The sequence below is a fragment of the Parus major genome, chromosome 2 (assembly GCF_001522545.3).
Source record: "Parus major isolate Abel chromosome 2, Parus_major1.1, whole genome shotgun sequence".
NCBI classification, from domain to species: domain Eukaryota; kingdom Metazoa; phylum Chordata; class Aves; order Passeriformes; family Paridae; genus Parus; species Parus major.
The window spans coordinates 97,335,053-97,479,231 of record NC_031769.1 but is presented as its reverse complement, the minus strand read 5'-3'; the positions used below and the strand labels follow the sequence as shown (position 1 = coordinate 97,479,231).

General features: G+C 36.1%; 1 protein-coding gene across 1 annotated transcript; it reads left to right on the top strand.

The window, feature by feature from the left end:
• The first annotated feature begins 23,155 nt into the window (after window positions 1-23,155).
• Window positions 23,156-105,844, top strand: CDH7 (cadherin 7). Its single transcript, XM_015620182.2, has 12 exons — window positions 23,156-23,241; window positions 32,045-32,457; window positions 62,631-62,925; window positions 70,345-70,464; window positions 72,772-72,939; window positions 74,233-74,420; window positions 85,904-86,157; window positions 89,910-90,046; window positions 91,967-92,088; window positions 93,477-93,594; window positions 95,638-95,889; window positions 103,197-105,844. Exons 2-12 carry the CDS (start codon window positions 32,248-32,250, stop codon window positions 103,688-103,690), a joined length of 2,358 nt encoding a protein of 785 aa, XP_015475668.1. The 5' UTR covers window positions 23,156-23,241; window positions 32,045-32,247; the 3' UTR covers window positions 103,691-105,844.
• Window positions 105,845-144,179: the final 38,335 nt, after the last annotated feature.

The following is a 144,179-nucleotide window of genomic DNA, read 5'->3' as shown; positions in this document are numbered from 1 at the left end:
GCAGCCATCTGCTGGGGCTGCAAGTTCTTCTGCCCCTGGAGAGGACCATTTCACCTGATTCTTTTTAGAGAAGCTGACTGCCTGGACTTATTTCTACTTGCAGTGCTTTGCCTAAAAACAAACTGCTGATTTCAGGCCATTTCCTGTTCATCAGGCATACCAATCAGCAAAAACCATTAGAACAGATGTTACTATCTTTAAGTGGCTTTAAGAGAGAAGACACTGAAAAGCTGAATTACCTTGCAGAAATTTCCAGATGTGAAAGGGTCTAATGCACATCACTCTCTTAATGTTTCTAGCCTGTGTATAAATGAATTTTATGGTCCACTGTTGCCAGCTTTTCATTTTTCAAAATTTTAAAAAAATAACTTGAGGGAAACAAGCATAGTAACAGATAACAGGACTTAAACTGATTGGACTGTTTCAGAGAATATCAGCTGGGCAAACAAAAGACCTCTGCTAATGTCTCTGAATACCTTTTAATTGTCCTGTTGTGGTGGTGCTAAACATACAACCAGAAAAATTAATCTCAAAAATTTATGTAGTTTTGCAGAAAGGGCATTTACTGAAATGTGAAGACACTACCCCTGGCTTGCTTAGTAAGTGTATAATAAACCTGGATATTGGATATTGAACTCATTACTTCTGTCCTATAACAACAAGATCATCTGTCCACTCTGCCTTGCACTGCAAAGCTAAGATAGTAATGCTTTTTAATAAAGTCATTACTGATAGTACTTATTACTTAAAAGATTACCCAGTGTTGTAGTACAACTGCCAGTCAAACTGTATCTGCTTATACCAGAACTGAATCTGTTCCATAAGGCATTATAGAATTTGAAGCACTTCAAACATGCAGGCAACCATGACCAAATACAAATGAGGAGATTGAAATCCAAAAGTTTTGGGTTTTCCTCCAGGTAACTCTCCCTATGCTCCACTACAGGACAAAGCAGAATCTTTCAAATTATTTCATTTTGAGGGACTACTATTTGCTTGAGCATCCTCTAACTAGGTCTTCCAAGGATATCTTCTTCCAAGCATTGAAAGGTTATGACTTGCTACTCTTCCAAAAATCAGTCATCATCCCAGTCTAAAGAAGTTGTAGCTTTCCAGCCTACACAGAGAGTACAATGCAGATTTCCATTTATATTTATACCTCCTGAATTTCTATCTTTGTCCTTGACCACAGAGAAACTCTTCTTTTTCTTAAATGTGTTGGGAATCAAATGTGGCAGTAGATTCAATGTGGGTTCTATAGTCAATAAACAATTATCAATAGAAACTTGAAATATTCATTTAGGGACTAAAGTAAATTTAATAAAAATTGCATAAGAGTTAATTAACATAAAACACCCGAATGCAAAATGAATTAAACAAACTAAAATAAAGTTCATGTTTTAATCAGCAAAGTCTTGTTGCTTAACAGCTCCTCCAGGCTTAATGTTCAGCTTAGTTTCTGGATCACACTCCTTCAAATTGCTCCACAGAGACATAAATCTGACTGCAGCTACTGTATACTCTTGTGAGAGTGAGTACATGTGTATATTTCTGAGTGGGAATGTGAAATATAGTGTGCTGGTGTATTGCATGTGAATTAGCCCTTTCTGTATCAGGGAAAATACATGGTAGTATGCTTCTCTCAAAGAACACTGCTAAAAATGTTCAGCTTTCTTTTGTTTGGGGTGATACCAGAGGAACTCAAGAATAACATTGGACTCAGTTAGGAAGCAGAATAATGTTATTGACTTCACTGGAACTTTCTGGAATAGACACCAACATGTTTGAAATCTTACCTTAGCACAAAGTTCCCTCCTTTGGCATGCCTTTGATGCCTTGAGACCTAGAAGAGAGGCTGGGCAAAATTAATAATAAAGTAGGTATTTATTGAGAGGCCTTAAAGGATACACCTTGGGCAGTACAAGAGCTGTCCAGGGCTACGCCCAAGACGGACCTAAAATGGTCACAAAATGGTCACGAGGTCTCTCATTTTTATAAAAGTTTTGATCCATCTGCATATTGGGGTTAATTGTCCGATCACATCTTCAGGCCATGAAGTCCCATGTTTCTTGTTTTCTCCCTTCAGTCCACCATTTATGCTTTAGGGCCTGAAACTTGTAGCATTTGTCCTTGGTATCAAGCTAGAAAAGGAATTGTTTTGCCTACCTACTGTGTGAAGAGAGCTCACTAACACTTAATATGAAGTTCAAACTATACACCTAGGTAGTGCAGAATCAGAAAAATATGAAAGCTAAAACTTTAGTCATCACTTTGCTGCAGTATTTTTCCTTCTTGAGGCAAAAAAAACAAACCAAAAAACATTTCACAATCTGTTAATCCATAGATCTAGGACACATGTGTTTCAAAATAATATCTAAACTTACACTTGAACCCACGCAACTGGATAAATTGTCTGGATTATGTCACATGTGTTAGCCTGCTCTGATCCACTATGGCTCATCATGAAATTCTCTGAATACAATGGGTGAAAATGCAGCCTGAGATATCTTTTCCTCTTTTGCTTTCTTACTAAGGTTCAGCACAACTTGACCACAACATGCTGTAAACAATAAGGTTACTGCTGTTTGACAACATAAAACAACTAAGCAATCAATGCACTAGCTAGACATTTCTTGGATCTAAAGTAAGTGGGAACTCCCAGTAGATGCCCACAGGCCCTCCTGGGACCTTGCTCAGGCTGCTGTGTCTCTGTCTGGGAAGATGAAGAGAGAAATGTTGTGTAGTATTAGCTGTAACACCAGGTCCAGGAACGAATCAGACAAGCATTTTTTGTATGCTCAAAGACATGTCTAAGTTTTCCTGACAACCATAAAAAAAACCTATAAGTTTTGTAAATAACTACATTGAAATATATTTGCATGGTCACCTAGCTTATATATTTATTAATAATCTACTCCATTGTCCAGTGTATATTTCTGCTAAGGACTTCTAGCATCTAAGTTATCAGAGATTTTTTTTTTTCCCAAATGTTTCCATCTGTAAGATCATAATGGTGTTATTCGTTATTGCAAAGATTGTGAAATAAAAGTATAAGGAAGCAATATTTGAACCTCAGGTAGAAAGTCTCACACAAGTAGAAAGAATAATTTTTATTTTCTGAAGTATATAAATGATAAACTTCAGAAAGTAAGACTCTGCAGCTCAGAGCAGGACTGTGAAAAGCAATTGTTTTTGGCAAAATAGTTCACATGGTCCTACATAAGACAAGCAAGTTCTGTTGAGAAAATTGTGTTCTTCAAGTACAGCTTTCAATTGAATTCTAGAAATTTTTATGTGGGAGGAATTGCTGAAAGAGATCACGTTAATATTCACCATTAATATTAAGCACAGCTTGTTGGGGTTTTTAAAGCAGTACTGATTTTCAAGTGTCTTGGTAAATGGCTAAAGATCATTGTTAAAGAGAGTTCCCTCTGACAAGCCTGTGGCCACTGTAGCTCAAAAAGAACACTTGTGGAAAAAAGGGTAGTTATCCTTTTACTGTTTAGATAACTTAGAGAGTCACTGCATGAAATTTCTAGGGTTAATCACTTATTCAATCGAAAATGTTTTTAAGGGCGAAATATAACAACATGTTTGACAGCCCAGAAAAGACAAACCCTCAGGTACACTCTTGACTTAAAAAAAACTTGCTAAAATACAAACTTTTGAATAAGGACATTTTCTAGGTTGAAATTCTTTCTCTGGAATAAAGGATTGCATTCGTGTCTCACTCCTAGACCCACACAGTAAAACTAATTTGATTTTGATTATGTGGAGAAAGTTAATCAGTCTTATTCAGCTATTATTTCCTAAAAAATTTTTTTGGTAAATCTTTCAAAAAAAAAAGAGACCTAAATGGTAGCCAAACTGGTCTAAAGGCATCACAAACCACAGGAACATCACAAACTTCTGAAATAACTGTTGAAACACAGTTGGGCTTTCTCTGCTGCAGAGGATTCACCCTGGCTGAACACCAGGCACCCACAAAAGTTTCTCTATCACTCCCCTTTCTAAGTGGAGTGGAGAAAGGAAATTTAACAGAGGGTTTATAGACTGAGAAAAGAACTAGGAGAAATCACTCACCAAATACCATCATGGGCAAACCAGGGTTGAATTAGATATATTAATTGAATTTACTACTAACAAAATCAGAGAAGGATAATGAGAAGTAAAAGAAGACCTTAAAAACACCGTTCCCCCACCTGACCATCCTTCCCAGCTCCACCTCCTCCCCCAAGTAGTGCAGAGAGACAGGGAATGGGGTTTATAGTTGGTTCATCACATGCTTTTCTGCCTTTGCTCAGGGAGAGGAATCTTTCCACTGTTCCAGTGTGGGAGCAGTGGAAAGATTCCTCCCATGGGATATAGTTCTCCATGAATTCCAACATGAGTTTGTCCCATGGGCAACCATTCTCCATGAATTGCTGCAATGTAAGTCATTCTTCCGTGGGGTGCAGTCCTTCAGACACAGAGTCCTGCACTGTGGGTCCCCTACAGCATCACTACTGCCAGGAAACCTGACCCAGTGTGAGCTCTTCTCTCCACAGGTCTGCAGGTCCCTGCCAGGAGCCTCCTCCAACGTGTGTTCACAGCCTCCCCTCAGGCTTCCAATGCTCCAGCGTGGGTGTCCTTCAGGGGCTGTAGGCAGATCTCTGCATCCCCATGGTCACACTGGGCTGCAGGAGCTCAGCTGCTTTACTGTCGTCTGTCCCACAGACTGCAGGGGAATCTCAGCTCCTGACCTTCCTTTCCCACTGACCTTGGTGTCTGTGTAGTTGTTTCTTTCACATGTTCGTACTCTGCTCTTCTCTGGCCACAGTTAGATCCGCACAAAACCTTTTTTATTCTTTTCTTTTTCTTAAATATGTTATCACAGAGGCCACCATTTCTAATCATCCAAGTCTTGGCCAATGGCACTTCCATCTTGGAGCCAGCTGGCATTGTCCCTGCTGGACATGGTGGAAGCTTCTGGCAGCTTCTCACAGATGTAGCCCCACCCCTCACTACCAAAACCTGGCCATGCAAACCCAATACACCTGCCTTGTGCCCAGTGATGCAACATCTCTTTAGATGGTATAGTGAAAACTAAGGAAAGTAAAATTCTACCCAAGCTAACATTTCTTGTGGAGATTTTAGTGACACTTTTTTTTTGGGGGGGGGGTTAGGGCGGGGCGTGGTGTTCTCCTTTTTTGACACTTCTTTTTTTTGCCATTTATATTTCACATAAGCAAGGGTGGTCCTGGTTAATGCATCCAAGAAATTGTGGCATGGGATTTAAATCTATTTCAAAGTCATTTAGATGCACTTTAAAAGAGCAAGTGTATCAGCCCTATACCTTGTGCTTTCTCTCCACTGAGTTCAGCTACAGGGCAAGCTGCTGCAAAGAAAGTGTTGCTGCGAATTTGTCAGCAGAATGCCCCCAAATCAACATGAAATAGAGGTCAAAACAAAAGTGGAGGGCAAATCAGTTATTGAGTAATCTCTAAAGAAAACCAAGGCCAGGTTAAATGCAGCTTATGTAATTCTTTTCAAAGAGGAGATTCAATAAATATATGGAGCTGAAATCATGATTCTCAGGCTCAAGCAAATGAGAGCTGAGTGGAGAATACATTTTATTGGTATCAATCTTCAGTGCTGTGCCACAGACAGCTGACCCCATGGATGACTTGAAACACAGTTCTATTAGTCACTGGATCCTTCAGCTCCTGTGATTCCTTACCTGGGATCTCTGCCCAGGAGAACATTTTATGTTTTGAGAGATTGATCATCAGTTATACAAACAACTACCCAGAGTGAAGTAGAGGCTCTCTCTAGACAAGAAAGAGAGGCTAATACTCAAAAATATAAAAAGAAGTTTGAAACATTAAATGTCTACATTTAGATGCTCTACAATTAAAAATAGCATGATTTCAGAGAATGTTATTTGCAGTTTTTTCAACATACGAATTGCATACCAATCATTCGTTTGAGAAGTTATATGTGCAGACTAGTGAATGCATTTACATATATATAATGAATTGCAATTTAACCCTTTTACACTCGTTTTAATAAGCCTTGTGTTGATTCAGCATCTACATCAGTTCTAAAGTGTAAGGCTATTGATTTAACTTGTAACATCCAAGCAGATCAGTTTGATGCATTTTTTCTTCTTAACTAAGTAAATTGACTTGAAAAGTGACTGTATTTTGGTTTCTTATTACATCTCACAGATGAACCAAGCAACTAATTGAATTTTTCATATTCTTGCACTCCTAATTTTCAATGTGTATTTACATTCCAGACTTTGATAGCAAAGTCTGCAATTTATTCCCCAGATGTATAAAATCTACCATAAGAACTAAGGGTAGAATGACTGAGGTATTTTTATTTTAGGAAATGAAGTATCATATGCATCTTCATGAACCTGTAAATCTTACAGTATTGACATTCTTGCTGTCAACAAGCTCATCTAAGTATGAACATCTTTGCTAGGGACAGAGTTATGTTCAGGTTTAACAAATCAGTGCAGTGTTCCACATAGTTAAAATTAGTTTTAGAAATCATGGTTGTAACACATACTTGCAGCTGAAATGCTGTAATGCTCATTCCAGCCAGCCATAAGGCTGAGAGATCTATGTATTCACAATACAATGATTATTACTTTATACACAAGGAATTAAAAATTCACTGTAGATATTAAAGGACTTTATTTCTACATAATAAATATAGAGAATTCTTCCTTCAGATCCCATTTTATTTTCTTTTTTTTAATTAATATTTTTCTTCTTATAAATACATTTATTTTGTCTGTCTGTATGCTGCATTAAAATATTATTTTATCTCTTAAAGATAGTACTATGCATTTTTACTCAGTTTCTTCATTCCTCATTACAGTAAAATAGATGAGTGCTTTAATTGTTTTTTTAATATTTCAGTGTCGGACAGATGATTATGATTTTTGAAAGTATAGAGGAGATTTGATATCCAGTTCAATTCCTTCATGCCTCTAAGAAAGTAGTAACCTCATCTAACATCAGGTTTTTTTCATCATTCTTCTTTTTATTTGAGAATAAATGCTCTTTTGAATATATATTTCTTTTGAAAGTCATTGTAACTCACAGTAGTGGAATGCCCTTTGCCATAACCCCTCTAATTACAGATCATGCCTGGGACAAAGTGACTCCATGTAGCCACGATATTTCTTACAAATAAATTTAGTTTGTGTGTTCTCTAGGTGCCTTTCTATGTTAAGACTACCATAGTAATGGACCATAAAAAAGCTAGAAAAATACTGTTTAGGTTTTTCAAGGTGGATACTTTTATTAATTGAAAATAGCAATTGAAGTTAAAAAACTCTGAAAATATATTTCCTTCTTCCACTTCATACAAAAATGTTTTGTTAATCTCTCTCTTTATAAAGATTTCAGGATGTCATAAATATTACTTGGGTCAGCAAAGCTAAATTCAGAATCAAGTTTCAGGAAAAGAAACCCAAAACTCACTCTAAATGTATTTAATTGGATATGCAAGTTTTCATGGATTATGCTTTATATTTTAAATTTTTAACAGATTGAAGCACAATTGAGCTATGACTTATTCCTGTTATTCTTTTATAGATTTCTTCTGTTAATTACAGATCACTTTCAACTTACTTTCCTCTGTATTTTTTTTTTTTTTAAATACAAGGGCTGCTATTAGACCGAATAATTGAACCACTAAGACCTAAATATATTTAGATGTGAATCTATAGCAGATTTCTTCTGTGGTTATTCTGTGAGTGTTTTCACTGTGTCCGATGAGAAGGTCAGTTAACCTGTGTAACCCCCAGCCCTTCTACAGTGGTAAAATTCTAAAGTGACAGATTTTATCAGTTTTATTTTGTTACAACAGAGTAGCTGATATACTAATTAACTAACATAATATTTCATATACCTTGTACTGTAGAGGTTTTTTGGGAGTTGTCTTTTAAAGTACAATTTCTCTATGAATTTGTCCTTTGAAGCAACATTCAAACACTTTTGTATATCCTAGGTAACAGCATAAAATTGTTTGGAGGCTTCTAAGCTGTTAAGTAGTTACATCCCCTTTGTAATTGCTTACTAATAGAAAAGTATCCAAAGTATATTTTTGGTCTAGTCAAACTGAGAACAATGTTTTACTCTGAGCAGAAAATAGTAATAATTCAAGTATTTTAAGAAATGTGTTCTCTCAGAGTGATTTAGTCTCACATTATTCTATATGTTGTTGTGGGGTTTTTGTTACTTATGTATTTTTATTATTTTCTTAATTACTTTTTTTATATTTGAACAACACCAATTAAAGTATCATATTTCATAAGATATGGAGGGAAAATAAAATATAGTATATGTAAATTAGCATATTAATAAAAACTTCTGGAATAGAAGAGAGCTTGTTTTTTGTGATATTTAACTCAGTGACATATTTTCAAGTCTTTGTAGCCTGGAGAAATTGAGGAATATTACTTTATGGAACACTTTGTCTTGGGGAGAAGTCTGCATAGTAAGTCTTCACTGTATGGCTAATAAAATTCTTTTTGACTTCAGTGAGAGCTTTTTCTGACTAGTTACGGAACTATTCATATTTATATATATATATATATATATATACACATATATACATATACTTATATACATATATACATACATACATACATACATATATATATATATATACACACACACAAACACTCATAGATATAAAACCATACATATGAAACCATAGGTATGGATTAGGCAAATATCACAATATGATAAATAAAAAAGAAGGATAATGAAATAAATTAAAAATAACATGACTGTCAGATTTTAGAACTGGGGAGGGTACCATTTTGGCTTCCAAGTAAGAACTATATTTAAATTCAACAACTGTGTAATGCTTTTATTTTAAGATATTGGTGATGTAATTCCAACAAAAAGGAAGAGGTGAAGATAATGAAGGGTTTTATAGGAAATTATTAGCACTGATTTCTCTTGTCTGTTCAAGTAAAATAGTTGAGGGTAATTCACAAATAAAAAATAATAGTAATGTATACTCTATTAAGTATTAGTTCATGATTTCAAAGTGCTTTGAAAAAGCATGGCATTACATAATAGAAGACTTATTTTTACCATAATATCATGCACCTCCTTTAGCTGTTTCCCACATTCACAATACATAATTTAAAACTGTTCAGTAATAGATACAGTCTTCCATCTTGGGTAAAACCTATGTGAAAGAGCACATCATGAATTGTTCTAGGAAGATGAAGACAGGACTCTATGATCACACTATATACACTTGTGACCACCTTATGCTTTTATTACATGGGAATTGTGATATGGATTCAGCTCCAAAGCCTATCCTGAGAAGAACCACTATCTGAGAAAGTGGCCAGTGTCAGATGCTTTGAAGTTCTAGAGCCCTCTCCACAGGCACTTCTTATCACATAGTCTGCCTCCACTTTTGATACATTTTGGGTTGCAACCAGGGATCCAACCCTGAATCATAAAGCACTTCAATATGTTTCTATGTACAAAAATATAGTACTTGATGTATTGTGTGCAAAAAAAGCAAAGCTCTCCAAGTAGATGTGGGTGAAGAAAGGTTTTTGGCAGTTGTACAAGGAAGCAATTGAGTCAACCAGTAGGCTTCCCTAACTCTTACAATTGTGCAAGGGTTCCTCAAAGAAAAATGCTGTGTGCAAACAAACTCCAACCCTTAGCTCCTTTTCATCTCCTAAAACCTTCATTACCTCTGTTATCCATGATCTCATTCTCAGTCAACTATTTTGCATACATGTTCTGATTCTGTTTCTCAGATGTTTTATTTCTCTCTCAGGAGATTACAGTGCAGTGTAACTTTGCCTATACGATAATCCTCTCACTCATAAATCACTTCTTTATTCTGGGTTTAAAACTAAAGCAAGATCAAAACTCTTCATAACCCTTTGGTTTGTCTTTCATTTGGAAAATTTTTGATAGACCTTAAAGATACTCTGAAAAAACTAAAATGGTACTGCATGAGCAGGAATGAGGGAAGCCCCTTCTTAGTGGAAATATGCCTGAAGTTGATACTAAATCCTTGATTACATTCCTAATTTGTTAGTATTCCAATCTACATTCACTGTAATTATTATCAGGTTCTGTTCAGTTTTAAAAAGGAGGATAGCAGATCCCTGCCCAGTAAAAAGCTTTTTACTTTGTAGAGAAGTTCCTTACCTTAGGCTCCTAACTTCATTAGGTGACTACCTGCAGTTTGTGGCCTCAAGGACCAAACAGAGTGAGGCTTGTGAACTAAACTGAGATAATGAGCTCTCACTGGGGTATCCTCTGCAGCCAGCATGGCATTACGAGGATCACCCATCCCTTCAGCATGGCCATATGCTAATGGATGCCAGAGGTCCTGGTTAGCAAATAATCATTACTGAAGGGAGCACCATGAAGCACTAGAAAAGGGATAAATGGGCATAATTTACCCTGAAGTGTTCCCATGAATCCATAGTGGGAGAAATCTCTGAACTGCTGTCTAGTCTTCTTGACAGTCTTGGAATTGCCAACGTGCCAAATGTAGGTCCCACATGTAAGCAAGAAATAGTGTGATCATACTTCATGCCAACTACCCCTGGTGTAGCTCTCTGCAGAGAAAGAAGCCACTTCAGAGCTGAGCACTTCCCTTCAGTTTTCATCCTCTTGCTTCAGGTAGAAAAAGAAATGCTATGCTAATCTTGAAATTTCCTTTTTACTTCTTTCATCCAGGTAACTAGTCAAAAACAAAGCTAAAATTCATGGTATCCTATGGATGTTGAAGATCACTCTATACCAGTTATAGTGAAAAATGAAAGAAGTTTTGAAATAGTGTTTTGATTTACTTTTTCTTTATTTTATAAGGATTCTGGAGAGCAATGAGTGCAGATTTGTGCAAATAAGGTTTGCTCTGGCACTGCTGTGTAAAAACAATCACTCACTTCTGGGTTGTGAGCTGGAATACATTCCTACTCTATGTTCTGTCTCCTAATTAGTTTTTAATCCATGACATGACTGTGCATCATCCCCTCTCATTGCTTAATATCCTCAAAAGAAGAAATCTTTCAAAAGGCTCTTGAAATTCTAAATCAGTTATAGTGCCTGCTTCTATTATGTATTTTGTTAACTATCCCAAGTAGTACTAACCCTTTAAGAATGTAAAAATCTCTGCAGCAAAAAAAGCTTTGTAGTTTTTTTCCTTTTCATGTTGTACTCATCAGAGACTCTTATAGACCTTTGGTCAGTGCTACCAATTAGGAGGCATACACATACAGGAACTCAGATCTGTATGGTTCTCGCCTGTCCCTTTCAGTATTGAAAAGGAATACAATTTCATTGTACACACAATGGAGCACAACTAATAAGATATGGATGGTACCTTTATTAAAGCATGGTGTAGCAATAACCATCCATGAATTCTCTCTAATTAAGAGGTCTTGAAAATTTCTTTTCTCTAGTAGCTTATCTGCTTTATTTTTAGAGGGCATGAGTATTTGGGGTTTAGGCTGAAGCATACACACACACACACACATATACATGTATATATAACTCTTTTGTATGTCACCAAAACAATGTGCATACCTGAATACTGAGCCCTGCACCCTCAAAATGAATGCATGGGAACCGATATTATGTTTTAAAATACGTTGTGCTACCCAGAAAGGGCAGGCACAAGTGCTTGCACACTCACTATTTTATTTTCTTTTATGCACAAGAAGAAACTGTGTAGAAGCCCAAATGAGAATTTGCTTCTGTCAAACATGAATCTAGTCCATTTCTATACCCCAGTGCCTATCTTATTAAAGCCTGTATCACATCAGACTGACAACTGGCAAATGCCCATACCCTTTCTACTGTTCTCCTCAGCAGTGTTTGACACTGTCAGTCATACATTCCTGCTTACATGCTGTATAAATCTGGCAAGTGTAGGCAGAAGCATGCTGAAGTGACTCTGATCTTTCTTGTCAGATTAATCCCAGAAGGCCCCATTTCCATCTCCAGAACTTGCCACTGAGAACCTTGGTAAGGTTCAATTCCTTCCCCTTTCTCATTCAATATCTGTATGTCAGGATACTGTGACTTGGCAGAGGCTTGGAAAAAGACCAGAAAAGACCAGAAGAGCATATACTCAACTAGAAGAATGAGATAAAATACAGGTAAAAACAGCAGATATGCCCAAATATCTTTTACATTAAACTTCCCAAAGAAGGAATCTTTGGAAAGTTTCTGAAGGAAACTGAAAGTTTAATTTGCTTGTTTCTGCCCGCTTGTCCCTACTCTTTGTTCTGCATAGTTACATATGGACTCATGCTGTGAGGTTGATCAGGGAAACAACACATGTTAAATAAAATTAATTGAAAACTTCTCTTTTTTCATTGCTTGATTTAACCTGAATAATTGAACTGATCTGTTTTGCAATGTAGACCCACTCTCTGTTCAGCTGGGATGGCTTCACATGTGTGAGAGCCATCGCCAGTGGTAGGAAGGAGGGAGAAAAGGAATGTCTCAGCTGGCTTTGCTGTCAGCAGCACTGAAACACACAATTCCACCCCTTGCCTAGCTGCAAACCACATATTTGGAATGAGTTTTAAGATGCAGCTATTCAAAACTCATTTTATGCAGTGCCTTAAAGTAAAGAAAGTTTTAAGAAGTGGTATGAAGATTACATTTTATGTTTACTTGCTTATTTAATGTTTTTACAGAGAATAAAAGACTGAATTTTCTGTTGAAATACAGCTCCTCCTGGTCTTCTCTCAAAACTTTTCTTTGAACATGCAGCTTTTCTTTTTTTTCTATTTTTCTATGTGACAACAGTGGCAAGTAATAGGATGAACCGCTAATAAAGGAAGATTGAGATGTACCTCAGTTTTTTGTCTATAATTCAAGTAATTAAAAAATATTTTTAATTTTATTTTTGTTTTTGTCAAGTCCTGTATCACAGATTCTAGTATTCTGTTTGGACACTTTTCTACATCTCAGTTTTAATAAAGGCTAAAAGGCATGTTTTTTGCATATATTTTCCCTTAAATTCTGTTTCTATACCTGCTAATTAAGTAAATAGTAAGATCTTTCTTCTTTCTTCTTCAGCTTACTAAGCCACCTTTTGGATAACTCTACTTCAAAGGCTGTGTGCTACACCCAGCCATCCCATCTAAATGCAGAGCCAGACTAAATGCTGCAATTCCTAATTTCCCCTGATCTTAAATCCACAGTTTTATGAATTAACATTAGCACTCATTTTTTTTTGACCAGTCTAGTAAAATTACCTATCTATCTGTAGAGATTTTGCTTTCCTTTCAGAGGCATCAAAGCGTGCTTCCTTTTGAAGTGGTAAGTGCTTGGTATCATGCCTTAATGCAGTACTGTATTGTTTTGTTCGGCCTCAGACTCAAAAAGCTGCTGGTCTGATCCTTCACACAGCAGAAAATATTGTGATCTGGGAGCTGGGACTGAAGCAAGTAACACAGGAGCTTCCCCCCACCAGGGAAAGGGGGAGGGTTTTGCCTTCATCTCTCCCTGCTAGTGCCTGCTCTGTGCTATTATCTCTTTTCAGAGATGGAAGAGAATTTAGGAGGAGGTAAATACCAAATCTTCAGTTTTGTATTTTTTGGTTTTGTTTTGTTGTGTTGTGTTTTGTTTTGTTTTTTTTTTCCTTTTTGGATAACAGCTATGTAGCCACTTCCAGTTCACTGAAACAGGTCTGTAAATATGGTTGGAAATAGTACTGCTGATTGTTCTTCTCTTTAAACTGATTACAGAAATAGTTTGGAGAACTTGCATTCCATGTTTCAAACAACACTGTGAGGGAGATGATGATGCAACTGATCTTGAATCCCATTTACACCAAGAATATTCTGCCAGGGGTTAAACAGCAAGTCATTCTTATGCCCGAACTGTCAGTATTACCATTTTAAATGTCCCCCAATTAAATAATTAGGTGTAACTTAATAAATGTTTGAACACCACTTTCTTCCCTCTTCTTTCAGTCCAACTGTCTTGTATTTTATGTCACTATGGCCCACTTTTCAGCAAGAGCATGTCTTAATATTGACTGTATCAAATTAATCCTACGGTTTATTGTGGGCAGCCCCAGTTGGTCCTGTTCTAAAGCTTTCCCTCCCTTTCTGGTGAAAAGCACTTGTACCGTGGCCCTGCTGGTGGCCTGAATCACCTCAATTTGTTCTAGCAATCAGAGGCAGCTGCTCCTAGTGAAAGGAGTGTGGACCACTGAACAGAGCATTAGGACTGACCTCAGGCTGAATGCAGAAGGCTCAGCCTTTTCGGCGAGGTCAGTCGAGCATGTGCAAACAGATTTGCTGAAGTACAAAATGGTCCAGTGATTTAATGCAAGTTTTCTTCTCCCTTTCTCTCTTTTTCCCTTTCAGAAATGAAACAGGATAGAGGATAGCCTGGGTACAATCTTAGCAACATCTGTTGCCTTTCACTAGGGTCTTGGCCAAGGCCAATAGCTATTCAAAGAGCTACTGACACTTTGCTGAAAGAGAAGAAAGACTTAAATGGAGAAGTGTTTGGACATGTTTCCCAACACATACAGTTGGGTCTTTTTTGTGGGTCAGAATGCTTTTGGAGAAATACTTCTCCACTCCCTCCCCCAGTCTCCCCTTTTCTGGTGAAAGTGTCAGAAAACAAATCTTCAGCAAATTACAGAGCTCAGTGAGCTTACAACACTGAAGAACAGTTAAATTTTCCTTTCTTTGCTTTTATTGTCTGAACTAAAGGGTGTTTGATGACTAAAATCTTAACCACAGTTAATAAGAAGTGTGAAGGAATTTATGCTTAAGATTGCTTCACATCTGTTACTTTCTAATTTCCACATCAATTTATCTTTTAAAGTTACTAGTAATAGCAGTGGAGCAACTGCAGCATTTTAGCACTATTGAGATGACTGATATTGTATGAAGATATATTTTGCAAAGTTATTTCTTATGTTTGTTTTCCTGTGAGCTCTCCCCCCCTCCCCCATAAATATTAATTCCATCCAGCACTTAGGAAGAGGCAGTTACCTGTTTCTTTCTCCCTTTTTTCCTCACATAGCTTTTCACAGGCAATTTTGGTCTGTCCAACCATGACATGCCTTCATAAAAATGACAGATGAAGCAGCTGAGTAACCGGTGGGTATATTATCCTCCTGCAGGCATCTGCTGCTCAAAAGGCACCTATTCTTTTGTTGGCCTTGAGACAGAGGAGGTATATTGCATCCCATACATGAAGTCATTCTTATCAGACTTCCCCTATTTTAAGGATAATCACAGTAAATTAAATAAAAGCTACTCAGAGGAAGTCTAGTGGAGTTATTCAATTACATATATTTGCAATGAAGCTTGATATAAGTACTTGTCTGTAGACACAAAATATATTTCTAGAATCCTCAAGGAGAAATTCTGTGGAGCTTCCAGTTTTCCTGAATTTTGTTTTGATCAGGCCATGCACGTTAAATTCAAAACAAGATGAATATCTATGGATGAGCACAAGTTTCATGACATGGGATGTCTTAGAGTAGCTGACTCGTGTGTATTACACTCATGTGTGTGGTAAATTATTAATGTATATCTGTATGGTAGTACTTCACACTGAGATAAAGGTGGTGGTGCTCTGTGTCCCATGACTGACCTAAAAAAAACCCTTGTCCCAGAAAGTTCCCAACAGAAATATATATGACAAGCTTCAGTGACTCAGAGGAAGACAAAAGCAGTACTTTTGAAAAAGCGAGGCTTTCAGGGCTGGTAACACCAAGGTCAGTGTTGCTGAATGACTAGGCACAGCATCCCAGTGACCAGCACTGATGTCTCCAAAGGCCAGATTGGAGAAAATATGATAAAAGAGTGAATGGGATTGAATGAATTACTTCTGGTGTTAGGGCACTATTAACCTGCTAAGTGTGGGAGGAAGCAAGTTCCACAGAACTGCTAGTTTCTTTCATCTGCCCTCGTCCCATTTTTTTCCCTTATACATACAGCTATGGGTAGAAGTAGAAGGAAATAAGGATTGATCAAGATTTAGTTTTATTCTTGCAGCACAACCATTGGTGTAATGCTTTTGTTCTTACATCTTCATGTCCACCATTTGGGACTTGCAAAGATTTCCATCACTTTCTGCAGGAGTGTTACAAAATGCTGTGCTTCGTATTCCGAGCTAGTTTTCGAACCGACAATAATTTAGGTTTTTCATAAAACTTATTTTTGTCTCATTGACTAAACAATGTTTTCCCACTAGTTTTAATGAATGCAGAATCTATCCCAAGGAAAGGTAGAAGCTGGATAGGATTAAGGGATTTATAAGCTTTTTAACATTTTAAGTATAAAAGTAATGTCTAAGTTGTCACTCCTAAGGAATAAAAAATTTGATGGATACATTAGCTGGGTGGAAAATTGACATATGAAATTATGTCTCCTTCAGCACTCACACCAAATAATTTTGAGAGTGGGCAGTTCAGGATGATGAAGATAGTGACATTTTTTTCTCTAACTCACTTAGAAGACATTTCCATCTGCTTCCTATACAACTGCTAGCATGCTGGTGTAGAATTTTTTCTTCATAAATATTCAGGTATAGGAGTTTAGCACTTCATTTAACAACCAGACTTGAAAAGTTGGGTTGCTTGAAGGGGAAAAGGAAGGGTCACTAGCATTCTCCTTGCTTTTAGTATTTCTTGTGCTTTTAATACTCTACATTTTGAAAATGTGTTTTGGGGTTGTTGCCTTGTTTTTGTCTTCAGTTTTGGGAGGGTTTTTCTGAAAGAGAGAATGCTTGTCCAATTTTTGCTGTGGTCAGGGGAAAAACCTACAAATAATAATAAAAAAATTGCTTACTTAGCTAAAGTTTTCACACAGGGAAGGTTATGAGCATCTTGAATACCAGTTACGATGCAGAAGTATACATAATTCAGGCCATTTATTCAGAAAATACTCCTAAAATTGCAGCTGTAATCACCAATTTTGTTTGTGCAAGTGTTCAAACTTGTCTTGATAAATCACACTGGAGCACTGAAATCTGGTTTGGGTTTAGAGGTCAGTGAGGGAGTTATTCATATTAATTTTCTATAGCTGATGCAGAGTATAGGTCCGACCTGAAGGTAAATATACTGATATGTCTATCAGTATGGGAAGTTACTGATTTAATTGTGTATATATTGACATTTTTCTCACAAATAACTTAGCTGCAGATTTTCTGATGGATGCTGCACAGTAGCAATGTCTCTGAGGCACACAAAACTCCCTGAAGCCAATTGGTCTTCCTCTGTATAGCTTTTCATAGGATCAGACAAATTGTGATTGTCTATGACAATTCCTCTGAAAAAATTACATCAGGTGTGCCACAGTATGAATGCATGGCAGAATGTATCTTAATATCCAGCAGAATTGCATCTAACCTGTTTTTTTTATTTTCAGCATGCATCAGAAAAGAGAGGAGTGCTGATTCTAAGGACAGCGATGCTTCTACTCCACCAGCAGGATCTTGCCATCATGAAGCATCAGTCTGAGACCCATGTGCTGTTCTGAACACAATTTGAATGATTGTGTTCATCAAGAGATGCTCGCAAAAGCAGCTAGGTGACATCTTATAGAGAGTTACTGTTTAACTTAACACTGTTACAATGTTAGTGTGGCACCAAGGATATAAAAGTAGTTGGCATTTTGCATGCTCTTCTCCATCCAAAGAATTCAGAAACTGAATTCTTTTCTGCTCCTCCCCTGACTCTATATTTGATAGTTTTTTGTTTAGACATCATTCTTGAATGAAACAGAAAAAAATAGTTTTTTAATGATTCTGCCTCTCTTTTAATACTCTCATCTCATTTCCTATCTCTTATTCCTAGTCCCCCACTTTTTTAAATTTAATTCTTGTGTTTTAAAAAATATTAATGCTTTTATTATCAGCACCTTTCTTTGTCTGCTGCTGATTTTTATTTTTTATTTCTCTATTGATAATCCATACTTCTTGCAGAGCACTCATTGCTCCACACTGCCAGCTTTGTCACTCTGTACTGTATCTCAGCGCTGGCAAGCTTGGTACATCCACTTATAATATGATGAATAACATCTGGAGCCTGGCCACACAGCCTCCGTTCTGGTCTTAGGGCTTTTTTAAGCCATCTATCCTTGCTTGTACAAATAGCCTGTTCCTGTGTGGCCATAATGAAATTCCTCATTTCTCTTTTCAGTCTTCTGACCGCCTACATGCCATTTGCCACCATGGTCCTGTGACATTTTCAAAATTCTTTCCATGTTTTTGTTTTTCAGTTGATTTATTCTTGTGCTGTTCTTACTGGTGTGTGACTAATAAATTACCCTCAATAGCAGAATCTTTTAATTTTGCAGCTTTCTTATGATTAAACGAACTTATTTTCAATTTACAGTTTCTTAACTTTACAAGTTCCTTTCCTACAACTCCCTTTGTTGCTATTCTCTGCTCTTCCTGACAACATAGACTCCATTTTTAACTGCATTCACTTTTATTACCTCAGGCAACTGTGACTTCTTATTACTTTTACAGTTACATTGCCTTCGATTAACTAGATTTACTTTTGAAGAATACCACTCTTGCAAATATATCAGTTACTAAGATTTGCCAGTATATATGGACCAAATATGTCATCAAAGGATTATGGAAACTCAAGGGAAGATAGAGAGGAGCCAAAGAGGGACAGATGGAGCCATAATGGTAATGTTGAATTGATAAGGTAACACTTTCTAAACAGAATGGGTGGTTGTGGATACACAAAATGACCTCATAAATTCCCCCATCACCACTGTTATTTACTGTAATTTAGTTCATATTATTATGCCATTTTGGCTGATATATCTTTAGAGAATATTCTGAAAAATATGTTCAAAAGAACAGGTTGTTGAACTTGTTATTATTTGACAGGTCCCCTGTGGCTATACGTTGGGTGGAAAACACTCTTGGAATATATACAACATTGTAATTGTCTCAAAAATCTCAAAGTTTAAATAGGAAATTAAACCATAACTGTGAGGACACAGAAAGGCAGAAACATCCCTCTGTTAAATATCTTGCCAAAGGCCGTGAGTGTCTTCAATTTTAATAGGCTTTATTTTTTTGCCTTCTGCTATTTGTAGAAATGAGAAAAAAAAAGAGACTGAAGAAAAACATTGTTCAGTTCTAGACTGAAATCAGAGCTAACACAACCACAGCAATGGACAGTGACTTCTCCTGTGATACAGGAAGCAAGATATTCACATCAGAATTGTAGCCACTTGTAAGTATTATTTCTGGACAGCTGAAGCACTTAGCTAAGAGTAACACACAGAGGAATTTGTACCTGTACAGGAAAACCATGTGTTAATGGTGTTAAGAAATGTTTTCCTTAAAAAAAATACTAAACTGAAAGCTCTTCTGCTTGTTTTACGAAAGACAAATATCCACATAAATTTTTAAGAAAAGGAAAAGTTAACATTTTGCCTCTAAGCGTAATACATTTCATATGGAAGCAACTCTACAAGTTATTGCTGAGCTCATAATGGAAGTTGCTTCTTCCCACACAGTACATTAACAGGACTTAGGTAGCAGTTACCTGACACTGCTCTTTTTCAGAATGTGTATAATGAGTGTACAGATAGAAATGTTAATATTGAGAGACAGTCAGTGGCTCAGGGAACTGAATACAACCATTAAATGAATCTGCTTTACGTTTTAGGTCAAAATCCTCCATAAGAAGTGGCCACCAAAGCTCTCACTGTCTAATAAGCATTTAACAGCATGTTTCAGGACATGCAGTTTTGAGTTTTGTGGTCCTAATGGTGCCTATGGAACCACTCTACAAAATAGCAACATAACTTGTGATGAGAAGAGGCATCCTTGATAGTTTCACCTTCCCAAAAGATGGGAAAGGTGCCAGTACCAATGTGTTTTGATGCCTGCAGTTACTCTTTACAGTACCTACCTAAGAGACAGTCTAGTATGGTCCAAGGTTTGTTTGCACAAACTGTAGACTTTCTTCTGGAAGTGATACACCCCTCGGGATAGGTAAATGCACTACAAAACATATTAGAAACACAACAGCGCTGTAGGTGTGGGTTCCTGCCAAAATGATCCAGTCAATGCGTTGGAATGGACTGACTCATTGGCAAAAGCCCACAATCAAGACAGTCAAGAACAAATTGTATTAAAAAATATACTTTTGCTTATGTTACTAAAAATGGTAGATTGCCAAAAGTGACTAAGAATAATTGCTTCTTTATATTTTATTCTGCCTGTGCAATGAAATTATATTGGTCTGCTTAGTCACATATTTTGCTTGGAGTCACTGTGTTACTCCCATGAAAGTCAAAGGGTTTTATACATTCTATTTTGATATGACAACATAAGCATTTAGAAAAATAATAAGACAAAAATATCTATCCTATTTTCAACAGAGTGAAAATAAGTTCAAATTTTTTTCACTGACACACAGCTTAACAAAAGGTTTTGCTTGAGGGACTAGATTTTTGGAACATAAAGCACATCCTTGAGAGAGGTCTGTTAGGAAGGATGTCATGAAATACTCCGTGAAGCTACACATGAAAGCTTTTTAATTGGGTGATAATTGACTATTCTATTTTTCCATTAGTAATATTTGGATCAGAATCAAAATTAATAAGAAAGAGTCCTTTCTTTATAATGATTTTAAGTGACTGTACAACTATTTAGTCCCTATTTTGAACCTGAAGAGCATCATAGCTGAAGTTTATGAAGCTCATGACACCCTGAAGATTCCTTTTTTTGTGTCGTCCTATTTGAAAACAAAGATTTTTTTCTCTGTTTTTAACTATCCCATTTTCATCATTGAAGTCATAACTACTGAATTAAGTGGTAAAAGACAAATTTTCATGGTTACATTGGTTACATCTCTGAATGAATTTGAAAGAAGATAAAGCAGAGGTGTTTATGATATTCCATGAAAAAAAAAAAAAAAGGATCATCTGTCCTTGAACCTTATCCTCTAAGGATCAGTGCAAAGACTCTTATTTTGATTAACTTGTAAAAGATGAATTAAGGATTGCGAGAAGGAGAACAAAGGAAAGGCGAATCCTTAATTACAATCTTAGGCAACTGTGTGCAATCATGTTTCAGGATTTTCTTGCCTGAATACATCTTATTAAGTTGTAACCATGCACACAGACACTCCACAACTTGGAAAATGTAGATTGCTTCTAGTTGCTCTCTTTAAACCACTTCTTCAGTTCACAAATGCCATGATGTTCAATTGCCTCCCTCTGATTAGAAGGGTGACATTGGAAACCACATCTGAAAGTGAAGCTTTAAGACAAGAAACACATAGGAGTTACATATTACATTTATTAAAATAGTCATGCATGCTGCATTTGTGTATTCAAAGGCTACAAACTAATTCACAAGTTAAAAATATTTTTAAAGAAACCTTGGTGACCCAAACAATTTGTTTTGTTGCTGTTTTTTTCTTATTGAAGTGACTTTATCTGCACATTACTTTATTAGTGTTGACAACACATTTCATAGTATAATGTATAGTAGGAATGAAAAGTAATTATATATTTACATTATTTGTTTGTTTATATCATGTTGAAACTGTTTTCAATTTCAAAATTTAAAAACTGGTACATATAAAGCAAAAGACATTGGCCAAGGTGCATATCTTACAGTTGCCCTTGGTACAGTCCATTGTTCTAAAAACAGTACGTGTTAAAAATATTTTTGTCCGTGGAAAATGCCTGTTCAGCAGCTCTGCCACCATTTGCAACCTCTGTTGATGTTTTTTTTTCCTTTTTTTTATTTTTTTATTTTTTTATTTTTTTCAGGAGGCGTGCTGATCACGTTTCAGTTGTAGATCCGTTTCTTTCTGCAGACCCAAACGGCTTCAGCAGTGCTGAAATGAGGCAGAAAGTTTGTGCTGCCTCTTTCCCAGCCGGACCACGTCCAAACAAAGCAGGTACTCATCTCCCAGAGCGGCTGCCCCAGCAGCTCCGGGGGCTGTGCGCGGGTGCTGCCGGGCACCAGCCCCAGAGTGACACTGAGCCTTCTCCTGCTGCCGGTGCGCACACCCCGCCTCTTTCCACCCTTTATTCTGGGAAAGCACCTGGTTTAGTTATTCAACGAATTTTTGACTTTTTTTTAATCCTCTTCTCCCCTCTCACCACCCCTCCGCGGTATAAAGAGTAGCCGGGGAGGCGTGACAGCGGCTCTAGGGAGACAGAGGGCGGCAGGGCTGCGGCGTTTTAAGTGCCCCGAGCAGGTCGGTGGTGGCTCCGTGCCCTGCCCAGGGGAGGGGAGCCCGGCCCGGGCCGGTGCCCGCCGCTGCCCCACGCCAGGCAGGAGGACGGGCCAGGGGCAGGGAGTGTGGGTTTCACGAGTGGCAGGCTGGGCAGGCTGAAAGGGCAAAGCTTTAAAGCAGGGACTTCGCAAGTTCGGTTTAGTTTTGAGACTTTGTCTTCACTCCTCGAAAGCTCAATCGCAGCTTGTAGGACAAATTGCGTGGTGGGTTGTGGGGGGAGAAGTAAAAAAAAAAAAAAAAAGAAAAAAAGAAAAAAAAAATGTCTTGGAGTCTCTCCTTCAACTCTCCGTTTCAAATGCAAATAGGCAGAGAGACTGGTTCCCGCCCCACCCCCTAGCCCGGCTCCTGATTTTTATCCAAAGGACTCCATCTGTATATCCTGTCAAGGAGGAGGAGGAGGAGGAGAAGAGGCGGGGGGTAGTGGGGCCGGGCAGGCTGCTTGCTCCCTGGATCCCGCTTCAATAGCCACCGCTGGGTCTTCGGGAGGTACAAAGAGTCCCTGTGCCGCCTCCGCGCGCCCTCGGACGGAGCTGGCAGCCGGCTCCAGCCACCGAGCCGTGATATCCCCTGCCCAGAGCAGCATCCCCACCTCCTCTGCCTTCTCCCTCCCTCTCCGCTCCTTCCCTCCCTCCTCTTCCTCCTCCTCCCGCAGCCACGATCCGCACCCAGTCGGAGCTGGGCTTGGCACCGGCACCCACTTCTCCCATCGTGTGCCCAGCGGCTGGCTGTGCAGTGCCGCGCCGTGCCGTGGAGGAGGAGGAGCGGAGCAGCGGCAGCGCTCCCATCTCCGCGGGTGCGGGCGAGAGCGCGGGCGGGCGCGCAGCCCCCATGCCCGGTGGGCGCCCCGCCGCCCGCAGCCCGCCCCCCCCGGCTTGGGAGCATCCCGCCGGCACTTCGCCGCGGAGGCACCGTCGGCCCTTGGGATTAAAATACTCACCGCGCTGGGCAGCCGAGGGAAAGGGGGAGCAGGTAAGTGCTGGCTGCACCTGTGTCTTTCCTTGCCTTCCTTCCCCTTCCCCTCTCATGTAGGCAGAGGGCGGTCGGAGCAGGTGCAGGGAAGGGCTGCGTGCCGTTCCCCCGCATCCGCTCGCCTCGGAGCGGCTCCTGCCCGGAGCGGGGCCGCGGCTCTGCGGAGCCGCCGGGGGCGGCACGGCCGCGGCCGTAAGTTTCGCTTTCCCCGGGCTGGGGGCGGCACGGGCAGCCCGGCTGGGACCGGCCGCGGGAGCACCCAACACCAGGTGTGGTGGAGAAACCGCAGAAAGTGAGAGCACTAGGACTATAGGCGCGTGTGCACCTTCTGAGAAATAAGAGGACAATAGCATCACTCTTGACTCTTTGGAGAAGTCTCACAGACAAGCGGGGAAGTGGGGTGGGGGAAGGGAGGACCACAGACTTCTGCAAAATATAGGCAGCTCAAACTCCTGACTGTCTCAGTCCTTTCTGCCAAACCCAAGCTGTTGTCTTGCTCGGGCTCGAACTCTGGCAGTGATGCTACAGTGCAAAAGATTGCAGAGAGAAGGAAATTTCCTGAGTTCTTTCCCAGAGCTTTCGTCCTTCTATGTCAAGGATGTTCTGGAGTTTGCAAATGTTGAAATTACCGGAGCTGTTTCTTTGATTAGTATTCAGCTGGTAAGGCTAGCTCTGCAGTGCTTGGCTGATGCTGACCCTTCCCCCTCCGCCCTGTCCCCCAATCCGTCCACATATCCACACACGGGCATGTCCTGCTTCCCTACAATAGGCTGTGTACACCAGTAGCAAGAGGTTTGTCATCTGGATCCTCAGACTTCTAGTTGCTAATGGAGGCAAAAAATAACCCATTTTGAGATATGGTATAGCCTTTATACTGCTTTCAAAAGGTGAAGTAGTTCAGGTGAGCCAAGATTCTACAAACGATGTCTTCCCTGGGATGTGGGAAAGGATGGGAGATGGATACTTGTGATGTGCTCTGATTCTGGGAACTGAAATGCTGATACTTTAATCTTTTCCCCTTGCAAGGATAAAATCTTATGTTCTGATAGATAACTTGCTCAAGCCAAAACAGAGACTTGAAAGGGCAGAATATACTTCATAGTCTCTCTAACAAGACATACTGACTTGCCATTTTTCAGCTGAAACATAGGTGATTGTGCAGCTTTGCAGAAAATAAATTGCTTTTCCAGGATAAAATTATAAAAACATAAAAGAGCCAAACTCTTGAGCATGCCAGTTTCTGAAACAGTCTCTCCTTGGCATTGATGCATGACTTTACTTTTCTATCTTTATTATATCTACTAATTGTTTCTCTGTTACATTATTTGAGTTTGCAGGGAATTTTTATTGGTGAAAGCTAGGTACTTTGTTTCTGAGAAAGGTGGGTCTACGTAATCTCAGGTGCAGAGCTGCTCAGATGAGCAGTAGCATGAAAGTTGCATAACTAAATGAAGTTTGCTTACCGCGTAGCTTCTGAAGGTACAACAGGTCAACAGATAAAGATCAGCCGTAAAGCGATGCTGATTTTCTCTGAGCAATAATGTAACAGTTTTAACGATGCAGAAGTGGAGTGAGAATATTTGGAAATGGTACGATTGTGCCTCATTAGAGCTAGTTCAGTGCAACGGGTGTGTTACCATCTTTGGAGGAAAAAAAAGAACACAAAACCCACTTAACAAACCCAAAAGAACTATCCAGGGACCAAATGTGCTATTCTTTTTAAGTCCTTGTACACAATTTTATAGCTTTGCACTCTGCAGCTACCAGGGGATCTAATCTAGACATCTAGACACACTTTTTTCAGGGTCATGAAGAAAGGCTAAGTAAGATTTAAAAAACAATTGCAATAAAATCCACAGTAGGGGAAGGCCTAGCTCTGGCAGCTTTTAATATTAAGTATGTGCAATATCTGGGGTTTGACTACTCCATAAAGATTTAAAACTACCAGGAATATTAGGAAAATATCAAAGATAATAATTTGAGCTACCACTGCATGTTAGAAATGCGTGTCAGGTAATGTGAGTGAAAATACAAACATCAGTAATATAGCCTATTTTCTTGCAAAAAGCCATTAAAGATTGCAGTTTTAATCAAGGAACATTTCACCCTTATAATGGGAGAATTTACTGTAATTAAAGGCTGATGTAGGTCATTAGAATTGTGTTAAAAGTCAGATGACAGCCTCACAACTCTCCTAAGTCTACTTGCATTGATTTAATAGCAAGGCACCATTGATTATTTGCTATTGATTTAATGGCAAAGTATTCTTATTTTTTCATGTAGAAAGGTAATTGTAAAGCATTTGTACAGCTGCAGATTAACTGTGAATTTTTTGATGAGAAGAATGGGTACAATATCCACATATATTTTCGCCTATCCTTTTCACATATGACTGCATGTCCGTACACATTGTACCCACATTTTTCTGTTTCTTCAGGCTTGACTGAAGAAAATCATTACTAATGCAAGACCTTATATTGTTCTACTCTAACTTAAATTCCTACTTTGCTATAAACCTGGCTAAGCCTTTTCTCAAAGGGATTCAACTCACAAATTGACTCTGATGTGTGATGAAGATAGAAAATATTTAAAATTTCAAGTGGTTTACAGATGAATATACTGCTTGGGAGTCAGTCCTAGTGATGTCTAGTAAGTTTATGTGTGTTTTCAATCTATTGACTTCAGTATCTGATGTGTTCAGTGGATCTTCAATGAGGGCCTTTCTTGAGCCATTCCTTTTCCTTTAGTTTATCACACACATTTCTTTTCATGTACGCCTTTCATGCTACTACTGGGCATTGTTTTCTTGTGGCAATAAAAATCATTAAATTCTATCTGAGGAAGGGTGCATAAACTAGATGGTTACTTCAGTTTTTCCTGTCAAACCAGGCTTAACTCTAAGCAGTAATGCAGGAGTGCCTCCTCTGGGAATTCAGCAGTTCTGCAAGAAAGTCATCCCTAGGCATTATGTGACGTTCTTCAGCTGAAATGAGGCTGCAGAAATTGAGCTTGTGGAAATTTAAATATTTGCCTTGATTGGTCCCAGATCCACAAATACTGCTGGCGTTTCTTTTCAATAACTGATCAAATCAGCATAAGCCTTCCCAGCAACTTAGATCTTTCAAGTGTACCATGGCAAGGTGAAAATCCAGCAAAACTCTTTCACATGGAGAAAATGATATTAGGAAGAAATAATAAAATCTTTCTTTAGTTAATTTTGCTTGGGGAACAAAACAAACTTACCAACAACCCAAACAATTCAGCACTCTTGACACGTGCAATCTTATGATCAACTGCAGAGCAGTATAAAAGACCAAAAGCTGTTACCTGGTTTTCTTTATGCGTTTTTTTTAAAGCCATGTAATTTATTGCAGTGTTCCTAGTGTTTTTCTGTCGTCTCATCAGGTCCTTTCACCTGAGTCAGAGGGTATTGGAGCCAGTTTAGTGTAACAGTGCCATATGTTTGGAGCAGTGATAGTTTTTTGCTTGATAACCAGATGCAGACTGCAGGATGTGCACTACATTTACAGATCTCCCATGTGAATATTTAGGCCAGTTAGCGGCAGGAGGTTGTGGTCTGTAGTTGTAATGTCATCTGGCACAGGGAGTTAATAGGTTTCATCGTACTGCCTTGACTTGAAGAGCTTCATTTCATCACAGGGTCCCCACCTCACTTGCTCTAAGGCACCCTCCTTTTCTTTTTCTCTTTCCCTGAAAAAAGTGATAACCAGACACTGCAATTGACACTGTAATTAGACATGTTATCTTCTCAAAACCTTTTTGTCTCAAGGATCACATTCCTGTTCATATGACTGTGAAGGAGTCTCCTGTAATATTTAGGATGTGTGATGTGGAGGAGCTGCAGGCTTGTAACAAAGGGGAATTTTCTCTGCCACTAAATGTAACACCCTGTCCAATGGGCATTGTAAAATTGAATGTCAAAGCATAAATATTTCAGTGAGGGCAGTCCAGCTGTCAAGGGGCTCACCTCCTGGTTCTACTTTGTTTAAGGGATCATGTTTCAAGTTCCAGTGGCAACAGTCACCCTTGGAATTATTTCAACACCCTGGGTCTGATTTACTGAATGACTAAAGTAGAGAAAAAACAAAAAAAAAAAACCCAAGCCCATGGAATAATTGTGTATTGTTGACCAAGCTAAAGCCAGATTTAGTAGCAGGAAGTGGCTGCTCAGTCAGTGAGGTCCATATTTGCGCAGTAAATTTTGCAATGGTATCAAAAAATTGAAAAAATTTGATGAGAGGAGAATAATGGGGCAGGGGGGAAGATGAGGGAAGAGAAGGCAATAAAATAGGAGTGGTAAACTCTTCAGTTATAACTTCAGTGAGGGGCTGACAGTGAGATTTCAAACTAGAGTAATGCAATCCAGACTGGTGGAGTTTAGTAATGGAAAAGGGCTTGGATTTCTGCTGCTTCCTGAAGCATTTTACACATTAGAAACACTTTAGGGCAAAATATGCTGAAGGACAAAATTCTCTGTTGGGTTGAAGAGGTTGACAGGAAAATGATATGGTTCATAGATTAAGCTGGCACTGTGACACTGGTAGCAATGTGTGAGCAGAAGTCTGCAGGAATTTGCATTTTGGCTGCGAAGGTTAGGTGGTAAAAAATTATCTCAAGAGCCTTCAGTAAACTGCCCTAAGGGGCTGGGGAAATCTCAGACGTGCGGAAGGAGGGCTTCCAAGACGATATCTCTGAGACTTGTCCTTATCTACTGATGCTCATTGTGACATACAAACAATGAATGCTAGACTTGATGAGTTGTTTTAGAAATTATGGAGTGAAGCAAAATATTCAGAGAGATTTTCAGTGGGTGTAAATTACCCTTAATTGCTTGCAGTGAGGGAGACTATTCCTTTAAGTTGAGGATCTTATTCATGATCTGAATGTTTTCAACAAATCAAGATTGCCCCTTAGAGAGAGCCCATAATAGTGTCTTTTTGACACTAGCAGATTGTTTTGGCAAAGTAGAGTAGTAACATTTTTCAGATTAGCAGTGTGCACCAGAACGCTGTGGCTTAAATATAGTTTAATTTTTGTACAGCAGATGGGGGAAAATGTAAGGTTTATGATGTATATTGAATGAAGGGGCTATTATTTTTTTCAAATGTGTATTCTTCAGTCTGAGGTTTTATATATCAGCCAACTATTTAAGAACATAAACATGAGAGTTTGGATATCTTGTGAATATCTTTTATGCTTAGTTATTTTGGGTTTTGTGGAGTTTTTTTATTCTTACAGCCATTCACCTGGACAGGGTGTTACTGTTCTGTTAAGACAAGCTACCTGCACTGCCCAGATCACATAACATACTCTCCAAATTACACACCAGTTCTTTTACTTTGTATTTTTCATATTTGTGATGGCCAGGACAACATGTAAAGCAAATAAGGAAAACAAGCTTAGATGTGAAAGCTATGGCTTAATGCTTTAAATACACTAACAGTGTTATTGCAATTTTATTTTTTAAGGCCTAAGTTACTTTTCAGGTTGGCAAAGTGTAAATGAGGAGATATGATTTGGTTTACCCCTATTTGGGGAGGGTAGTAGCATTTGGAATATCAGAAACAAGATGTAAAAGTACACTTTTCTTCTAGTGAAGTTAATGATATCAATTAAAAGTGTAAATATTTCTTGGTTTTATGTACTCTGAATCTTAGTTTTGCAGAAAGAGACAGAGTTTCATAAAAGAGCATCTTTAAACAAAAAATTACAGAGTGGTTGCAGGTCAGTTTTGCCATTACACTCAAGTCAGTAAACACAGATGACAGTGAAGACACTGGAATCAGAGCACTGAATACCCTCTGTTGCTGTCAGTGTTAATTTTATCCACTGCTGCAAGTGCAGCCCTGAACACTCAAGCTACACCTTAATGAGGAAAAAAAGCCCTACACTACCTCTTAGTTTTCAGTTTTGTGAATGATGTGACATTGCTTATGTAGTCTTATGGACTTGATACTTAAGGACATTATAGAACAGGTGATGTTGAAGTGCTAGTTATGCTTGGACAATATTGATTAAAAAAATCTGTATAAAATGTGTGTCTATGTATCTATGTTTCTATGTATCTATCTACCTATGCATACATCTATCTATCTATCTATCTATCTATCTATCTATCTATCTATCTATCTTAGTAAGAAAGGTAATGTAATGCAATTTAATAAAGAACTATTCCCAAAACAGAAATGATTTTTAAATACAAGAGACTTCTGCTTTTGGAGGCATCACATATAAAAGACAGGGTGCTGGAAGAACTATAAATAAAACCCCCCAAAAAAAGGGCTCTAAGAGGAATAGGAAGACTTATCCTGAAGAAAAGAAAAAAGGGAAGGAAGAGTGTTTCAGAGCAGAAAGTGCTGCCACACAGCTGAATAAAAATAATTGGAATTTTGGAGTCTGTGTGGTGAAAGTATTTGAGAATGAGTAAACCACAACAATGTTTTCTTTCCAGGAGGTGTGAGTATTCTGCTTTTCATCAGATTGTGCTGTCTAGCATATGGACTGTTTTTCAGTTGGTATTTTGGGTGCGTTTTTCAGTTCTGTGCTGTGGCGTGTGGCTGGGGACCATGGCACTCCATATGGTGGCTTTCATACTTTCCTGCAGGTGTAAAATAAAGGATATAAGAGAACACTGTTCGAGATAAAGGTTAGAGCAATTCTAGGTTTGAAATGTCTGTTCAGAGCAAGAACAAGACATTTCAAACTGCTTAGTGAAAAGACTCTAACATATTGTAAATGTTTTACTGACATTTCTTAAGAAAATCCATTTTGTATTTTTATCTCTGTTAAATAACAATCTGCTGCCTCTTTGAAATAAACTGACAGTTTATCAATATCAGATGTCTTTAACATGATGTAACTCAGACACAGAGAGGGGAAATCAAGGATGCATAAACAGCCTCTACTACAAACAACACTTACCGTAGTTGAACAGAGTAAACATATCACAGGGAAAGCACAGCTACTTCCTTAACACTCATTGGCAGCCCTCTCAGTAATTACTGTCATATGGTCATGATTTACCCAAAGGGCCAGATCAAAACTGAGCTATGAGTAGTTGGGATTAATCATTTCAAACTAGGCTCTTCTAACGAGGATGACACCTGCTTGTTAATCCTGCTGTGAGAAGAATTTTGGTCCATGTTGGAATGATGTCTTTTATAAATGTAGCATCATGTTTTCAAAATTAGGGTCTTTAGGTAAGGCTTGCTTATTCTCTTCATTTTGCCTGGATTTTCCTACATGGAAGCTCTCAAATTGCTGCTGCTTAGCAAACATGCTCAGTGGGTTTGTGGTTTATCCCACCAGCCTCTAAGCAAAGCCTTTCTGGTGCAGGGCAGTACCACAGAAGGGATTACTATAAAAAGGCTTTAAATACAGTCTGTAATCAGAAGAGCTTTTTATTTGTTTCATGTTTCTGCCCTCTAGGTACCTTTGGCAGCATGATGCATAGGCGTTCTGCAGCTGAAAGAGCCTGACATACTGAAAACAGATAGTGGATATCGCATTTCACTCAGTTTTAGTAGTAATGGGTAGGACTATGATAATCACTCCAGAGTGTTTAATGTGTATGTGATTTAATGTCTAACCTTTTTAGTTTAATTAAAAGTATAAAGGATGAAATCTTCTTTCTTCTGTGGCTTCCTAAGTAGCAGCAGTTCACTCCAAATTAATGCCGTTATCTATTTTAATTTCACCCTTATTTCCACTTCATGTTTGGCACCTCATAAATGCTTCTTGTCTCCCTTATTGCTCACTTGGACAAAGAAAATGTCTGTTTAAGAGACAGCTTTGCTTACCTGGTGATTGTACCAAAAGGCAAAGCTACGTTTGGTTCTGACTGACAGAATTTATACTTTTAAAAACGTTATACTAGGTATACATTTTCACATGAGCAGAAAAGTCTCACAGTCATAAAAGGCAGAAAAATGTCTTGTTTAAGTATTGAAGTTTGTGTTTCTAAAAAAAAATATTTATTTTTTTATTAGTAAGTCCTATGAGTTATTAAATAATTAAATTTTTAAATAAAAACCAATTTACATGTGTTAGTCCTGAAAAATCATTTGTTATTAAATCAAGGTTTCATTGAAAATACAAAATGACATTATCTTCTGATCTTTCTGGGCATATTTCTGTATAAATATATAAAGTAGTCTAACATGTTTGTTACTGTGCCTGACATTTGCTTTAGGAATGTAGTGAAATTGAGTGGGGAGACTCAGGGCTTTTTACCAGGTCAGGTTCAGATCAGAACAAATCATAGCATCTGGTGTACTGTGACTAAGAATCAAATTGTTCTGATTCATATTATGCTTGTTCATTTTACTTTTGAATTGTATGGGAGAGAGTTAAACTAGGATATGTCCCTGCCATTAATATAACTCACTGCCTGTAGCTGGTTTGTAATTATATCATAGGAATGGCAAGTAAAGCAGACCATAGCAGACAGAAGAGAAAATATCAAACCAAATGACTGCTAATAACCACACTTACTCTGATTATTTTAAAAAGAATCAATTTTAGCATTTATACTGGAAAAAAAAAGGTGTATTAAGAGAACATTTAGGAGAAAACTTTATGGCTATAAATACAGTTGTATTAGCAGTAGTAATGTCATCCAAGAAGTTTGCTATAAACTTTGAGAGATTTATGTAAACTCATTGGTGTTGATGAGAAGAAAAGTAATAAATGAACAGTTTTGATGCATGATGCATGCAAAGAATTTGCATTCTCTAAAAACAATTATAATTCTGACAACATTTCTTGTCTTTTTCCCGGATAGGTACCCATTATACCATTTCTTTGGTGAAGGCTATTCAGCAGTGGTGACACCTTCCAATCGACCACTCTGCAAATTATTATCTCTGGACTCCCAGCTGACACCCTGCCAGAGGCTAGAGCTACTGAGACAACTGGAATTGTGCCTGCTTTGGTCAAGGTTTTTTCTTTCACCGAGGAAAAAAAAAAAAAAAAGAAAAAAAAAAGATGAAGTTGGGCAAAGTGGAGTTTTGCCATTTTCTTCAGATACTAGCTCTTTTCCTGTGTCTTTCTGGGATGAATCAAGCAGAGCTCACAAGGTCCAGGTCAAAGCCCTATTTTCAATCAGGGAGGACGAGAACCAAACGCAGTTGGGTGTGGAATCAATTCTTTGTGCTGGAAGAATACATGGGTACAGACCCACTCTATGTAGGAAAGGTAGGGGATTTAAATAAACTTTGGAGGGTGCAGATGCTTGCTTTTTGATGTGTTTATATGATGCAACCTAAAAATTGTAGTTCTGTTAGCCCCAAACAGCAACACATTGCATTCTTGTAAGAATGCAAAGTTCCTGTTGCAATTTTCTTTAAGAGCTCTACATATTAACACTGTTGGTTTAACAGAGAAATGAAAGTGTTTTGCCACCACTGATAGAAAGAAAATGTTTATTACTCATACTAGATTTTAAAACAGATTGACATAATGATGAGTATTCTTTTTTGAACATAATGATGAGTATTCTTCTTTAAGCATTAGCAGTTAGTCCCAGCAAAAAAAGAAGTTCTGTATTATGTTGTTTGCTCCCTAAAACTCAGCACTACTGAAAGCAAGGGAGAAAGAATCTGGCGTCTGTGGGTGTGATGAGTGAGAAGGAGGGCATGCCTGCCTTACTGCTTTTCTTTGACATTGCCTGGCTGGCAGATTGGCACCTTGGGGGCCTTGCTGTCCTCTGTGCACAGCACAGCCTTGTGGCTTTACCTCGCCTGCGATGGGCACGGGTCCAGCACAGAGCCAGTCCTTTTACATCAGGGCATCCCAAATGGTTCCTTCTGAGCGCCCGTCGCTGCACATGGAGCACACTGAGCACAGCTGTGAATCCGGGACTTAGCTCATTTACTGCCTTGTGCTAGTGGGTAGTATGCTGCCTTCAGCAATTATGCAGGGGAAAAAAAAGCCCACAAAACAAAACCCCCTCTTGTGTTTCTCTGTAACATTTATGTGTAATCATCTTACTGAAAGGAAAACCCATTTTCTCCGTAATATCAGAATCAATAAATAGAGTTTCTCATTAAAATACAGCAAATGCATAGAAAACAGGGGAGTGACAGCTTTTGGCACAACAGCATGCTTACAGAAAAAGAGATGAAGTAATCTGAAATCCACTGCTTCAAATATACCAGTGCAATGAATTTCAGTTTACCTAATTCACCCTACTGAGACAAAACCTTGATGTTTGTGTTAATACAGTTAAGCACTTAGAATTTAATCATGCCAACTGAATAATCAAGTTAAATAGGGAACTGCTTTCATGATTGCAGCTATGGTTGTGCTTAGGTGCTTTTCTGAATTGGGACTGGTACTTTGCATAATTGGACTCTTAAGAAAGGTGTGCTAGAATCAGAAATGTCATCTTGTGTTACATTGGTCTTGAAAGTTTTGGTAAAGTTTTACATTATGTAGCAGTATCCATTTTGATGCCACACAGCTGCTGGTTGTCTCTGCAGGTTTGTCTTTCAGGCAAATTTGTCCCCGGGTTGGAGTTTCTCTTGTGGCTCAGGAAATGGCCTATTTGGCATTCTTTTCCACTGATAAAGAAAGAAGTGTGGCTTGCAAATTTGAATTTCTCTCCTGGAAAAGAAGCATCTTGAAATACTCAAGTGAAGACTAGTTTTGATCTGTAGTAATTCTCATATTCAGTCGATTGCTATATCATGGCCAAAAATGCTGTGGTAGTGCTATAGTACATGATATTTGCATGCTCGTGGTTATTTTTAGCTTCACAGTCTGCTCTTTCCCGTCCTTTGCAAGAGTCCTAGCATTCACAAGCAGATATCTTCCAAAACGCAACCTTTTTTTTTTTTTTTGGAAACATTCTGTGCCCAGCCTGCGTTTGTATCATCAGTATGAATTGTTGGCTCAGGAATTTGTACCAGCAATCCATTTTGTAGGAAAAGCAGATAAAAATTTTCACTTACATAAGGAAGCCCATCTTCCTAGAAACGCAGTCCTTGCTGAGCATCTTGTAAGATAAGATGTGCCCAGTTCCTAACCTTCTCACTGTAGAGGCTTTTGACTGTGTGGTTGCTGAGGTGCAATCATGACCGAAGCTGCATTCCCACGCAGGGGAGCAAAAAGGTGAAGAAGTGAATTTCTTTCTCTGTCTTAACATATTATGTGTAGCACCACTCTGAAGTGAGCAGCAATCACCTTCCTACCCCTCTTCTCCTCTTGAAAACATGGTTGCTCTTGTTTCAAATCCTTTGCAGGCAGGTAAGGACAGGGAAGACTGAGATTTGGATATGAAGGATAAAGTTTTTTTCCTTTTTTTTTTTTTCCCACTTCTTGGTGAGGAAGCTGCAGCAAGCAAAAATCTGGCATAACACACTTTTCTCATCAAATGAAGTGGAAGCAGAAACCAGACTCTGCAGAGTGCTCTGCTTCTGGGGAGGCCAGTCCTGCACTGTCTTACGTTCAGGAGGCTTTGCAGGGTGCCAATCTAACTGCATATCCAAGAAGGAGGGACCTTCTTCCAGCTTTTAACGGCTGTGAGATAAAAAGGCTTCAGAAACACTCAAGGAAATGGATCTGTAATAGGGGAATACTGTCTCCCTTCCACTATTCAATTCTACAAAGCCCTAGGCAGTTCTAGTTGGAAGGCAGCATTTGGGGGACGCTAGGGTTACATGGCAAATCATTCAAGAGTTGTGAAATACCAATGTTAATTCCATGTTCAGCACTAGCTCTGTCCTCCTGGGTGTCTGCATGCTGACACTTTAATTACGTGGTCATGCAGAGTAAAACACTATTCATCGTAAATAATGTAGTAAGATTCCTATCCACCTCAGTAAAACAAGTCCTTCCCTTAATTTTTCAGTGCTTTCGTATTTGTTTGACAAGGCTTCACATTTATACCAGAGGTGTGTATGTATATATATATATATACCTGCAGCCTTTCTGCTGGAGATCCTTTTTTGTTTTCCTAAATGCATATGTATTTTTTTTTATTAAGGCAGCAGGGTCTGTTTCTCATGTGACTCTGGAAGAAACCTCTGGAGGAGTTCCATTAATTTTACTCTAATAGGAGTCAGAGGTGACAGAATTTGGTGCCTTTTTTATTCTCTTCTTTTAAAATTTAGGTCTTTCCTCTCTATGATATGAATTTTAATCATCTTGGATGTAATTCTAAGCACCTCTTGGGAGGTGCTTAACATGTAATCAGATTGTGGACTGAACCATATACGAGTCTTTTTGGTCAGCACAGCATATGTTATGTTCACTTGAAGGGCTGAAGCATTTAACCATTTAACGCATTAAAATGTTTGGATAGGCGCTGTTCTCTTCCAGACATGCCATGTAGGAGGTGAGGCAGTTAACTGTAATGCTTATTGAGCTAGAAGCATAGCTGGCTTCTGTTTTCTGGAAAATGTTTACTATTGCTTGGTAATATGTTTCTGTGAAATGCCTTACTCCATATTTTCCTCATAAATGACGTTAATGGAATCTATTTGGGCCAAAAGAAAAAAAAATAATATAGAGCAGTTTTAAATTATTTGAAACATAAACACCTAAAATTAGGAAAAAAGTGTATGCTATTATGTTGAATACTTGAAAAGCTGTATACAATCTTGTAATTGAAGTTTCCATGGGTACACACAGTGGCAAAAGGGGGTGCAGTTAAAGTGGAACTTGAACATTTTGTTGATACTTTTTTGGTTTTGTTACATAACTATCAGGCATTCAGGGTTTGGGTGTTTTTTGGTGTGGTGGGCTGGGGTTTTTTAATTACTATTTCTTTTTCTTTTGCCGAAAGAGTGTCAGTCTCATGAAAGGGATTATAATGACACAAAATCTCTGCCAATAATAATTTCACTTTTATTATTAAAAAGCTAAAAAAAAAAAAAAAGACAAATAAACGAAGCCTCAAATAAACTTGAAGAAGTGAAAGAAGTCTTTGAACTCCATATGAGATGCTGATTGATAGATGGCTTCACTGTTTTCTTTTGGATCCAAACCAGCTCTCCTTTTCCAATGGCTCTAAATTTAGGTATAGTTACAGGCCAGTTTCAAGCTTTTTGCTGAGTTGAACTCTTCTTTTCCCTTGAGATTTCTCTAACATATGAAGGACTGAAAATAAAAGACAGAGACTTTTAACTGAGCACAAACCCAAGAAATTAGTATGTAACTTTGAGAGGCTCACTGGTAATTCTCAAAAATAACACATTGAACTAGTAAGATGCCCTGAGTGTTGGTTTTTATTTATACTGTAGAAGAAAGTAAAACTTAAGTCCTAACTTGCATTTTCTAGACTGTAAAATAAAGAAAAAAAGGTTAAATGAGTGAGCTAAGAGCATGGAGTTTCCTAGATCTCACAGTCATTGCCTTCCAACACAATTTTACCTGCCTCTTCTGACTGTTGTAAGGTCAATAAACCTGTTGGATTCAATTTTCAAACATGGAAAAAAGTGCATAAAACCTAATATTTGCATTATTATTTCCTGGAGTAGAACAGAAGGAGGGACCATACGAAAAAAAAATGAATTGAACTTAAGCTTTTCCTATAAAATTAGGTCATTTAAGAGAATTTTCAGATTTTGCAAGTTTTAAGAGAACTAACAGGCAGGGTGGTGAAAGGGTTTTTAAAGCAGCCATATAACAAGTTTATGTTATTATTAGCATTGAGAGTGGGTAGTTTTTTTCCAGTCTCCTCATTTTTGAGGGAAGGAGGTTGGATAGGGGAGGATACTGGGGTTTTGGGTTAATGTTTTGTGTTTTCAATGGTGTTGGTGAATATATCAATAAGGTGACAGAATTACTCACATACTATATTTATCTGTGGTGTGACCTTGTCTCAGGCCATACCGATGCAGTCAGCAGCACCGCTCTTTTCACAGAATCATAGCCTGACAATTTCAGCTGTGGCTGATGAATTTTGACTGAGTTGGATAATAAGTGTCTTTTCTAAAATACTTTTAAGGCAGTGAGTACTGTGGAAGTGCTGGACACTCAGTCAAATTGAGACTGAACTGGCATTTTGGGAACTGTAGAGGACATAGGGTGATATTACAAAGGCTAAATAAAAAAAAGGACTGGGCTGCCTCACTTGCACATAGTGAAGAAGGAGGTTAGTCAGGCACAATTCCCTGGAGGGATTTGACCCTCCTGCTTCTTCCAGAGGCACCCACAGGGACTAGGACTCTCTGCTCAGCTTCAGCCTGTGGTTTTTTTCCCCTCCAAGCATCCTGTGCAAGGTAAATATTCATGTCTGCTCTGCAAGTAAGCTTTTGGCTGAGAGTACCCACAGCTCTGCAGATTTTTGCTCATTTTCAACCTCATGTAGTTTTGGGAAAAAAAACATTCAAACAAACCAAATTCAGACCAACTTTTTCATCTGTCTTTGTGGCCTCTGTGTGGAAAACACACAGCATAACTCAGAAAGAAACTTCCCCTTTGTTATATTTTTTCCTCCCTTTCTATTTGTGTTATCTTTACTTTTATCATAATCTTTGAAGCCCTGTTGTTTTATATACTCCCAGAAGGCCATTTATGAAAGGGGAAAAAAATCTGCTGTATTTCTGATATTTATCCATCTCAGGAACTCTTTGTTTTTCTGTGCTATAAAAATTGATAAGAGTTGACCTTTTAAGTAAAATGGGACATGCCATTCCTGTCAAGTATTTCCCTACCACAAGTGCTGCAAATGGAATGAATGAATAGACAAAACAGTTAAGTCCTGCTTACTTGCTTTATGTATTGAATAGGTCTTGGGGAAGTGATGCTTCAGTTGTACTGCACAGGTATGACTTTACCGTTTCAATTTGTTCTGTCCATTCCCAGTATCACACACTTTTCTTCACTGGATAGTCACTTGGGCTTTGTGTTATTCCATGCTATAATTTATGTGGATTAGCCTGAGCTGACTGACAACCCAAATGTTCCCTCCTTAGCAGGAAGGGCTAAAGTGTCTCTGGGGAGAATGGTGAGATTAAGGCACACAGGAAGAATTAGCCAAAAGGATAACCTAAAATCTCTTGCCTTTTCCTGGTCCATTTCATCAGCCTGCACAGCAACAATGTAATTTCCTCTTTCCCTCTTTACCAGAAGTCCTTTTCTCTCATAGCTGAATGGATACTGTAGAAGGTTTTATGCCAGGGACTTAAAATGATGACAATTTCACAAGCCCAAGCACTAAAAGACAATTTGTATGTAATTTCATTATTAGAAGTGATAATAGAGTTGAGAGACTTATGGTTGGATACTGAACCAGGACATGTAGCTTTTTGATCTCTTTCTATAATATAGAACATTGATCCTTAACATGTGCCGTTACAGAAGAGGAAGGTTAGTGAAGGTGATGACAACATCAGTAAATTAGGCAGCCCTCATGGCAATCTTTCGTTCAATGGCACAGCCATGCTATTTATGTAATCCTGTAATACCAGTTCTGTATTTCAGCAGACTGAGAGGCTCTACCTGCAGCCCTCTGTAGCAAAAATGTCTTTTGGGCATTATTCAAAACTAAATTTTATGAGTCTCTGACAAAATAGAAAAGCAAGAGTAAAAGCTAATTTTGCAATTATGTGTAGATGAGAGACTCCTGTATGCTTGGCTGGTTATCAGAAAATTCCTTATTTTCAGGACAGCATGAGATTTAAAGCTCTGATGTCAGTCAAGCTGATGCTGGTTCAGCTGACATTTTTAGTGATGTTCTGACATTCCTTCTTTTCATCTTCTGAGATTGTACTTGGTCTCTTAGTTCTCGTTATTGGCTGTCATCCAGCATCCAGTTTTATGTCCGTCCTCTTTTCTCACAGTTCTGTCTTAATGGCATTGGAAATACAGCACTGTAAAACTATGGCTGTCAGGAACTTTGAGAATTTGCATTGTTCTAAGACTAAGGAAGTCCATTTGTGAATTATTTTGCTAGCTAAAATGCAAACACAACCCCTGCTCTGAAGCAGGGTGTGGTCTTATAAGGCAAGAGCTAATAGCAGACGAAGAAACAAGGACAGAATTCAGAGAACTATAGCAGTAATCAACATCTGAAAATAGTTTGAGAATAGTGGGTCACTAGTGTTGTTTTCTATGAAGATAGAATATTTCTTTTTCTGAAAATGATATTCATACAACATTTTAAAACATTATGAACATATAATAGTTCTTTCCTGTCTTTACTTCCCAGTATTTATAGATGACAAGTAGACTGAAACTTCTAAGTGCTGACCTATTTAATATCCATGTTAGTACAAGGCTACATCTCCTTTCAGACCAGTAAAAGATAAGGGATGTTTTCCAATTGCTTTCAAAATATCAGAGTGCATATGCTTTATAGTTTTACATCTTGTAGCCTGCTGTCACACTACTTTTCTTATGCTGCAATTTTTTCCTTATACATCTTCTGTTAGCCATGAGTGTCTATCTGCAGACTCATTGGGCATTCATTTCATGTATTAAGTACTTTCCATGTGTCACCATCTAAAAGTGCTGCCAGGACTGTTGCTGCCTTGTCATAATTATACTGCTGAATTTCTTTGCTTCAGGTTTGTTTTTAAATATTATACTGCATTTCTTAATTTCCTTTACCCACATCCACATCCCCCCTCCTTTTTTTTTTTCAATAATCACTTAATAAAATAGCACCTGGGTACATATGTGAACGTTTCAGTTCTAACTTTAACTACTTAAAGGGAGGACCTAGGACAATGCTTCCTGAAAAAAATCGAGGAATAGTTCCTTTGCATGCAATAAGCTGGCTTTTACATAAATACTCTGGTGATAAGTACTGGAAAATCTCTTCAGTATAACCTTTTTCTCTCATCATTATGCATTTCCTTGGAAGAGTTAGCTGAGCAAAGTGCTAATGGTGGAACTGTTGAGAGAAGAAGGATATTAATACACTAGGTTGCTCAGTACTTTTAGAATAACTATTAGCTACCTTATGTTACCAGCATCTTCTCTGTCACTCTTGCACTGGAAGAGACTCTTACTGTCATGTAAATTATAGAGAAGTAGCTCTTGTAAAAGGCAGTGGAGTGTGTGCTCTAGAACTCTAATTCTGTTCAAATTGTCCAAACCATGGTCATGGTATGAGTACCAGCCTATACCAAGAGCAGAAGTTGGAGGATGTCATAATGCTTAATCTTTCATAACATTAAGGTTATAAAAAGGAGGATTAGCTGGTTAAAAATAGATAGGGGAGGGGGGGTGTTTATTTGATATAAATAAATGCTGTGAACACCTAATTACACATCACTTGAGCTCAATGTATAAATGGGAATCCCCTTAACCTTCTCAGGCAAGTGTCAATTTCACCAATGAAGAGGCTCATTGGCAACAGACACTGATCACCAAAATCAGTGAATAGGTTCATAACATTGAAGAATATATTTAAGATTATTTCTTGCATATGTCCTTGAAAAAAAAAATATGTTGCCATCAATAGTTCTGTCAATGTAAAAATGTTACAGCCCTGTGCTATTGTAAAAGTAATACTGTTATTTATGTAGGTTTAAGGCACATTGTGTGGTAGTAGCACACTACAAGTCAAAAACATAGCAAAGAATAAGCTTTATTTTTTCTTCCAGATAAATAGGAATACCAAGACAGATATAGCTCTTTTGCATATAGAAGTTCAGGTGCCACTATTTATGTACCAGAAAACACAAAATATGCCTTACTCACTTGGTCTCAAGCTGTCTTTTTCAGAGTTCTCCCCTGGGAGAAGAACATCATTCTTAACATTCAAGAAGAGTTTTTTAATATGTTTTGATTATTAAGTTATGCTGTTCATAGAGTAACAGAAGATTTAGTCCAGAATCTTCAGATCAGTTTTATTGACCCTAGGAGACCATTTGAGAATATTAATATTGCAATACAAATATCTAGTCATTTCAAAATTGAATTTTTAACTGACACTTTATTCTGTAGGTTAGTAAAAGAGGAATACTAAGGATTGATTTGCAACATATATGAACATATTCCATATTTTTACAGTGAAGAAATAGTGTCTTCCTTTCATATAGTACTCTAATATTCCTAAAGCACCAAAGGGATGCATTGTGGCATTTCATGTGGGTGAAAAGGTGCATGCTAAGAACAACTAAGGACAGCCTGACATAATATCCTACCTACATCATAGAAAATTCTTAGGCCCTCTCTGAGTAGAAAGAAAGAAATTTAATGCCATTTTCTAGGTGATATTAACAGATTTTGCTGCATGAATTCCGCAAGACAATGCCAGAATAATACTATTTCATTTAGTTTTCCTGTTTCTGTAAATCATGAGAAATTACCTTTAGGATTACTGAGACATAAAATTCTGTTGCTATGGAGTATGTGTAAGAAGAATTGAACCCAAAAAGTTATTTTTCCTTTGAAATGCTTCCAAAATATGGGAAATCTGGTAGTTGGATGGTACATGTGTAAGGACGATAAGCTGCTTAAACACTTCATACTGAGGTACCAAACTGTAACCCTGCTGACTAGGCAATCAGGCAATTCGTTTTCCTTAGAAGGTAGGCAGGTGCTGTATTAGGGGAAGTTTAGCTTGTTATCCTGTAACAATGAAAAGTTTTCAGACACAGCTGGGAAAAGCAGATGGTCATTTCTTAAGTTTCCATAATCATAGTATAAACGTAATGCCATAAATTAGCAAAATACTTAACTTGTCTTTCTTACACAATCTATACACATTATATGGGCAGAGCAGGCATTTGGAAAAGTGCTTGGCATATTTTTATTTTTTACCTGGCAGGGCTGTAATTTTACATAGTCTACATATTAAAAACTGTTTAAATAATTCCACTTGCTCCTAAATGTTCATAATTTTCATGCATATGTAGACTGTTATCCTTGCACCCATCTTTCACCCTTTACCACTTAGTTGTTGCTTAGCCAAGCAATACTTTTAAAAGGTTTTCCTTTTGAGTCAACACTATAGTCTTGTGTTCATCCACACTGCTCTTTTATTCATCCCCTCCTTTTTCTTAATATCTTCTTGACAGTGAAAAGCTGTGAACAAAAGCATGCTATTGTAGCTTCATCTAAACAGGAAATAAGCCAAGTGAAACTGTTACTTCCTTTCTCATTGTAAGATTCAAATTGCACTATTCATGTTTGTTTCTTTCTTTGCAAGTTCATGTCCACTACCATGCTGAGAATCTTAAAGCCTTATTGCTTTTCTGTTCTTTTTATCTTTATGCTGAATCAAGCATACTTCTGAGTGAGTATCAGTCCCAAAGCGAAGGAAATAATAGTTGAAACATTTCAATTTGTTTGACTGACAAACCAAGTGAAGCTATGTGAAACAAGGTTTTATGGAGCAAACATGCAGGAATTACAATGATAGCAGTGATGAAGCATATACACAAATGGGTATATATGTCTAGGAAACGATGGAGGGACCTCACATTGAGGAATAATTCCTGCTAGTACTGACACATTTATTTAATTCAGATTTATCTTAAGATTCAAAGAAAATGTAAAAAAAATCTAATCTATGTTGGTTTTATTTTGGGAAAATAGAGATGGAAAAAGTTAAAGAGAAGAAAAAGTATGCCAAAAGAGTAAGTGTGAAATGGGAAGGAAGATGATGAAGCATTTTGCTTTGTTGTTATCACTCTGGAGCCTGATGTAAAACTGAAGGCAACATACCAAAGCAGTCAATGAGAAAATAAATTTAGATTAAGGTATAACAATCTAATCACAGAATGGGTTAGGAGAGAAAACAGTTGGTTGTCTTGTCCAACCTCCCTGCTCAAACACGTTCATCCCAGAGCACATGGCATAGGATTGTGTCCAGATAGCTCTTGAATATTTTCATGGAGGGATATTCAAAACTTCTGTGGGTAGCCCATTCCAGTATGTGGTCACCTGCACAATAAAAGCATTCTTCCTTGTGTTCAGGTGGACCTTTCTGTGCATCGGTCTCTGCCTGTTGCCTCTTGTTCTATTGCTTGCTACTACTGTGAAGAGTCTGGCTCCACCTTCTTGATACGTCTCTTCAGAATCTTATAGACATTGGTGAGGTTCCCTTTCAGTCATCTCTTCTCAAGGATGAACAGGCCCAGCTCTCTCAGCCTATCCTGGTAAGAGAGGTGCTCCAGTCCCCTAATCATCTTTGTTGCCTTCTCTTTGACCTGTTCCAGGAGCTCCATGGAACTCCAGGAGCTCACTCTTGTACTAAGGAGTCCAGAACTGGACACAGCACTCTAGATGTGGCCTCAGCTGGGCTAAGTAGAGGGGCAGGATCACCTTCCTTGACCTGCTAGCAATGCTCTTCCTAATGCAGGCCAGGATAGCTCTGGCTTTCTTGGCCACAAGAACACACTGACCCATGGCATGGACATTTTGTTGTCTCCCAGGACCCCCAGATCTTTCTCTAAAGAACTGCTTTCCAGTAGGTCTTTCCTGGTCCATGGATTATTCTTGCCCAAGGGCAGGACCCTACACTTGCCTTTGCTGAATTTCAGACAGTTCCTCTCTTCTCATCTCTCCAACCTGTCAAGGGGTCCCTCAGAAGGGCTGCCCAGCCTTCTGGGATATTGGCCACTCCTCCCAGCTTTGTGTCATCAGGGAACTTACTCAGAAGACATCTGCCCCTTCATCCAAGTCATTGATGAATAAGTTAAATACTGGGCATAATTTTGAACCTTGGGAGACACCACTAGTGACAGGTCTCCAGCTACACCCTGTGCCACTGACTGTAACCCTCTGGTTCAGCCAGTTCTCATTCCACCTCACTGTGCACTCATTCAACCCACACCTCCTGAGTTTACCTATGAAGATGTTGAGAGAGACAGCGCTGAAAGCCTTGCTGAAGTCAAAGTGGACAATGTCTACTGCCCTCATCCCTCCAGGAAGTTGTTTCATTAAAGAAGGCAATTAGATCAGTCCAGCGTGACTTCTCATTAGTGAGTCCATGCTGACTACTCCAAATCACCTTGTCGTCATCCACATGGATGATAGGTGGTCTTTTGAGTGAGGCCAGGGATTGAAGTGAGGATAACCTTATGTGTAGGTCTTGATTCCCTGTGCTCTTTGCTAAAGAAGCTATATGCATCTATATGGATCACACGTTTCCTTAGGTCATGTCAAACCACCCCAAGGGTTGTAGAAAGAAGGCCTGACTTGGTTATGTGGGAAAAGGAGGTTATTGACAGAAAAGGAGGACAAGTAGCCAGAGATCCAGTAACATCCATGTTTGAGAAATATACAGAGGAGTAGGTCTGTTAAATAGCAGAAGGATTTGAAAGAGAAAAAAAGGTAAGTAAAGTTCATTTTTAATCAAAAGAGGAAAATTCCATGTGCAGCAAGGTAATCTGTGACACAAAACATCAAAAGCAAACATTATCAAGACAAAAACTAGTAGAACAAGCTTTTATGCTTCTTTAATGAGAGTAAGGAAGCAATGAATAGAAAATGAGAAAGATGTAAATATTTCTTATAAAACATTACTGCAGAGGGCTAGAAAACTTGGAATTTGTTCAAAAAACCCTAAAACATGAGCAGCAGAGTGCCAACCAGCACAGGACAAAACAGAATAGCATTCTGTACGTAGAAGTTCCAAGAATTACTGGGTCAAGACAAAGCATGGATAAGTAAAAAACAACATGAAGATCTGGAGGAGTCCAAGCAAGTCTGAGCTCACAGCAGATGGATGGAAGGATGCAAATATCTGCAGCTGTCAGGGAAGTAACTGGACCATGTCCAGACTTTTTCCAAATTAAGAGCCAAAAATCAAAATGATGAGTTCTCTGGTCTACCACTAAAGAAGGCAGCCCACACCTTACAAAGCTAATTTTTTCTTGGGAGGTAAAGGGATTAAATAATGACATCCATGGTTTTCAGAACTTTGGTAGACACCTTTCCTTCTAGACTGGTATTTTGACATTGATCATTTCATTTAACTATATTTCCTCCCATCTGTTTGCAGGCTGCATGAGAATTTTTTTCGTGCAGACTAATTTCAATGTCCTGTCAAAATTGATGTTGTTCCACACTATTTAAGTCACAGTAGCACATTCAAAAATTTCCATTCATCTTTTATTTTAGTAAGCAGAGATGGGTAGGCAACGATGGTCCATTCTGCTAGTCTGATGACTAGCATCATCTTTCTGGATTTTTATTTTTTTTTGGCAGTTTTACTTCTAAGTAGCACAAAGTGAAGTCAATGACGGCTTTTTATGTGGGATGATACAGACTGAGAGCCCAGGTGCTTTGTCAGGCTTCCAAAATACCTGCCAAGCAGAAAATGAGACTGTGAGGAAGGTGGAAAGATTAAGATGTCCACCCTGATGACAGATCCTTCTGATTTAAAGATAGAAGGGTATGTATCTGCATACCACATAAAAAAGGGAAGATACTTACCTTTGCTTCTGAAATTATGTTATCATCTGTGTTTTAGGCAGTGGCCCATCTTCCAGTTCTGATCATTTGATGCATGCTTTTTATTATGCTTAAAATGCAAATATCATTTTGGAACACAGTTTGAGGCTTTAACAGGATGTGCTAACAATTTTTTGTCTCAGATTAAATTTTTTTGAAAATTACTTTGTAAAATAATTAGCAGGATAAAGGGGAGACATGTGGCAGGTTCATCTCCAAGGTTAGGAGAGTTAAATTTATTAGAATGAACAAAATTATCTGCAATATCACAAATTTTCCTGGAATCAAACACTCCTGTACTTGTAAATAACCTTTACTGCTAAGAGAACTTCAACTGAAGCTATATGTGTGCCATTGTAGAGAGTCATGCAGTGAAACCAGACATTTTTTCTTCCATAGTAACTTGTATCTGGTGAAAATATAGATATAAGTGAGGATGAACAGTACATTCAGTGTATGCTCACAGTCAAAGTGCATCTTTGGTTTTCAACAGAACTAGTGCAATAAAATAAGGTAGATTTTCTTAAACATCAAGGCACTATTTAATAATGTTTGGCAGAGGGTAACATCACTTTATAAATTATGTTTTTCGAGGCAAGTTTAGAGTAATTCTGTATATATTCTAGAAATTGTACGTCTCAGTAGTCAATAGACCCTCCTTGACGTTTTCTGTAAGTGTGGGTTTAACAAAAGCATTTAATACTGTTTAGTTTTTTCTCTCAGTATTTAAATACCTTCAGGGTGGAGTGTCAGAAGCAGTAGGTTCTCACATGGGAACAGCTGCTCAGGGTCCTGAGTCTTCACATTGGCTTGGAAACTCATACAAACAATATGATCATTTAATATGTGTCTGATTGTTTACAGACTAGCTGAAAATTTGCATTTAAAAGTGACTGCATAAAATTATGCTGTGTTACTCAGTAGATGAGTTCTATGTGTGAGTAACACCTGCCTATTCCAGTGATAATTTTTTCCCACTTATTATTGCCATTAGTCCTGCTGAGCTAACATGGCTGAGAGACAGCAAACTGAGTGTCATCCACAGACTTGTTTGTTATGTTCCGCTGACTTACACCTGCAAAACCCCATTGTAAGCTATGGGACCCTACATTTTTAAAATGAGAACAGAATCTGAAGATAGCAGGGGTTTGACTTGCTTGTGTAGCTAGGGGAAAGACTCAACCAAGACTGCAATTTGAACAGCTTGCATATGACCTGTCCACTGAGTCTGAAGTGCAAGACAAAGAAAGGCATTGCCAGTTTTATACTACTACTTTTTATCATGCTGCATATTAATGGAAGCTCTGTTTACTGTCCTAATGCATTTTTTAAGTATTAATTTGGAGTAGTTGGTTAATTAATTTTTTTTACATTGTTTTATATTGAATTCACCATATTTTCTACTGAACACCTACTATCCACTTGTACCACTATTTTTGTGTACATATGGATGCAAAATCATGGTTTTATAAGTGAACTGGCATGCTTTACCTTTAACAAAAATTATTACAGAATTTAATAGTGCATTTTGGTTCCTTTGCTCTCTTATATAGGCACTGGTTTTACTTTCCAGTCTTCCACAAATTTTAAAAGTAGCTGCAGAGCAAACTGAAGGGTATTCCTTATCTTGAACTGTCATGAGCACTGACCACCAATGATTGATGACTTCAATCTAACATGCTTTAGAGTTTCTCATCTATTCTTTACTGAAAACAAATTCTAAAAATTCCTGAACAATCTCTTTGCCTTCTTATAAACTTTATTGAGCAAATACGAATAGAGATTAATGGAGAGAAGAAAAGTGGAAGAGATGATGAAAAGGATGTATGTAGGAAAAAAATAAGCCAGCTACAAACTCCTGGAAGAGCAGGGGTACTATTGGACAAAGGATTCAAGAGGCAGGAATATGTGGAGAGTGTGGCTGAAGAAACACAGAGACGTTTGAAGGCGTACACAAACTAGAGACAGGTGGGGAATATAAATTCTATCAGTGAATCACTAGTGAGATTAGAAAGTAGAACTTTCAGTTCACTTCAGAAAGTTTGATGTTAGTGATTTGAAGTGTGTAGATCCTTCATTAATTTGACTAATCTGCTTGTGACTTTTCTTTGCAGGAGCTCTTATTTGTGTTATTTTCACAAGGTAACTTTCATCTGTTTGTGGGCAACATAACTATTTACTAAAATGCCATTGTGTTTACATGACAACTTGCGCAATTTTGAAGGGAAAATGTACATCAAAATAACATAAATAAGAGATTTTTTTATGTGCAGGAGCAGTTACTATTTGAAAAATATTTACTGAAAACAGCATTTTTCTTTTAACAGATAAAAAAGTTTGGCACTATCTTTTAGTGTACAAGGCTCAGAGGCTAACAAATAGGGATATAATTAATTATTTCTTTTCCCTTAAAACTACAGAATCCTCAATTAATAGAAATTGTACCTTTCTTTTGGTGCACTGAGCTGTGCTGTTTTACCCCAACCTGCATAAAACTTCCCTAAGGGGACCTCCTTAAATTAAATGATCATTTTAATGGACCACACAGAAGGTACAAAGCAAAAGTGGGAATGCCTTGAGTATAAAGTTCTGAACATTATGATTGGTGACAGAAGGTCTATCAATGAGACAGTAATCCTATAAAAATACAGAAAATTCAGATTGTTAGTCGAATTAGACTTGCTTTAATATGGATGCATGCATGAGGACAGCAAAGGAGCTGGAAACTTTCCATCTGCTTTGTATACAAAGTGATTAGATTCTGATCACTTAGTCCAAGAGGATAGAAATGATGCACAATTTTGCCAGGATGAGACATGCAAATTGGATCAATTAAGCTTTGAGAGTGCTCAGACAATCTGGTTGTGAAGTTTACATGCCATGTCAAGTGAAACTCAGTAAAGATCAGTCTTGGATGCTGGGGGCAAGTATTATAGTGACTTAAACTCTACTCTCCAAGAGTAATTCATTGTTTTCAGATTTAGTTATATAATGGATCAGATACTATAATAAAACAATCAGATACTATAATAAAAGATCCCTTAAGGAGATGTTTGATGGTATACAGAAGTATGAGAGAAAATAGTAGTCATTTGAGTTGCAACATTTGAGGTAGATGAGAGTAAACTCAGATGTCTGATCTTGTTTGCAGCTTACAGAATGCACAATTCTAGTAGCACCTGTACCTTCATGTTCACCACAATGTTTCAGAAGCAGGGAGTATTCTCCTAAGTAGCTCACTGTGTGCACTCTTTTCATTGAACCAAAGCTCACTCAGAAGGGATTCAACAAGAAGATGATCATTAGGTGAGAGTGCTGTAATTTCATCAGGTACCCCATAAGAATTTGAATTATGTACCCTTTTCAGTGTCCTTTATAGTATCAAAAGATATGATGTTTTAGACAATCAGAGGGATCTCTATGGAAATTGATAATTCTCAAGATATGTGAAATAATGGAAGCCTCAGAAATAAGTCACAACATTTGCAATGTCAAAATATGATTTAAGGAAACAAGGTATAATGACTGCAGAGGAATTTGATGAGGTTTTCTTTGTTAAATGCTTGTTATGAACACCAGCATAGGAAAAGGCAGTAGGATAGCACTGCCTATAACATAGAACTGTTAAAATCCTTCTAAGCTGGGAGGATTTACAATTAACCTAGTATTGTTCATGTTAAGACAGTTTTTTATGTGTTTGAAATAGGCATTATCCTTCCCCCCAGATATTTTCTGAAAAACAAGCAGAAAACATGGGCACTAAAAGCATTTATTTCCCAGACCTTAATCCTATGGAGTTTAAATGCCTATCGAGATATGAATTACTATCTTGAGGTCAGCCTGGTTATGTCAGAAAACCCTTGCAGACCTGCAAGTTTGAAGGCTTAACAAAAAAAAAAAAAAAAAAAGCTAGGGAGAAATCAAACTTCTTAAAGTATCTATTCACAAAGGATCACTTTAAATGATGTGAACGGTTTCAAGCAGACTTTCAAGTGTCCATATTTACTGTGCATACCCTGCTTCAGCTTGTTCTGAATACTGAACAGCTACAGTGTGAATTTATGTAATGAAGTCTCTTAATCTTTGAACGCTGCTTCTTATAATTAGGCATATGTGACACACATGTTCATTAAAGCAACCTTCCTCTTTGAACAGGGGTTAAGGTGCTATTTCAGAAAGGTACTTAGGCATATGCTTAGTAGCAGCTTTCATGACTGTTAAGAAGTACTGACACAATGCACATGGATAAGGATGATTTCCTAACTTAGAAAATTCTAAAACAGGTTTAATTTGATGGAGCACCAGGTTAAATTTCCCTGGGTTTTGAAGTGAATTTTGAAAAATGGGCTGTGATTTAACTAGCCAATATATATATGGGTGGATGGATGGACTTGAGAAATAATTTTGGGTAAAAAATCATTATGATAAGCTACCTTCATTGAAATAAATAATAGTAGGACAAAGAAAATAAAAACTGTCCTATAGTCTACTGAAAAAAAGAGCATGTTATTTGTCATTCAGTGTTTTACCTTTATTTGTAACTTTACAGCAGAGTTAGAAATGGGTCGGTAGTTAATGGAAAGCATTTACAGAAATATTAGGGTGTTTGATCAAGACAGACCCTAAAAGAGATTTTAAATGAAATGTAAACATACTAGCAAATCCAAGGGATTCTTTTACTCTTTTTTACCTGAACTCATTTTAAGATACAAATAGGTGTCTATATGAAGGTATCTAATACTCCACTTTAAATGGCCATGCATTGGTTTTTCATCTACATTGTCATACTAGCAATGAAACTATAATTCTTTACTATAGATATTCATTCCTACCCTTTTCATATGAAATTCACTTATTTTTAAATGCTATACTAAAATTTTGTGCTCAAATTCTCTCTTACTGACTTATTTCCTTGACCCACTGTCAGCCCTGGGACTTGTGACGTTCTCCACCACATGACTTCCAAGGTACTGATTATGTCCAGTGTGGGCATTGTGTCAAATTCTTAAGTTTGCACTTCAGGTCTAGGAGTAGTAGACCATTTATCTTAGGGAGAAGACCTTTGGCATTAGATTTTTGAACATGCTTTGGGAAATACTTGGGTGGTGTGAAATACTTTATAACATATAACCAGTTTGTTTCTATGGAGAATTGTCAATTTAAAGTTGACTATATCTTTTTCATGAAAGTCAACATCAAGTATTGCATTTTTTCAAACTTATAGAATGTTATAAAGACAATATGAACTTAATTTTTAAGAAGAAAAACACAGTAACACCATTATCCTGACATTTGTGTTATCATTTTTGTTAAAAATTAAAGTTAGTATTTAGATTAACATGTAAATTCTGTTTTGTTCTGGCAGTTTTGTAAATATTAATTAACAAGTCCATAACTGTTTTCAGGAAATTAAAGATTAGTGAGTATGTGGACCCAGTCAACTACATTTTTTCTGTATTGCAAGTCTTTAATCATTAAAAAAACATTATCATACTCTCTTCTGTAGTCCAGTACTTTATAAGCTTCTCCAGACACACAGCCCTAGTTACTTACACTGCTTTACAGTTAGGTATTTTACCACTCTCTTCCAGTCTGTCAGGGTGTCAGCACTTCCCACTAACACAAAAGGTAAGATTATGAGTCAATCCTTAGTAGCATTAAACTTTCAGAAGCAAATTAAATGTGAGGAATTGATGCAACATAAAACCAAAGTGAAAACAAATGAAAAAAGCTTTGCACCCTCTGGGTGTCTATTCCTTGGTACTAATGTTCTTTGGAAGCAGGTTCCTATGAGAAAAATCATTATCAACCAAGCAGTGCTGCAAGCTATTTTGGATAGTTGAAGCAGAAAGAGGATAATCACTCTAAACTATAGATCAGTAGTTTGACAAAGAAGAGACAATATGGGAGGTATAATTTCAAATCTAAAATAAATACATTCAGTAAAAGTACATATCTTATCTCAGAAAATACTTTAATACCAAATGAATTTTTGTTTGTAAATTTGGTATTATTGATATGGTAGTCAAACAAGAAGTGTGTATGATTATTTTTCCTGTGCAGTGCTGTTACAGATAATTCTATAGATTATAGAGTTAGAGATGAAAAAATAGATCCTCTAATGTGCTCTCATTTTCCATGGTTGAAATCCTAGGCCCAAATTATTATGGCTGAGTAGAAAAAGCATTATGGGAGAAACAACTTTCCAATTACCATATTTGTATTCTAATTTCTTATTTCCGTTTTCAAGGACAGATAAAAAAGTAAAAGCATTAATTTTTCATTTCTGAAGGTACATAAATTCTGTTACTGCCTTTCTTGTTTCATTTACCTTCTTTCCCTTCTTTCTGTGATGTAAGGGCTAATGCATTCGTGCATTGTCTGGTAATAATAACTAAGTATTTAACTAAAAATAAGCTGTACTGAAATAATAATTAATAGAAATATGTACAGTGGTACAAAAAGAGAAAATTTTCATATTGCTATAGATATATTTATATTTGTGCACCTATGTATGTGTTTCATTCAAGAAAAATACATGCTCAGGAAATAGTCCTTCACTGTAGGTGTGTTAATACTGTGCAAACAGAGATTATTTCGTGTATAGTGAGGAAGCAATTTGAGAAGGAGGATGAGTGAAGTTTCTTGAAGATTCTGTTTCTGCAACCTGCTATGCATACAAAACCTTTTGAAGCTGGTGGACATCTGTTAGTCCAGAGATATTTTTTGATGAAGTATGATGGGAACTTTGCTATTTGCTTGCCATGCTACATTTTTTAAGCCTTAACACTTTAGTAGAAGCCATATGTGGGGAATTCAAGGAGGAAGCATCCTTAAAACAAGTTTATTATACTGCTGAAATAGAGTGTAGTGACTTTAAGAGAATTTTATCTTACAGCTTCAGTGATTCTTGGCAACAAAATAAATCAAATTGCTGGACCAGCAAATACATCGGTTTAGTACATAACAGGAAGTTGTATGGTGCATTATGAATAGATATGGATCATGTGGAAATGCTGTTGGCATGTATGGAAGGGAACTTAGGCCCTTTCTTGGAAAAGTAAGACCCAAAATAGAGCTAGTAAGAATAAATATTCAGGAATCTTTGAATAGTTTCACTGCAGTGGTATTTTCACATGATTTAATTGTTTTAAGCATTTGTATAAATGAGGTTTGAGTCACTGATTTCGTTAATCAAAAATTAAATCTGTTTGAGTAAAAAACAGCTGTTTTTGTATAAAAAGTAAGTCAGATGGCAAATCCATTCTATGTGTTGGTTTGTCAATTATGCTGTTTTGTTACTGAGATATTCAGAATGAGTACTCCAAGGAATAAATACTGATAGACTGAGTAGAGTGGGGAAGAAAACAAACACCACCACAACCACCAAAAAAAACCCAACAACCAAACCAAAAAACCCACGCAAAGCTGAATATTGAAAAGCTCTATAAGGATTCCAATGTGCATGTTTTCTGCAAACAGTGTGGTCTGTTTCCATTCTAGGAAGCTGATTTCTGAAAGTTTGAAGCCTGTGCATGAGGGGAAAGCAGGTCTCTGTTTTTCCAGTTCTTGTTATGAACATGTTATGTTATCTAAAGGCTCTTGGTGGTGCTACAATACAGTATTGCTGGCCCCCCACCCCCAATAAATATTATGCAATTAGTACATGATGATGCACAGTATGCAGATGGTTTTTACCTCCCAAAGCTGCCAAACTGTCTTTTTAAGAGTGTGAATGACAAGTAGTCATTTTGGGGAGTGACATGTCATGATGATAGCCCATTAAATCTCCTCAAGAATACTCAGCCAGCTACATATGCCCACTCAGCTCCATCCACAGCAACAGCTGCTTCTGAGTTCCTCCTGTAAATGCAGTAAACTTAATGGGCTGGCTGCACAATTCCCTGTCGCCACAGGGCATTTTGTGTTCTTATTAAAACTGCAGAGTGGAGAAGGCACAGATTTGTGACTACAGCAGCTGCAGAGATTGGAAAAGAAGAGGACAGAAAAGGAAAGGGTATGTGCATATGTGTGTGTATGCTCATGTGTACATGTACATACATGCACTTAAATGTATGAATAGATACAAAATCTCTCTATACATAAAGACTTACATTGTATGAGTATACATGAGGACAGGGAACACGACAGACACAACTGAGTATTATTAAGAGAAAAAGATACCATAGAAATGTTACATGGATGCTCTTATCACGTCAAGTTTTCAGTATTTCCTATTAATTATTCAACTCGCTAGCCTTTAGATGACAGTATCAGTTATTCCTAGGGGAGCTTTTCATCTGAACTTTGTCTTCAACCTAGAAGCCTTGAGGGCTTACTTAGATGCTAAGTGGAATATTATGTAGTGAAAGTTTTAGAATTTTAGTACTTCTAATTTGAATTTTGTTTGAACAATAGCCATCAAGGAAATAAAGAAGTTTCACAGTTCCCTTACCTCTTTAACCCCTGTTTTCGAAAGGGTGGAAAAATTAAATATAAACTTCATTTCATGTGGCTGAGGTGATAAGATTATTATCCTCCTGAAGCACTGATTCACCACTTAAAAGTATAAAGGCTGTATAAGGGCTTTAACTAAACTCTTCCAGCAATATTTCTGAACATTTTATTTTGGAAAAAATACAGAGGAAGGAGGGAATAGTAAAACTGAACTGCTTATTGTATTAAATTAATACAAGTTCTTGCTATTTTAATTTCTTAGGGACATAAAAATGCAGAAAAGAGGGAGTTCAAAAACTGCATTAACAGGCAAAATAAGGATTGTTTCAGAGTTTTTTAGAGAAAAATACCTTGTTCATTCAAAGTCAGCTGACAGTTATGCTACTCTCCCCATTATACATGTTTATTTTGTTTTCTCTTCTGGTTTCAGGATTTTAAAATCAGTGGCAATTTAAATTTCAGCCCCTTTTTTTTTTTTTTTTTTCACTTCCAGATAAACCTTTTTTCTTTCTTTTTTTTTTTTTTTTGTACACTTGGAGTAGTAGTGTTATACACCCTCAGTAAAATGACACTAAACCAGATTCAGGGAATCATCTTTTAAAATNTTTGGCATTGAGGCAGGCTGGTGGCCCAGGACCCACTGGCAGGGGTCGCAGCAGCATCCCCTTGCTGAAGCAATGGACTTGACTAGTCTTTCTGATTTTTTTTTACTTTCAGGTTATATAAACCTTTTTTCTTTTTTTTTTTTTTTTTTTTTGTACACTTGGAGTAGTAGTGTTATACACCCTCAGTAAAATGACACTAAACCAGATTCAGGGAATCATCTTTTAAAATTGCTGTTGCATTAAGCAGGATATGAAAAGAAGACACTGATACAGTTATACAACATTACTCTGAAGTACTACTCTTACACTTCTGATATATCCACATTCTCATTCATTTTGGCTTTTGGTTGTGAATATTTTTACCATTTATTTATTTTTCTATTTATTTATTTATTTACATTTGCCTTTCTTCCCTGTTAAACATTTATATTTGTTTTAGCTCATCCTATGCTTTCTTAATAATGTCTGAATACCTTGATTGTAGATGAAGCTTTATTCTCACTGGTTTCATATACTGTTGAATATTAAGGTCTTGGGTGTTCAAATTACACCAAATGTCATACATTTTGATGGCAGGAGGACTATTAAGGACAATCTGTGGGATGAAAACTGATACTCCCGAAGGGATGTGCCTTGGTTTTACCTTGAATGTGAAATGTGTTAATTTAATAGGTAACTTCTGATGACCTCATTGCATTTGTGGTGATCCTGGGCAGATATATGTCTGCCTTGTGGTCATTCATAGGCCTCTAGTATTACCTGTGTCAAAACAAAATATGATTCAGAGGCAGTCTGAGTTCAGGCAGCCTGTAGGGTCAGTGCTGAATGTGATGAGATCTCTGAAATGTCCTGGACCTCAATTGTCTCAGAAGTTCTTAGGTCTTCGGTCAGCTCTGAACAGTCCAGATACTGTTTTGGATATTTCAAATGAAGTCAGAAGAGGTCTTGTCTGGGCTCACCAGATTTTTAGCAACCCTGTCACCAACTGCTTGTGTTAGATAAATAGAATGTGGTTATACTGCGGTCTGCAGCATGAGACCTTGTTGTATTCCCTCGTGACTGTCTCTGCACTTGACTGACAAAGAGCAAGTCTGAAGGCAACAAAACAGTGCATGAAATTGCCAGTACGTCAACATGGCAAATTGTGCCACAGTGACACAGTTGTCTGTGCTGGTTCCTTACTATGCTGACAACATTGCTGAGACAAGGAAACTCTGGCAGCATTACAAGCATATTCCTTCTGTTCAGACTCTAATTGAAAGTGTTGGAGTTTTGGGTATAGCCATTTATATTGACTTGATCTCTTGTCCTCAGTATTATCTGTTATGCTGAAAGCAGAAAATGTAGACCAGCATATTTCTTTCTGTGCCTAGGCCTATACTATAGTTTAACATAAATTAATAAAACCAAAAGCAAACAAAAGCCCTCCAGGAGCTCCTTTATCACTTTCTCAACATTTCTTGGAGAATAGACTTTTATAAGAAAATCATTATCTACTGAATAATACTTTCACTGGTGCCTGGGTATAAAGTCAATTATACGAATCACAGGCCTTTGCTGACATCAATAAAATGTTGAAGAATCTTTTTCTTTCCCACATGACTTCTGTAATCAGACTGAAAGATAAATTTAAAAAGATGTCTTAGCCTGTTGATACTGAAATATGGTTTCAGTTTACAAGAATGATAGTTTCATGGCTCCCTCTGAAAACAATGATCCTATTAGTAACTAATGTGTTTGTGAAGCCCTTAGACACTGCAGAAACGTGGTGTGTGTGCACATTAGATTTTACTGAAATGTTAACTCCATTATCTAAGTTGAATTTTAAATATTGGTTATTATTTCCATTGAAATTGTTCCAAAGCACCAACACTGCACCATTAATTATCCTGATAGTTGAGAAATACAGTGTTACAAAAAAAAAACAAAAACAAAAAATCAACAAAGCTAAAAACCAACCCTATAAATATCTAGTATTTTATGAATCATCACAAAACACATACTAACAATGATAAGGGGAAAGGAGATTTGAAAGCTTTGTATGTGCAACCATAGTAAATATCGACTCCAAGAAAATCCAATAACAGCAGTCTTAAGAACCTGTCTGTTGTGATGACCAAAATTTAATATAAATGGCAAAATTATGTTTTTATTTTAAATGACTAGCATTCTTTAATTTTAGAAATTACATGTTTAATCTTTATATACCCTTTTTAATACTTCCCAGAAAGGAGGGGAAGGTGGCATGAGAAAAAAGTTTCTTCCCAAAATCTGTTCTCAGTTGTTTTGTGATACTAAATTGTGGTTATAAAATGGACAAGAAGATTGCTTCTGGCTTGGTGCTATTTTTTTTTTCTTTTTCATGTTTTCTTTTGATTCTTAGTGCCTCCTTGCATTTTGTGAGGAGCCAGGAATAAAGCTGCAGTTCCATATCACCAATAACTATGGATGCTGCACTGGGCATGAGGAGGAGGCAGTTTTCATTCCTCTCCCTTCTTTCTAGTTACTTTCATAGAGATAAAGGATGGGGTGCAGACAAGGCAACTCCTCCCTGAGAAAACTTTTTAATTCTGTGAAAGAGGGAGCATTTCCTATGGTCTTAGAGTGCAATGAAGGTACATTGTATTGAAGCATCTAATGTTTCTCCTGTGCATCTCTTTCTCTCCATTACTTCTGTCATTCTCCTAGTGTCAAAAAAACCATCAGCTCCTCATGTTCTCCCTTCGATTTCCTTCTTCACCAATAATCTATAAACTCTGCAATGAATCATTAACCATGCTGGCAGGGAGAGAAACAAGAGCAAAGACTGATCTTTAGGGAAGAGAAATCTGAGAAGAGAGGCATATGAACATTGCACCTGCTTTAAAGGCGCCTGAACTGAAAATCAGAAAAAGAGCAAAGCTTCCATTCAGGCATACAAAAGATGAGTAGTGGCCAGATAAGCTGCTTTTAATACTTTAAATGCTTTTAATAATGCAGTGCAGTATCTCTCCTTGCTGAGAAAAATGTCTCCTTCTGTAGTGAAAACAATGCATTAGTACTTTATTGGCAAGTGATACAAAATGACATCATCTTCGGTTGTGCAGCTCTTAACATACAAATAGGCAATATCTAAAAACTACTGAGTATTAGGAATTTTGAAAAAAATGTTTAATTTAGGTTTCCATAGAATAATCACTATCCTAAAGGTCCATGTAGACATAAATGTGTTAGGGAAGACCCTAGACTAAGCTATATTGCTGTAGGGCCAAAAAAATTCGAGAAAAAATTTGGTTTGTTAAAAGAGTTAGGGTAATAACACCTTTGCTGTTTAGTGAAGCTGACTGCTTCCTTCTCTCACACATATCCAAACAAGTATTTTCTAAAACTGAGAGCCTAATTAAGTGCTTTTTAAGCCTGAGTTCAAGTCAACAGAAGGCATTCAATGAATTATTTTCTAAAGAACAAAAAAAGTCCACTTTTTATGTGCCTTGTCCCTCTGCCTCAACAAAACTTACATGGCTTTTCTTAGATCTGTTTGCTCTCTGCTAACTTTCCTACTGCATCAAAAGTTATCCTCGTGGTAAAAAATGCATCATATCTCTAGAGGATTTTTGCTTCCCTTTCCTGTTCTCATGTACTCTTGTACATGCAAATCCAGAACTCTTAGAATCTTCATGTTAAATGTATGCAGTATGTAACAAGAAAGCTGTAGGATCAGCATATAGGAGTTGGATCATGAATCTCATACTGAAAGAAAGCCTAGTTGATAGCCAAGGCAAGCTGGAGAGTCACCATAATGGATATTGTGTGGAGGTGGCAATGGATGAAATTAATTGGAAGCATACAACTGTCTGAAAGCACGGAGTTTTATTTACAATATCTATGCAAACTAATTCTGAAAGAAGAATTGTTTGGAATGACCCAGAATGAAACCAGATGAGATTTACCCAGTGAGTCCTCCATGTCTTTTGAAATAAGAATTTGAAAGTGACTTTGTCTTGAGCCTCTCTACTTTGAAAGTCATAGTCCCCATGTGCAGCTACAGATTGAACTACAGCTGCCGTTCTGTCTCCTAAAAGAATGGCCCTGTAGAAAGTGGGAAGAGTGAAAGACAAGCTAGCAGATGGCATGGCCATAGAAGCTTTCTGGAACCTTCCTGTAAAGTACAACTGTCCTGAGGTCTAATATGATTGTATATAATTGTTGCCAAATTAATAATAATTATAACAAATAAAAATCCCAGGTCTTATTACTTAGTGTATTCTATTAAAAAAGAGGCAAACAATACCCCAAAACAACAAAAAAACAAACAACGACAATAATGAAAAATGTATAAAGTGTTTTCTAAAGCAAACATTTTATGGAAAAATGTACTCCTCACTTCTTATGATGTTAAATCAAATAGCTGGAACCACAGGTATTTTGTAGTCATGTTTGGTAGTAACAGAGCTATGAATATAATACAGGACATTCAAAAATTTTGCTTATAGTTGCAAAGCATTGATGCCTCTGCATTAATAACTTTCAAGATCACTGTATGGAAGAATTATATCATGTGAAACTGGAATATAGGTGACATGAAAACGGCATGAAAATTCTCAATCTTTTCAGCAAAGTACTTTTTTTTCTTTTTTGAATTGTTCTCTTGTATTGTACTTTTAAGTTATCTTAGATCTCCTCTAAAATGCATATAAAAGTGTTGAAAAAAGATCTTTAGAGTGCTTTACACTGAATTGATTGTTCTATAGTGCCAAAGATAAACTAAATCTTGGGCTGTATCACCTTCCTGGGGTTAAGTAGGTAGAGAATGGTACATTACTAATTTGAGCATGGGCCAGCACTGTTTTAAAATTCTTAGTAGAACAAAGTTTTAATGAAAGATACAAAGAAGTTTGCAGTTCCGGAGCCTTAACCTTGGAATAACAAAGGTCCTCACTAATCACTTTACTAATCCATGCAGTAGCAGTTTTCTTACCAGGGCATCGTTCCAAAAAGTGGTTTCTGTTCAGCATTTCACTCCAGGTCACCAACCACTGTAGTGCAATCCATGTGGAGATTTATGGACCTCAAAGTGGAACTCCTTAAAGAACAATGTGTTGTTAATCAGCAAGCTACTGAGTGAGCAAATGGGAAATGCTGAAGCTACACAATTTCTTCTTTCCCTGGGATGTGAAAGCCTTGCTCAGTGCATCTTCAAGGATTTACTGGCTTCTCCCCTGAAGGTCTCTTTTTGTTTTTTCAAAGCAGTGCTGGTTAGTTATTTGGGATAGGGCTGGATGCAGATACAAGGTGAAAGGAAGGCTGTGCAGCCCTGCAGTTTGAGACCACTGTAGTGTTCTGATGGGCACAGCTCCAACCCCACGAGACAGCGCTGTGCTGCTCTCAGCAGCTGAGATATGGAAGCTTTCTCTGCTTGAAGAGATTTACTTGTACAACTCTAACATTCAGAAAACTGCTCTGCCTGATGAGCTGCTGGATATACTGGTGTCTTCTGCTTTTCTCTCATCCAGCATCCATCCTAAAATATGCCAGAAAAGGTGGAACAGCCTTTACATGGAGAATGTGAGAGTCTCAGCCATCACAGAAAAAACAGCTAGAAACAGAATCACTTAAGAAAGACAAAGGCATGGCATCTTTGTATCACATAACCTCAGTTCTTTTGTAATGTGGTTTTCAGCATTTCAGCCTAGACTGTAAGATTCCGGCTATGTAGTGAAACCCACACAGTTCCTCTGTAGCACACAGGAGACTTATGCACCCTGAAGTAGGTATTAGAGAAAGAAAAGGGGAAGGAAAAAACCGTCAAAATGAAAGACAAGTTAGATTCTTTCTTGCACAGGCCACTGCTCCTCTGTAGGGAAGATGGATGCTTCTTCCAGTCAAGTTTGAAAAAACATTGAAAGCCCCAGCTGTCAGATGTGTGTGTTGGACAGAGGTATGGCTTGTTCAATGAACCCCAGCCATTGGGACTGAGGAATACCAGCCTTGTGGATCCAGAAAGAGCCTGAATGTGAGATACATTTTACCTTGGCCTGCTCACAGTGTCAGCATTGTTTATTCCTGAGTGTGCAGAGAAGTAGGGCTTTAAATGTTTGGGGAGCTCCACCAAAAAAAGGTGTTTTGGTGTCTCTGGGTTTAAGTAGCAGCAGAATAAGGATAAAACATATTTCAAAATAATGTAGCTAATCTGATTTAGATATCCTAGTTCTGTTTTTCTAATCCAGTCCAAGGTTCCAGATTCCATTTCTGTCTGAAAAGAGAGGAGTGCACTCTAATTGCCTAAGTATGAGATAACCAAACAGTGTAAGTGAAATAATGTGTAAGAAATAGGCAGCTTTTTATCCAGCTGAAAAATCCAAAACTGAGCATGAATACTTCCCTGCTGGAATAGGGAAAGATTATGCAGCTGTGCTAAGTCATGCCCAAGATAACAATTTTCTGCATGTATTTGGGAAGTGAATACTGTCACAGTGATACTCCTAACATAGAGAAAAAATGTTAGTGATGGAAACTGTGATGATGATGGTGATGACAGTAGACTTACCTCCAAACTCAAGATAACATGGAATTAGGACAGGTACAAAGAAGATATAAGATAGAAAAATGCATATTTAAAAATTCAAAGCATATTTAACATCGTCTTCAGCTATTTACAATTTCATCCACTTTTAATAAGCAAGAAAGTGCTTTAAGTTTTACTGATATCCTTTTCACTTGTACAGTATTAAATATATCATATGTGTGTGTTACTATAATATGATATCCAGATCAATTACATTCCTGATACACAGTTGAGAAGGATGTAAGGGGTGTTTGAGTCTGTGCTCTGTAACAGAAAGATGAAACTCAGTGGACATAATAGAGCTAAAAAACCTGTGGAATCTTGCTCTGTAAGTTAAAATACCTTGAGTGATGAGGAAAAAAATTTTCTTTCTGTAAATCTACCTTGCCTTTCTAATGGAAGAGACATTTTGATCTACTGAAGTATATTTCTTATGTGCCTACTACAAGTATTCCCAGGGAAACTGCGCCTGGTTTTTAATTCTGTGTGCTTCCAAAAGTGCCAAGACACTTTCTCAGAGTCTGCATTCCTCTGTAATTAGATAATGGAAAGCAAGATATGGAAGAGAAGAATTGAAGTTACAGGCCCATCAGATAGTAATGGCAATTTATCAACCAGTACAGTTTACCTCATTTCATACAATCATAGAATATGCTGAGCTGGAAGGGACCCATCAAGATAATCAAGTCCAATCCCTGGCCCTGCACAGAAAACCACAAGAGTCACCATGTGCCTGAGACTGTTGTCCAAATGCCTCTTGAACTCTGGCAGGCTGGTGCTGTGACCACTTCCCTGGAGAGCCTGCTCCAGTGCCCAAACACCCTCTTGCTGAAAAACTTTCCTGCTATCCAACCTAAACCTCCCTGACTTAGCTTCATGCTGTTCTCTTGAATTTTGTCACTGGCCATCAGACAGAAGAGATCAGTACCTGCCTGCTGCTTTCCTTCATGAGGAACATTTGACATGTTTTACTGCTCTCCACAGTAAATACTGAGGAAATATGTAAATACACACAAGAGCAAACACACACTGACATTAAGTTTATACTGACATTTGTTTGATCTCTTCAGTAGGATTATAAACTGAAGTGAGCAATGTGGTTAAATTCAGGTAGGAATAAAGTCAAGGTTATGATCATATGTATGCATTTTGCATGTGTAAAAATCTGGCATGAGAAGAGTGAGATTGTTTGCCGGAAAGAATGAATTTTTCTTGATTAAAGGGGCAAATTTACAGATTCCAATGGTCCCTCACATGCTGTGTGTCTGATAAGCATTCAGCTTATATTTCCAGGAACAATAAAATTTCATGTACTGCTGCTCAACATAGGAATTATTTTTACATATCTCCATGCCACTGACTCTCTTGTAAGTTAATCTCATCTCTCATCAATTTTTCACCAGCTTCACTCTGATGTTGATAAAGGAGATGGTTCCATCAAATACATCTTGTCAGGCGAAGGGGCAAGTTCCATTTTCATTATTGATGAGAACACGGGGGATATTCATGCTACAAAGAGGCTGGATCGAGAAGAGCAGGCCTACTACACGCTCCGAGCACAAGCACTAGATAGGCTGACTAACAAACCCGTGGAGCCAGAGTCTGAGTTCGTCATTAAGATTCAGGACATCAATGACAATGAGCCAAAATTTCTGGATGGTCCCTACACTGCTGGAGTTCCTGAGATGTCTCCTGTGGGTAAGTGCAAAATACACTGTTGGTGTTGTGGGAAATTTGTTCCTATTGCCTTTTTAAAAGTTTCATTATTTTTTACTGTTTCACACTAAGCTACTTAATTATCTATGAGGCACCTGCAACAGTTAGATATTTCAGGATTTAACTGGAAATAACATGCTAGATTAAGTATTTACCCTTTCAAAAATGTTGTGAAACTCAAATAGCTATGCAAGGATTCAGATAACCATTTTATGGTGCATTTCTTATTCCAGGGCCCAGAGGCTTTGTTTTATAATTCCCATTAAGAGTAATAAGTTTCACACCTATGTTATGGTACTCAGAGGTTATAATTTATGATTTCATTCAGATAAGGTTTGTTTATAACAAACTCTTCAAATTCCTGCTAATGAATAGCATAGTTTTTTGTAAGTCTTGCACATTTTAGTAATAGTTTATTGGATATTTTTCCATACACTGAAATCCCATTTTCTGGAGAATAGAGGCAAGCAGCAGGAACTGGGGTACAAACTGAAATAGTTCAAAGTTCTACTGAGATCAGAGAAGAATGGGTTTTAGACACTTCAGACCCTTTTTTGGAAACTAAGAAATGCTGATTTTTCCTGAGTTTGAATTAGGGAAGGATTTCAAAATTAAATCCATTATCTTGTCATTCTAAAGTGACCAAATGCTCATCCATTGCCAAGTGCCACTGTTCCTTTGAAAGCTCTTTTAGACCAGATTAAAGCTTGGCCCAGAGATGTTTTGGTAAATGTTACTTTTAGGTGAAATTATAAATGCAAGCACAAAAACAAAAACTAAACCAAGAAAAAAACAACAAAAACACTAACACACACAAAAATATCAAACACAAAAAACTCCAAACAAAACAAAAAAAACCAACTTACTTTACTACAAATATATACATGTTCACTTCAGCTTGAGAGAGTTCTGTGGTGATTGAAATAAAGATTTTCTTTGCTTGACTGATTTTAAACTATATTAAAATGTGGTACTCTTCCAGTAAGGCTACTATAAAATTTGTTATAATTTCTTCAGTATGATCTCTTCTGTTTTTGACTGTTAAACAATGCATCTAAATTAGAACTAGAGAGAGAAAAAGAATCTTCCCTACCTAAATGCCTGCAGCAATCAGCAGCAAATGTTGCTTATATATTTGAAACTCAGTTTAAGAGTCAATATAAGTAAAACATTGCTAATGGGTTTTCCATACATTTATTTTACTAAGCAGTAAGCATAGGCATTATTTCTCATTGATACTTGGCATTTGCTCATTGTCACTTGAGCACTGTGTGGATGGTTGAAGAAACAAGATTAGCCTTGGAAGAAAGACAGACACCAAACCTTTTTCAGAGTAACAGGGAGGAGATTAAGTTGTGGTATATTGCTGGAAACTTTACTTCTGAACCTTGAAAAAATCTAGAGAACAGATAATCTAAGACCATGAAACCTAAATAATCCACTTCAAAAATATGTTGTTTTAAAATACATATGTTTTTTCTTAAGTTGCCCTTTTATTTTAGAATAAGATTATTTAAGTAAGATGTAGCATGCAACAGCTATTAGATTCTTTTTCACTTTTGTCTTATAGCCTGAAAAGAAATTATCTCCGTATTTCACTCTTGCATTTATCACCTCTGTCTTTTGTTGCACTGACATATTGATGTACAGACAACTACTACAGATATATGAGGTTCACCTGCACATACAAATCCATACCACTACTCCTACCTATGCTCCATTTGGTCCACAAATATATTGGAAATCAATCTAGGGGGAGTGCACTGTGTGCAGAGGAGAATATACAAACTATTTTTCAAAATGAATTGCTTTGCATATTTTCTTGAATCTTTACATGATAAAGGAGTAAAAGAAATTCTCTCCCAAATGGTCCACACAACACTAAATGTATTTTCAATTTAGGTGAAGTATTATACAAAATTATTAACTGAGATTTGTGCACTTGCTGAGATTTGTGTCAACTAAGGGTGGTTTCAAATTCATGAACTTCCTGAAACTTCACCTTTTAAACATCTTCATGGTTAGTATCACACACCTACCAAATTGTTACAGAGTTCCATTGTTACAGAGTTAAGGATTACTATGTAATTCTTTGCCACACTTTGTCACACTTTGTCGCATTTTGTCTTACATAGCTACAGCAATTCATACTTTATTCATAAAACATAATTTTTAATTAATCACCTAGAGCATCCATGAAATATTAAGGAGACAGAAAGTATCTCTCTCCTATTTTGTTTAAAATTATACCCATGACAGGGATTTTTAATTGGATATTAAAGGAAATGAAAGAGATCATAAGATTATAAATCCAAATTAACTGTAAAGCTAGGAAAACTATAACCTTTAACCTACAGGCTGGTTATGCAAGTATAATGGTTCTGTATTTTATTTGACAAATATTTTTGGACGTTATCTAAGGCTAATTGAAGTCAATCTCTTCTTTTATTTGAAATGACTTCAGGTCAGGTTCAAATTATATTTGGGTCAGACCCAATTATATTGATTATCCTGATAGAGTAAATATCTTGATGGGCTGTAAATCTATTCATGGCAAACCCCCCAAAGATATGGCTTATCCGAAAATCATAAGGATTTGTTTTTGTTATATATTTTTAAAGTGTGTCCTGGTACTTAAAAAACTGAGCAGCATTATGTTTCAAACAAAAGATTACTGGTCTGTTTGACTTATAGCCAAAGGAAGTAGGGATGAGAATTCCAGTGCCCAACATAGTTTTGGTTTATTTAATCTTCTCTGCTCTCCAGCCATATCAACAACTTTTCTTGTTACCAAGAAAACACAAATATCTCTCTTGCCATGTTCATTACCCTGACTGAGATGTATAGAAATATCGGAATTATATAACAAAGAAAAAAAGCAAAAGCACTGTATCAGGCTTAAATCTTTGATACAGGGTGTAGTGGGCTTTGAGAGCATGCATGAAGTGTCCCTCTCCAAGCACAAGCCACCTCTGCTTCCCTTTGTTTGACCTTGCTGCTTAGCTGGAACCATTCTTGAGTTTTTCCCCAGGTGATGGCAATGTAACTAGGCAGTGGGAGGGGAGGGAGGAGGTGAAGAGGGTTCTGACTGTCCCTTCTCATACTACTGGAGAGAAAAGTTTGTGGAGGAACTGCCACATCAGCTGTGGGTGAGACCTAGTGGTAAAAGCATAGAAATACCTGAGGGCACAGAGCAGAGCCAGTCTGGATTGCTGTATGCAAGGATTATGCAGGACTTCTGGATAATTTGATAGTAAAGATGTTTAATGTTTTTAGTAGCAGCTGATACCAGGTAGAAATGTGATGCCATCATGTAATTGTTTTGTGTGTTACACATAGTACACATCATTAATTGATATAAATTAATACTTTTCATAACTGACTGCCTTAAAACTTCATTTTCAATTTGTTAATTAGCTAAAATTCAATTGATAAGAGTTTGTGCAGTTTAAAAATTAGCCATTTGTTAATCTAGTTTTAGAAACCAGTTTTCCTTTGAATGATCTCACCAATTATAACAGAAGGCACAGAATCATTTCTCATAAAACATTATTTCAAAATTTGCATAAAATATACTGCAAGCTACTAGCAATATTTCTAAAATGCTCTGTAGATGTTTCTAAAATAATACACTTAGCGATTCAAAATGGATCCCTTCAAAGGATCTCCAACTCAAATTTCAGCAACCAGTTTAGCTTTTTCTCCTCCTATCACAGAAAAGGTTAATCTCTGCAGTGTCAGGAACATTGTTGAGCCTTGACTTGGCTATATTTAAGTGCAAATAACATTCTAAATTCAAGGTCCTCTCTGCAAATATCCACCTGTCCTTTTACCCTTATATCAGTATAAATAGGTCAAGTTCTAAGATTACTGTAATTTAGTAATCTCTACCAATCTCTATTAAATATTATGTTACAAATTATCTTAAAAATTCTGGAAAATAAAACAAGAAATCTGTGCCAGTTGCACAGAATTAAGTCTCTTACTAGCTACTATCAAAAAAAGAATTACATGGAACACTTTGATAAGTAGCACATATTTTTCTCTCAGTACTTGATACAATTGTTGAAAAAATTTATGAAGTTGCTACATGTAGAATTCTTTTAAATTAACTGATATCCAGATATCAAGCTTTGTTAAAAAGGCATAACTGTAGAAAAAAATAATTTTAGAGGAAACCATATTTAAAAGAGAAAGCTATTTTAAAAATAAATAATGCATATTAATTTTTTTAGCCACCCATACAAAAATACACAAACCGTAAGTAATAATTTAAGTTATAGTTGCGAAGCTGCAGTTTGAAATGCACTAATGAAAGTTTGGGGTAGGGTCAAGGTACACTTCCACTTCCACTTGCACTCCAGGGCTCTGAATAGTGGTGACTAAACAACATTTATTGGCATGCTCATTTTGTTGGGTGGAGTAAAGGTGTGTTACCATTTGCTCACTGACTCTGTTACCTGTAAATCCTAATCTTGGATGCATAATCTTGGATGACAGCTGACTGTGACTGCTAGAGGGTAAGGCAAACTGCTCAGGGATACAAGGAAGACAATTCCAGTGCAGGAACACAAGCTCTTGTACAATGATGGACTTGGAACTATGATGCAGCTACCCATTTTTCCTCACAGTTTTAGGGTTATTTACTCTCCCTAAGTATCCCCACCACTTTATGGTTTGGGTTTTTTAAAGGGGAAGTAAGTATTTTAATTTGACATCAATCCATTGCAGAAGGATTAGGACAGCAGTGCATAGCAATTATCATACTCTGAAGGAATTCCTGTTCTTCAAGAGCAATCTGCTTCTTCTGGAAAAATCTCTTGAAATGCTCAAATACAGATCTTTCTGTGCATTTTGTTTCCTTGGAACAGATTTCCTACACATAGGACTTTTCACATAGTTAGAATACCTTCTGTTATCTTGCATATTCTTGAAAGAAATGTTGTGCAGAAATCTCCCTCTCAGCATTGGGCTTCAGAAGCTCTTTTTTATTTGTGTGTACAATTAGTAAAGAAATAATGACAATAGGATGGGTTTCAGATCTTTCCCCCACTGATGTTTAAAAGAAGTTGATTAGCACAGAGGGACTGGAAAAGTATCATTGTTTTTTAGTTACTGGTTACATTTAAATGGAATTATCGCAGAAAGATTTGATGTTAGAATTTCTACTTAAGAACCACCCTTTTTTGAAGGATTGATGTATTTTAGGAGAGAGACAATTAGATTCAGATAATGACTTTATTAATTTCCTAGAATGTAGAGGGCTTGTTTGCTGCATCAATAGATTTTTACAGCAAACAAGCACTTCCAAACTTGCAGCATTTCAGAAATGTCTGTGCTGAGATTGCAGAGCTTGTAATTTCTTTGATCTTGTATTGGTCTGGAGCCTTTGAAAGCAGCTAGAGCAGGGGGCAAAGAAATAACTGTGCGTGAGGTTTATAAGCACTTTTGCCAATATTTGCAGACATTGTAAGCTTCATTGGCAGGGCTTAGTGACTTTGTAAATGTGGTAAGCTTGGCTTTCACAAAGAGCACAGGATGTCAAACAGTCATTATGATACCCTTGTTCTCAAAAGCTGGATAGACTTTGGCAGGTTTAAAATAGGTCCCTGTATGAAATTACATTATAGAGTAATCTGTAAAATCAGTTTGACATACTGAATCAAAGTTCTTAGTTACTGGTGAACAGAAAATGGATGTATTTTAATTCCTATAACTGATAAATGACTTGATGGATTAACTACCAATTTTCTTTTTAAACTTTCCATCTACTTAATAGTTGCATGTGAAATTTCAGGTTGGGAAGAACCTTTTCCCTGTCCAAAAATATTAGACAGGTCACAGGAGAGAAAAATTGCGTTTAAATAGAACTGCAATCATACTACTTTGTCATGGATACTTCAGGAACAGAGATCAGGAAGGTGGGCTAACTAGGCCATAACCTGAATAAATTTATCTTATTAATGATCATTTCTGGTCAGAATTCTTTCAAGCAGGACCCATTCTTTGTTCCATTTTATGGAGGACTGCACTTAATCCTGTCTCCAAACTTTCAGCCTAGTCCCAGGCTCCATTCATGTTGTTCTACTTAACTGAGAATGGAAAAGATGAGGAAAATGGATGGGAGACATACTATATAAGATAAAAAGAATTTCAAAACTTTATCCCATTTTCTGAAAATTCCAAGTTAAACTGACCAGAATACAATTTATGTGAAGTTCACCCTGGACACTTGCTATAACAATTTGTTCTTAAATAGTGATTTCAGGACTTTCAAGGCTGGTCTCATTTTCACATGTCAAAAATGTATCCTTTCAGAAAATGAACACTGTGTTTAACAAGTGTTTTTCTCTAATTGTGTGTCTAAATAAAGTCTTTGAAGCAATCTGGTCTTCTCTTGAAGACCTTTACTGGGCATCTGCCAAATTGTTACAATATTAATTTGCAATCTCACCTCCAAATGGGTCCCTGTGCTGTTCAATGGAAGGTCTGAATGTTCCAGACAATCTGCCAGTGAGAAAAATAATCTTTTCTGTCTATCAACGGTGGTGACCATGGCCAAGGCCCTGGCTCCCGGGTGTTATTTTATTCTGCTCTCAGCATACACCATGGAAGCTGTCGCATAGAACAAAACAAATGGGAACTGACATGGAGAACATAATGAATAGGAGCTGGAAACAGAATAAGGTCCTTACAAAATACAACCTTTTTATCAGCCAGTTAGAAATTTTGCTTCCTTATTCCTGTCAATATAGAGATAGTTCTTGCTCAAGGAATCTTTACGCAATAGATTACCACAATTGATATTGCAGATAGGAAGGATTGAAGGAAATCAGTATTGCAGATTATTGAAGGGAATTACTGCTTTTTAAAGAAATTTAGAGAGCTTTCACCAGGTTTTCTCTGAGCTTGGAAAGAAACTATTCAGCCATGTCTTTATGAAAGCAGTAAGTAATTTCATAGGCTAACAATAATTTTGTGTACATTTATCAAAATTTGTAAAACATGCATATGTATATATGCTTGAATTTCTAATGAGTCACTACAATTTCAGCACACAGACTTTTCTTAAAAGGAAAGCTACTACTACATTACAGAAATTTTGCTGACATCTCCTCCACCAAGCAAAGGCAGAAATGGAGAGGAGGAGCTAATGAGTGAGATGGTTTTCACTGCTGTAAGTCAATGCCTGTGACTGTTTGGGAAGATGGAATTTTGTAATAGCTGATACTCCTAGTTTACAAGTAGAACCTGATACACTGAACGGAGTTAGGAAATGATGAACAGTTGTGAAAAAGCCACCTCACACTGTTCTAGATATGTACTGGCATAGCATATTCAGTAAGTGTAGTTCAGATTTTTCTATCTTTCATGTGCAAAAGTCCCTCAAACATTTTACAGGTACCTCTGTGGTTCAAGTGACAGCCACTGATGCAGATGATCCTACTTATGGCAACAGTGCTCGAGTGGTCTACAGCATATTGCAAGGACAGCCTTACTTCTCTGTGGAGCCCAAAACAGGTAAACTTACATAAACCCTTTGCAATAATGCTGAGAAAAGGAGGAAAATGTGCATTAAAAATTGCTTGGAACTTAGATTAATATGACCTATTGGTTAATTGAATACATTCGGGTTTTGTTGATCTTTTAATCTCTTATTCTTTAGAATACATTATGAAAGCCACACATCTGAACAGACTTGGCTGGAATAGAATTTAATGTATTTTCAATCTACCATCTGCTTGGTCTGCTGCCCATTGTCATCTCTTTTATCAGTGAAAATTTCAAAATACATTGAACATTTTTTTCAGATTTCAGAAATATCTAAATGTCACACAGACAGGTTCCATAATAATAAATTTAAAGAATAATTACTGTCCATTCTACTTTTCAAACTGAAGTTTTGTTGTGGGAAAAAAATCCCTTCTTTATTAATTTGAGGAAGAAAGCACTGTGCTTCTTATGCTTATCAGGTATAATATTTTTCTGCCACTTTCAAAGCATATTACTGGTGAAACTTTGTTTTTACAATTTTCTTGAAATTTTGTGAATATTTTGAAGCCACAACAAAATGCAAACTTTAATCCTCTGATGGTTAATATATATTGCGCATTCTACTGTACCATTTCATAAAGAAGGAAACTAGGTTCCTGCTCTGCTCATTTCAGTTTAGTGCTTGAGCCTTCACTTACACCTACGAGAAGAGTTATAACCTTCATTTTGTATATAACAAAGCCGAGACAAAAGAGGAAAAAAAAATTGCCCTTTTTATCATAAACAATCTGTGATGTGAATCAGACTTGAGTCCCAATGTTGTGACCAAAAGGTTACACTCTATTTAGCAACATCTTAATTTGCAGAAATAAGTACTATAATTATCGTCATATTGCAACAGATCCATGCTCAGCAGGGATATATAGCACTCTCCTTTTCCCTCTGATGGGTATGATTTATAGTGGTATTCTCTCTGTTTCTCTTTCTACCTCTCCATGTGTGTTTATGTACCATGTATGTTGTGATAAAGACTGCAGGCAGCCCTTGAACAATAATATGGTAGTTTCTGCTAAATGAAAATCTTGAAGAAATCAGACTGGAGTGTTTGTATACATTTTCATCACTTTAATGTGATACTCAAATTTCCTGTGTGTATGACAGTTTTCTTCCAAATGATTGGGTAACTTTGGCTGGTAATTTAACTGTGACAGAAAAACAAGCATGCCAAGAGAAGCAAGGTAGAAACAGTAACACTATTAAATTGTCTATTAATTGTGTTTTTACATGTCTTGAAAAATGGGTGAAATAGTGCCAGGCAGTATGTATGTGAAATAAATGTTTCAACCCAGAGGTGATTAATGGTAGGTCCAACATTCATAAGGGAAAAAGCAAATAAAACTCTAAGCAAACATTCAGCAAATAGCAGATGAAGAGATATGTGTCCCAATGTGCCTTTTCTTTATTTAGTTTGTTTATGTTTCTTTTACTGCTGACACTAAGTGCTGGAGGAGCAAACGGCTGCCTCTCTGGAAATCAGGGTTAGCATCTGTACTATGTACTGAGCATGAAATATTCATAAAATCATCATATTTTGAGAAAGCATATTTATTTTAGGATGTATATCAGCATAGCTGAAAGGAGGAAACATGGAATTTTCTTCTAGTTGTCATTTCAGGTCAATTAATTACTAGTTAATTAATTATGCAGATCATCAAATAGACATAACAAAAAACTATTTCAGATATTTAAGTATTGCATTAATAAATAAAAAAATATCCCATAATTATGTCTGTGATGTAGAAGTGGATATTGGTAAATCCAATATATGGCAAAATACGATAATTTAATATATCTGCAAAGTGTGGCATGCTATCATTATTGGTATGAGTTAATGTCTTGAATGGGTATTCAAAAGATAATGAAATTAATCTTGACCATAGAATTTTAAAAATGAATGCAGAATATGCTGTTCCTCCTAGCTCTAAAAGAGTGGGAAATCAAATACAGAAGATTACACCTTCCAAGGAAGGAAGTGTTACCCAAGACATTTTGAAGACTAGTTCAGAGAGAAGATACTTGGAAAACACAATCATGCACAGCATTACCCAGTGAATCTAGTACTAAATAAAAATTGGTGGATTTGGTGACTCTTTAAAATAAACTACTGGTATGTCAGTGCAACTCCTAGTCAAAACCTGTTATATTAGTGTTGGAATTAATTCATTTCACTCTTGCTGTGATCACTGATCTGCTGTTCCCTTTTAAAGGCAAACTCAGCTTTCACAGTAGCATATTTTTTACTTGCTCGATCCTTGACACCTTTTCTTTTTGCAGGTGTTATCAAGACTGCCCTTCCGAACATGGACAGAGAAGCCAAGGACCAGTACCTCTTAGTTATCCAAGCAAAGGACATGGTTGGGCAGAATGGGGGATTGTCAGGGACTACATCTGTAACTGTCACCCTGACTGATGTTAATGACAACCCACCCCGCTTTCCGCGCAGTAAGTTACTTTGTAAATACCTGACTTGTGGTATTATTCCTACTACAGCATTATTATTATTATTATTATTATTATTATTATTATTATTATTATTATTATTATTATTATTATTATTATTATTATTATTATTGCATTGTTTTGGTTTGCCTCATGTAAATTTGAAAATGCACAGTTGAAATGAAGTACAGCAGAAGGGACATGCATTAATATATTTTACTTCTCTATGAATAAATAAACAAAAAAAAATATATCTAAATAGATATTTAGGTCTTTCCACTTAGACTTAAGGATTCTTTAATTTGACCCTTAATTCTTTGTATTCCCTTGGCATTGCTACATGCTTACATTGTTTCCTAAAGAGCTAATCATGAAAGTCACCTTCCCTCCATTTGATTTCTGTGACCAAGGTGGCTCTCACCCTAACCTAAAGAAAGGAGAACACAGTTCTCAAACCAGAAGAGCTCAGTTTATTCATAGAATTCTGTCTGGGGTGCTTTTTTCTAAAAAAAAAAAATAAAACACAACAAAAAAAAACGTGGTAACATAAAATTAAAGTAATGTGAAGGATATATTCATGTCGGCTCCAGCCTCACCTCCAACGATGGAAAAAATGGATCTGTACATAATAGATTTCCTGTTGTTTCAAGCCACCAGCTGCTTGAAATAATAACAGAATAACTGAAGTTGTTTTTGAAGGTGAGGGATTGCCTACAGAATGCATTCTGATACCCTTTTGACAGCATACTGTGCTTGAATAAAAAAAGCTAGAGTTCTCAAGATTGTGCACTTACTGTTAAAGAAATTAACATATATTAGTTTCTAATATTAAGATTGTGAACCGACTAATCAAGATATACAGCTATAGAATAATAGAATCTTACATATATAGAATATATATATAGAATAATAAGTTTTTATATTGATATAATTTTACTTACTTGCTTCTCTTTCCTCTTTTCTGGAAAACAAAGTAAAACTGCATTATCAGGGACTCAAATCATGATTTGCATTTAACTTTTAAATCTTATTGTTGCAATTTTTGCCTTTTACTTCTCTTTTCATAAGAAGTTATGCCTGTTGTACTTAGAGCCTATCACAAAGAAAACCTAACAAAAAGGGCAATTCTATTTCAAAACTGAGGAATAAATTCTTGTAGCCTGAATACAGGTTCAGGCACATGATTTAAAGGAAGGTGGATTTAAGAAAGCTAGTTTTTTTTTTTATTATTTTTTTTTTTTTTTTGGCTTTCAGTCCCAGAAGACTCTGAATTCATGAACTTTTTAAATTTTGCAGGATCATATCAGTATAATGTCCCAGAGTCTTTGCCAGTGGCTTCTGTGGTGGCCAGAATAAAAGCTGCAGATGCAGATGTTGGACCTAATGCTGAAATGGAGTACAAGATTGTGGATGGTGATGGTTTGGGAGTATTCAAAATTTCTGTTGACAAAGACACCCAGGAGGGAATCATAACTATTCAGAAGGTGAGTCTGATTTTACCCACTGATTTTGTTTGGAACTCCTGAAGTTGAGGGCAAGTAATGAGAGCATGAGCTTTTGTTTCTAAGAGCCCTGTCTGCTGTAAATGTTTCCATTAATGTATTTCATCTTGATTTTACTCTGTGATTTTGAGGTTTTTAATGACTTACACTGAAAAATATTCTGTATTTTCTTTGACAAGACCTGTCTTTAAAACATCATCCTAAATAGGATGTTTAAAAACACTGCATTTGAATAGGAATCTAAACTTTAATTTCATTTATCTTTGTATTAAATAGTGGAAAGTGTGAAAATATATCTTGCAGCAAAAAATTGAAGCTCCAAATAAAAAATGGATCCTGAAATTAAATTTGAAAATAATTATCTAAGTGTCTTTGGCTGAGGTGGTACTATTCAGAAAGCACACATTATTGATTTAAAATTATGTAACAGTAAAAGTAGTAGGTTTACAAGATCATGTATTATTAAAAATATTATTTCAAAAACCCCTGAAAAATTTAAATATGTATTTTTTTCTTTGTAGCTTTCTATGAGTGCAGTTAGAAATCATTATGAAATTGAAAAATCATGTTGATACAAATTATTAAAACTGAGCTTTCTTACATTGCTGCAACATATTTTTAGACTACTCCTTTAAAAAGTAAAAATGTGCTGAAATATTTTTCAAGAAAATTTAGATTTTTTTGAACGTAAAAGAAATACAACACCTTAGAATAATCTGTCATATAATTTCATACTCTTAACGTGTGAATGCTTGGCAAGGTCCCAGTGACATTTGTTAAGCAAAGGGTGGTATGTCAGGGCCTGGGATTCCCAGCCAGAGCTCAACCTGCAGCTCCCACTGCAGCTGCTTACCCAGTGACCTACACTGAATTGATTCCTCAACAATTTAATATCCTTAAAATGGGAATGACTTGGCACTTTGGAATACATGGATCTATGCATCCAAACAAGGATCTTTGTTTGTACTTATTATTATTCCGTAACAGATTTTTCTTCCCTATGTATTCTTTAAAATCTTTGTGGACTTCACCTATCCGTTGGGGGCTGGCTTTTTTTGTCTTGTGTTGGGTTTTTTTCCCCCTTCTCTGGTGTATCAGTTTCTTCTTCAAACAATATAGAGCTTCAGTTATATTTCTCCTCTGAAAGAAATTAAGACTGCAAGATGTTGCAAAGCAATGGGTTAATTCTCTGATGTCCTTAACACCTGTTGAGAGCTGGTAATCATCCATAGATGTCACAACAAATGAAGCATGCTCACCTTTGAAAGATCATAATATGTGTAATGTGAATCATCTTTTTTCAAGGAAAAAACACCCATCTTAGTCTTCTTGCAAAATGTACTCCTGCTTAGCACGTTTGAAATACAAGTGATGAAAAGTTAGTAGTCTTCTTGTTCAACAGCCAAATTCAATGTGGCTCCTTCAGCTTGCTCATTTAAAGTTTTTGGGCAAGGATTTGAGAGAAATGTGCCTATACTAGAGGGAGAACATTTACTGGTGTCACAATTAGCAACACTGAATCAGTCAGGGTCTTCAGTGATCTAATATGAGAACTGGTGAGTTAATTTCCATTTTTTAGTATGGTTTTGTTGTTTATTTGTTCCTAGAGTATCCTCATTTCAGTGCTATAGAGTGGACCAAATAATTGAAATTTGTTATTTCTATAATCATTTTATCTAGGGAGCTGAACTGGACTTTGCACTACTGAATATTTGTCCAGAGAACTGCTCTATGAAATAGCTGTTGAACTACATTAAAAGGGTACAAATTGTTGACGTGATCAAATGGTCTAATCTGTTAATAATTTTTATACCTACATACTGCTGTATTTTGACACAAGAATTCAGACTTCTTTCTCTGCAGTGTTAGATCTTTTCTCTAATTTTCCTACTATTTTTGACCTACTTTCCTCTGTGTGGTAGGTAGTCCTTGGCTAGTGCCAGGTGCCCACCAAGCCAGTCTATCACCTCCTTTCCAGCAGGACAGTGTGACAAAATAAGATGGGGAGAACCTTGTGGTTCAAGAAAAGAGGAGTTTACAAATGCAAAACTGAAGGTCACATACATGCCAAGAAAAGTGAAAAAAACAGATCTTATTCCTTATGGAGATGCCCAGCCACTTCCTGGGAGGCAGGGATTCAGTTCAAATGACAATTTCATCAGAAGGCAAAGGATGTAAATAATGAATGTCCACTCCCCCACTCCATCCCCTCCACCTTTCTCTTATGTTTTATATCTGAGCAGATGCCCTATGCCATGGGATATCTATTTGGTCACCTTGGGTCCACTATTCTGGCTGTGGCTCCTCCCAAGATCTTGCCCATCTGTGTGGGAAATGTTGGAAAGACAGCACTGGTGCTGTCCCAGCACTACTTGGCAATAGCCAAAAAAGTGGTGTGTTGTCAATACCTTTCCAGCTACCAATGCAAAGCACAGAACTATTCTGCTCTGGAGAAAACTGACTGCCCTTCACCCAAACTCAACAACATGCTCTGACATACGCAAAGGTGATTCTCCATGCTGGTGGTTGTCTCCCAAACCTCAGGATGTCCTTAGCTTTTCATTTTGACTCCAGGGAACCTTGTGCTTTTCCCAGTGCTGAGAAACTCTCCCTGCCCACCCTGTAAAGAACATTGTCTAGGATAGAAGTGAGGAATTGAAGCATAGGAATCAGGCAACTACACTGTCTTCTGGACAATAAATTGAATTAAAGACCATTAATAACTGTGTATGCAGGTTAAGTGAGTTTCTGAGCCTTACCTTCAAGTTCACTATGGAGTCACATTATCCCTGCATGATAATGTATGCTTGTTAGTAAGAAATCAAGGAAGAAATTAAGTTTGTAGCCTGGAATCTGCCTAAAAATTTTACTGTCCAGCACATGATGTTCTGTACTCCTCTGAGTGCAATTACCTTTCTACTTTTCATACCTGAAAATCAGCTGAGGTATTGAAAAGCAGCTCAGCCTCAAAATGCATGCCTATCCTTTTCAACTTCTGATTATTTATATGCTCGGATGACATGTCTGTGTACACATCAGGCAGTAAAATGCCAAGGCAAAGACTTATGAAAAGGCAAGCTTTGGTTCTAAATGCAAATGGGTACTTTAGTTTTGCATGCTTCTGCTGCAGTTGTACATAAAGCTCAGCAGGCTGGGCATGAACATCACCAGCAGTAACTGAGCAGCTGAAGGCACTTCTCCATTCAGTTTTGAGCTGGGTGTTGTTGGAGAAAGTTTGGCACCTGGTTATCCAAGTTCCAAACACAAGCTGAGGATTTTGCTTTCTGTTTTTAGAAGGATAAGCACTTCAAGACAATTTTGAAAGTTGACTTCCTCACTCAAAACTAACACTTCTTCTAACACATATGTAGCATTAAATTTAAAAAAAGAGAGTTTTTGTAAGAATAAAAGAAAACAGTAGGAAAACAAGTGAGATTTAAAAATTCACTGTGTAAAGACAGATTTCTATGTTCTTTTTTACTTTTATTCCACAATATTCATTTTATGCAATATTAAAAAAATGCCCAGGGATGAGCAGAAACTGCAAGAAAATGATCTGGTTTGAAACAGAGATACCAAGTACCATGATATTATAATGAGAAAAATGTTACATGGTTAGGTGTATCTCAATTCACTGTATTACCAGTGAATAGGTTTGGGTTTTGTTTAATTTTTTTGATTGATTTCCGTGCCTGTTTGAACATATTTCTTTTCTGTACACTGCAACAAAGAAACTTCAAAATGTCACAAGCCAGTGGAGAAAAAAAAAAAAAAAAAGGTCTTTTTACTATTAATACTGATAATCATTGAAATATGTAGTGTGTATTCCTTCCTTAATAACTCTCCAGAATTGCTATAAACCCAGATATCTCTCTGGCTTGCACAGTTTATTCAGGATGGATTTTTCTCTTAACATTTTGAGAACAATGCTGTTTTATGAGTAGTAGTGGTAGTTCTGCTGGTAGTTTGCATAGCCATGGCAGGACTAGGGATTACATGCTCCTGAACATGCTAGTACTGTTGCTACCTAGTGCCTAATGTCAGTGTAGGTTAGCAACTAGACTAAACTTCAGTCAAAATAACATTTTGGCAATAGTCTGGCACTCTTGTAATTACTCCCTTGTCCATATGGAAGCAGACAGGGGAAGAATGCTTTGTCTGTGTTTCTATCCGCTTGTTTTTTTCTTTCCAAAGAGTAAAGAGTGGGATTGTACTGCCTTATGCAGTACAACTAAAAAGCATGTGTGCTGTATCTCTGTACAATTCTTGCAGCCGTATGGGCTTTCACATACTCGTCACACCTTATTTTATCCCTGTTGGGATATTGGAGTCAAAATTAAATGAATAAGTAGTTCACATATTCCAGGGAGCTGCTTAAGTTTCTTTGAAACAAAAAACCACCACACCCCCTACCAAAAAAAACTACCCAAACCAAAATAAACCAATCAAACAAAAACAAATAAATTAAGAACCCCACAGAAAACACTTTTAAAATATTTGGAACAAGGACTAATTTTGTTAATGAATTTATGGCTTACATAATAACAGCATGTTACTTCTGGGTAGAATTGTTTTTTGTAAGATTAGAAAAGCTAAAAGTTCATCTAATGATAGAAGCAAGTAAAACAGTGTTGAACCATTTATTTGGTTATTGGCACTTAAATAGAATCTACTGTCTTCTGCAATATGTTAACCAATTTCATATATAAAAACATATCCAGCTTGTATCTATAATGGGATATAAAAGTGTGTAAATCAGTTTTAGGCTATTTTCAGCTATTTCATTACTTGAAATAGGATATGAAAAATTCTAGAAGACAAATTTTGACTTTCTTTTTCTTGGTCTTCCTTTTTTCTTCAGAAGTTATAAATAACAAGTGAACGAGACCTGTATTCTCAGCTTAAATGAAGGGTGGGAAAGAGGTAGGAAAGTTAATAAGGGTCTTTTCCTGTAACCTATGTTAATGCTAACCAATGTTCATGCAAGTTGTTGCCTAGCAGTTTCAAGTCCCCATGGAAATCTTCCCACTTCTTTATTTACTGACTTTCTCTTTTGTAAAATAATACTAACAAACAAATGAAAAGTTCTTGCTTGTCAAATGAGACAGAAGAAATCTTTCTTATTTTTATCCTGTTCAGATAATGATGTTGTTTGATGCTACAATTATGATGTTGCAAATTTTAAGAGAGTTTGGTTAACCTCCACACTGTATCACAGTCTCTAAGGTAAATCATAAAATAGAACAGAAGAGAATAGAATCATAAGATGGCATCATTAAGGTTGGAAGAGACCTCCAAATTCATCAAGTCCAATCTTTGATGAACACCACCATGTCAGTTGAACTATAGTGCCTCATCCGGTCATTTCTTGAATACTTCCAGGGATGATGATACCCTGGGAAGTCTATGCATAAATACCCTTTCAGTGAAAAAAGGTCTTCATGATGCCCAGCCTGAACCTTTACCTGGAAAATTTTGTGGCTGTGTTGTCTTGTGCTATCCCTAGCTGCCTAGAAGAAGAGGCTGACCCCCCACCTCACCACAATCTCTTTTTAGGTAGCTGGAGAAAACACTGTTGCCTCTGAGGCTCCTTTTCTTTAGGCTAAACAACTCCAGTTCCTTCAGCCACTTCTTAGACAACTTACTGTCAGACCCTTCAACATGTCCATTGCCCTTCCCTTTACACTCCAAGACCTCCTCAGAGGGGGGCCCAAAACTGGACACAGGACCCAAGGCATGGTCTCACCTGTGCCAAGTACAGGGGGGCGGGCAGTTGTTGCCCTGTTCCTTCCAGACACGCTGGGTTTGATCCAAGCCATTGACCTTCTGAGGCAGCTGGGTACACACTGGCTCATGATCAGCATCCCCTGATGGGCAGTTCTCCAGCCACTCTGCCCCCAGCCTGTAGCACTGCAGAGGGTTGTTGTCACTCAGGCACAGAACTCCGCACTTTTGCTGTTGAATATCACACAAGTGACCCAGCTCATTGATCCACCCCATCCAGATTCCTCTACAGAGCCTTCCTGCCCTCCAGCAGGTCAATGCTCCCACACAACTTAGTGTCATCTGCAAACTTACTGAGGTGCAGTCAATGCCCTTACCCAACTTATTTATAGATATTAACTGGGACTGCACTGAGCACTGAGCCCTGAGGAACATCACTGCTGATTGGCTGGCAATTGTAACTCCATTCACTACCAAATCTTTGAGCCTGGACAGTTTTTAACTCAGTGAAGAGAGTGCAGGTTGAAACCATGGGCTGACAATTCCAAAGTAAAATTAAGCTAGATGTGTAAGTTATCCTTAAATCAGATATAGGAAAACATCCATCTTATGTGTTCTTTTCAGAAAAAAAAAAAAAAAAAAGGAAGAGTTGTAGAGTTTATGAAAAGGAATCAAGCATTTATATTTCTTAGAAGTATCTCAACATTTTTTCTTCGTTAGCAGTGTGACTCAGTTCTCCATCTGTAGAGTAGGATCAATTCCTTCCTGTGGTTTCATTTGTAATTTACATACTGCTATCAATGCTCCGTCAGTAAGGACTCAGATCATTTGCATAACTCAATTTCACAGTGGTGAGGGTGTTTGGAGAAAAAGCATAATTTTTCTGCATATATTGGAGTTTTAAAAAATGTGTCAGATTTTCCTGTGCAGTAAAAATCTTAGAATTGAAGAAGCATTTACAGAAGCGAATGATGATTCAGTCATTTAATACAACAGATTCTGAAGTGTCCTTGCAAACCTAGGCACAATTTTGAAGTGAATTCATCTTGATTTTTTACAGAATCCTGATTGTAATACACATGAATGGAGTCTTGGCTTTACTTTCTAAGCAAACTACACAAATCCTTATTTTTTTGTGGTTTCCAAAGCACTATTACTAGAAATAGTGTACTAAAAAAAGCATCATATAAGTACAGATCTCACTTTATCCACAAAGTTGCAGGCTAAAGTTAGACTTCAATAATATTAATAGCTTAGTAGCAAAAGTAATATTAATAGCTTAGTAGAAAAACATCTAAAGATAAAAACATGATGCTCGTTATCCACCTACACTTTTATCAAATATTTGGTACTTAAAGTAGTTATGGTAATTTAATAATAAAAAAAGGCTTCAAGATATATTTTTATTTTATGTATCATTTGTGACTTCTTGAAATGTCATGAGATGTGATTCAAGCCATTTGGAAGTCTATGGAGAGATTTTAGTAGATTTAAGGGGAAAAAAAAAAAGAGCAAAAACTCCTAAATACTCTGTAGAGTGAGGGTTGTAATGTCTTACTGCTGAAAGTGACAAGCATTAAGATTTCCCATGGTAGAGTTCTTGCTCACTTTGCCTTCATTTCTACCCTCAATACACAGCCCAACCACCATCACCAACTGGTATGAATGTTAAAGGGAAAAATAATGTTGTAAAGTACTTTCTCATAGAAATTGACTGCTAAGAGATTATTTTAAAACCTGAGTTCATTCTAAAAGCAATATTGGCAATTATAAAATGGGTGTGGGGGGAAGAGAGGGTTTATGCATAAGCTTTTGAGTGAAAAGTTATCTTTCCATTATTGTTAACATTTCTTTTTTTTCTTTTTAGCTAAAAATTATTCTTTCAATTCTGTATCAGAGTTTACAATGTAAGAAATTGAGGCTTCCCTGGTTCCTTTGAGAGATTGTGTGCATTTGTTTGATGTACTGCAGTTTTCAATATAAAACCTCAACTGGGCTTAAAAATGGGATTTTCACCTCTGAAAAGTATATTATTACAAAGTTACCATGCAATAAAAATGAACATTATAAAAATGGGCTTTCTGTGAGTTATAACTTCATATCCAGCCTCTCTAAAATAGAAGACTTGTTTTGCAATTTCCTTCAGAAAGGATAAATTTCTTATCCCTTAAAAGGAAAAGAAGAAAAAAAGAAGACAGACCTCACAAAAGGAAAGATTAATGGATCCTGCACAGGATCTAATCAGATAATACTAATGCACGGATATTAATGAAGTTCTATTCATTGTACTGAAGAACTGAAATATACGTTGTCCCTTTAACCTTCACCATTGATGTAGTGATTTGAAGACTGTGAACATGGTGCTCCATCACTGGAATCTTGTGCTTTTGTTAAAGCAGGAAATAATGAAGGCATGCTCCAAAAGCCATTTAAATAATGCTGTCTGTATAGCAGACACCAATGATAACTAGATAAGAAGAAACAAAAAAAAGAAAATATTTTCCTTTCATTTTATCAGTCTTTCATTAGTGTATGTAGCGTGCAATTTCTTCATTATATTAGCTAAGAAATGTTGAAATGTTTACGCCAGGTCAAGAGCTCTTTCACATTAATCGTACTTTAGATATTTTGTTTGATTTTCCCAGATTATGTTCGACCTCAAACCCTGATTGACACCTCTGTATTCCCCACAGTATCTGAGGTTGTATATTTTAGAGCAACAGATTGAGGATGATGACTGTAGCTTTCGTAGAAATTGCCACACCCCAAGGCAGAAGAAAGGCTCTGCTAGAAAGAACTGAAAATAACAATACTGAAAATAAAATCACTGGATATTGTAAAATCCATTAGTCAATCCATAATTACCCTCTTCTAAACACCAACTCTTATCTACTCCATACATCCATAGATTAGATCTTTAAAATTTATTTCTTTATTTTTCATTAACAAGGATCCTTATATATTTTTAATACTGCCAGCAGCACTGAGTACCAGAAGATATCTGAGGGAATCCTAGGGAAGGATTCATGTTGCTGAGAACAGATGTTTGCTTCTTTCAGTTATTGAGACTCCCTTACTAGTGACTGGTGAAAAACAGGCATTCACCAGCTGATATCTTTCCTGGAATAATTTTGCTACAGTCACACTAAGGACCATATGGTGATTTTCTCAGATGTACATGGCTACATTAGAGAAGGTTGAACATGCACTTAGTAAGTAAGGCTGTTTAGAACATGTACCTGCACCGCTGTTAGTTTTTCAACCTTTTCTATAAGGAAATACTTTTCTAATGGATGTGTATTTTTGGTGAATTCCCTACTAGTCTAACACTCCCTTATGATAAAAATTCATATGAAAAAACACTTATTTATTATTTCAGTTAATAGAGTTTTAAAGGAGTCTTCTTTAATCAATATAGAAACATGGGGGTGTCTTAAAATTATTTTAAGTATTTCTTTTTTGTTGTGTTGGTCTATTAAAATAAAATTAAAATTTATATAATTTTCCAAGTACATATATGGTATACATTTTATCTATTAAATCAGAAATTTAGTAATTTCTTTACTTTGAAGGACTGTGCTGTTTACATTAGTATGTCAGAAACAGGTAACTTTTCTGCAGTCTCATGATATGTTTCCATGTGTTTGATTAGGTGTCACTGCAATCTCAATCACCCAATTTCAAGAGATACCCCTCATTAATGAGGCTGAACTAGCTTTCCTTTCTCCACTACATACTTTTGTACATTCTGACTGCAAATATACTGTTTGCAAAGGGTTCAGTGGTTTTGTTTATTGAGGAGGAGTTTTGGTTTTGGTGGTTTTTGTTGTTTTTTTTTTTAGTTCAACAAATGTTAGCCTTTTGCCTTTGACATTTTTCAAATTATCATTTATTTATTATGCTTTCAAGTTTTAATTTTTTAATTAATATTTTGCTTTTATTAGATAATGTGATGTCTTAAGATATTTATGTGCTTGTTTGTCCTCATCTAGTCATATTATTAGCCTAATTGTTATCACTCCAGAATGAAGTTTCTGAGTCAGTTTTCCTTATTCCAACATCACATTACATTTGCAATATGGCTGTGAGGTTGTTTCATAACACTTGTATTGTACTTTAAATATAAAACCAAAGTGAAAATAAAAAAAAAACTATTAAACATGCTTTACTAATGAATACTGACCAGCTGTATCCAGTACAGGGACCAGTATCCAGAAAAACTTTCTATTTCAGCATATCTGTTTTCCAAGTGCTGTGGGTACTGCAGCTTTAATTCATTTCAAGAAGTACTTGCATAATATGAGGATCACATGTATTCCCAAATGGAGAAGCCTTTTGCTGCCACACAGAGTTTGTAAAAGTTCAGTGCCTTTCTGAGTGTGCTGTGCTGCACTTCATCTTTCATATTTAAATCTAGACTGTTTGCAGCTGTATTATAGCATCAACATAATCGCTGATTTTAAGATGCTCATTTGGGATTTATCCGACTGTAACTAGATGGAGAACTTAGGCCCTTGTAGGTCAACAGATGTGTGTTTCACCTCTGCTGCTCCTCTGAGTGAAAACTGGAATGTTTCACAGATGCTGGAAGATTAATTTGCAAGCACATCTCAGATCCCTGTGATGTATTCAGTAGCAGAACTGCAGAAAAACATTTTTAATCTGTTTTATACACTTGGAATTGTAGTTTGAAGATGTGGTTGAGTAACCAGACTGCAGCTTTAGAAGTGCTTCAGCTAGGTGTTGTGCTGTTTTTTTTAATGACTTGGAATTTAAAGGAATAGTTAGCTGGATATTTGGTGCAAGCTGAACAGCTAAGACTGTAGATACAGAGTTAATGGTTCTAATATTGATTTGATGTTTTCTTTCAGTAATGTCATGTGAGCTAAAATTATTTTTTCCTCAAATAAAATTTTCTTATTTCTGAAGAATCTGAATAACCTCAGATCACAGATATCTCATTTGTTGTGGGTGGTAGTTTTTGTTCCTAATGCAGTATTTATTATAAAAGAAACTGTACTTCCACTGAGGAAAATTAAAAAATTAAAAATAAAAGCAGAAGGAAGATATAAAAATTTGCGTATTTTGTTTACTAAGAAAAACAAACCAAAACAATCTCAGTACAAAATATTGTGATATAAGCAGTGTCATTTAAGTCATTGCCACATTTTCTACACAAATTTAAAAGAGCTTGGAGAAAAAATTGTTTAGTCAATCCTAATACTATGCAAAAACCATTAAATTCAATTTAAAACAAAAAAAAATCTCACCCATAATTTTCTGAATGAGGTGTTTTCACCTGTAAGTAACCTTTAAAGATTATATTGAGTTCTTATGTCTGGGTAGTATGCTACAGTTTATTTGCCATGAGCTTAGATAAAATTTTAGTGAGACAAAAATAAGTATTAATTCACAATAGTGAAATAATCAGTGAGAATCTGGTCCTTACAGAAGTTACAGAAAGTTTTGCCATTATCTCATAAATTTGTTTCACTCACAAAGGAGAACTATCTTTATCACTAAAGTCATTGCAGAGTATTCATTCACTAGTGAGACTATGCAAATAATGTTTCGAGAAAGCTAAAAAATGAACCATCAGCTATGGTCAGTCAGTCAGAAGTGCTGTTTGTATACAAATGGCAAAGCTCATTTCATTTTATACTTACTGAAAGTTTAAAGCAGAACAGTTTTGCGTCAGCATCACTGAATAATAAAATTTCCAAATAATTTTGCCTGTATAGGAGCTGGATTTTGAAGCTAAGACAAGCTATACCTTGAGGATAGAAGCAGCCAATATGCATGTTGACCCTCGTTTCCTGAGCCTGGGGCCCTTCAGTGATATGACAACAGTGAAGATAATCGTAGAAGATGTTGATGAGCCGCCTGTGTTTACTTCACGTCTGTACTCCATGGTGGTGTCTGAAGCAGCAAAGGTTGGCACCATCATCGGAACTGTAGCGGCCCATGATCCAGATGCCTCAAATAGTCCTGTCAGGTAATTGTAAGAGATCTTAATTATTTATTCATCCTTTGCATTGAAGTCGTTCATCTTGTGCTGGGAAGGTATTTGGTTACACTGAAAGTAATTAATAAGCGTTCTTCCTTTGCAGAGGGAGATTCAGATGTTCTATGAGTTTGCATGGTTTAACTTTTATAACCTGAACTACAGAACCTCTGAAAACAAACCAAAAAAAAAAAAAGTTTAAATCTCTGTGAAGCAATGAAGAGAAGATCCCAAATGAAAAATTCACCTAAAAATATTGCTCATATTTATTACTCTCTATGCTTAGGAAGAGTCTATTATTATCTCTAGCCAGTTATATTCTCTTAAATCAACCAGGATCAAAAATTATATCTATAATATACATGCATGCTTGAATAATGATTCATAGTCTGATTCACTAGGAATCAGAAGGCAATGGGACATCAATTCCCACATGGAGCTGAGGTCCCATGGCAGGAAACATTAGTAAGAACTCTGTAGATAAGAGAAGTGGACGGGATGAAATGCATCCTGTTCCAATCAGGATAGTTAAAAGCTTTTGGTTTTGTAACTTTTACTGTGGCCAAGTATCTTCCATTTGAATGGGAAGAGGCATGATCACTGGAGATTCTTAAACTGTCAAGGCCCTTTTTCTTTGTCTTCAGTGTCTGAAAAACCTGCAGGTCTTACACAATACAATGTCCAACATCATTAAGAAATCATAAGAGAACAAAATTCTCAATCTTGTTTGCATGTATCTAAGCTGAGATCTCAAGGGCAAAGACTCACCACCTTAGCTAAACCACTAATGAACTACTTGTTATTTTTCTTATGCAGAGTAGTACTATTAATTCTCAAAGGAACATGCAAAGCATCTAGAGAATAATAGTTATAACTTAGGAATTCTGTGAATTGAAACACCTGCAGGGGGAGGAACTCATATACCATAAAAAGTTACTGCTTAGTTTCTTTTGTTTTTATTGCTCACTTAGGGCATACACAGGAAAGATCTTTGTGGGTATTTGTTTGGGTGTCACTTGTTTTGGTAATGTTAAATCTTTCCTTTCATGCATTGAAAATGGGAGCTTGGGAATCTAGTGTAATTTCTAAAGCAGAGATCTTATGTTGCAAAAGTAAAGCATATGTTTCACTCCTAGAGGTGATGCAAGTGTTCTATCTTTTTCGTTATATATTTGCAGCATATTCAAAATAGCTGATTCCTATCATGTATAAACAAGTCCTAGATGAATCTTTGGCATGGATTTACTTGTGAAATTTATCTTTGCTGTGGCAGTACTTTTTGGCACCAATGTTAGCATCTGGTGTATGATATCTGGTTACCAGAATCATTTAGAACAGGCTTAAACACAGTTCCACTAGTGCAGGCCATGCTCAGAATTCTTTTGACTCCTTTGCAAACATAAAGATGAGTTTGTTGGCCTTGTTCTGGTTAATTTTTACAATTCCAGCATAAAAAGTAATTATATCACCAGCTAACATTTTGAAGATTTCTTCTGTTTCAAAGTTTCTTGAAATTTCAGGGAGAGGAAAAAAGAAAAGTAGTGAGGATTTATCAATATACTTGTGAACCTGCTATGTACATGGTCAAAAGTACTGAAAGATCATAAAATTTAAAGCTGTTCTACATATGCTATGATACATCAGAGACAGATCCACCTAAAATTGGAATGTGCTAAGTAGGATTAATGCATAAAACTTTTCATGATCTGTTTAAGGAGTTTAAACTATTAATCTATAAATAAGTATTCCAACTTTCAAACATTGGATTATATTGATACTGATTAAAAACTAGATTTGTTACAATTCATAAAATGTTGAAATTACAAGTTCAGACACAGAACCTTGACAATACCAAGGACTAGGGAAAATAATAAATGTTTTGAAAATAAGAGGTTATCTCATAAGGACCAGAGAACTATTGATGTTTGAACTAGCTTAAATAAAGGATTTAAAACTCCTGCAGCTCAAAGATTTCCAAGTACTATGGCTGTGAGGAATTAAAGGATTAAATGTATTTAAAATATTTTTTTTAGAATTGAAGTATGGATACAATGCTTATAAATAAGGGAAACTGCTTGCTTCCTATGAATAAAATTATTCTTCTCCTTGTTTCATAAGAATCTGTCATCCAATTTATATAACTTGTTTACTTTTTCTCCCTCTTTCCCTGTCTCCCTCCTTGTCTCACTCCTTTACTGCTTTCTTCCTTTTCTTCTTTCTTACCTCTCCATGTCCTCCTCCATTTCTCTTTCTCCTTTTCTTTTACTTCTTATCCTTTGACTCTTCAAGCTGCATAGTGATAGTCTTAATAACTGGGAAATCTAAGGATTTCTAAGGGAAATCTGTCAGGAGATTGAATCTCAGCTATGAGGCCTGCCAAGATTGACTACATAGCAGAGGTGACAGGTATAGTCTCGTGGGGAAACTTGCCAGCCACAAAGCAGCTGTAGAGCACTGCTGACCAAATAAACAGCAGTTCTGGCAAGAAACAAAGTGAGAAATGGCCTACAGTTAAGACAAAGTGAAAGAAGAAAAGAAAAAGTGAAAGAGGGAAAGCGGTAATCCACAAAAAATACTGTTACTGTTGTTACGGCTCATTCTCTCTCTCACTGTGACACAATACAACAAAACAATTCTAATTATTTGACAAAGGCTCTGCACTTAGATTGCACACTTAAGAGGGATAGACAAAAACACAGCAATACAGTAAAGAAGATGATATATTACAACACAGAACAAATAGTTTCATAAAATCACTGTGTCCAGGAAGTCCCAATTTTTTAATTGCCTTGCATAATTCTTTCTTTCCATGTTGTTCAAAGAATTTGGTTTATGTTATATCAATAATCTAATATATCATCACTCTGTCAGTAATTGCAATGATAATACTTGATCTGGTTCAAACATTTTAATTCATCCTGAGTGTAAGGAAGTGCTCTGGAGTACATACTTGACCTAAATGAGAGTGCAAGAATATAACCCAATAATAAATCTAGTGTCAAGAATATTCCAACTGTAAATCTAAATCTGCCTAATCAACTGTCCCTTACTCTCAAAACTGATATAAACAAATCACCCATAGGTATTTTGACCTTTCCTCTTATGCTACTTTCACTTTTCTAAGGAGCTCCTAAGGGGATCCCCTTCCTAAAACAAATTGGAAGGTAAAATAATGTTAAGCCAAAGAGTTAAGGGCATGAGTCCCTGTTTGTCTAATGACAGTAAAGCACTGTGAGCTGGCAGTGATCACATGCAATCTCTTGACCCTAGTCTGCATCATCTTTCCTTTTTCCCTCTTCCCCTGCAGCTCTGGGTGACTCAGGGGCTCTTCTGCTGATGATAGAAAGCTCTGTGCTCAGGTTGCCAGCCCCCATGGGATCAGTGCCTGGATGGTACAGCCTTGTAGCAAATTCCAACTCACCTTCTCCTTAGCTGGCTCTCAGGAGGATACCGTTTGATTAATTCCTGAGTTTGCTTTACAGCAGAGAGAAGAAAAGAAGAATACCTATAACCTCACTTAACACTGTGGGAGTGGAGCCTGCCACTGTCAGCACAAGTTACTGTGTTATTCTCTCACCTTTGCATGTGGCTTTGCTTCTCTCAGTGCCCCAGGGAAACTCAACTGAGCAATGGTCAAACTGGGGAAACAGTGGAAATGCTTTCCCTCTAATAAGAAATCAGTGAAATATTTTTACAAGCTGTAATTGAACATAAATGAAAACTTTCTATCCTCCTTTACCTAGGTATTCGATAGATCGAAACACAGACCTGGAGAGGTATTTCAATATTGATGCCAACAGTGGAGTCATTACAACTGCCAAATCTTTGGACAGGGAAACGAATGCTGTTCATAATATCACAGTTTTGGCCATGGAAAGTCGTAAGTACCCATAGAAAGATTTTTATCTACAGTTTAAGTGTAAAGCTTCAGGCTTGGTTTTGATGAGCTTCATTCAGAGAAATTCTGGCAGTTGCAAGCTTTGACAGATAAAAATAGCTTATTACTTAATGCAAAAGAAATCTATATGATAAAAATTTAAAAATACAACAGTTTAGGTGTTTGCTCTTTCATTCCCTTCACACCTTGTGTATTCTTTTGTCTTCAGAAAGACAAGTACAAAGTTACAAAGTACAAGAAATATGTTAAGTCAGCAGTCTCACACTAAGTCTGATTACAGGAAAGGTGATATAGAAGATGGGGGAGAATGATTACCCCATCTCAGTGAGGGCTGTCAGAGCTGATTGCTGTTGGTCAACCACAGCATTCTCAGAAGGTATAAAAAAAAGGGGATGTGAATGCTAATGTGGTTTCATTTTGACTGTAAGGTACCACTGTAGAAGTCATTTTGTACTTGGTATCTTTTTTTGGTGTAAGATGAAAAGTGTTAAAAAAATGTAATGCTTCAAATGGATACAGGAACTCTTGTAATGCAGGTTCAAACTTAAACTTGTTATGCTTTGAATATATTTTTTGAAGTGTTTTTATATTTGAAGAATTTACATCTTTAAATTTCTTCTCTATTACTGCTCTGTTGGGCTGTGATAATAAAAATATTATCAGTTTTCTGGCGTGTTGTAAAAATCATCAGTTCTTGATTTCAGTGAGCTTAATTTAACATTTAACCTGAAAGTTAAGATTTATCATTTAGTGTCTCTATGAATTTATCTTGTATTACTCTACTTGATCACAAGTAGAATTTTGGTCTAAAAACCCAAAATGAAAACAAAAAATTTTCCTGGGTGGTAGCAAAACTGATGAGATAGACAAGGGGAATACCTGACAAAAATGACAGTCTAGGAACACAAGTAACTGTACTAACTTATATTCATGCCTGCTTGATTTTCAATAAGCTTAGTTCAACAGAGGAAAATTTTGGTGTCAAAATGGCTTACTTTGGTATTTCACATGTGGTATAAAAACAAACAAATGAAAAAAAACCCCCTTTGTGATTTACATTTAGGTGCTTAAAATATTTATTTATATGTGGTTGCACAACACTATAAAATGATAGATACATATTTCAAGTTTTGTAAAGTTTTTCATTTTGTCCTGTTGCAACACTAATACCAACATTTTTGATAAAAAAGGACTATAACAACTCTATTCCCTGCTCCAAAAGAGAGACAAAAGAAGTATTGCACTGACTGATGTCCCTATGCTTAGTCCAAAATATAATTAGTGTTTAAGGTTAAACTATGACATTGGAAACTGAATATGCTCAGAGTTTAGCTAGAAATGTGTATCAATTTTCAGTGTGATTTGTATTTAAGCTGTTCAATATATTAATGACTGTATTGAAATGCTTAGCTGTGTGTGCACAGTAAATACTTTGGGATTTGCTTCAGAATGCAGCCTTCTTTTCTCTGACACGTAGCTGATAAAATTCTGATTTTGACTTCTTAATAGACTGATCCATATAAAGTTCAAGGGAAAAAAAAAAAAGTTTAACCCATAATAGTCCTGCTATTCCCAGTATGAATAGTGATGTCTGGGCTAGCTTGGTGATGATTTTATATCATCTTGCTCTTATCCTTCCATGTGATTTAATTCGATGCTGTGATTAGTGAGTTAGATTTCCAGTTTATCCTGAAAGTAAAATCTTAGGTTAATTGAAGCAGCTGGAGCACATAAATGTTGGTCTGGAAGTTCAAGACAACAGCTTCCTTTGTATTTGAGGGAGGGATTATAATTGATTTGACATGCACATCCAAAAGAAGAATGCAAGTGAAAAATATAATGACCTTCAGAATAACTTGCAAGGATCTCCTCTTAATTGTTTTATTGGACATTTTCCTATAGAGAATCCAGCACAGATTGGGAGAGGCTATGTAGCCATCACAATCCTTGACATCAATGACAATGCCCCTGAGTTTGCCATGGAGTATGAGACAACTGTCTGTGAAAATGCTCAGCCTGGTCAGGTATGTCTTGATAGGTTTTATGTTTATTTTTACCAGATAAAGAGCCATTCCTTATGAAAGTCTTCCAGCTTTAAGATAAAGAAAAATCATCTTATAACAGTAAAAATGAAGCTCTTATGAGCAGTACAAGCAAACAATAAGAAAGATTCAGGTATAAAAATATCGGTTGAAAGTAGTGTTAAAATCTCTGGCTTTCTTACTTGTATAACTGATGTATTTTGCTTAACTCATCTAATTTTGAATAATACTGAGAATGTATACTTCCTCCTAATTTTTTTGAGAAGTGGGAAACAGTAACACAAGGGTTATTCTGAGACTAAATGCCCACCATTCTGAAAATGAGTAGACACTTTTAATCCCCCTAGGAAGTATGGACCATAAGGACACAGTTTAACAAGGGGAATATATTCCTATTTTTTATTTCTATATTTTTAACTACCCAAATATCTTCCAAGTGGTCCTAGACTTATACTAAATTTATCACTTGTTTGTCCATAGTGTCCCTTATATTTGGCCTTTTCATCTCTACTTTGGAAGACCTCACAAAATCCATGTGCTTTCTCAGTCTCTCTTTCCACTTCCAGAAAACTAGAATATGCTGCAACTGCATAGATCCCACATATTTCCTGGAAGACTTCACCCTTTTGTGCCTTCTCCCAGTGTATTCTCATTCCTGCAGTAGATGTTTACTGCACATTTCAAAATCACCTCATAATTTAAATTCTGATAAAAAACCACTATGATTATTAGCTTGTGTTCACAAGAAACACAGAGTATTCATGCTCTTATTGTTAAGGCTCCCTGTTTTCCCTGTGCTCTGATCAGAACTGGACCAGAGAATTGGAATTTCCAATTTTTATGGATTTTTAAGTAGTGGCGACACTTTCTTTAGAGATAGATTTTGACAGAACTTTAGAAAATTAAACTAAAAAAAAATAATAGTAGTGAAATTCCATAAAATAATAATATACTTATGATGTGTCTTTCTGTTTTTTATTATATTAAAAAAAAAAAAAAGTGCATTAATTCAAATGCTCAAAAACATCATGGTTTCCATGTGAAGGTTTGCAACATTGATTGCAGCCACTGATAACTGCACTAAGAACCATCCAGAAGATAATTCTTCCACTGCTATATAATTTATTACTCCAAGCTTTGATGAATGACAGGACTTAACTTTCTCCCAGACCCTGCTTTGGCCAATAGATTTGTTACAGGTAAAGAGTTGAGTCACCCATTAACAATCTCTGCATGCTTAAGACTTTAGAAGACCAAAATGCAAGATGATTAGAACTTAAGGGAGGGTTGATATTTTGATAGGTAACAGAGTGGTTAGGTAATGTACATGTACATATCTTCCAATGAAACCCTGATGTATCTCAAAACAGGTGATCCAAAAAATTAGTGCAATTGATAAGGATGACCCACCAAATGGCCATCAGTTCTACTTCAGTTTAACAGCAGAGGCAGCAAATAACCACAATTTTACATTGCAAGACAACAAAGGTAAGAAAATTTTGATTTGGCAAATACTCACCACTAGCGCCTTCCATTTTCAATGCAGCATGCTTATTATGACCTACATAAACTTGTGTTCTGGTAAGGACATAAACTACAATCAGCCTGCCAAATAATTTTATCTGTAGACTATTTGTCAAAGGAATTAAGCTGTTGTTTGAATCATTTAAAGCCTTGAGCCAAACAGAGCAGCATAAAATCTTTAAATCTTTCCTTCCCCCCCACCCCCCCATCAGTCACTCTTCACATTTTTTCCCTGTATTTATAGGTTTTTATCTAAATTAGATTTTATCTTGGGGTAGTGACTGAAAAATGTCCAGGAATTCATGTCTTATTAATATAACTCAGGACATAAAAAAATGAGTGCATGATAGATGGAGATGTTTTGTGATTTGTGGGGATTTTGTTTTGTTTTTAGAAAAATACATATTTTCAGTAACTAAGTATATCCCCTTTTGAAGAATGCTTTTAATAATGAAACTGCCTATAATATTTGCACAGACTTCTTATGACTGTTTCCTCAAAGACTCCCACTGACATCCAATTTCTGTTAGTTAAAATATCTGAGAACACACTCTAATTACTGCCCTCATTAGTTGCACTGCACAGTACAGCAGCTGGGCACGTGTCAGGCAGTTTAGCTATTAGCTGTAGCAAACAGAACTAACTAGACACGGTATTGCTCTTGCATTGCTCTTTTGTGGATCAGTAGTTAGCCAGAGCTACAGAGTCATCCTATTAGTAAAACAAGAAAAACAAACATATGGACACTGAAGGACACTGTTTGTACAGGCAGACTTTGAATAATATACAGTAAGTATGATGTGTGACCTAAAAAAGTTTTTTCATGCAGCTCTTCATTGCCTTACCTTACATGTAGTTAATGAAATGCTTAATTTTCTTCATATGAGCAGCTTGCAGTTTAAAACTGAAGACTAATAGTAGCAATGATCAAAATAATAAAAGTGCATTAGAATAGGACTGTTCAGAAATCTGAAATCATGAGAACTGTAAAGCAGTTAATGAAAAGAGACCCTCTTCCAGAGAACTTATAATTTGGTAAGAGTAATAATAGACTTTTGTAATGCCCATAAAATCAGTGGAGGTATAAGACACAGCACCAGCTGCCTCATTCAACATTAGTTACCTTTATGCATGTCTCATGTTATGTTATATCAAGAGGTTTTTGCATATTTAGCCAATTGGATCATAATGGATGACACAATGAGATAACTTTACTGACTGCCAGTATATCTGTCTATGGATAGCTAGGTAAGCAGATAGACCAACTGAATGAACATTTCTATACATCCTGGGGGATGTAACTCCCTACAGGAGCTCCCAATTTGTGTTGCACACAGTGAGTTTTGCACATATCTTCTTGAACACACAGGCTTTTTAATCACATAACTCAGACCAGTGTCAAACTATACATTTTCAACAGATTATAATGGCCATGTTGATCTCAGAAGAGTCTGAAAACAGCAGCATGTCTTTGTTGAGTGCACAATTACCTTGCTTGTGCACAGACTGGAATATTTTTTGTATTCAAAAAACATTTAATTGATCTTCAGAACCTATTCTCCTATTAATATGGTCATTGCTTCCATTAATACGATATCTTTATCTGTAAATAGTTGAAATAGATGTTTGTAAATTAACTGGAAACGTGTATTTAGATACCTAATCTGATCACTGAAGGGTATTTTTTTTCTTTTTATAATGATCTATTCTTCAGCTGTCTATCCAGACTGTGAAAATGTAAGCTTAGATAAAAACAAATGGACCTCTGCATTTTTGAAATATTCTTTTTTTTGAAAATAGAAATCTTCTTGTTTAGTAGTGTGTGATATCTAAATTGATTTTACCTCTGCAGATTAAAAACTATATGACTGGAAAGATAAACTTGTTGAAATAATATGAAATAATATGTTTTTAAAAAGTCTTTAAGTAGAAGGCTATAGTATTTATAGGCTTGTGTTTTAGAAAAGTTACGTATTTTATAATTTGTCTTTTTATTCCTTTATCTAGATAATACTGCGACAGTATTAACCAAAAGAAATGGGTTTCGAAGACAGGAACAGTCTGTTTTCTACTTGCCAATATTCATAGTGGACAGTGGGTCACCCTCCCTTAGTAGCACTAATACTCTCACCATCAGGGTCTGTGACTGTGATGCGGATGGCATTGCTCAGACGTGCAATGCAGAAGCTTACATCTTGCCTGCAGGACTTAGCACTGGAGCCCTGATAGCAATATTGGCTTGTGTCTTGACACTGCTAGGTATGTCTTCTTTCTGTTACCCTTGTTTTCCATCCAATGCATCATAGAAAAAGATACATGCATATAAGCTTCAACATTCCCCTCTACCCTGATTTCTGTGAACTGGCACAGATACTATTCAAGAAAGAACAGCATTTTGTATCATTAGCTCAAAAAAACCCCTTTGGATTGAGATTATCAATTTAGATAGCTTGTTTCTACATCAAGCTGCCTCCAGACAGATATAAGAAATAGCAATAAAAGAAAAAAAAATCATGACTTTCATCAAATGCAATATTTAAAAAATAAGACAGTTTATGGAAGCATTTGGCTTAGCATACTCACCATAAAACCAGCATCAGTGTATCCGTTTTCCACAGCCATAACAGTTTTTAAATATTAATTGATTTGCATAGAACAAAAGATATTCAGAAAACATAGCAGATGCAATTTACTGCTAAGAATCATAATTAACTGACATCATCTACAGAGTGATCTTTTGTTACTTCTGCAAATGGTAGCACCGCTGGATTTTATGTTGAACACTGAAACTGCTAAAAGACAGTTGAAAAGAGTGGAATGGTGTCAACATCCTAGTTTGCCTAGCATTTCTCGTGTAATACCTAGTCATTAAACAATAAATGGGAAAGTAAGGGGTCAAATCAAGAAATAAAGATGAAGGATAAGGTAAGCAAAAGTGAAGTTTTGCTTTTTGTCTGAAAATTCATACATTAACAAGGATATCCAGTTCAGCACACAAGAATTTTCCTCAGTGTTGCTATCAATGAAGAAATTTTTCTATTCCCTATCTCTACATACCAATCTAAGGAAAGGGAGAAGACCACGGTCTTCTTATGTTGGTGTAATCCCAGTGGTGTTTTATCTGCCACTCTTATCAAAGTAATTTGGATAGGTCAAATCAAGAGACTTGTGTCCAAACTTCTGTTCATGGCAGCACTTCTACCACGTATAGATATGTCTTCTTTCGCACTCTGATTCATGTCGTTGGAAAACATTAGAAGGAAGTGTTCCTTCTGCTAAAATACTTCTAACGGACTCCAAAAAGGAAAAACCTGTTTCATACTTTTTTTAAAGAGTAATAAAAATCACTACCTCTGCAATGAACTCAACCAACTCACCCAGTAGCTATATATACATATAGGAGGTGGCATTTCTAAAGTTTTCCATCTCCGTGACATAAAAAAAATCTAACACCATAAGACTTTATTCTCGCTCAACACATGGTTAGGCCTAGGTTTAAGAAATGGAAGGGAATTATTGCCAAAAGTTTTAATGAACCTTTTTAAATACCATTTTTCTAGTAGCATTTCTAGCCAATTTATGTACACAAATGAACTTTATTTGGACATGAAGCTAAATGTCAGAGTTCAAAAAGATATAAAAATATTCCCTTATATCAACTGGCATTAGTATCACTGAAAAAACACCATCTTTAAACTTTAGTCCAATATACTTAGGAATAAAATTCCTGTAACCATAGCAATTCATTTGATCCTGAAATGAAATGTCACTATTTTTGTTATATATGAGAAGGGAGTTTCTGAAAATTACATGGGAAACTGCTGTAGGTACCATGTAGCTTGATCTGGTCATAAACTAGACTTAAATAGAAGCAGTAGGATTTCAAGAAGACCATTGAGTGGAGACATAGCATGTTGGCACCAAATAACTTGCTTATTTTACTTGGTATACCAGGGGTCAAATACAACCAGTAAACACACAGATTTGAGATTTTATTCCAGTTATTATTAAAGTGTTCTGAACAAGGGTTTGGTAAAAAAATCTTGCGTATTACCACCTCACCACTGATTTTATTTGTCAAAGACTTTGGGTTTCCAATGTCTTCTGTCTGAATGTATCAACATTGTTTATCAAAAAAAAGACATTTGTATGTGCCATCATCACTTCCAGCCTAAACTGTTCCTTTTGAGTACAGTTCAAAGCTGCAAGAACAGGTTAGGCTGTGTTTATATGGTAACCCTGGCTTTGAGTGTTGCATTTTGATACTCTATGCTGTTTTAGTCTCGGCCACATGCCAGTGTTCACAAGGAAGAGGTACTTAACATCACTGATTCCCAGTGAAACCCAGCTGCTAGTCTGGTCCCAGAGCCTTTCTTCTTCTCTCATTTTCTCCTAGAGTATGTTTTCTGGGAACAGCTACATGGTGGTATTTCTAGGAATTACTCTTTTCCCTTTTGCTCTTTGCATACATTCCTGAGAAAAATGCTGAAGTTCCGCTAGTACAACGTAATAAAGAGGCTTCAGCTGTTGGCAAGTGATTCCAGGACTGGGACAAGAGATGCATGTTTTTGTGTAAGACTTTATCAGTGAAAAGGGATGCAGTCTACTGGATCAATATCTTTTCCTAACTCGAGATTAACACGCAGTGCAAATCCAGTCACATTAATCAATGCCATCTTAATATGGGTGCCAATTGTAAAGCAGAGAAAGCATGAAATTTGCATAGAATGAGTACATGCATTCTGTCTTGAATTCTCAACCAGCTCTTACTTTCTCAAAGTTAGTATGATATACTTTTTGGTCTTGCCCCATACATGCCTATGGCTGGTATATAACCATTAATCTTTACCAAGACCAAATTGTCTCAGTGGGATTTCTTAGTGTTACTACTTTTAGTTAAGAAGCCAATCATTTTTAGATAAGCACAATGTTTTCACTAACTGTAAGAAGGAAGAAAATTATTAAATCACACTCCTTTATAAAAATTGCATATATAGACTAATATAGACTAGTATAGACTAGGTATAGATTATTTTTTTCAAAATAAAATAATTTTTAGAAGTTAAAAACATTTAAAAACAAATTCTCTTTCTATCTTCATACTGACTGATGGAGTTTAAGTTGTAATTTTTATTTTACAAGAAAATTCTAGTACTTTTTAATTTCACAAAGCAGCCTTCCAATTATGAAGTAAGGCTAAGTTTTACAGAAAGAAAAAAAATCTAAAAAATAGTAAAAAGCATATGAAAAGGCAGTTTGTTTAATTTTGGACTGTACATAATTTTGAAGAAAGTAAGTAGGAATTTTTTAACTTTTCTGAAAATTATATGGTAATTTAATTCGAGGTAATTTGTTTTTCAGTTAGCATCTTCCAGAAACAGTAATTGCTATTGTAACAACATCTCAGCATAAAATGTTTACATAAAATCACACACACACACAATATTCACCTGTAGATAACCTAATCACATTTGAGAGGTTAAGTATTTTCTTTGTATTGATTGTATTGAGAGCTAGATTGGCACAATACCTTTTCGTTATTTTTGTCTTTCATATTTCTGAAGGTAATTATTAGTGTCACCTATTTTCTTAGGAAGACTGAAGAAAACTTCCTATTGGTGTAGCACTATAGTTTGTGAGAATAATACATTGATAAGACTTGAAAATACAGCTTTAAATAATTTTTTTTTCAGTTGAAAGACAGCAAATCTGTTATCATTATCAAAATACCTGCAAAACCCAAATTAAATCAGAACATATAACTGTGATTTGTAAACAGGAAGAAACAGTTTGAGTCATAAGGATCCTAGTCTCTTAATAGGTATAACATGTACAGAATGTGACTATGTAATATGTGTATGGTTTGGCCTTGGAGTTTTAAAGTGATAAATGTGTAACGGGGGGAAAACAATTAACTAGAGGTACCTAAAGCAACATTTCCAAGAAGTGGTTGAGTATGAAATGCAGCAGCTGTTTTTGGAAAGTTAGGGAGCTGATTAGGGTCACTCAGCGTGGGCATTTAAAGGTCACAGTCACTTTGCAAATATCAGTCCAAACTGATTAAACAACAGGTATAAGTGAAGCTTGTTAAGTGGGAATTAAATTCAAGTTTCCTGAGTCTTGGCCTCTGTAATCCCCAAACCTTATCTGACTGTACCGGCAACTGCAAGGTATAACTAAATAGGTTATTAGTGCACTGCTTGTATGGCTGAGGATCTCCAATCATCAGCTTTATGAATCATGACACACCTAAGGCATAAACCAGTGTGCAGATCTGCTCGCAGCTGATGTGGCTTATTGCTATAGTAAATTCCTGGCTTAGGGGTGCAGTGTACACAAAGCATGGTAATGCTTGTGATTTAGCTCTGTGCCTTTCTGTACAGCTCTGCATGTAGTTTTCTCCCTCAGGGCGTCTCACGACTTTTATGGCTTCCTTACAATTATGTTGCAGTTGCCTTGAGTACAAAAGGAAAAATTAGTACTAAACCAGAGAAATATGTTCAGCTGAACTAAACCTGACTTATTACCAGATCATACCAAAATGGAAATTTCATGGTAATTCCAGAAAGCACACTGAATAGTGGCAAAGCAGAAGTCCACTCTTGCATTCAAAGGTGTTTGCTAAAAGACTGATTTGGGTGTACTGAAACTACAAATATTAGCATTAAATGTATACTAAATACAAGGATAAAACTGTGTATTACCACAGCTAATATAAAGACAAACAAATCTTTTTTCTTGGCTATTGTAACTATTAAAGGAAATCAATATTTAAAAAAAAAAATCAGGTAAACCAGAAAAATAAAAAGGTTAATTTAAATCTCTCTTTGTTAATTCTGGTTATTAGTTGCTTAAAATATCGATTAATTTGTTTATTTGTTACATCACATACGAAATCTGTATTGTCATCTCCTTAGTATAAGTTGGGTGTATCAGTATGGAGCCAATCTAGTGCCCTCAATGTACAATACATATGTGCCTAAAGGTTTTCCACTGGATTATTTCTTCTCTAAGAATCACGAAATTAGGTTTTTAGAAATTCAGACAGTCCCTAATTACTAACTTAATCTCTGCTTTTTTCATAAATGTAGGAAATAAAAACCCACCATGACTTAATGAGAAATTAAAAAAACTTTAAAATCATTTGCATTTGATTTAGATAGCAGTGAAAATTGTTTAGGACTTGTATTCATCTCTGCAGCTCCAGCAGTGCAGCTAAAGCTTTGTTCATTTAGAGGTTAAACTTTATTGTTCATGGCTGTTGGAAAGACTGGAAATTAATAATCTTATAAAGTCATCTAAATGCTAAAATATTTAACCTTTAGAAAGACTCCATATTTTTCTTGGCTTCAAGCAAGTGTGAGAGGTAGAAGGAACACTATATAAAACATTCATTGTATCTTGATTTTTATTGTACCTTTAGGCAGACCTTCCTACTAAGTTTCTTACTTTACACTTATTAGCATGTCTTTAACTTTCAACATGAAGTATGTTAAGAGGGACAGTAGAGTAAAAATGCATTTACACTTCAGTAAAGTAAATTATTAGCTGCTTACTTTTATGGCAATAAAAATGTAGCAGTAAATGTTAAAAATAATAATTACGAAGTTATGTCAGTAGAAATCTTGGTTTAAATATCTATTTGTACTGTCATCAAGCTAATTTAGTTTTAAAAAATCTTTTACAATAAGGAAACATATTAAGAGTGGAGTGCAATTGTATCTGGTGACAATTTTATGTTCTCTGCTGTATAATTTACAGCTTAATTTGTATTATACAAATATCAGAATGTTTTGAAATTCCACAAATGTCACTTTAAAGGTCAATATTTCATATTATTAAACTGCTTATGTAAATATTGTTCAAAGCAAAATGCCCCAAACTAGTGGCTTCTGAATTCAATACATAAAGGATGAATCAGGTGGATGCCAGGGGCAAAAAATGTGAAAGGCTGATGCTGATTATGTAGTACTATAGTCACAAGACATGTATTAGTAGATGGATTATTGGATATATGCTTGGTAGCTACTGAGAAAAGAGGAAAGGATTGTTGCCTAATATATTTTTCAAAAAATTTAGGGCAAAAGAAATGTAGTTGCAGTTTTATTTTTAGATGTGTGGCTCCGAAGGGAAATAAAAATAGTGCAGAAAGGCATCTCCAGCTTTAGCCAGTTCTAAATATTACCATAATATCTGTAGACAGCTTTCTTGCATGTGCAAGTTACTGGTTTATTCTAGCCAAGTGGTCCTTATATTAAGTCATTCCTCACAATGACTAGATTGATAGTGATTTTAAGATTCCTCCATGAAAAGGCTTTCAAGAATGCTAGTCCTGCATCATGCAATTTGTGGAGGCCACTTTTGGGAGTACCTAGGGAACCTCAATCTTAATTTTATATCTATCACTTTTTAGCTTTTGCTTTTCCATATGTTTCTACAGCATTTAATTGACATTGTAAGACTAAAAATGTTATCAGTGCACATAATCACATATTCTTAACATTAAAAATAATCATAAAATCAGAAGAGGTTAATTAAATGTGGAGTGACACTTTTCAATATACTGTTATTTTTACAATCACAGTGATGCCTGTGATTTCCTAGGTCTGGCATTAACTCAGCAAATGTTATCCAGATGCTGCAATATAGTATTAATTATTTTCTAGGTGGATGATTCACACTCCATCATGTCTCACAGATGGGTGCAATATTCATAGTATTGGTTCCATAGTTTGTGTGTCACCAGTGATGTTTCTCTACCAAAACTGTATTAGAACAAGAGGAGCCTTGAGCTAGTTTCTTGCAGTGCTTTTGGCTAGTACTAACTGCAGTTTAGTATTAGCTTTCAAGCTGAAAGAAACTTTAAGAGCTAAAATTAAATAGCCAATTACATTTGCAGTACTGGTTCATCCAGTAAACTCTAGCCCTAGCAGTTCTCATTAGATATAAGGCATAAATTTCAAGTGCAGTACTTTGCACTTTTCAGGAAAGTGAGATCTTATATAGAGATGGTTTTATTCCATGAATTAAGACAGTCTTATTTTACACATTGCTTAAAAATTCAGTGTTCTATATAAATTTTTTTTAACTTTATTTTTATTCAGCAAATATTGGTGCAATGACTTTAGTTGAGTCACTTCCCAAACTACATTTTTTAATTTCTGTTCCATCAATTTATGAATATGCTTTTACCTCTTGGGCATTTAAGGGTTCAGGTAAAGGTATTTTTTTTTAATTATTTTTTTTTAGTTGTTATAATTTTTTGGTTTGAGATTTTCATAGTCAGATTGAACTAGTATTGAAATTTATGTTTAGCAGACAATATAGAATATTAGAATTTGAGATGAAGATGCTATACCTAAATGATTTGGGAAATAGATTCTTTAGTGTCCAAAAAGCTTATGGTTTAAATGTTATTTCATAAACTGCTAGGTTTCACATCTAATCACATAAATTGCTTGCTATTTCCTTTGGTCTTTGCCATATAAATTAATAAGTACTTCCAACATTAGGAAAATACAAGAAAACTTCAGCACTGCTAAAGCTCTAACTTTTATTTTTTCCAGTTCTTGTCTTGCTGATTGTCACCATGAGGCGACGGAAAAAAGAGCCCCTCATTTTTGATGAAGAGAGAGATATCAGAGAAAACATTGTCAGGTACGATGACGAGGGTGGTGGAGAAGAAGACACAGAGGCTTTTGACATGGCTGCCTTGAGGAACCTCAACATCATGCGGGACACCAAGACCAGGAGGGACGTGACACCTGAGATTCAGTTCTTGAGCAGACCAACTTTTAAAAGTATCCCAGATAATGTCATTTTTAGGGAATTTATCTGGGAAAGACTAAAAGAAGCTGACGTGGACCCCTGCGCGCCACCCTACGACTCCCTGCAGACGTATGCATTTGAGGGGAACGGCTCGGTGGCAGAGTCGCTCAGTTCTTTAGATTCCATCAGCTCAAACTCTGACCAGAACTACGATTACCTCAGTGACTGGGGCCCTCGTTTTAAAAGGCTTGCAGATATGTATGGGACTGGACCAGACTGCTTATACTCCTAGCCTTGGAACCTTTCTCTGAAAATGCACTGAAGAATATTAAAACAGAAAACTCAACCTGACAGACTGAGGAAAGTTGTAAATATTTCTCCATTTTTAAAATTTTAGGTTTTTTCCTTTTTTTTTTTTTTTTCCTTCTTTCCTTGGTGGAACATATCTTCATTAGACCTGTCCTAGGGACTGCACTGACCACACAGAATATGAGCGTTTGGTGGCATTTTTGATAAAATGAAATGCTCGGCCACGTTCAAATAGATAGCAACCCTCAAATACCTGCAGAGGCAACTCACTTTCAAGAGTATGTTATACAGTCACCTCAGTGAGCTGGTGATACTCTGTAGATGCCTTCACAGTATTGCTATATTGAGAATGCAGAGTCTCTGTTTTAAGAAGAAATAAACTTTAAAATATATAACTAAATACAATATCAATAAAAATAATACAGTTCATGGTATTTGCACAGGCAAGGGTTTTTTAGCAAATTTTTTTTACTCTGTGCATACAGCTTACCAGAACAAAAGCAGAAGAACTGATGAAAACAAAGAAAAAAGCAGGAAATATATTTTTTGTGTTTCTCCCTGTTTGTTTTCAGAGCTATTTAATTAGAAATCTCTTTAATTTTCTGGGTAGTTTTTGAGAAAATATTGTTATTACTAAGAAATTCCACGATGTGTCATCAACTTACGAAGCAGACGAAAATCGACATAAAATGATAAATATGGACATGTAATCTTATGGTTGGGAAGTTTTGTGATGCCCATGTAGGTGTAGAAAAGGTGTTGCTATCTATTTGCTATTTTTTATTCTCTCTTCTGATTTGTACAGGAGAATTTATCCTTTTTTATTATTGTTTGACATAAAGTGTTGTATTTATTTTGGAACTCCAATCTCCACTAAATTCAGGTCCATTTTACTGCCTCATGGTTTTAGACTTGTCAGAACATGCTGATTTTTCTCCAGTCTCAGATAAATGTAGGAAATGAAGCATGGAAGTGGAGAAATTACAGTAAACAATGCCACCCACCATTCACCCACAGAAAGGAGAGCAGCTCCAAGGATGTGCAGTTGTTCTTCTGAGCCATTACAAAATCTGAGACATTTAAAGAGAGTATTTGTACATTCAATTTTTTGAAAGAAGACTGCAGAGGTAGCTGGGATTGTCTTTAATGCAAGATTTAATTTTCAAGGTTAAACATGCTGTAGACTTCAAAGACTGTAAACACCTTGCTTTTCTCCTTCCCCTTCTCTTTTGCTGCTGATGAATCACAGTAAAAGATTTTTCTATTTCTTTCTTATGTTAAGCAATGTAATACTATTAACTTCAGCAGTCATCTTTAGATCCTGCTGCACATAAGTATTATTTCCCCAAGGTGTTAACTCACTACACATAATTTCCATGCTCGTTCAGGAGTGCCAAAACAGAAGGAAAACTATAGTTGGTTAATATACTGTATGATTTTGAAGTAGGATTTCTTAGAATAAGACAACTTTTTTATGATTCTGACAATATTTATACTTCATCTTTCATGATTTATTACTACATAATAAGGCATATATTCAAGTAAAATAGTGGGTTTAGGTATTCTTTCAGATTTTTTTTTTTGTTTTAGATACAATGTAGATGAGTTCCTAAATTAGAGTCTGTTCCTGCAAATTTTTTGCTTGTACCTAACTTGAAATGACTTGACCTGCCTACAATTACTGAAAGGTACACAGAATTGTTTACAGAACTATATTTGTGAACAGAAGGTGCTCCACAGAGGATGATGCTCGCTCTAAAAGTACTTTTTTCTGAGAGAAGGATCCTTGTACTGAAATTCTAATGTATGAGTGATGTGAGGCTGGGGGATGGGAAATTATCATTAAGGCTTTGTAATTTTTGCAGCCCAGCATTATCAATTAACTATGTGAAAGTGGCCTTCAGCTCCAACGGAAAAGAAAAATAATTTTAATCATCTACAACATAATTTGAGTTACATTTTAATAGACAATCATTGTTTCATAATTCAGTAGATTTGCTTCTAGTTGTATGAAATATATATATATAGGCATATATATATATATATATATATGACAGATTTTGTAATGGAACTGAAAGATATCGTCCATGACTTTTAGTCATACATGTAAGATTTTCAATAAAAATATTAAAAAATAGAAAAAAAAGAACCATGTGTATACAGTTTAATGAGAGCAAGATATCCTGCAGGATTCAAGCAGGCATTAAGTCAGCAAGGTTCTGAGAGATCAGTTTTTCATTAATCTCCTTGTTCTTTGTGGGAAGATAATTCATGCATCTGGATTAAAATGTCAAAAATGCTGATTTTAGCACATAACATTCACAGGAGATTTAAATGTGGTTTAGAGTAAACAGCCCAATTTCCTTGGTTTTCCACCCTCTGTATCTGTAAAAAATCCAAAAATCTCCACTATTAAGAAACTATGTTAGAGTGGGGGTTTTTTGGTGTGCTTCCTACAGGAAAAAAAAAAAAAAAAAAAAAAAGTTTTATTCTGATACCATAGAAACTCTTGCATATATATGTTTTCTGTTGCACAGTTCTAATCTAATTAAGTTTACAGTTATGTTCTACATGCTTGCCTACTGATAGTGTTGTTGCAGTAAGAAATGAAGGTGGAAATCCCTTGTGTTTGAAGACAGATATTACTCTGGAATATACATAGGGTGTGTGTAATATACACACTATATAATACTCGTCAAAAATTACCACGATTATAGGTTTGTACAGTTTGTAATCCGATTCAAATTCTTTCATTGAGTCTTATTTGTGTTGCAGAGCTGGATGGCATAAATATATTCTACTGACTAAATAATATAAAAAATAATATAAAATATTTTCTCTGTCCTAGAAAGGTAATGAAATTATTTGGGAAAATTAATTAGAACAGCCCCTTAAAAAGACTTCCAATCATATTTATTTATTTAACTTTCTGAACAGCTTCGGTATAAACTAGAGGCCATAAATCCTAGGTAAAAAATATTTCAAACATAGTAATCAGTCCCATCTTATAGTGGAATAATTTTGTCTTTCCTTCTGCCATATGCCAATTGAATAGGCTTATTTTAAATTGGGAATTCCAAGAATCTTGAAAAGTGCACAGTTTTAAGAGTGCTACTAGAATACCCTTACATAAAATTAAGCTGTTTGAAGAAGACTTATGGTAAAGGCTTCTTCCTCTGTTTTGACCAGTGTGAAATCAACTGAATTCAAGAGACTCAAAGAATTGTGACTTATATTCCTTATTCAAAAGAATAAATACTTTCTCTAGGTTATATTCCCACTAAGACATAGCACAGGCCTTCCTAAGCCTTCTAGTTCTGATGGTTGCTTAGTACAATCACTGTAGGTGATTGCACAAAGTTCTCTCATGAACTTTGATGGTACCAACTCAAATTTCTCATACTCCCTAAGAATTAGGGGAGAGAAAAACCCAACTTCCTTTTTATTTTTTCTTTTATTTGCCGTTTCGAAAGGGAGAGGGACCATTCATTACAATGTCCCATTTTAGTTAAGGTCTTTTCTCAAATTTTTTTTTTTTTTTCTGTTTACCCTTCAAGTGCTAGCAATAATTAATAAAAATGTTTCCTATATTTTTTATTTTAGACATTTTGGATGAAAACATGTTATAAAATATATCTTATTTTTATGGACAGATACTCTTATATGATATAAAGAAAAGTCATAGTTTGTCATTCTGAAAAGGAAATAAATATGAACATAAATCAAGCATACAATTACACTAGCTTTTAAGATCCTTAAAGAGTTGAAAGGTGAGCATGATTACCTAAATTAAATCTAGTATTAAGTTCTTGTTTGCAGTCTGTCATGTGACTGATTTTAATTTTTTACACATAGATTTTTTTTGTCTACTTTAGAATCTATGCAGAGTAATACTGCTTTGAGGCATTGTTGGCTTCACCTCATTAGCGATAGAAGGGGTCAAGTATATTTTTACTGGTCTGTGACACTAAAAGCGAATTGCTAGACAGAAATGTCACTTTATTTGACAGAAATGGGAAAGTCTACAAGATACCAAGAGCTCTAAAAATGGCTTTCTTAACTATGTCATCCTTAAGTCTGCCAGAACAACAGCTAAGTTTTTCAGATACATCCTAAGATATGTTTTCACCCCGGAATGATTCCTTCCACACCAATAATTATTCTTCAGTTCACTTTTAATGCAGCTAAAAATATATTTTTATTATATATTTTATTGCTTACTACTTTTTCTTTACCTTATCATTCTATTCGCATATTCTTTTCCGATTATGTCTTGAATGTCTAGATCATTCTACCTGAGACCTGTGAAGTTGTTGTGGTTTTGGGGAGGGTGAGGTTTGCTCGTTTGTTTATGTTTTTGTTAGTGTTAAAATTGGTATTCTTTCTGGAATGCTTATATTTGAATGACCTGACCTTTTTCATTGAATTTATTTGGTTTGTTTTTCTTTGGTCAAAACCATGCTGGCCATGTATATCCAGACTTTTCTTCTATTTTGACTCCAAACCCACCTTTTACTGTGCTGTTAATAGCAAAAAGAAAGTCCTGAGGTGTTCCCTCTCTTTGATGTCAAGAAGCTGTGAAGAAAAAGATAAACAGAGGATCAACAGACTGCAGTGAAACTAATCTGTCATTCTCTTGAAACACAAACTCACAGATTCCATACTTAAGCTGGCATTAACACCATTCAAATAAAGACATGGATCGCATCCTGAAACTTTAAAATATTCCAGCATTATTGTCAGCAATTTTTACACATTTAATGAAATCATATTTTAGAATTGTCAAGGTTTGTTACCTGTAACTCAGTTTCATCATAATTATTTATGTCATGATGTAGATGCACAGAAGAAGAAAGAAAAATTGCAAGGTAAAAGAGCCCCAGTACAAGAAGCCCCTATGTGCACTGACATTTAATGCAGCATTTTAATTACTGCTCTGCTTTAGTATTCCTCATACACTGGTAGCTTTTCCTTTCTTTGAGACTAACTACTAATAAATTAAGATAGTGTGATATTGAGCCAGATATTCAAGCTGCATTAGACCATTTGAGTCTGACAAGAATATTCAGTCTGAATTTTAATGTCCTTCTATTTCCTTAACGATCAGGACATCCTTTATTATTGTCATCAGACTGTCGAAATTTTATGGAGAAAGAAGTGTTTACTGATTCACCAACAAAATGCTAGGCAAAATCTTGAGCATGTTGAAGTACTTGGCAGATCTCCTTATGGCTTTCAAGAGGTGTCAAGATTTATACATTGCAAGGGGAGACAGATAAATGATCATTTACACTGTCAGGATGGGGGACTTCTGCTTTGAGTTGGATACCATTTCTTTTTACACAATCTCTTCTAATGACTTTTCTGTTTTGGAAGACACAACCTCTTAGAATGGTAATGCATGCAGCTTTATAGGATGTTTTAATTTCATAAGCTACTTACTACCAGTAGCATAGTACACATTACCTTGCTGTACTGAGTAGTATCCCTGCTCATAAAGATAATTTCTGTGCACATGCTAAATACAGTGTTAGGAAGGGTTTATATTTGATGAAGTATCAATGGTAAAATACTTCCTGGAGAACAAAACCAAACCAAAGCAAAACACAAACAACATTTTGTCATTAAAATAAATAACACAGAATTTTGAGGCTATCAGAATTAAATTATTATATTTCCCTCAGACTGTGGGACTATCTCTAGCTTTACTGACTTCAGTAACTGCAGGTACAATTCAGATTAACCATAATCTTCTTAATTCAAAATATTTAGCCCTGCTGATGCTTCAGATTTTGTTAAATCATAGAAAAGGGCTGTTAGCAAAAAAAAAAAAAAAAGACAGGTTAAAAGTATCAAGTTTTTTTGTTTGTTTTTTTTTTGTTTGTTTGTTTCATAGATGATCTAATGATATGAAAAATAATGTTTTACTGAATTACAATTTCCTTTCAGGAAATAATATTTCCATCCTGTGGAACATTATTTTCCAGCAGTCTGCAGTGCTTGGCCTGGCCTGACCTCATCTTCTTATTCAAATATAAAGAAAGAGTTATTAAGGGGAGAGATTAAACACATAACTGATAATCTTAATAAGAAATTTTCAGTTGGTCAAGACATGAAGGTTTCCTGTTCTAGATGTGAGGAACACATGCATAAAACTCTCATAGGACGTGCAACCTGTTAATGAAGCTACTGATTTTTTCTGGATATTTGTTCATGTTTTTTCCCCTTCTGTTTCTAGTAATTTGTGACTTGACTTATCTTTAGTGGAAGTTAGTATGTGATAACAAAATAGAATAATATGATAAAATGATAGTTAGTAGCAGCTGATCATGAAAAATATGTTTATATAATATGTACTACATATTTTTTTATTGTAGCTTAGTGCAGGTCAATATACTTTATTGAGATTCAGAGATTAATGTAGACCAACTTGGCTCATTCACATAGCATCTCCATGAAGGGCTTTTAATTCAAATAGCTACTATAAAATGTGCAGTTATTTAAATATTCAGAAGCCACTGTTCCTTGGAAATAAACAGAGGTAATTAGCAATCCATACTTCTTCTCTTTCTGGGAACAGGTAGATATATGCAGAGAAGTCAGAAAGGGCAAGCTCTATGAATTTAACACTTGTAGTGAATATGGATGAAAATCCAATTGACTTCAACTGAAAGCAAGATAGAAACCCAGAAGGCATCTGTCAATGGTGCTCATTCTAATCAGTCTTGTCTCACTGTTTTGGGAATGATGAAGCAGTATGACATGACTCTCTTAGCTGCATTGTTCAAGAGAACAAAGTTTATTACTCTTAATCTTCCTTTATAGACAAGTTCGAGAAGGTCTGAGAGGTAAAACTCTCATTGGTCATTAAAGCAACACATCCACCATCATTGGTTAAATATAACATCACTCCTTGAGTGGTTTCCTAAACACCACCTGCAAAGATTGTTGTCCTTTACCAAGGACTGTTTGGAATCTTTCTTATGCTTTCTCAGACCAGAATGAGAAGCCTGTGTATGACTTCGTTTCACACAAGCTCTGTGCTCCCTGACTGCTTTCAGCATCTTTACAGTCTAATTTAGTTAATTAACATCATTTGTGTTAAGAGTTGTCTTTAGTTTGGGCTTTGTGCAAGGCAAAAAACCAGCAACTTCAAAACTGAAAATATTTATGTTGCCTTCTGGTCAATTTTGCATTCATGAAGAGGTAAAGCAAACACAGACCAAAGCTGTGGCTGACTGTCAGTCTGAAGTCTGGCCTCACCTACAGTACAGATAAGACTGATGGTATGGGAGGACCATGCTGAATGGCACATGAAAGGGAATATTTCCTCAAAGCCCTTGTGCTTGATTTGTGTGTCAGGACCTCAGGAAAGCCAAGATCCTTGTGCCCAACCAGTTTGTCAGTATCCCATTATGGGGACTCTCCACTGAGCAGTCCACTGAAACAGGGGGCTGTTCAATTAACTTGTTCAAGGACACACACCAGCAGCGTAGGAGAGACCCCTCCAGCCAAGAGCGTTACCCAGTGACTGCCAGCACCCTTGAAGGACTCACACGAACAATTTACAGAATAATGTTATTGGTATAATAGTAAATTGTAAGGTTAAAAGGTTAAGGCCCAAAGATTTCTGGTGATAGTATTTGACGGCAAAAACTTATTCAAAGCAGTATATGAATAAGCTCTAATCCCTAAAAACATTAGCTAGTGATAATAATTCAGTGTGCATAGAGTGATTCTCACCTGATAGACATCACCATGAGGGAGAAGACATGTTCAGCTTGTCAGCTGATTCTGGCAGTTATCATGCAGTCTTCCCTAACTTCTCCCAATTATTAACTTTTGTAATATTTCTTTGTGTCTAGGTGGAGCTTGAGTAACTCTAGACATATATCATGCTCAGAGAGGGGTGCTTATATCCTGGAGACAGGTAGCTTTGGGATAGAGGATCATTACATCTGAGGTAACTTTGGGATGGAGATGGACATCATTATTATTTATGATGAGAGTGATTTCACCCTGGTTTCTGGTTCAACAGCAAGACATCTCTTTTTATCTCCCTTGGTAGAAAGCTGATATGTGGCTTTTCATCTAAAAAAATCACTGAGTTCCCTCCTCTGCAAGGATTTCAGCTGAGCTTGGTCACCATTTCTCCAGTCTGCTCCTCTTTCAGTTTCATGCCTCCTTTCCCATATATTGTGTGTGGGAAGTCGGGCATGTTGGCTACATTCCATCCAACGAACAGCAATTGCATTCCCCCCCTATTCTTTCCGTACTGCTATAACTTCCCAGTTTTCTTTAATTTTTGCCTCAGTCTTTTCCCTACAGTAAAGGACAATGTCTTGCTGTCTCACTGTTCATCCTTCCACTGCTCATCTCTTTCTCTAGCTGGTATTTCCTAGAGAAGAGTTGTAACTTTGTGAATTCCCTGTGTCTGGTGGTTCATACCACTGGTTACAGATGTCGATTAAGCCATAAAAACAGAACAGCAATACTAACGTTACTCTTACTACTAATAGCAATGATGCTGTCAAAAAGAGACATTGTTGGTCTTGGAATCAGAATATCGAGGTATCTGCCCAGCTTGGTCAGTGATCTGATCTCTGGCACTGATTGATCCATCTTTGTCACCTGTTGACAAAAAGACCTGAAGAGGAACAGAGGACTTTCAATATTTTGGAGAATGAATATAATATGGCAACTTTTACATAACTGCTTGTTTGTTTTGTTAATTTATTTCATCCCTGGCATATGTGTGAAGTAAACTACTCCCTAGTCAATGTCAGCAACAATGAAATCTCAATGCTGTATATAGGATGGCAAGGAAGCTTCAGAAAACAACCAAGTCCTGGCATTGAGAAGGTATACAAATGCAATGTGATAGTCATAACAATGCGATGGAGTTCTCTAGGGGGGGAAAAAAAACCCACACAAAATGGTTTCCAATACTTTAACTTCAGACATTTTATAATTCATAGAGTTTCAAAGAAAGAGCCATTAAATTAATTTGCTTAGTCATTCTGTCATCAAAGTGAGCAGTCTCTCAAATCGGCAACAAAACAATGCCACACAAATAATTTGGAGGACTAGTATACTTTGTACTGAAGTAAAAAAAGGCTACACAGCCCTCCTTTGAAGGAATATATTATACAAGGAGGTAAAGAAAAATACTTGATTGATGCTTTAATATGAAAGAAGACATATTTGTAAGTAACCAGAAAGGTTTTGAGAATGTAATTTCTCCTCAGCTAACTTATTTCAACAGCTGAAGCTTGTTAATACCCAATCCTAAAGTAAAACATCTATCTTTAAAACCTTATGGTTTAACTAATATGAGACTAAAAAATAAAAATTTTATTGACATGGAAGCTCCATCTGAAGAGGGATAATTAATTCATCTTGCTTGCCATTTAATCATAAGAAAACCCAATGGCTTTGTAAATTTGAAAATCTGTCCTCTTGTTGGAAATAAGAAATTAAAGAAATTAAAGGCTCCCTCACTAGCAAGTTTTATTGGCAAAGCAATGTGAGAAAATCTAATGGCCTTGAACAGACTACCTCACCAAATGATATCTCTAAGATTAATCTGCCATGTGCCTAAGGAATCATCAGGTTAAAAAAGCAAAACCACTACTCTCTTAGAAAACAAGAGTGGAGGAAATTCATGTAAGCTCTTATCAACTTCAGTAGAAAAACAAGTTTTGGTCTATCACCTTATTTCTGTAATTTTTTGGCAAATTGAAATTATATAAACCAGTTGATACAGAAGAAATTAACACATTATTAGATTTAAAGGTGACCATGCTGTCCAAAAATAATGTGTGAAATAATTCATCAAGATTCAGGCCAATAAATCTGGACTGCTTATATTTTTTTCTGAGTGAACTAAAAAGGATGCCAATATCTGACAGCAAAATTATTTCCTGGACTAAATGGGATCTCACAGAACATGTGTTCCACTGTTTGCTTTCAACATGCTTAAGAGAAAAAAAAAATAAAAACAATACCCAGAGAAACATGACGTGAGTTAAAAGTTCTCAAAGAGGATTTTTTGCAACTACAGTAGTTGTTTTTTTTGCCTTCTTATAGTTAAGATTTTGTGCAATATGGTGGCAATTATTTGGTGCCATATTTGGTACTAGAACAGCAGTGAACTGACCCAGAGAACAATATGGTTTTCAGCATATTCAGCCTCAGAATTTTAGCAGTATTTAGGCACATGACCAATGGCAGTGGGACAGCTAAAGACTTCTTAAGGGCCATGATCAGAACTGAACCCTCACCTTCCAAATTCCCCAGAGACCAGACATCTGAGGACAACACCCCTTAGACAGTGGAATATGACAAAAGTCTCTACCTTAGGAAATCTAAACAAATAGCCAAAGCATTGCATAAACCTTTATCAGCAAAATTCACATTAAAACTCTGTAAGCTAAATTCTTTAGAAAGTCTCCTTAATTATTCTTGGGTAATTTTTGGCATTTAAAAAGGAAGTCTTTTAAAGTTTCTAATTATCTATGCCTTCTTTCTTCTTCTCTGTGTATTGGGTTTGTTTGGTCAGGTTTAACAGCAGGAGACCTACAGGGGGTGCTTCTGTGAGAAGGTGACAGAAGCTTCCTCAAGTCCAGCAGAGCCAATGCCAGCTGGCTCCAAGATCAGATGTGCCACTGGCAAAGGTCAAGCCAGTCAGAAATGGTGGTATCTCCTCCATGCAATAATGCATTTAGAGGGGAAAAAAGTTATTGTGCAGATGCAATTGTGGCCAGAGAAGAGCAGGGTGAAAATATGTGAGAATAACAGCTGTGTAGACACCAAAGATCATTGGAGAAAGAGGGAGAGGAGGTGCTCCAGCTGCTGAAGCTGAGATTCCCCTGCAACCTGTGGTGAAGCAGCTGTCTCCCTGCAATCCTTGGAATAGGAGATTTCCTGGCAGGACTTGTGACCTGTGAGGAATCCATGCTGGAGCAGGGTGTGCCTGAAGGACTGCACCCTGTGGGAAGGGACCCACTCTTGATCAGTTCATGAAGACCTGTAGCCTGTGAGAAAGATTTACACTGGAGGAGTTTGCAGAGTAAGATTCCTCTCCCCAGGCACTGGCAGAAACAACGTGTGATGAGCTGACCATAACCTCCATTACTTGTTTTCCTGTACCACTGGGTGGGAGGCAGTAGAGATGGGAAGGAGGGAGGGATGGGGGGAAGACGTTTTTAACATTTATTTTGCTTTTCATTATCCTGCTCTGATTTCGTTGGCAATAAATTCCTTTAATAACCCCAAGCTGATTCTGCTTTGCCTATGACTGTAACCAGTGAGTGATTCCCAGACCTTAACTTCCTATATTTTCTCTCCTCTCTCCAGTTTTGGAGGTGAGTGATAGAGCAGCTTTGGTGGGCACCTGGCATCCAGACAGCATTAAACCAATGCACTCCATGTGCTGGATGAAGAACATCAATAAGGCTCTTATTTTACTATTGAGTCTCCTATAAAATCTAATTTTTTGACAATACGAACAGGAGAATAAATCAGAGAATCTTGTCTTTAGAAGATTAGCAAACTACCTGGGCTTCAGATAAAACTGTAATACCTCCTGAAACAACTTATTATTTTTATTTTTAAATGCTTTTTCTATAAGTGAGATCCTACTGACAAGACAGACATCAAATGTAACTGGTTTTATACATACTGTCCAAGGACATAGAGAGGTGTCATTTACACCCAACAGGCAGAAGACTGAGTGTGTACAAGACAACATGATGTTAGGTTAAAAGGATGCAACTTTAACCAGCTTAGAAACAGCACATCTTGTATACAACTGAGTGTATTCATCAGAGAGCTGTTAAGTATGAATTATTAAACTTAGAGCACTTCAGAAAATGTAATTGAACATGGAAGAACAAATATATGAATTCTAATCTGCAAGAAATAAATTTAACCTTCTCCTTTTTCTAAAATGTATCTAAAATATAATATTAGCATAAAATTTAAAGATCAATTAGCAGTGATAGTACATCAGTTTTATGGAGGTTAGTCATGTTGGGAGCTTGAAAATAAATGACATTTCACATGATTTTACAGACTTCTGTTAAAACCATATTCCACTTTTTTCTCTTATTTCTCCTCTCCTTATTCCCCTTGTCTTCTTTTTTCCTTTAATAAATCAGTTTTTTTATACAATCTCTCAGTCTCTAAAAGGATAAGATATACCAGGCACTCTCACTACTTAGGTTGCAAAATTAGATTTCAGGAATGGGTTTTGTAGTCATTGCTTCTGGTAGTGCTACCTTCTAGATCCACCTTCAACAGTTTTCTCTACAGCTATTTACATGTGATCAGAATTTTTCCTTTGTATAAAAGGCAGGCAAAAGACATAAAACCAATATGCTACCTTATGTTTTCTTCCTCTGCATGTGTATTCTGTGAATGTACACATATATTAATATAATATATTCATATTCTATGAATTCTAAAAGAAAAGCTTTTCAAGAAGCTGTGACACTGTATAGTGTAAGGATGGAGTAAGACAATGGATTTTGTGCCTCAGAAAGTTAATAGTGAATTAGGAAGAAAAACCTACTTATGTGAACTGAGTAGGAAGCAGTTGTTAGTCAATAATATTTGAATGACATTGCATTACACTCAGGTGACAATCAGGGAGCCTATGTCAAATAAATTTTGTTTTGAAACTAGGTCATAGAGTGTAAGTCCTCACATAACTGCTGACCATTAATTTAACAACTTTTCCAGCAATTTCAATGAAGACAAAAAGAACTAAAGCAACACACAGAATAAAATATCCTCCCTCTGTCCATCTGATTACAAAATTCCTTCAGGCCTATTTTTTTAGTCACACCAGCTGTATTAGCCATCACAGAGCAAGAACAAGAAAGCTTTAGATGTTAATGAACTGTTAATTCAGCATTTTTCTTATAGCAGTGGAAACAAAAGAAGATCGTTGACTAAGCAAAGATAATTCAAGTGAAGGTCAGTCATAAAACCTTTCTGATATTTAATATCCTACCTTGCTCAACTTTCAAAACATCTATCAGTTATGTTCAAATAGTGTCAAAAGTAATCATTAAATGAGATATGTTTTTAGATAGACTTTAAATCCAGGTTTTGATAAAGTTCCAGAGTCTTCCTTTCTCCTCACTTTTTTGTTTCCTTTTACCTATAAGAAATAAGAAGCTCACTATGGAATAAGCTCTGTAAAACTCTGGAAGTAACAAGTAAAACAGGTCTAAAACACTATAATTTTCTAGGCATATACTTAAAAATAGATATCATAATAACTTTAGGGACAAATTATTCTTGCACATGGAGAGGGCAGATATCTCTACCAAGTGCTGAAATGAAGCAGAGAAGTAAGTTCTTTTAGATCAGAAAGCATAACAGAGTTAGGCACAGAAAGCAATCTGATATTTTGAAATGTAAGACAAAAATTAGCCTCTTTTTTATTTCTAATTGATGATGTTGATTGGCTTGAATGATGAACACAACTATTGGAATGGAATGAGCAAAGAATTATTTTCTGTAAAAAGGGCAAACTTAAGCATGATCTTTCATTCAAAGCTGGAGAGAACTCATACGAAAGAAGTGGAAGCCTTACTGAATGAGAAGAAAACCAACACAAAACATATGTCCAAACAATTATTAGGAAAACAATGACAAAGTATGGAAAAAGACTCTAAAATAAATTTTCCAATGACAAAATTGCAAGGAAGCAGAGAAACAAAGTGAAAATAGTCAAAATACAGTTAAGCTGAGTCTTTTAAAGAAAATTACATCTGTCAGTGACAAAGATAAAAATAGAAAAGGGTCAGCAGGAAAAGGAAACAGAAGAAAAATGATACTAATATATGCTCAGAAAGGAGAAAAGATCAATGTTAATCTATTCCAATTGCCAAAGGAATAATTTTGCCTCAGACTTAATTTTTTCAAATTAACTGCTATACAGGAAAAAAAAATATAGTAACCAATTATAATGAAAAAAAAAATTAAGAAATTAAATTATGACAAAAAATAATTCCATGGTAAAAGTTAGGATATCTGAAAGGGAATTAAAACTTGAATTTCAAATTCTAAAAAGAATCAAAATAGTCATTTAGTGTATGACTTGAGAAATATAGCCCTTTAAAGAAACATCATTTGAAATTTAAAGTCTAGTACTATGAATGAATGATGGAAATGCTCTCTGAATGAAAGGAAGAAAACACATCACTGTGAGTACATCAGATATATGCACATAACAGGCTGTGCTACTGCATAATGGCCTAGAACATATTTTGAAGAAAAAATTGCTAAATCCATGCAACTTTGTGGACCCTTGAGTAAGTCATAAAATTATTATCTAGCACAGTGGATTCACTCTGTATATATTTTTTGAAAATACACATATATAAATATTTTGTGACAGCTGATCTATTAGGTCATTGTAGTCAAGTCATTCCAATCTGTCTAGAGTTACAAAGCACTTCATACACTTCCCTATAGAGGAGTGGACTCATGGGAGGAGTCATAATAGGAATTATGAATAGCAAGGCAATAAGAACATGGCAACAGTTGAGTTAAACAGATCAGACTGGGAAGAAATTAGACAATTATTTCCCTCAGTCATTCTTGTGGTAGATATGTTTAATATTCCCATTAGAGACTTTTATGCAGGAAGTAAGTGGGCACCCTGAAATGTGTAAGTGTTAGAAAGTAGAAAGTGTTTTCTAAACCTGATCAGTAAGTGGAAGAGTTGAATGAACTTGGGAGCTCAAGCAATGAAAATCAAATTTAATTAAATAAAAAAAAAACAAACCTAAAGATAAATAATTTATGATTAATGAGAATTTGAGCCTATAAATGTAAACTACATTCATTGTATGCAAGAAGGGAAAGGAAAACTTGAATACATTGGTAAGTAACAGGATGACTGTGACATGGTTGTGAAAATAATAATATCCTGTAGTGCTTCAAACAAGGAATTCTCATTACAGATAGGAAAATATTACTCCCAGTTTTGAACATATTGTCATGATCTTACTCAAAATATTGCATACAATATTAGTCAGCTGATATATATATGGTAAAATTAACCTGAATTTGATACAGAAAAAGACAATAAGAATGACTGCAAAAATGGAAAAATCCATATGAATTCATGTTAGAAGAGATAGTAAAACACATGTGAAGATTACCTTCTTTATAAGTGTGAAAATGTAAGAAGGAGAAGAATTATCTTCCTCTAGAAGACAATGCCTATGCATGTCCTATGCAGAGGGATTTGAGATGGTTATGAATAATGTCATTACAATCAGAAAGGTGTTTCTAAATAAGGTTCTGAGATAAGGTTTCTAATGATTTTGGATCTAACACTGAAGCTGAAAAGATTAGAGAAAAAAGGATTACATAAAACAAAAATCCTTATTCTTGTGATGAAAGATTATATGTATTCAACTCATGTAAATTTTCAAAGGATTTTGAAATAAACATAAGGGTTTCATTGATCAAAAATGCCAACCCTGCTTTTTGGTACTACACACAATTTACATGTCACCAAGACTGTGTCCTAGACAAATAAATTTGTTTTTCTTTTGGTATTCTGTCTTTCATTCTTCTTCCCAAAAAGCATTTGGAGACTGATCACTGACTACAATACAGGTTCAAAAGTAGCTCTAGGAATACTGATAATTTTTCAAGTATCTACATAGTATTTACATACTTTAGATATTTAGGTACTTAGATACTGAAGTGATCCTCATATATCATTGACGTAATAGTCAGGAAATAATCAAAAACTGACTGTCAGAAAACATTGGAAATTTGTTTCAATTTATTTACAATCTCCTTACCTAGATAGTTTCATCTGAAATGAAATGAAATGCTCATATTCTTCCTGTAGTCTAGGACAGTGTCAATGTCCTTGATATTCTCAGCTTTATTTCTGTGCATTTTTGTAGCTTTTGATCTGATGATGAAATACTGAAATCTTCAGTTGGGTGAAAGAACATACTATAATGACTTTCGAGTTTGGGTTTCCCAGTGCCTGCCCAAGAAGATACCATTCTATCCACAACTGGTGAGCACCGACCCCTGATGCTATAGAACATTTTTTTCCCCTGCAAGCTCTTTCCTTACTTACTTGCATTTATATATGCATTTAGGCTATGTTATTGACTTTTCTTTTCCCACATGATTACAGAAGTAATGCCCTATTTTGTGTAACCCTTGTTTTTTAGGGTATTAAAACAACATTCTGAAATATTTTTCTTTACAGGACTTTAAAAGAGAAATGAGAAAAAATAAAAAGAGGTTTTTGTTAGATAAAAATAAAAAGATAAATTGAGATTAAGGAAGGAGAAAATCATATGTTTAATACTGAAGGAATAAACATAATTTCAATCAACAGTTTATTTTGCATATTTATTTATTTTGTGCATTTATATGCAAAAATAAATGTAGACCGTTTTGGAAGCAGATTTGTATGAAGATATCAACTTTTTCTTAATATTTTTCTTCTTCACTACTTTTTCCTGCTCTATCATGACAAGACAGTAGCAGGAAATTTCTGGATGTATTTTCTCAGTTCTTTTGTTATCTCTTTTAAAGCACTAATTTTTACATATCAGCTTTATGAAATACATATTTTTGAAGTAAATATCATTATTATACAGAAAGCAGAATGACTTAAAATATTAGATTCACTCACAGCAGAATCATGCTGCATTTAAATCACTAATGCATCTGTTTCCCCTAATTAGGGAAAGGTCAGTGTATAATAAAAATAATAATAATGTTAGTGAAAATATTTCAAATATATATATTATGTGTTGTGTGTTAAGAATTCAAAGTATTTTTGAAGTTCAGTAGCATTTAGTCAACTATTAAAACTCTATTGAAAGGGGAAGCTAAGAATCTTGGCATGGACAATTTAAATTACTTACCCAAGGCCACACAACAATTCAATTCCAGTAACAAAAATAAGATTCCATAATTCTAGTCTCCTTTGTACCTAGCTATACTTCATTCCTGCCAAGGATCTGTCTTACAGACAAGTACCCTTGTTCTCAATTGTGAAGTGAAATGAAAGGAAATGAAGTCACCTTGTGTGATTTTATTAGATGACCTGTCTTAATGAAATATTGAATTCTCTAAAGATGGTGCATAGAATTTATCTTTCTGGTCCTAAATATATTAATAATATTCTTTTACTCTTTCTTCTGTAGAAATTTTGGAAATAACAGAAATATGGCAGTGTCAGCAGAGGTACATATTTGCAAGACCATCTCTTGCAGCTGGGTAGATTCAAGAAAACAGATGTGATTGCAAAGGACTGACTGCATTAACAGCTTAAACACAAAGTAAATGGCATATCAGACAGAAATGTGAAGGAAGTGAAATACCTTCTATCTAAATATACACATGCAGTCACAGCTGTTTCCGAGGTAACACAATGTGCCTTTCTGAACAGTAATTCCCCAAAGCAGGTGTAACGTTCAGGGGATGAGTCAGTGAAGGAAGACATGCAGAGCCATAACTTTTCCAACACCAGCAGTTAGTTATTTTAGGTGATTTTTTCCTTGACATAGGCTTTTTTAATTATTACTAGCATAAGTTTGCCAGGAAAATAAGTTCAGTCTTCTGACAAACTCTATATATGCTTCCTGTAGGGTGATATGTGGTTCTGTATGTTAGTAAAAAAAAGCACAAAAATAAGTTGGTCAGAAACCAGAAGGAGAAAGAGGAAGCATGGCTTTAAAGTTTCACTGCCTGACAGAACAGCTGTCTATAAATCTTCTGCGCATCTTTTACCTTTGCAAAACTGGGTACTAGCCAACAGTGTACAATCCAACCTAGGCAGGGAATCCAATTTTTTTAGTGCCTGAAGCCTCTGCAATTTTTTATAGCTTTTCAGTTTGCATGTAAAATGCTACTATTCTGATCATACCCACACTTCTTTGCACACAAGATAGTGATTACCTAAGGCAGTGTGGAATCAGACCAAGAAAGACAGGGAAGAAGATTCTTTCCTTATGATCAATATTTAAGTGAGAAAATACAGAATAAGAAGTAACATATGCATTTTCATGAGTACTTACTTTTTTTTCCCAGTGTTTGCAATACCATTAAGCATTTTTTTAATTATGAATTCAGACAGATGTTAAAATATTCAAACTGTATAAAATTTTCCAGTGGATTACCAATGCATTCAAATCCATTTAAAATTACATTTTTATGGCATACCTGTATAAAATGCTACTTTCTCATCTCTGCAGAAGTACCATTTAAAACATATACGCATATTTAGAAAACTTATAAACTTCTAAACTTCTGTATTATTTTGGGGTGCTGTAATGTAGTTGTTAGTACTTTGTTTAGAGTGCTAGGGAAGTAAAATATCTAACACATGGAATGATTATACAACATTTAATTAAAAGATCTGTTAATCTTTTATAGTTTTTGAGTATATCTTGCTACATCTTAATCAATTTGTCACATACTTGAAGGGAGGTTTACAGTGAAGAACTGGAGGTTTCCAATTTCAACAGGGTTTGTGTGCTTGTTATTGCATATGGCCCCACAAAATCCTTTACAAGATGTGATCAGCTCTGTGTTTTTCATTCATAATTTAATTTTTTATTCACAGATTGAAAGTAGAGGTCTACAGCAAAGAAGGATGTAACTGGCTGCTTTTCAGCACTATAATGGAGAGTAATCATCCATCATTTATGTTCTCCTTCATTTATGTTACTCCACATATGAGTAAGACTCACACAGTCTTACTCATATGTGGTAATTGCAGTTTGGATGAAACTTCAGCAAATATAAAATATCCAGGTTCTGCTGTGCTTTTGAGAAGTGACAACATATTTATGTGAATAATTTCTAATACTACATCAGCATTTTAGATAAGATGATGTCATTCAAGGAAACCTAGAAAATCTGGAGAGGTATGCTGAGACATAGATGAGATAAAGTTCCACAAATATGTTAAGAATGGCTATAGTTCAGACTAAAGGCACGGTAATCAAAAGTGAAAAATTGGTTTAGAAAAAATCTAGCAAGTAGAGGATGTGTTGAAAGGTTCTCAAAAAACTTTTCTAGGCTTGAGATGGGAATTGTATTTCTAGGACACAAGGCAGATGGTATATCCTAGTCTGTACCACCCAGATGAAAGTCGAGAATGGAAAGCGCTTTCACATCTCTAGGCATATATGTTCTTCCTTCTTTATTTAATTTTATCCAACTCATAATTTGTTTTCCTCAAAACAAACTACCAATTGCTGTATAAACATACTTCAGTGACTTCATCTTCTTTGGTAATGATAAGTTTACTCATCAGAGAACCAAGGACCATTATGAGTTCATGTATATTCCTCATCTGTCACATCTGAAAAGGTAGTAATGCTTATTTTTTGGCACAGTTTGCTTACAAAACCAGGCTATTGAATTTTGAGAGATTACTTTAATCTATTAGTTGACACGATTAGTTGAGAGGAAATTGGTTCTGCAACTTTCTATGGAACTCCAGTAACATCATTAAGATTGGTGTGAAGAACAGGATTTTTCTGCTGCAGAAGCAATGGAATGAAAGGCAGAACACTGAACCTATAAGAACAGCACATGCTGATAGCATGTAGCACTGATTTTCAAAACATCCTATTCAACAGGCAAATAACTGAGTAAATTCTGAAGGACTGTAGAGGTTAAATAGGATGGAGAGATTAAGGGTCCAACAGACACATGAAAAATGGGGAAGCCTCTCACCTAAGAAAAACTGAGGAGGTGATGAGTTGTTCTTTGGAAACTGTATCATCCTGGGGCCTGTTAGTATTGTACAAGAACCTTGGTTATTGCACACTGAAGAGGATGCTAAACTAAAAAACTCTTGATGCCTGTGAGTATGTGAGCCTGGGTGTCAATGTGAATTAATGTAATTGAATTTATTTATTTATTTATTTATTTATTTCCATGTTGTTTACTTTTTAATAAAATCATCTTTCTCTTCTACAGTACCAGCACTAAGTTTTGCTACAATTTTTCTACTAAGTCACAACATTACTTCCCACTTTCTCTATTTTTGTTTTTTTTCTGTTTTCTATTTCATCACATATTTTCCTTCTGCATGAGCTGAAGACAAAACAAGACAAAATAAACAACCCCCCCTCCAAGTAACCCAAATAACTAATCAGGATGTGGTCCCTGAAATTTGTTTCACAGATAGTAGTTTACAGCCATAGAAGTTTAGAAGAGAAATTGCCAGAAGCTGAAGTACAGCCAGACTATGAACAAGTTTCATAAATGTCTTCTTTAACAGAAATTAAACAAATGCCTTCTGTCAAGAGTATACAATTTACTCTGTCTTTTCCTTTTTCACAAACCTTGAACACTTGAAAATCCTGTGGAATTCAGTAAAGGTTTAGTGGATATTTTGACTTGGTTATTACATGATTTCCTTCTCAATGTAATTTGCAAAAAATAAAACTGTATCAAAGGTACATATTCAATAAGTAATATTTACTTCTTGGTTATAAAACCAGAAAAGGATGAGGAATGAAATACACCTGCAATGGATTTCACAGTATGAAAGGCAGCTGTCCTCTGCATTGACAACCAGCTTGGAAGGCCAGTGCAAAAGGGCAACAAAGGTCACCCTTCCAATCAGCTTTTGGGGACATCTTCTTTCCAAAGGGAGATGTACTGATAATGTAAATTCTATATTAAGAACAATCATATCAGATCATGGAGGATGCGCTCCAAAGAAGGACCGTCTGACCCTCTTATGTTGGAAGGAGTAGAAAAAACAGCTCCATATTGGTTCCAGAAATACAAAGTGAGAGTAAGTAAAGAGAAATACCTCAATTAAATGTCTATTTTCTTAAAAAAGCCAAAAAAACGACTGTAATTTCTACCAAGTCAGGAACAAGCTTCAAGCTCTACAAGCTATAAATGAAATCTGTACGTGAATGTCTCACATTTAATTAGCAGGTGACAATTTAAAATGTTAGCAACCAGGTGCCTATGTGTCTATATAATTTCAAAGTAATTAGAGCCTCCTGAATATTAGTTCAGTTTAGCTGTCTATCATTGCATAGTTAGCATTCTTGTATACTGCCCATTAGTTTAAACACCACCTTTCTTTGATTACTCAATAAAAAATAGGGAAAGAGAAAAGGAAAGAGACAAAGGAAGAATGAAAGGCTTTAAAGATAATTCCAGTTTTTAATTGTAACAGCTAGGAAATTTGCAGCAGGGGAGGGAGGAGAGGGAGTAAAGTGCTGTTGTTTTCAGTTTCATCTTTTGCTTAGGCATATCAATGATTCAGTTCTGAATGAGGTCTGTGGCTTAATCCACAGGCACAGAAACAATCATACTAACTCCATTTTCACTGCCTTGGAACATGCCACGGACAGCCAGATGTACAGACCAGGCACAGGTTTAAGTCTGATATGCTGAAGCTGTTTTATTCCATGTAGGATAAAAAAAACAGATGAAAACTAGAGAGAACCTGCAAGTCTGAAATTTAGCTTTGTAGCCAAAGAAACAACTGCAGCAGAATTTCCCAGCTGTGCTTATTACTGCTGCACAACAGTGATAATTACCTAATTTTTATATTTATAGAAAACTGGTGTCTCATAAAGCTCCAGCTGCACCTTCATCTCAGTAAAATATGTAACCATTTTGTATAAATATGGACATTTGGTGGAAGCATATTTTAATTGTTAAAATGAAGTATTAAGTTATAGGAATCTTTAATTATTTATTCGTAATACGTAAAAATTCTGCCTTTCAGGAAAATCAATCTAATTCATTCCCATTTTCACTGAACACATCACTGATCATTTAGCGATTTTTGACCATGAGGGCTGCAGAGGGATTTTTTTTGGCAGTGTATCTTGACAGGAAACAAGCAGATTATCAAAGTTTTCGATCATAATGGCTAATGTGCATAAAAAATGACTGTGCAGGCTATAATGCTGGAAACACTGGCACCAAGAAGTCTGTCAGTGGTGTGGAGCTGCACAGGTAGAATAAGACAGAGACATCGATTCAGATGAGATAGGTGGAACACTTCAATTATTTATCTGCAAACAGCTGCAGCAGCAGCAAAGCCCTGACATAGCATAAGATGGTTAACTTTGAACTTGGAATAGATCTTATAGTCACTAAGGTACCTCAGAGGTAGAAGGCAAGTTGTCAGTAATTAATGGCTTGTGGATTTAAGAAAAGAGCAAGGTGTCAGCATTTACACAGTGAAGGATAGGGAAGTACGTGGGACAAATCTAGCTGACGACTGCAGGGAGTTTTGCAAGTGCTTGCAAGTGGCATCTTAAGAAATATTCATCTGAAAAATGACTATACTTATAAATGGATTATGGTATCTAAAACTCCACATGCCTTTTATTGTCAGTTTGGGCTGCTGGTCTTCTTCCATCTTGTTTAATAAGATTTACCTTAAAATATTTGTCCTATTTTAACAACAGCAGCACCAGCCAAAGTGAAGAAAAAACAACCAACCCCATTTTTATGTCAGAAAAACCTCTTTCTTTTTATTAGTCCCAATGGTTCCAAAGGTTGTTTTTGTACAGTGCATGATGTGTGTGTGGCAGCAGTGGCTATATATAACACAAATACACAAAACTGGCAAGGTGGATTTCAGTCTACTGCTGATGAGCTGCCTCCTTTTATCCCTTTTCCCTCCTTGAAATAAACTTCTAAGCTTTCAAATGCTATCCTGTCTCCATGTAGTCACTTGACTAAAATGGATTTTAAACTTTTCACCTGTTAAAGCTCTTCTTTTTTAAACAGCACTGAGAGGACCCAAAGCAATAAAAAACTAGCATAAATCACAATGTCATCTGGAGACAGAGAAGGGAAGAATTCAGGTATCTAAATTGCTGCTTAAAATGTCAGCAATTAAAATTAATTGAAAACAATTAAGGATCTCTCATTTTCTTGTTCCTGCTCAGTATTTATTTAATTTTTATAACTCTGCTATAGTAAGTTCATACACAGGCTGAACACGTGGAAGACGATCTGCAGTTTCATTCCTGATTATTTGGCAGGAGGGTGCTGGGGCTCTGTGACAGCTGGGGAGCCTGGCAGCCAGGGCCCATCCCAGCACCCCAGCCAGGAGCAGGCAGCCAGGAGGGCACAGGGGCAGCCCCAGACCCTGGCATTGGGCATCTCCTTCTTGCTGGAGCCCAAGGCAGGGCTGTGGGGACAGGCACAGACACAACAAGGACAGTGCTGCTTTTGATCATCATCTCAGCCTAGTGATCCCCACTTCCAGAAAAGTCACATATGGAAAAACAGAAGCTTTCTGGGAAACTATATTTCATGAAGTTCTGATGGCAAACATACTCTTTTCTTATTCAAAGAATGCAAACAAAATAAAAAAGAAATAAAAAAAAGAAATCTGTCCTCCTTGCTTTTAGAGACTACAGTTCACTTCTTCTGTTTTCCAGATAGGATTTTAGCAACTGAAAATCAAAATGTTTATTCTGAAATTAAAATGTATGAAGAGAACACAGGTCCTTCTGAACAAAAAGCACTTAGTGGATGAAAGTGAGAAAAGGCTGTAACGACAAGGAATATTCTTACCTAGAAAAAATAGAGTATTTTTGAAAACTAAACTTTTGAACCCACCACCACTTTTCATCTGAACTCAGACTAAGGCCAAGCTGGTACTGACTGCCAACATTCATACACCTTCCCCTGGTTTCTTATGTCCCTGGTTTTTCCCTCTGAGTGGTCCTTCATACAACTTTCGGGGCCCTCAGCTGTGACAGTAAATGCTTGCAGGCTACTGCTGTGGGCCACTGGTATGTGCCAGAAGATTAAAATGATCCAGGATAATGACAGTCCTTGGGAGCTAACAAAGGTGGAAATATCTACATCAAAATGCACCCTGAATCTAACTTTTGTTACTGTTTATTGGTTTTAGGGCATTTGGACTTAATTTCTCTCAAGCAGAAAAAAATGTTAGGCATGGAAGTAAGAAAGGTATTTTAGTCTGCAGAAAAGGGAGGTTTGATTTTCACCTAAGAAATGTTAAGAACTGCTCTGGGGAAGGATGGGACACAATGCATGGAACATGAAAAGAATAGTCCCATTGAGCCTTTTCTTTCTAATACTTTCAATAATAATAATAATGATAGATTTTTTTTCCTTCTATAGACAATGTCTTCCCCAGCTGCTGCTATCGTTAAAGTTATGCCTGTGTTGGGATCAGAGTATGGAGAATTCCTTACAGAATATGGAGAATTCCTTAGCAATAGCTTGTCGTCTATGTCTTGCCTTTTTTGAGATGTTTGAGCGATGAATTTTCTCTAGTGGATATTTGCTGCCTCATCAGGTCTTCCTCACTTTTAAAATGTAAACTACTTTCTGCTCTCCTTTGATTCCTTTAATTTATTTCTGAAAATTCCTTCTGAGTCAGAGCATTTCCTCCAATGAGCTGCTATGCTGCCGGGCTTTTATTTCTTTTGTATATTGTGTCAGGTATAGGCACACTTAAACTTGCCCTCGTCAGCATAACTCTCAGCATTACAAGCCCAAGTTGTACAGCACAAGACTTTTTATTTCACAGTACAGGCTGGAGCTAACCTAATCTCTTTTAAAGATGAATTACAGTGTAGCAGACTGGGGAATATGGGCTAAGCACTCAACCTTCCTCAATTCACAAAAAATATGAATATATATAAGTACATAAGGCTTGCCAAAAGATTGGATTTTTAGCTCAAGCTGTTGAAATTCATGTTTATAGGTTTGGAATTTCCCAGTCCCTCAGCTATCACTATTGGCAGTTACTCAAAATTCAGGTGGACAATGAGCAATTGATTTAAGACTATGAGACTCTTGATCTCAGTTTGAATTTAACCCTGCTTTCAGTAGAAGGCTTGACTTCTACTGAGGGTTTTGTTTGAACCTGGTTATCTATGCTTCTATGAATTACAATGAACTTGATAAGGACAGGCCTCTGATCAGTAGTGAATTTAATGTTTATTCTGAAAATCCCGTGACCCTTCATCATTTTTAATTTAGTTTTATCTCAAGTTTAAAATGACTACATGGAATTCTACTTGGTATTGAATCTGATACCTTGCTTTATTTTGCTGATAAAGTAACATAAGAATATAAAATCTGAAGAACAATTAGTATATTCACCACCTTTTTCTTCTTCTGATTGCCAAGTATTATATTACTTGCACATTTTGTCACATTTCTTCCTTTGCCCCTATATTGCCATTGCTATTCTGTGAGCAGTCACCTCCATTTCATCAGTTACTGGTGAGAGGAATAGCTGTCATTCACAAAATCCTTTACAAAGATATATCCTTTTGTGAGCTAACTGACATCCCAACAATTTTCTTAACAAGCTACTGATTTTTTTCTGCATTTTTCTTCACATCATACATAGAAACTTCACACTTTTGAAGGTGCTGTAACTAGGAAGAAAATGCGGCAGGTATGTTTTGCACCAAATTTCCTCTTTCATACTTGATCTTTATGTTTCTGCAAGTTTTTCAAGTCCTTTTTATCATTATCTTTGCCAAGCAATCAAATCTATCTCGAATGCATAAGCCTTTAGAAGCCCAAGAGATACTGAAAGAGCATTACTGACTTCCTTGGGGACCAACATATAAATCACAGTTTAGTATTACTTTCTAAGATTTATTAACATTGGAGAGTATTTGCTGCATTTTTGGGTTAGGAGAAAATACAAACATAAAGAGCTCATTAATTTATTTCCCCAAACAAAAATTCTAAGAGTTTCAGTTTTAACAATTTAATTTTAATCTCATTTTGTATGTTTTCATATCCAATCACAGAAAGTAGATTATTACTGAGTATTTTGTTGCCCCCTTAAAGATATGTAAGAAAAAAAATGCATTTTCTTTGTTAGAGATAAATATTGAAGAGGTTCTTGCAGATGAGATGAGTTTGAAGAAACCCTTTTGAATATAGAATTAACAGAAATGTGTTTAGATTTCAGTAAGATGTATGGGAATAATGTTAATCTTCAGTGGATATGAAGATTAATAAGTTTCTTCTACTTCCCAGTAAAATCCTTGGTATTCAAAGATTTTGCAATGCAGGCTACTTGTTTGGGAAAGTAAATACAGGAAGGAGCCCAAGACTGCCAATCTTATTTGTGCACTGCATGGTCCCTTCATCAGTTTTACGGATGTCCCTCCTTTTAACAGGTAACCATCCACTTATATGGACACATGCAGTAGTTATGTTGACAATGACACATTTTAGGGGCAAAAAAATAAAATATTCTAAATAACTGAAGGCTGGCAAGAAAGGCTTGTTTTTTTTCTATCTGCAAGAAATAAAAATAATATGAGAAAGATGAATGGGAGTGTTGCAAGTCATCTTGTAAATAACTCAGCTTCCAGTTACAAAGTGGAGAATGTGCATGTGGGGACAAGAGAGTAGAATCTCTTGGACTTTTTATCAGTTAAAATTCCACTTTATTTACTCCTACTTCTGACCTCCTGCTGTTAGCAGCACTAGAAAATCACTACTCATTTGATATTTCTACAAGGCATGAAATAAATTTTTGCAAAATATAAGAGCTTGTATTTGACTAGAGACATGTTTTGGAGAGGTTTTTTTTAATGTTTATTGTTTATTGTATTGCTTAGATTTTTGTCTTACAAGACAGTTTCCTACCAAATGTGTGGAAGCTGTGAATGTTAAGCTCTTTCCTAACAGCAGGTCTCAATCTCATAGTCACTGAACCAAAATTGAAGGGTTTCTTCTTATCTTGAAGGGATAAGGCTCATATGATATACACCAGAAGGAACACCATGAAGATTTAAATACTAATGTCCTGTAATGCCTACAAAATAGGGCGCAGACACTGCAGCGTTAATGCAAAGACTTCTATTGGTTTCAAGCACTTCATTTTATACTTTCCAAAGCTGTGATAAGATGCTCCACTTAATGCTTATTGCTTACTTGTTACTGTGCTCGCCTCCTGAACAGAGGGTGTTGCGGTTATGCCGCATACATGAGCAGGATGCGATGTTTCTTCTTCTCGGACGCGGATCATGTCGCGTCATCAGCTTCAAGGCTGCTGCTGCACAAGCTTTAACAAATTAGCTGTGCTGCTCACATCATTTAACTCATTCTGCTCTGCAACACTGGAAAAGTGATGTGAGCAAGATTAATGATCTTATTAGATGGCACCAGCCCCTAAAACAGTCATAAAGCTTCCTGTGTCTGGGTGCTGTAGTAAATTCCAGCAAGGAATATTTATGTAAGTGACTACTGAGTAAAAACACCTGCCTTAAGTGGTAGGTCTGGAGCAGAAATTTTTACAGGTTTTCTATCAAATCTCTCCTAAGTAACAGCTGTTCAAAATTGCTTTTAAAAAACAACACACTTTCAATAGACGTCTTGAAAAGAGTGGGTAGTGGTTTTAAACCAAGTCCATATTTGTGACTGAAACCCTCCTCTAGTCAACCTCTGAACTCATAAACTCTCCCTTTTTAATATATTCCCCTCCGGTATCACTTACACAAGTTTAGTCATAAAACTATTCAATTCAGTGTTCCTAAAATTCTAAAATACTTTTAAAATAATTTCATTGTTGAATACAGACTTGATTTTATAAATTTTAACTAATCCATATGTGTACTAATACAAAGCAGACAGCTCCTAATCTCCAGGTGCACTACAGGATCTGCTATCAAAAAGGCATCACAGAGGAGAGGAGATCTCAGGAAATAGACACTTTGATCACTCCTACTTCCAAATGCATATCATAGACATTTTTCTTTCAATCACCCCATGCAATGGCAGCAGAGACTCTCTTCCTTGTTATTCATATTTCTCCTCATTCATATTGACTAAGAAGTCTTACACATGTCAAAACTGAGATTCTTCTTAATCTCATCTGCTGTAGAAAATTTAATTTTATTTGCCTCTTTTGAGTAAGTACATTTTTCAAACCCCTCAACAAGACTATGAAGTGTATAAACAATATAGGTCAAAAGTTTATGAATCTCCAAAGACAGGCTGAAATTACTGAATAAAGTACAGAAAATAAAAATTTAGCATAATTTTTTAGTAGTTTAATCAGAGAATGTTCCACTATAGCATTCTTCTGTATCATTAAAGTATTTCAAAATGAAGAAAAGGGAAAAATTGCACATATACACATGCATACCCACACCCACACAAAATCCCAAAACCACCCACCAAAACAACAAACTGAAAAAAAAAGAAAAAAAAAACCAACAAAACCCCAGAAAAAACTATTATAAAATCTGATGAATAAAGAAGGAATAATGATTACTGTTGTCCAGACACAGAATCACAGAATATTCCATGTTGGAAGGGACTCACAAGAGTCATGGAGTCCAGCTCTTAAGTGAGTGGCCCATACATGGATTGAATCAACAACCTTGGCATTATTAACACCATACTTGAACAAACTTAGTTGGGGGAATTAAAAAATATGATTGTAAAAGATTTTAAAAGTTTTCACCAAAGACCACAGACAAAAAGGTTTCAGAGTTAGTGACCCAAATATAAAATGAATGAATACAAAATATTCTTTGAATAATGTGATAACACAACATGATGATGGGGTCTTTTTGAAGGCTGTGATTAAAAAGTGAAAATAAGCTGCTTCTGTGATACTGATTGCAGCTATGTATACGTGCCTATGGCGTGAAGGAACAGAGGCAATTCTCCTGTAGTGGGTACATTTTTGAAGGCTAAGGGTTAGTATCAGAGAAGATACCTCCTAGTAGTCTCTTGCCAGTCAGTTCTTCTTGCCTTACCCATCAAGAAAAATAACATCCCAAAATTTCTCATAATCACAGACTCAAGAAACTTCCCAGAAGACATCAGAGGATTGTAAAACAGCCTCTTTGGGAGCAGAAGAAACTTTAGGTGTTTTTATGTTCAGGAAAACTTCAGGCAGTTAAGACTCTGTTTTTCTGCCAATTGTTGAAATATCCTTTATCATACCATTTATAAAATTATTTTGCTTATAAAATTTCATAAAAATCCCTACAGTTTTGCTTTAAAAGTTTAACCTAGTTGGATTCATCCAGTAAGAGAGAAGTCCAGCAATAGGGAAGGGATTGTCCCAGTCAGCTATGCACCTAGTGCAGCCTTGCCTTGAATATTGTGTGCAGTTTTTGGCCCTGCAATATGAGAAAAATATTTAACTGTTATAGAATATCCAAAGGAGAGCCATGGGGATGGTGACGGTCTAGAGGGGAAGCCATATGAGGAACATCTGAGGTCACTTGTTATGTTTAGCCTGAAGAAATTAAGACTGGGGGAAGACCTTATCGTGTTTGTCATGGGATGGCTTTACCTTTAAGACAGCTTTGAGAGCTAAGGAAGTTAAGGCTGCTGGTGGCTGATGGGAGTCCTTTCTCCTGACCAATTATCAGTCATTTCTGAGAATTGACAGCAGTTCTGACCATTAAAAAAGTGAATTCAACTTGTAAACACCCCCTTAAGAAGTACAGACAGAGGTCCCTCGCTCTCTTTTGTTTCCGGTTTTTGAGAAGGTAACAAGGCTCTGTGGTAGCCTCCTCCACACCCCCCTCTCTCTCAGCCGAAGAAGGCCGCAGAGGACGAGGGGTGGGGAGGGGAGGAAAAGAAAGCAGAGCTGCTCAGTTTCTGCTGCTGGACTGAAACCTGACACCATAAACTCTTACAGCTTTCTTAAAGCTTTTAATTCTTTTACTACCTGGATAAAATGTACAGATTACTCCTTTTCCCCAGAAAGACAGAGAAAGAGAGAGACAATCAACATGAAAAAAGACATCATAAAACTACCAAAAACAGTGAAGAAAAGAGTTAAGTTTAAATGGGAAAGAGAGAATAAGAAGGTGCTTTACAGCTGAAATATCTTTCTGTTAAAGCTATGGAGATGGACAATAGTAGTTTAAAAAGACTCCTTTAATTCATGACTAAAGTATTGGGAGGAATAGAGTGTTCAAAGTGTGGACTTTTGAAAAAAAGAGTAATTGTGATACTGTGAGTTGCTGGAGATGGGTAGAGTGAAGATTTTGAAGCCTTGAAGGGCAAAGCAAAAACTGTTTTCCAGGAAGGCTCACAGAGACAGATGAAGAGGACTTCTGCCTTTGAATAACTCATCCTTAAAATAGCATCCCTAGACTCATGGCCCATAACACACCTCAGAGTAATGTGAAATGGGAGGAGTGAACTCTAATGTCAGATTTCCGGGCAGCTGGCATTAGAGAAAGAGAAAACTATAACAAAAATAGTTTTCTTGTGAGAAACTCCATAGATTGGCAGAATGAGACTTCTGTTTCTCTACAAAGACTGATGAAAAGACTCTAACAAGAATTGGGACTGTTTTTGACCACCAAAGTTCTAAAGTTTTTTTTGTCTCTATGTTATCATGTGTACAAAGAAATGGTCAAGTAGTGAGAGATAAAAGGGTTTTCTGGAAGTTTATTCTGGTGTTCTTATTCTTGTAGTTTGTTAATAAACTGTCTTTATTCCTTTTAAGTTTTAAGCCTGTTTTGCTCTTGTTCTAATCCATATCTCACCACAAAAAATAAGTAATTTTTTAGTTCCTGGTTTAAAACCACGACAGCATTCTACAACTTCCTCATGAGGAGAAGAGGAGAGGAGAGCACTGATCTCTTCTCTGTGGTGACCCCTGGCAGAACCTGAGGGAATGGCTTGAAGTTGTATCAGGGGAGATTTAAGTGGTATATTAAGAAAAAAGTTCTTCACCCAGAGGGTGGTTAGGCACTAGAACAGGCTCCCCACAGAACTGGTCCCAGCACCAGCCTGGCACAGGGCAAGAAGTGTTTGGACAACACTCTCAGAGACGTGGTGGGACACTTGAAGATGGGGCTGTGCAGGGCCAGGCGTTGAAATCTGTAGCAACCTTGAAGATCCCTTTCAATACAGAATAGTCTCTAATTCTGTGATTCTGTAGACCCAGGTCCTGCACCACAGCGTGAGATTAGTGCTCATCCTCAAGCCTTCAAGTGGCATTAGATTGTGTGGACTCTTCCTCCATTAGGATTAGATCTATTTCTGCATGATGAGCTCTAAGAAAGCTCCTCCTTAGCACCTTTTCAGAGAAGACATACAGACCTCTATATTAACGATAAAGTTACATTTGTTCTGTTTCTGAGTGGTGTTTCTATTTATTTTTTTTTTTAGCATACTAAGTGCTGCCTATTTTTGCACATCTCCTTCTCCCCCTTTCTGTCTCTGGTGGTATCTTCTAAAGCTGCTGTATCTCTTCATTTTCAGCCCACACTGATTTTAACTCCTCTGCCATGTTCAAGTTAAGCATGTTCACTTAAATGGAACAGTCACCTGTCCTTATGACTAAGAGATACTCTCTATAAAAGATCTTAAAGTCCAAAGAGCAGCATATCAAAAAGGTTAACGGCAAACGAAATGGTGCATTTCAGTGTTTCTTAGGAACTCCATTAAAATTGAGTGCCCATTATTGGTCTTTTTAAGATCCCAGCTTCCATTGAATCATCTGATTTTGTCCTTGTAGTTTCATTAATAATTCAAAAACTTTTGTTTCAAATACCTCATGTCAGCATCTTTGTCAGTGTCATGCTAATAGCTGGAACTTCACCCGAGTGTAAAAGGAAGATCAGCACAGACAGAACAAAACCTGAATTTCAGGCTTGCAGGAGCGATCAATCAAAACAAATGTATTTTACGCTGAGGAATACTAGCAGAATAAGTTTTGGTTTTGTTTTTTTTTTAATAATATTTCACTGTATAATAAATATAATAATACGTTTTTATTTCGGGGAACATTCATAGAAGGATAAGCTATAAAATGTGAACTATAGATTGTATCATAGAGGCATCTCATAGTGGCTCATTGCCTACTAGTTAGCATGATATTGCCAAACACTTTTCTTCTAATTATGAGAAATAGAGAGGAGGAGAGATGGAGACAAAAGGAGAGATGAAGAGAGAGAGGAGATGGTTTCACAGTCTTCAGGTTCTGACTAATGTTTTAGTTAGGCTCATTAAAGCAATAATTTTATAGAGAAGAGAATATAACTTGAAAATAAGTTCCTATACACTCCTTTACATCTATAAAATGTGTTTATACATAACATCTCTGCAAAAATGCAATCCATGTCTCTCATATTCTCTGTGAAAAGTATTTTTAAAACATTAAATACAAACATTTTAATTAAGAGAAAAAATTGGTTGCCATAGAATCAGCAGTCTTCAGCAACCTTTTCTCTTCCTTTATGCTTTCTTAATGGAAAGCATTTTATATTAGCAATATCTAAAATATTATTATGAATTCATAAGACACATGTTCTAAGATAATAAAAGGATTAATTGCACTTTATACTATATTCTTATTCAAGAAACATTAATCTTGCCCATTGCAGGCTGATTTTGGTGCTGGTTTTTAAAAATATCATTTTAAGAGTTACTGTTGCCCCACTATGTCAATTGCAAGAAAATATATTTATCCACATATATTTGCTTTTGCTGTTTGCAGAACATGACAAAAACAAATAATGCATTTCTTGAAATAATGTGTAAGCAGTCTGCAGAATATTGGCCAGATATACTGTATCTCTCAACACAACAATGAGGGGAAAAAAAAAAAAAAAGAGTCAAAAGCCCTAGAAATTAATCTATGTGAAGAATTTTACACCATCATTTTTTAAAATTACACATTTTTTTAGACATCAGTTGTCAATTTCCTTTCCAGAAGTATTCTTGAACACGACTCTTAGAAAATGCACATTTTTTAACACAGATTTTGGAATATTATAAATAAAGGAACTCAGATTAAGTTTCTGAAGTTCTTGGTCCACTTCCTTAATGTCCTGGCCTGATCAATTTCCAAAATTCTAATTAGTTCTTAAATATTATTAAAAATATATTCTTGTTTCTCTTTTTCTCTTTCCTTATAGTGGTGCTTTTCTTCTAGTGCAAAAAAAAAAAAGAAATCTTAACAACTACTCAGAATGCTTTCACGAGTGAAGGGGGAAGCAGGAGAAACATTTAATGCTTCCATGAGTATGCAAAATTCTTCTGGTGGAGAGAAGCTGCTGATCTTTTCTCAAATCTCTTTTTACTTCCTCCAACAGTAGGAGCCAGGCTGCACACTAGTTATGATCCTTCAAGTATCCATTTCACCAGCTAAAAGGAAAATAGAAATACCTCCAGTGAATTCAGTTTCGGGAAAAGAGTAGCTGTCACTCAGATGATTACAGAACTAAGACTTGCAAAGACGTGCACTTTTTAACTCTCTTTTCCCTCTTTCTTATACAGGAAGGAGAGATGGGACAAAGTCATCAGGTTTTTCTGAAGAGGGAACTTTTGGAATTCTACCTCAGGGACTAGGAAAACAATATGTTATTAGAAGTACCCCATAAATCTTCAGAAATCAGGAAGAAGATCAAGCAGCCATCCATCCAGAAATGTCAAGAGACAGGATCATAGACAGCAGTATTTTTTTACCCAGAAATTTCATAGGGAACTTATCACAAGGAAAACAGTAATCCAAATCTTGGATGGAGTCTGCCATGAAAAATGAGCAAACAATCTGCTTTCAGGGATTCTTCACCTAATCTTGAAAGTTTTATTAGAAAAAAAAAATTGCTCTATATTTAAAGAGAGAAACGACATTTACATTTTTGATGGACACCATATTATGGGGAAATTAGATACTAGCAGTTAGAAGACAGCTTATGAAGTGATTGATTGGAAAATTTTTACTGAAGTGTTTCTGACAGTAAATGAATTATCAAAACTGAAATAATTCCCAGAAAGATATTGCCTTGATTAAAAACTCAATGAAAAATTTGAAAGTTTTAAAGTGTCAAAGCATTATTTTAAACACCTTAAGAAAAAATTTGTGTTTTAATTTGTGTAAGACCATTTCCCTTTAAAGCTGGATTCAGATTATTTCTGCATTTTAGGTTTTAAACTATTCTTAGTGCTGGTGCCTCTGATAATTCATATTCCTTTTGATTTACTGTATTACATATTAAGGAAATAGTAAATATGTACATTGGGAAGAAACTGTCTTGGATATTTTAGTGTCTTTTACTGGTTTTATACTATAATGGAAAAAAATATTTTAAATTATATTCACCAGAAAAAGAGGTGAGATGGTGGATCTTTTGATGAAATTACTATTCCTTCTAAATGTCAAAATTTGGATGTTTTCAGAAAATCATTATTATGAATTGATAAGTTTTTCATAGGATTATACATTGCAAAGTTAGTTTATGTATTTAAATGTTCACCAGTGAGATGTCTAGCCAATGGCCAGGCAAAACTAATTTTTACTTCAGGCTTGTCTTTATTGTAATTTGATATTGATTTCTTTCCCAGAAAAATTAAACATAGACAAACATAGTACTTCCAAAAAAATGTGTTCAGCATTCAGACAAAGAGTGTTTAACATTGATAGGAAAGCACACTTCAGCAGCAGCAGAAGAAATTATTTCAATAATCAAAACATTTTCCAAACATTAAAAAATTAGTGTTTGATGTCAAGGATTTATTTTAGTTTATTTGTTTTTCTTTTTAATTTTTCTCTATATTTATTTCTGCTGCTGAAGTGAAAAGATGTAATTTGAAGCAATAAACAAGAGCTGGACATACAGATTTTTCATGTTAGAACTTTTTCTTCTGTCTTTCCTAATCATTGTCAAATTGGAAGAAAAATGAACCAATAAACACAGTAAATAACATAAGAAAGAGAGAAGAATAAACTTATAGCTATCACTAGCTGGCAGTAATCTCTTGCAAAAATAATGACAATTATTAGTACTTATGTGGTACTATTACAGTCCAAATGCTGGTAGTTGGAAAACATTTTATCCTATTTGCAACTACATGACATAGAAACATTCTGTACCATTAATTGTATAATTATGGTACAAACAAACCTTTTCACCATTTTTCAATCTTACATGTAATAGAAAATATGTGCTTTTGATCCATAATATTATATGCCTATATAATACTCTATACTTTTTTTCACAAAATAGCATGTCCAGTGTAAGTTAATGTTTTCTTCATTGTCTGCTAGAAAATTGAATTGGAAAATCTAAAGACTGTGGAGATATTTTGTCACCTAAACTTTGATTAGTTAAAATTTCTATTAAGTGTTTTCCCAAATCAGATTAAAAAGTTCCTAATTTAACTTTCAGGAATTTTGGAGTGATGTTTATAAATTTTTAAATTTGGTTTTATTTCTTTAAATGCATGATTATATTAGTATGGTCTGTTGGAAAGTATTCAAAATCTTTAGAATTCAAAGGTATCTCATATTCAAAGATTTACTTTTTCGAGTAAAAAAGCCAAGGTAGGCTAAAAAAATGAAAATATTCTCTGGCCTTTAAATTTTCATCAAAATTGAATACCTGGGAAAATGCTTGCAAAGATCACAGATTTCTTTTATTTTCAGTTAAGGTATTTTCTTCTCTTCCATCTAGATTACAATAAAGTATAGGGATGGAGATGTGATCACTAGTTACAAGATTTATTGTGGTATTACTTGTACTATGGACACATCTAAAAGAGCATAGCAAAAAATTTGCTCTTGTGATCTTTACTTATGGAAAATGTTAAATATGTCGGTAAGGTTCCTATCTATCCATTAAAGCAGCTCTCTACTCCCTTTAATTTAGCTATATCATACAACTAAATCAATGTGTTTCTGTAGTTTCTCTTCTGCCCTGTTCTTTGTGGAGTGAAATTAAAACCTTGTGCTTGATAAAAGGCAGGAAGCTGCATTTTATACAGGTTGTTTAATCTCAACTGAAGTAGTACTTTTCAAAATTGTTTTCTTGTGCCTCTTTCCTGCAAGTTAGGCTTCCATAAAAATAACAAGTAGTTCAGAAAAATAAGTTCTTGCAGTGTAGCTGGGGAAGCAGGTCTTTAGCATTCAGCACGTGCTGACTGATTTTTTTGTCTTGCAATCTTATTGAATGCATTCCTGAACCCTTTGTTTTCCAGGCAGTGCCATCTTTTGCAGAACACACCATCAAGTATGCCTTATTAATACATCATTTGCATGACAGATTCAATGGCATGCTGACGCAACTGCTCATCAGAGCAGTAGCACACTGATGGTTTATCACTGTAGCATTTCATCAGAATGAGGCACACTAACAATATTAGATTAAAAAAAAAATAATCGACAGGGGTGTTATGCAGGAGTGGATTCAATTCAGGTACCAGAATGAAGGTATAACTTATAAATCTCCAGCCATTGTCACTGATGTGACTGAATTTGCATTCTTGCAGAGTGTCACATTATTGTCTCCAAGCTGCCTTGTCCCCTCACCATGAGCCCTGAGGCTCTGTGGACAGGTGAGGTGATCGCTCACCGGTACAACTCTGATCTGTCTTGGCATTAGACAATGGTTAAACTGTTCCCCAGAGTCCAATTTCACTCCCTTCTCTGTTATGGCTAATAGAGGCATAAGAATATGTCCCATAACATACTGGTAATGTTCTTCTGAGACATTCAGTTAGAGAGTATGCCCTGAAATATGGTGCACTCAAAGAGAACTGTGGTATTTATTACTATTAGTTACAAGGTCAAAGTCAATGGCACACAAAGCGTGAAATGAAGATTAGATACACAGAGAGTACTTTGCTTAGGAATTGTCTACTAATATGCTCTTGCTGTTGGAAAGCTTCGCTACAGAGGCGGATCAAATAAGCTGAAAAAAGTCTGTAAGAATATCTTTCAAAGAAATTCGCAAGAAATGAAGTAGTAAATATTCCTCATTTGGTCTCAATCTTAGGAACTTGGGAACTCTGCTTCTTTTCTAAAGAAGGCATAGAATTCCTCAGAATTCTCAGGATATATCTTTACTCTCATTGAAGAATGTAATCTTTTTTCATTGCATGAGCACATTAGTACATTATCTTTTGACTAATATGAAACAATTCCACTATGTGCGTGGAGTTGGACATTTCCAACTAACCAGTTGATTCATGCTAATTGGAAACTTAGTAAAAATTAATCTTACTGAAGGCCTGCTCATTAATTTAAATACCTGTCTAGTGTTATCTGTTAGCAGATGAATATAACTATAACTAAAGATGTTTGCAAATTAATCACAAGATTTATGTAAATATGTCATCAACACAAACAAACCTATAAACTTAGGAACATATGGACACACAATTCATATAATATCTAACTCAAAACTATTTAGTACTCAAGAATGAAATCGTATCTCATTAGTTAACTGACTCAGAGAACAATACTTTCTGCATGACTTATGCAGTCCATTTAGGAGCAAGTATGAGGCCTATATATCTTCAAAGTAGTGTGCAAACCTTGGCTAACTAATCCATTTATGCTAATCCATTTATTTAAAGCACTTGAATCTAAATGACCTTTATGAATCAGGCAGAACGTTTTTATGTTTTCACAGATTGCTTTCTACAGAGCCTTCCTCTATGGGTCATTCTCTCTTTTTCTTTTTAACTCACTGAACAAGACAAAACTTTCTGGAACCACCTGTGTGTTAACCACAGTGCTAGCTGTGAAACTGAACACTGAGAAAGAGAAACCATATAGTTCCACCTGCCCTCCTGATTTGGATTTTTCTGTTTACCACAACCCTTTCATTAAATTCGTACAAATCTTTGTCATCGTAGTCTGAAGAAAGGGCACTATCAGCAATAGAGGAGATATGAAGTCTTTCTTCTCTAAGGGTACCTACATCTGTACATCTGTAGATGTGCAACAGAAATTTTTGGGGTTGGACTGGGCTTTTGTTGTGGCTAAGAGTTGTCCCTTTGCTGCTATATTATTTTACTGTATAATTTCAATTGGTATTTAATTTGAAAACCAAGACTTCATAATTTCTAGCTTCACAGATCTAATCTTTACAAAGACTAGTATTATATGTCCTTTTGTTTGGCAACTATTATTTATTCTTCCCTTTGCTCCCACAGTTTGGAATTATCTCACTTAACTGTAACTTTTCTCATACTTGAAAAGAAAAATGATGTATCAGAAAAACTTACCTTATCATATTACTATTTCAACCTATAATCTCACTGACACATTTAATACATAACAAAGTATTTAGTTAAGATATTTCACACTGATAATGTATAAAAATTTAAACAATTGGCTTTTTTTTGTTTGTTTGTTTAAATTCAGTATGACTTTCAAAGGTGTAATTTCATTTACTTTGGTTCTATTGTTGGGATTGTGAAGGGTGTTTAATCATCTGGCTTGTATGTACTGCCTTATGTTGGGGCAATCCTGCTGAAGAAAATAATTATTTGAAAGAACTGAAATTATTTAATACAATCCCTGGTAAAAAAATGTATATTTTCTATTCCCATCTTTCCTAGCTATTCAACAGGAGGATTTTCAGACTTATTTTAGAGTTTGTTATTGAAAGTGATTTTTCTCAGATTCAGATAATTCAGAATGGTTTAAGTCTTTATATATACTGAGAGTTTGTATTTTTTGCCTTTTTCTTCTATATCCAACATATTTTGATATGTCCTAGGAGTTCTGTTATAAGTTTTCCTACTCTTTGTTTTCTTTCTGCTGCCTTTAGCTATTCTGGCTTGACTGACTACTTTGAGTGGTCCAGACTTTTATTGTTATCCAGGAAAAAAAAAAAAAAGTTCATTTATTTAGCTTTTAAAATATGTAATAAAATCATTATTGTCCTACTGTCTTTTCTATGTCCAGTTCTGCTGGATGGACTTGCTAAATTAAAAGCAACACTGAAAGAAATAAAATTATTCCACTGATGTTGGTACTTAAAGAGTTTTTAATTAGTGTTAAATTAATTGTACACAGGGTTATGGACCTTCTGATGACAAGGAAAAAGAGCCAAGGTACCCTAATATTTATATGATGATGAACATGTAGTGACATTTTAGTAATAATTGCTATATTTTCTTAGTTTGCTCCCCACATCTGCCATGATTAGATTTTAAAAACTTACTAACATTTCATAGGATCATAGAATGGTTTGATTGAAAGGGACCTTAAAATTCATTACATTCCAACCCTCCTGCCATGGGCAGGGACCTCTTCTAATAGACCAGGTTGCTCAAAGCTGCAGCCAGCCTGCTCTTGAATGCTTCTGTCATGGACAACACACAGTTTCTCTGGGTGGCTTTTTAGTGTCTCAAAAATCTTATTGTAAAAATTTCTGCATGTCCACTCTAAATTTACCCTATTTTAGCTTAAAACCATTGTTGCTTGCCCTGGCACTACAGGCCCTTTCTTCATCTTGCCTATAATGTCCCTTCATATATTGAAAGCTGCAATAAGGTGTCTTCAGAACCTTCTCTTCTCAAGACTGCACAATTCTTGGCCTGTCTTCACAGAAGTGCTCCAGCCCTCTGGTTATCCTCGTGGCTGCTTCTTATTGGTCTTCTAAGGACAAATTATTTTCCACATACCTAAACACTAACACTGAGATGGGTCAGCACATTTTCTAGCTTTTTCAGCTCACTCTATTGTTATCCATGCAGGTTCAGTATCAATTTTAAAACATTTCTTGCCTCACCAGACCTTGTTTGCCCTTGAATTCTCTTTGCTTAACAAGCTGTTCTTTCTTCATATTCTGGTTGAGCTCTATTTGCTCAAGATGCCAGTCTGCTGATTGTGCCAAAATTGAAGCTGAATCAGCCAGTGAAATTGCTTTGACATCTACAAAGCTGGAAACATTACACTTTTCAAAGCCAAACCGAAGGCACTTCAAGATTATTTTTAGTTCCATGAATTTCAATTATTAAATGAATTAGATGTATAAAATGTTTCATTTGGGGCTGTTACCTGAAGATCTCTCTCCAGTTTTAGTCTCCCCACCAGGAGAAAGACATTTATGTATTGAAATGAGCCCAGTAGAGGGCCACTAAGCTGGCGGAGAGCTGAAGCATGTGGCATATAAGGAAGCACTGAGACAATTACCTGTTTAGCCAGGAGACCAGATAACTTTGGGAGATGTTTTTATGGACAGCAACCACTTCAACCATGGGCAAAAACAGGGCAGACTCTTCTCAAAGTGCAAAGTGATAGGACAAAGGGCCACGGACAAAAACTGTACACATGTGAAATTGCAGTTACATATTAGAAAGTTTTTTCAGGTATTTTTTTTGTTTGGTTGGGGTTTTTTTGGGTTTTTTTTGTTTGTTTGTTTGTTTGTTTGGGGTTTTTTTGCTTGTTTATTTCATCTTTAGGGTAGTAAAATATTGGAACAGGGGCCTACACACTTCTTGTCTCCAATCCTTGGGATGCTCAGAGCTTAGCTGGACAGAAGTCTGAGAAACTTGGTTTGACTATACTTGGTTTAAGCAAATGATCCTTCTGACAATGATGACAACTTCTGGAAGCCCCCTTTGACCTGAATTGTTCTATGGTTCTGCTACATACATTTTGTACTCTCAGACAGTTAAGATTTTTAATATTTTTTTATTTATTTAGTATCATATTTTCTACTGCAGTG

Coding starts and splice junctions, on each gene's coding strand:
- CDH7 (XM_015620182.2), top strand. CDS start 32,248: ATGAAGTTGGGCAAAGTGGAGTTTTGCCATTTTCTTCAGATACTAGCT. Junction 32,458..62,630: donor ACCCACTCTATGTAGGAAAG/GTAGGGGATTTA, acceptor ATTTTTCACCAG/CTTCACTCTGATGTTGATAA. Junction 90,047..91,966: donor AGTTTTGGCCATGGAAAGTC/GTAAGTACCCAT, acceptor ATTTTCCTATAG/AGAATCCAGCACAGATTGGG.